This window comes from Lissotriton helveticus, chromosome 5_1, assembly GCF_964261635.1.
Source record: "Lissotriton helveticus chromosome 5_1, aLisHel1.1, whole genome shotgun sequence".
Taxonomy (NCBI): Eukaryota; Metazoa; Chordata; class Amphibia; order Caudata; family Salamandridae; genus Lissotriton; species Lissotriton helveticus.
Genome location: NC_136065.1, coordinates 11982509 through 12126687, shown reverse-complemented (window position 1 = coordinate 12126687; position 144179 = coordinate 11982509).

Here is a 144179-nt window from a genome sequence, read left to right as displayed (position 1 = left end):
ATAGATTAAATGTACATATTCAGGAAATAACCCAAGAAGCATTTAAAGATGGTTTTATTTGTGAGGATGAACTTTCTTTCCTTAACAAATCATGCCCGATTATTTCTGCTCTCTATGGTTTACCAAAAACACATAAGTCTGAAACTGATCCCCCCCATGCGACCAATAATATCCACTATTGGGTCATGTACTGAGCCCCTATCTAAATATGTGGATACGTTCCTGTGTCCCCTCACACAGAAGTATGCCTCATTTATTCGTGACACGGGTGATATCATCAAAAAAATTGAGGGACTTCCATTTAACCATGAGACTGATATCCTTGTGACGCTCAACATTGAGGCGTTATATACCAACATCCCTCAGTGTCGGGCGTTGCAGGCGGTGGCAGCTCTCCTCAACAGGTTCCCTGATAATCGCCCAGATGTTTTCATTCTACAATGTCTTGAAGTGGTTCTTTTGAACAACTTTTTTGAATATAATGGCACTCTCTACAAACAAATTAAGGGCACCTCAATGGAAGCATCTTGTGCCCCGAGTGTAGCCAATACGTTTATGGGTGAGTGGGAATTAAGTAACATCTTTAATGAGTTGGCTCCTTTTTTTGAAAATGTTTCCGTTTGGAAGCGATTCATAGATGATATTTTTTTATTTGGAGTGGATCAGTTGAAATGTTGGAAGCGTTTGTTCTTTGGCTTAACGCCAGTGACCCCAATCTCAGATTTACAGTAAACTATAATAACTGTAAAGTTGACTTTTTAGATATCAGTATTGAGGGCATCAGTGGACAATTGAAAGTTAGCCTTTTTAGGAAACCTACAGCTAAAAATACCATCTTGAAATTTGATAGCTACCACCCAAATTGTCAGAGAGAATCTATCCCATTTGGAGAATTCTTACGGATTTGCCGTAATTGTACAGATATGGCGGCTTACCACAAATATGGAGATGAGCTTTAAGATAGACTACTCAAGAGAGGTTATCCCCATTGTCTAGTACGACATGCTTTTAAAAGAGCTAAATACTATGACAGAGTAGCTTTATTACAAGGATCTAATCACCCGGAACACAACCGTATAACTTGTGTTATAAATCATTCAACCCTGAATTTCAAGATCAGGAACATCATAAATAAAAACTGGAGAATCCTGAATACAGATGAGCATGTTCCCTCTTTGCCTCTTCCCTTACTAGCTTATAGAAGAAATAAGAACCTGAGGGACTTATTAGTGCATACTCGCCAGACTAAAAGATCTTCCTCAGATGGCCTACGTTCCATCACGGGGCTTCCCATCATTTTGGGTAATCACAGGTGTGTCACGCCTGTGACTCAGCGATCACATCCGAGAGTGTTGAATATAATGAGAAGAAAATCAAACTCCACAATCTGACAAACTGCCGCAGCAGTAATATAATTTATATTCTATTCTGCGGCTGTGGGTTGGCCTATGTAGGAGAGACTGGCCGTGAATTTCGCACACGTTTTAGCGAACACAAATCTGCGATCAGGACTAAGAGAATGACGGCGCCGTTGGTTGAGCACTTTCTAAAAATGAACCATACTGAGCAGGATATCAAATGGTCAATTTTGGAGAAAGTGTAACCTAGATCAGGTCAACTCACAGAAATTACACGTAAGAAACACGAAACTTTTTGGATATACCACTTAGACTGTGTCAGACACGGTCTGAATGAGGAAATATCTTGGTATATCACACAATAGCGTGTACTTCATTCCATAGAGTGATTAATTGTTACTCCAACCTTGATACTATATATGTTTGTGGAATCACGATATCCTGCCTGTGTATTTGGCAGTGGTTTTGACTGGTGTTTGGTCAACAGTATTAGAACTCACCTGTCGTATGTGAGATATTAATTTTTCAACATTTTTTTATTTTTTTGGGCACATCATATGCAGTTGTGTTATTAATTTTCTTTTTTTTCCTTTGTATGGTTTCCAAAATAAGTAGACCTGTACGATTTAATCTTTTTGACTTAACAGATTATTTTTCATTCCATTCGTTTGCCTTGCCGTTGATGCGATTGGAATAGAATGTGCTCCTTTAGATTAGGTTACTGTCTGATCCCTTACTAAACATATCTGTGCTTTGTCGGCATTTTCATACTCTTCCAATATGGCGCGTGTTTCCGCGTTTTTGTCACTTCATAATCTTGATACTACCAGTACTGGTAAACATTGAAATCGGGAGTCCGTTTTCTATTCTTATGACTCTACTTACGAGAATCTCTCGAGATATCAATCAATCAATGTCGGAATTTGTAAAGCGCACAGCTACCTCCACCGGAGGTGTCCCGGCGCTGTCCGTATACCGCTTAGGAACCCTTCCTGGCTTCCCTGGGAAATGTCCACTCCTGGGCACCCCCCAGGTGCAGCCAGGCATCCCAGCACTTTTGGGGCCGTTGTGGAGATTAAGCAAGCTATTGCCCAGAGTTGCAGAGTGGGACCCATGATTAGAATAGGCACAGAGGCGAGAAATCAGGTCCGAGGAAATTGAGCCCAAGACCTGCCGAGACAGGAACTGAACCCTGGTCCCGGGCCAGACCTCTGCATCAGGGTCTGCCGCTCTAATCATTGAGCCACACTTCTTCTATCGCGAGACTCTTTGCCGTTGGTTTTGTTTAAATACATGTCCGGGGGTCCTTACCTTCGTTTGGAACCACTTGTCCACGTGGGAGTTCTCTTCGACCCGCACTTTGTGCACACATGTAGTAAGTATGTACATATGCGAATAATGATTATTGTCTTTTAGTTTACGGGAATGAGCAGGGCTAGGTTCTTATTTGTACTGCTCCTTACTATATACTTATATGTGAGTTTGTCCTTCCTTTATTAATAGTCTCTCCAGTTAGTCGAGAATACTCACGCTTTAGTGCAGGGAGTGAGGTACGATTGCCTACGGACTTATGGGTGGTTATGAATATCATATTGAAAGAGATGTCGGGAGCTGCGGTTTCCATTCGTATAGCTCAAATAAATAATTACATACATTTATTACATCTACCAAGCCGCGTCTGATGTACAACAGCTATGTCTGAATGTCTGGAGCTGTTATAATCGAACAGCGTTACGTCCGTATATAGCCAAGAGACGGGCACCTCGTGTTAGAGAATGACTTATTTAGAGCTTTTCTGTCCTTTGTCTCTTTGTACCCATAGGATATATATGTTATACTATCAGACTAATTGAATAGGTCTCACTAGTACTTGTTCATAGTACCTCCCTTGTGCTCTCATAGGACTGTATTAACTAGTATTTTTGTACATTCACTGAAGATTTGGATCATGCTGTGTCTCATGTTGAGTCCAAGTGTCAACATTAGGTTTTAATTATGTAAATAAGTTGTGTATACAGGCTTGGGGTATTTTCTATATTCCTTGGTGACAGTGTACATACAACATTTTTTCTATTATACTTTTTAGGTCCCCTGTTCTTGTGGGTTTCTGACTGCCTGGAAAAGGTCCTGAGGAAGGTGGCCGTGTGCCGCCGAAACGCGCGTCGACCAGAGTGCGGGGTCTCATACTTAGTTTTGAGACCTGATAGTTAGCAGGGGGCTCCCTGCTGATTAATACCCAGATTCCTTTTTCACACGTAGTGTATGAGTATGTAATGTTATTATGAATGGGTTAGGATGTTGTGATTGGTTGTGTGTTATCAGGGGCATATGTATTGTCATTTAATTGTCTTTTTCATGATTAGTGATTGTTAATGCAATGTATTTTTTCTCTTTTTTCCTGTTTGTATGAATCATGTAATTATTTATGATATGTCAATTCTGTGATTATGTGTTTCTTATGAATTCTAAGTTAAATGAAAATATAAATTTGAAAGCAATGCTAAAAATAAAAAATTAAAAACTTCAGATATTTTTTGAAGAACATAAAAAAAGTTTGTTGTGTATCTGTCACCTCTAACGTGAAGAATGTGATGCATACTTGTAATGAATAATTGTGGCCAATGAGGGACCTTTCTTCTAGTTGTACTCAACCGAAGATCTCTACTAGAGATTCTTTTCTACAATCTCCTATTTGGTATAACCACCTTATTACTATTAATATTCAACCTTTATATTGGAAATCTTGGTGACCCCGGGGAATAGTTTGGGGTCCAAGATATGTTTGACAGAATGACCCCTTTTTCAAGTTACTTTTAAATGTCCACTCTCTTTTTGGCAGAAATGTTCAATTCTTATGTAGAGATTTCTAGATGTCTTCCATTCCTTCCCTTCTGATGCCCCTACATCTTCAGATTATCCACTTTAAGACTGTGTTGTTGTTTTCTAAAGCTTACCTGATTTATAAACTCCTTTTCACCCAGAACTGTTCCGTTCTAAAACAAATTTGGAATTGGCCAGGGAAGCGGATTTGGGCTGTGTTTGGACTATTGATTTCTGAAACAAAATCTGGGCAAGATCGTAAAAATTGTCTAGATCCGCTTCTACTAATCAATCTATGTTTTTTCAATATCACAGGCTATATCTCACCCCCCTATCAATAGCAAAATTTTCCCATACTAGTAATGATTCTTGCAGGTCCTGCAAATCCCGTTTAGCTAATAGGTTTCAGCTTTTAAGTAGCGGTGATGGGTTTGGATTATATACAGGAAGTGATGGCACTCTAGTGTATACGTTTAGGGGTTTTAGAACTTAGTTCGAGAGTCCACGGTGCAAACAGGTCAGGGGGAACAAACCCAGAAGAGAAACAACCCCTGCAAGTGTGTGGGTCAAGACCAACACAACAGAAAGAAGTCTATTATGATGTTGGCAGTTTCATGCCTTTCCATGGTGGAGACTCCGCCCTGGAAAGGCATGCAGTGTTGACTTTGGGGATGGGGGTGCACTTGGGGGGGTACCCCCCTACATTGGCATACACAAGGTGGCATGCACCGCATGGTGCCTGTCATGTTGTGCATGCCAATTCACAACATGTATTTACAACATTGTGTCGGGTGCTGCTCACAGCACCTCCCACCACCTCCCACCACAATGTTGTATATGCGGGTTGCGCCCACCACAGTGGCGGTCACATCCTAATTGGCGGTGCGGGACCGCTGCAACACTGGTGGCCGGTCCCTGCACCGCTAGGATGGCAGGCCGACTGTAGTCCGCCTGCCATCCTAATGGACGCCTAAGTCTTTTAAATCCTATTTTTTTTATTGACTTACTCCTTTATCGAATTATACTCTTTATGCAGGAAGTTTGATCGAGTCTTTGGGTCTATCTTTACATGAAAAAAGGCTATTTGACTTTATGTTGGCTTTAGCGTTTCAGCAAATTACACTGAACTGGAAATGTTCAAGTAAGCCCTCAGTTAAGTCTTGGTGGAATAATGTGCGTTATTACAAAAGACTGGACATTGCCTTTGCCTCCACTTACAATCCACTTGCTAAAAGGGATGTATGCCGTTACCACGCATACTTTTACAACGCATGCCTATACCACGCAACTTTTACAACGCAAGTCGTTACAACGACTTGCGTTGGGGGGCGCTGGATAGTGAATAGTTTAATTTACTATTCCAACTCCAGTCCCCGTGGATAGTAGGGAAGGTTTTGGATAGTAAATTAAACTATTACCTTTCCTAGAGCGCCCCCCAGCGCAAGTCGTTGTAACGATTTGCATTGTAAAAGTTGAGTGGTAAAGGTAGTGCGTGGTAAAAGTTGCGTTGTAAACGCTGTTTACCGCTAAAAGAGATTTGTATTGGTTACCATTAATTAATTATTTAGATAAAGTTGCAAAAAATGTATCTTTTAAACGTTCTGAAACTTTTAAACCACCGAAAATTGTTATTTTCTCTGCTGTGTCCGCTAAATTTTTTTAACAATATATTGTTTTTTAGATATGTTAATTATTTCTTTACTTAGTATTAATGTGCAATGAGACTCGATATTCAGTTGTAAAATTGCATTATATCCTTTCTCCCATCCCGCCCTAGGATAATGTCAACATGTAAATAGAATCTACTTAGTTTTTTATTTTGCCTTTTCATCTTTTGCTAATTTAATTTAAGATAATATGTATGGTTTACTGTTTCTAATGGTTTTTTGTTTCAAATAATGCTTTTTAATTATAAAGAAAGGGCATGGCTCAGAGGGCCAAAGTCTCAGAGAGAGTTTTGTGAAAATCTTCAAGAGAAATTGAAAACACTGTATAAATTCTGAGATCTAAATTAAACCTGTATTTCTATCCATTAATTAAATTTCACCCGAACCCTTGTCGTTCTTGCTCGTGCTGCTTCTGACATCACTTCCGGTGCTGGGCCCAATGGTGTCACTGTGTGTGTCCTATTGAAGAGGCTTCATCTCCCCTCCCTCATTTCTCCCACCAGAGGTTTGGGCTCCGTTGCTTCTCTGAGCTGTGCCTTCAGAGGTGAAAACTCTCTTTAAAGTCCATAAGAATACCACCGCCCCCACGGCCAACATCAGTGACGCCACCACCAGCAGCCCCTCCTTCCCGCTCCTTCCAGGTGGATCTGAAAAAGAAACACAAAATATATGATTGTGTGAGATGTAGTGACGGGTCTCTCATCAAAATGGTTATATATGATGCTTTACTCAGAACAACATCAAATCACAGTAGACTCCATACAAAGATAACAAGTATCCACACCTGGGCCCTGGAGCCGCATCCAAACAAGGACCCTACAGCGGACCGGTGCATTTCAGGGTCAGCCAGGTTTTGTTATTAACTTCTAAGATGACCAGAGCTCTAGTCACCTGCTGTGGGATGGGACATTCATCACCGCCCTTGCACAGCCATCCGCAGGCTGTTTGTCATTTGGATGCCAGACAAATATACAAAATCACGGTCTAAAACAGGAAAGTTGTCAAGAAGTTGCTTGCAGTCCTGAACAAGCATTGCTAATAGGTCTCACCTTTAAGACCTTCTAAGTGTTTAGCCAGAGCTATTGGCTTTGCCAATGTCTTTAAGCTATGTTTTAGAGCAGTGTGGCTGCTGTGCAGCATGTTGACAAGTTATAATAAAAAAGTGATATAAGCAATTTTGTTACCTTATATATAACCAAGAAGACATTATGTACAACTGAACAACCCTATTAAAAAAATATTTAAAATATTAAATATCTTCTAGTTTTTTTCGTCCTTGCAATGCTGGCAACTTCTTCCTGCCTGTTCTAATGCTGGTTTGTTATAGTTTGTTTGTGTATGGGAAGAGAAGTAGGCTGGGAAATAGTGCCTGAATTACAACACTATCAGCGGACAGCCGCTAGGGGATAATCAAGAGGTGCCAGATTCTAAAGGTGGACTGAGGTGGTGCAGAGTGATGCTGAGGTGGTGCGGAGGTGATGCTCAGGTGATGCTGAATGGGACTCAGGTGATGTCGAGTGTTGCTGGATTGGTGGTGGTGGTGGTGGTGATTTTCTGTTGCAGAGGTGATTCTGAGTTATGATGAGATACTAAGTCAAGCTGAGTTCTTGCCCAGATGGTGGAGAGCTGGTGCTCAGGAGGTGCTGCATGATGCTGAGGTGGTGCTGCCCTGATGCTGAAGTTGTGTGCATTGATGCTGAACTGATGCTGAGGTAGGGCTGTGCTGGAGATGGAGCACTAATGCAGAGGTGGTGCTTTACTGATTACAAGATGGTGCTGTGCTCATATTGAGATGGTGCTGAGTGGGTGCTGCTTGCTAAACTAGTGCTGATGGGGTGCTGCACTAGTGCTGAGGGGGTGCTGCACTGGAGGGGTGCATTGATGAATAATTGAAGCTGTGCTGATACTGAGATTGTGCTGTGATGGTGCTGTTCTGATGGTGAGGTGTGCTGAGTCGATGACTTTGCTGAGTCGATGATGGTTGGTTGAACATTGAATGCCATAAGGTGTTTGAACCAGTCATGCAAGAGGGGTATTTTGGCGGGTGGAGCTATAAGGAGGAATTCAGTTTTTAGTCCATTTAGCTTGAGATGGTTCTCAGCTAACCATGACTGGATGTTCAAAAGCCTTTTGTTGAGCCGTATGATGTCATCTGGTGTGTGTATCTTAAGGTACAGTTGTGTATCATCTGAGTACATGTGAAATTGTACGTTGGATGCTTGCAACAGGACAGTGAGCAGTTCCATGCATAAATTAAACAGTGTTGGGGATAGAGCAGACCCTTGTGGGACTCCCAAAGATACTGGCACGGATTTGGACTGGGAATTGTTGGCCTTGAATTTTTGAGTCCGGTTTTGAAGAAAGGAGGTAAACCAATTAAGCACTGACCCTGATAGTCCCATTCTGTGATTCAGCAGATCTATCAGATTCTCGTGTTTGACAGTATCACAGGTTGAGGAGAGGTCTAATAGGATGAGTAGGCATGAACCATTCTGATCAAGTATTTGTAAAGCATCATCAATTATGTGTGTCATAGCTGATTCAGTGCTATGCCCTGCTCTGAAGCCAGATTGGTGTTTATCCAGAAGATCGAAGTGGTCGATGTGTTTTGTCAATTGATGTAGTACGCATTTTTCCAGGAGTTTAGCTAGAGTAGGGCTATTGGAGATAGGGTGATAGTTGTTAAGGTCCATGGGGTCAGCTGTGGGTTTTTTTGAGGATGGGTGAAACCTGTTCTACTTTGAGGATGTCAGGGATGCAGCCGTGATGGAGTGAGCTGTTGATGATTTTGGTCCAGAGCGGCAGAATCAGTGGGGTTAAGTCTTTAACGGCGTTAGCTGGGAGAGGATCGGAGGTGTGATTGGCAGGCTTGAGGGTGCTGAGAATCTTGCCTATTGCTTCTTCGGTGTAGGTATGAAAGGAAGACCAAGCTGCATCGTTTTTTAGTTCCAATTTTGAAGTGTCATGTTGTGGCAATGATGGAAAAGTAAGGGGTGTTTTGGTGTGCACGCTTGATTGTAGGATAAGGTCATTGAGTAGATCTTTCTTGATATTTTTTAGTCTTCGCACGTGGGTTGTGTATGAGTGGTGTATTGTGATCGTTGAGGTTCATCCTTAGATTGGGTTTTGATTTGTTCAAAAAGTTTTTGGGGGCGGTTGCTTGCTTGGTCTAGTTGGTGGGTGAAAAAGTCTGCTTTAGTGCGCATGATCCTTCTATGATACGCATTTCTCTTTTTCCTTAGAAATTTTAGGTGCTTGGCGGAGGGCACTGATCTCCAAATGCATTCAGAAGTTTTAAGAGAGCGTCTATCATCGATCAGCATGTCATTGTACCAAAGTTTAGAGTATTTCGAGGACACTCTCTTTAGTTGAATAGGAGCAACCTCGTTGATAACCGAGGTCATCGAGTTGAGGTAGTGGTTGGTGAGGTTGTGAACATTGGAGAGGCCTGCTGGGGGCTTGAGTAGTTTATGGCTGTAGGCGGGTAAAGTGTTGGGGTTGAGTTTTTTCAAGTCTCTTTTCCATATCTTCGGCTTAGTGGTTTGGGCTGCGTTGAGTTTCACAATTTCCCTGATAGAGAAGGTGATGATACGGTGGTCTGACCAATCACAGGGTAGGATTGAGTCAAACTGAATGGAGTCATTTTTGGAGATTATTAAGTCTAAGGTTGCGCCTTTGTTGTGTGTGGGGCTGTTGCAAATTTGGGTGAGGTCTAGCGGTCCAATGAAGTTTTTGAAACTGTTGACCATTGAGGTGTTGAGGTCATTCCAATGGAGATTGAAGTCGCCTAGGAATATTTGAGTGTTTTGTCGTCCGGTGTTCGTTGTGACCAAGCCGGTGAATGTGAGGTTGTCGCCGGGTGGGAGATAGATGATGTGTAATTAGCAAATTGGAGTGCCATTGCTGTTGATGTCAATGGCACATGTATTCGCAGGTGGAAAGTGTGGGGGATAAGGCTATGTTTACTGAGATGCTGCTGCGATGTATGCACGCGATTCCTCCCCCAAGCTTACCACTCCTATCAAGTCTGATGATGTCATAATTTTGGTGGTACAAGAATGTCCAGGAGGGGCGAGGAGAATTCAGTTAGCCAGGTTTCTGTTAACACAATCAGGTAAAGCTCTAGTGAGATGATGAGGTCGGCAATGTCTACTGCGTCTTTAGAGGCCGATCGCAGTTCATAAGAGTGCATCTAAGATGTGGTGAGATGAGGGAAGGGGTGGGATTGAGTGTGAGTGTGATTCTTCTAAGAATATTATCGTTGATTTCTCTATTGATGAGTGTGGGGGACCTGTGTGGGTTGGGGGGAATAGTCGGTATGGCTGTGTGTGCGGGGAAGATGGGGTGATGAGAGGGGGTATGTAGGAATGCAGAAGGGAGCGTATATCACTCTCCGAAAATGGGTTGCTTCGGATTTGGCGGGTAGGGAGATTGGGGGCTGCCATGGAATTCCAGATGGGAAGAGTATGATTAGGGGTGAGTGGAAGGCGAGTTGGGGGCTTACTTGATCTAGACGTATTTGCAGATCTAATGTACATTGGTTGTCTAGATATCATCTCCTTAACAGTGTGGAGTTCCTCTTTGATTTGGTGGATTGCAGACATAATCACATCCAGACTAGTATCTGGTGCTGTTATGAGAGGGGTAGGTGGATGTGATAGCTCATACAGCGTGGGATCAGGAGCAGTTGTGAATGCGTTTGTGGAAAAAAATTTGCTCCTGAGAAAGATAAGACTAAATGTTAGGTCAAATCCATGGTGGAAATGCACCTTGCAAAGTTTGTGATTGCTACAAACTCGCTTACTTGATGTTCACCAGCCTTCTAAGGTATGCAGTGCCTGGAAAGGACACTACAAGTTATGGGAATGGATTTCCTGACATGTGTGATTGCACTACTGATCACTGGTGAAAACTATGCGGAATGAGCTAGGCCTGGGCGGTAAATTCCGTTCCGCTCGCGGAATTTGCGCAATTTGGGAAATATTGCGTTCCACAGAAAACGTGGAATTGCCAAGAATTCCACTATCCGCGGCTTCGTGGAGTTTTTTGTTTGTTCGGGCTTTCAAAATGCTAGTTTGCGAGATATTTCTCCCTGAGCACGGAAACAGCGTTCACGAATAGAAAAAAAGCAACCCGAACAGGCGGAACAAGCAATTCTGCATGTTCGCGGAACTTTTGCGCTCGTGGAGATTTTGTACCATTTTGCGGAGCATTGCGTGGCGCGACTACGCAAATTCCACCCACCCCTAGAATGAGCACTAGTGGGCAGCGTAAGCTGGCCGCAATGATGCATAAGGATAATAGACCTCAGTGACATTTTCTCGCAGTTATATATAGCGCAAACTTGGCCAAAGGCATCAAAACGCTTTATATAAAACCAGCTTGCATTCAAATTGACAACTGTAGCAAACATGTAATTGAAAAATATATTGCAATCAAAGGAGCTAAAATGTTTAAGGAACTTCAGAGGAAATCACATTTTTACAAAAACAGATGTTCATTCTTGACTTTTATTTTTTCATCTCATAATTTCCAACTACTAACTAGTCCCTTGCAATATGACACCTACCGCCAGTCCTGACGTTTTAGCCACAACCACTTTGCATTCTGGATTTTTTTTAGGCTATCGTTATAATGTTAAATATGAAACCACAAGCCTCAAAATGTAATGCGTTAATGGCAAAGGGAACAGAAAATATTCAGAACCAGTTGAAGATGTTTTACAAGTAATGGGACCACATGGAAGCTCAGAACATATTTTAACAAGCATTTGCAATGCAATTGGTCTCACCTTTGGGACCTTATATGTATTTAGCTATGCAGCACATTAGCCTGGGTGCTGTAACATCTACTGTTCTTTAACATGGAGGGAAAGTAAGCACCAAACTGCGTGCTAACAGGTATGGGAACACATGGAGAGAATTATTGCCTTTCAATGGGAAATGGTACAGTCCAAAAGCTCTGTTTTTAATATAAAATCAGGGCCTTCGGTGGTCATATCACTGAAAATACAAGATTTGGAAAAAATATTGTCTACAGATGCTCGTGGAAGACAATTTCTGTGGACTGGACTCTAGAGAATGCTAAAGTGATTCTGGTATTTTACATACCTCTGCTGCTCGTTTTCTTTCTTTTTTTTTTTTAAAAATGTATGAGTTTTTATTGAAACATATGCAGTGACAAAGAGAAAATCAAACAGCACGCGTAAGTAGAAAAAAGTTAACGACCCGTGGCAATTATGCATATATCAATCTGCAGTACCAGAGTTACAATCTGTGTATCATGGGGAGGCATCGTACATGTAAACAGAGGAATAACATACTCAACATTCCGCATTAATTGGGGGACTCATTGTGTTCACCAGATCGTAGGTTCTGTAGGAGGAGCTCCCAAATGTCATTAGGCAGAGAGGACGTGGGGAGTTCCTCAACATATAGTACTAGGTTGTCCCGGCAATACACCAAATCCTTGAGCCATTGTGCAGCCGAAGGCCCAGCGTGCCCTCCCAAGTCATTGCCAGGCGTCTCCTGGCCACAAGTAAAGCTACTCTAATAAATGTACCTGTAGCTCCCTTCAAGGACGGAACCAAGCCCAGCAAACATACGTGCAGAGAGCACTGCAGCTCGACATTGATCATAGTAGATAGTATACGAACCACAGCATTCTAGAACTTTGCCACCCCAGAGACGTTTTAAGAAATGGGCAAAGTGGGCTCTGGCCCAGGGCCCTAGCCTTTTCAGGGGGGGGCTTTTAGAGCCAGCTCTGTTATGTCTTATCCTGATGATCTTGAGTAATTCTTAAACACATTTTTTAAATACTGTTTTCCCTTAATTTATTTTGAATGTGGTTGATTACTGATAGTTTGCCGAGAAATGATCTGTTAATGTTTCATGCAACATCCCAAAAAAAAGTTTCTTGTAGATCAAAAGAGGATCTCACATATGAGAAATGCGAGGGCGTCACAGAAATTATTAATTGCAGCAATATGTGTGAGCTGCTGCTGTGTTAAATATTGAAAACACAAGTCACTATCCCTGAATAAATACAAATAAACACATTCAAATTTGGACAAGTGTGCTTGTGCACTGTCAGTGACTTGGCCAAAGAGGTCATAAAAGGCCTGGAATTGGATCTTTTAAACTGAAAGATGTCCTCCTGAACAGGGGCCCCCAAAATACGTTTGGCCCAGGGCCCCCAAAATCCTTAAGATGTCCCTGTGACACCCTGCTGCATACCCAGGCTAAGTGTCAGAAGCCAGCATCCATGGCTCCACAGCACTTACATGCATCAGTGTCTCTAAGCCCATATTTGAACATCTTATGTGGAGTGGGATAAGCTGGATGGATATATTTAAAATGAATTATCCGGAGATTGCCAGTGGAAGTTAGGGTACCAGTAAACTGACAGCAGTGCTCCCAGTCTTGCAACGTTAGCGGAGGTGACAAATATGTATTCCATTACGCAAGTCTTTTGTTGTATGGCAGGGGTTTTTCCTCTCCAGCAGAGCAGTACATTTTGGTAAGGAGTTTACTTCATGTTGGGCTGATGAGCATTGTGTGTATTTTCTGTAAAGCAGGAGGTTCTGCGGGAAAGGTGGGATAATGTGCCTGTACCTTTTTTTTAACCTGTGGAAGAGGAATATTAATAATGGCGTCTTATTCTGCATGTAACTAAGATCATTGATTGTAAAACAAACACCATTAGGGTATAGATCCAGCATTTTATCTATTCCTGCCAACTTTAGAGCAACAGAGGGGAATATAATGGTAACATCCCCGCCATGCGGCCCAAGAGTGGGGTGTCTGCCGATGAGAGTGAGTCAGCATTGAGCATAAGGGAACAGGGTGCGCGTCTCCATCCTCCACTGCCACATGTGGGATGAAGTCAAGTGAGCCGAACCAGTAGTGGGCATATTGTGCGTGAGCACACAAATAATACAGATATAGGTCAGGCACACTGAAGCCCCCATTCTTATATTCTAAAGTGAGTGTCTCCCAGTTGACACAAGCCTGTTTACCTCCCCAAATCAACCGAAGGAGCAAAGTGCACACAGTTTTAAAAAATTGTTTAGTGAGTGGAATTGGTATGTTGCTGAACAGGTATAAAAATTGAGGCAGCACGACCATCTTGATAAGTGCTATGTGGTCGGCCAGCAATAATGGGAGCTTCACCCATCTGTCCACTTGTTGTTCTAATTTCGTATATGCAGTGCCATAGTTCTCGCAGATAACCATGTCGGGGTCTCCATAGACCCACAGCCCCAAATATTTTACAGGGTCCGTGGACCACACAAGCGGGAACTCGAGCACACGAGGCAGGGTAATTTCTGTTAGCGGCACCACCACTGATTTAGCCCAATTTATATGTAGGCCTGATAGCAGCCTATAGGGTATATATTCCAGTAAAACAGGTGCCATGAAAACGTGGCTCCCATATTAAGAGTAACATGTCATCCGTGTACAGCGAGATACTAACGGGATGGTGGACAAATTGGAGAGCTGAAGCTCGGTGCCACTGTCTAATAATACAGGCAAGGGGTTCTAGTGTTATTGCAAAAAGGAGGGGTGAAAGGGGGCACCCCTGCCACGTCCCCCTGGTTATGCAGATAGGATCTGACATACTACCCTCTACCCTGATCCGCGCCACAGGGTCATTGTTCAGCAGACGTATACAATTAATAAAGATAGTAGGATAACCCATTCATTGTAGAATATAAAAAAGATAGCCCCATTCTATGGAATCAAAGGCCTTGGCGGAGTCTAGCATGACAGCCACTGCCTGGTGCTCTGGATGGAGAATATGGAACATAGCAAAGAGAATGCGCAAAATATGATATGCAGACCTGGAGGGAATGAACCCAGACTGGTCCGGAAGGACCATGCCTTGCATGAGCGGCTGCAGCCTGGTGGCAAGATTTTTGGCCAATATTTTGGCGTCAGTGTTTATAAGCAACAGTGGTCAATAAAAGACGCAACGAGATGGCGTTTTATCTTTTTTAAACACCGTGATAATCAAAGCCTTTCAGAGGGTTGGCGGCAGCTGGCCAGTGTCATATGCCTCGGAGTACGTTGCCAAAAGGTGGGGGGTTAATTCTCCTACGTATACCTTATATAATTCCCTGGAAAACCCATCAGGGCCAAGAGCGTACATGTTTGGAAGGGTTTTGATCGCCACGCAAATATCTTCTTCTGTAATTGGTTGGCTAAGAAACTCCCTCTGCCCATGTGACAGCCATCCAACAGCCACGCAAGGGCTATGTCTGATAGGCATGCATCTAGATCCTCGGTATCCGTTGCTCCCTGTGTGGTATATAAGGCAGTTTAAGTGGTTTGAAACTATGCTAGAATCTCCTGAGCGGTGTAGTGATCCTGGCCAGCTGTGTCAGTGAGCTTAGTAATAGTGTGCTGGTCAATACAAGCTTTAATTTTATTAGCTAGATGGCGTCCTTGTTATCCAACCTCCCAATATGCGCGTGCGTTAGAGATATACTTGACCTTTTTCCCTGCCAGCTCATTATATTCCAATATGGACTCTTTAATCGTCGCCAATGTCTGAGTGCAGGGCGCAGTCTCATAGTTACGCTCGAGACATTGCAAAGTGGTTTCGAGCTTAGCAAGCTGTCCGCACAGGTATTGCAAGATGCCAGCTGACGTGCCAATACAAGTGCCCCGGATAGTGGCCGAAAAAGCTTCCCAGAGGGCCGTAGCACTGCCAACCGACCCCTTGTTGTGATAAAAATATTGTACTCTAGCCTTGTGAACAGTTTCAGCATTAAAGTAGTCTAGTAGAGACTTAGGTTGAAAGCGCCAGGTGAATGATCTGTGAATAGTACACGGAATTTGCAAGTGAAGGTGGACTGGGTTATGATCGGATAGTGTGCGAGCAATCCCTCTATCTGAGACACCCAACCCCCCTATCTCACTTAAAAGCCAATAATCTAGCGGGGACCAGCTACCATGTGCGGTAGAAACATGTGTGACATCCCGCTTCTCCATGTTTAGCTGGCGTCCTACATAAATCAGTCCCAATTCGGTCATTCCCTCATTGATACCCTGGGCTGCCCGTGGAACTGACCACCATTGCCACTCGACTTGTCTCTACGGGGGTCTAAATGTGTATTGAGGTCATCTCCCCACAAAATCACAGCATTGATGCGCTTAAAGAGGGCAGGTTCATCTATATTTGGGCCGTAAGTGTTTACAATTGTGATTAAACTGCCCGCTAGCTTTCCGTGTACTATGGTATATCGTCCAGCATCGTCGACGCAGGTTTTGATCATCATGAAGGGGAGGGTTTTCCTAATGAGCGTGGGCACTCCATGGGAGTAGGAGGTGGCCAATCGATACACGGCCCACTGCGCCCCAACGCGTGTTTCAGACAGGCGAGTTAGATGTGTTTCCTGCAGAAGAGCAATTGTAACCCCATGCCGATCCAGGTACGCCAAGACCAGACATCTTTTTGGTGAGTTATGACCCCATACATTCCATGTTAAACAGGTGATTAAAGTGTTAGCTAGATGCAGAACTTTAGCTTGACATACATTGAGCATACAGGTTTCGACGTTTGGACCCGGCGAATCGTGAAATCAGGCATATCATAGCCTATGGGAACTTTCCCCCACAAGTCAGCAGTCCCGCATAAGGACCTCTTTTCTGTTTCCATTTTCAGTCCCATCTCTTGATAAGCAGGATCACTGTGATGTCCACGACTTTATCACTTAGCCTAGCACACCTTTGAAGTCATCACGCCGAGGAGGAGAAATATTTATGTCCGCACGCTGAACGCAAACGGACAAAGTGACATTATTACTCTGACGGACGTATTTATACTTTCGGAGTTCAACTGTAATATCCCAGCACTTATCAAAGGATCAAGATTTCCTACCTAGGACCGACGACATGCACTTGTGAACCAACAAGAACTTATTGATATTTCTAGGCTTCGTACAGAACGGTGACTCACCAAGCACTGATGAAGTTCTCTGATGGAGAACGAAACGCGTTGGTTGGAAAGTAAAGTGTTTTTTCGGACATTGAACATGAAATAAAGAAACTTCATTAAATTCACTCCATGATCTTTGGACTTCTTTTCCTCATGCACGCCCACCCAATTGCAGTTTGAAGGAACTGGAACACAGTGGCACCAATAGACGGTTGATGCCAGGGCTGTTTGCGTGGGAAAACTGGAATTCAGAACTGGCACGAGTTGCAGATTTATATAGTCAACCGTCTTTTCTGTGTGTCTTTGCATACCTTGAGCATAATTCTACTGCAGTGAAGGTAGATATACAATCCTCATAGCATCAAGAAAATGATCAGCCACATAAACGAACCCTGCATATCCCATCCATTCATCTTCATCCCCCACCCACTTCAGCATGCCAAAGCCATCCCGAACCCCCCAAAATAATCCCAGAGTGCAGCACCAAGGAAATACCTAGCTGTGGGGAATACCCATGAGAGAGCCCTGGAGCACAGTACCCCTCCCGGTGAAGTGGGAGTGGGCCGAGCAAGTGTGAGAACAATTCTTGCCCATTGTATTGCAATATCATAAAACAATACGAAGACTACCCACAGTGATTAGCATTACGAGTTCAAACAGTGAGAGAGATAACATCGGTACTCGTCAAGTGCTTGCTAAGTGTTTGCAGCTCACTTATCAATGTCTACCATTACAGACAGGCTGATACAAGTCATCCCAGAAATGAAGTGAAGCAGAGAGGCACACCATCCAGAACTCACGTGACCTGGCTTTGTCATTGTTTATCTGCCCTCTTATAGGATCCCCCGCCGTCATCCCCAGCCGCAGTGTTGGGGGACCGACTTCGGCGAGTAAGAGTCTTGGCAAAGTCCATCGCTGATTTTGGGCTGGTGAAGATCTTGGGCCTTCCACTGACTTCTATGCGCAACTGTGCGGGATAGAACATTGCATAGGGTATCTGCACCAAGATGAGAATCTTCCTAATAGGTTGGTATTCTCTCCGGGCCTCCTGGACAGCTGCGGTAAAGTCAGGATAGAAGGTAAGTGTATTCCCTTCGTGAGTGATGGTACTCTTCTATCGAGCCATGCGGAGGACAGTGTCTCGATCTCTATAATTAAAAATATGGGCAATAATGGGATGTGGTGGCGTGCCGAGGGGAGGGTGAGCAGCCAGAGAGCGATGGGCCCATTCCACGATCAAGACCTGAGACAGCTGTTCCTCACCAAAAATAGTTCTCGAGACTGCCCGTGTTCATGGACTCAGGCGGGCCAGTGATTCGCACGTTGTTACGTCGTGATCTGGCCTCCAAATCCTCATTACGGACCTGTATAACAGCCAACACCTTCTCCATAGAGGATGCTCTGATGGTCACCTGTTGTAATGCAAAAACAACACTTGACGGGCAGAATGCAGAACAATGTTGTTGCTCACCATGCCATTCCAGTTTGGAACCAGCCATATGCAAATCAGTCTTGACCCTGTGCCCAATGGGCACAGTCCAACCCGAACTGCCAGGCCCGGTACTCCCTGGACTTGAAACAATCATCCTAGGATCAGTTTCGGGCATTCAGCCCTCATCAGCCAGGACAGCTTGACTCCAGTGGCATGGAGAGCACTGTAAACCATCTTCGGCATTGTAAATATGCGTTCCCCCAGGCGCAGCGCATGTTTATCCAGGTTCTTGGACATGTGATCCATGCGCAAGTTCAGGTTATCAATCGATGTTATTGTCAATGGACTGAAAGCTGGCCTGAACTGCGAGAAGAGCTTTATCAATACTGGTTAAGTGGTCGCTGGGAACATCATCCTCCAAGTCAGAGGCAGCATGCTGAAATGCTTTGCCAGAGTTGCGGGGCTCAAATGTGAGGCGTGTGTAGTGAAGAATGTCCACACGTGGATATATTTCTGGTGTGTTTATTCAGTAACAATAACCATAAGGTGCTCCCAGCTTGACAGGACTGAAAACCACAACATTCTAATGCTGCCTTCAGGGACAGCTACAGGTCATACCAAGTGGGCAAGAGAAGGGAGGGGGGAACAGGGGAGTATGGAAGATACCAAGTGCCAAGTTACAACACATCATCCTCCCTAAGGAGACAAAGGGGGAAACGGGGAGAACATAGGGCAGATGAAAGAGCGAGGAGGTAACGAGGAGAGAAGGGTGAAGAGTGGGACTAAGATGAAACAGAGGAAGAAGTGAGAGAGAGAGAGAGAGTCAGAGTGGGTGAGAAAGGATAGTGAGACCAGAGGGAGCGAGGGAACAGAAGTGGAGAGGAAAAAAGCTCGATGAGAGGAACAGCAAAAGAGAAGAAGCAGAGACAAGAGAAGGAGGGAAAGAGGTAGCACCCCAAACCCCCAAGGCCTGCGGAGGCTGTACCGGCGGGGTGGATTTGTATGAAGGTAACTGTAAAGGAAAACTTATAACCATCCACAATGGGGAACTAACAGAGGTGGGGGAGGGCAAGGCAGGAGCAGGAGGTACTGTTCCGCTGGGTCCCCCACTATATACTGGCTTGTGTCGCAAAGGGATAAGCAGCTTAGTGTCACAGTGGGAGTTACAGGAACTTCCCATCCCCAAATCGCGACCTCAGCCACCCCACCTACTCTTCTGCAGTCTAAATGATGGACATCATGAACTGGAGTACTGCAAATCTCCTACTAGTCCTTCCATCCCCCTATGGAGGGATGGTCCTGGAGGTAGCGCTCATATTTACTTCTTTTTGCAGAAACTTGGGCCAGGGCAGAGCCCGGCAGCTCCTTCTGGCACCCTATGTCTCTATTTCAGTGTCATCAACGGTGACTGGTCTGGGCCATCTTTTGTCCTTCCTCCCTTGGCCATTGCCAGCACCCAATACTTTCTTGACTTCCTTATCTAATAGCTCTCGCTTAACGACCTGATCCACTACTGTCTTAATTCCGTTCTCCTGTTTCATCCCGCATGTTCCCTTGGAGGACTCAGAGGTGTTTTCTGGATCCTGAAACTTATGCTTGCTCCCATTATCATAGCGTGAACTCTTCAGACCTGACTGGACATTTGGAACTCTTTTAGTATTATTATTTGCGTTTCCTTGCTCTCTATCTCCACCTTCCCACTGTGGGGCCTTTGAAGATATTTTGTAGGGCATTTGGAACTCTTTTAGTATTATTCTTTGCGTTTCCTTGCTCTCTGTCTCCACCTTCCCACTGTAGGGCCTTTGAAGATATTTGCCTTTCTTCTCACTCTTCAAATTTGAGTTCACTTCCTTTTCCTTTTGCCTATTGACCTCATACTCCTCCCTCACTTTAGTCTTGAACTCCGACGGCGTGGTCATTTGCCCCGACTCTTTGCAACTGAATAGATTGCCCTTACATGTTATCTTTTTCCGCTCATTTGCTGTTGCACTTATGCGTTCTCCCTTCCTTTCGAATTCTTCTTCTTCTCCAATTAAACCTTCTCCGTTTTCATTCTCTTGTTTCTTGCGTACTTCTCTCTCATCCACCAAACATAGGTAAGATTCTAGTTTTTCTTTCATGTTGCCTTTGGCTGTGATTTCCCCTTGTTCTTTAATACTGGCAGCCCCATTAAAAACTTCTGCGTCCTTGGAGGGAGGCGTGGGGATCCTCGATGCACCACCCTTTGTCACACTCATGCTATGTTTCAGTGCCTGTTCCCTCATTTGTTCTCTTCTTCTTCCATTGAGTGATATTCTCAGTTTCATTTGATCAATCCACCCTAGCATGGTGGGTCCACTTTCTGTTACATATATGGTACTCCTACTATGATTTCCCTTGTACGTTAAATCCATGACTTGACATCCTATTACTCTAATGTCCTCCCCTGTATACGACTCCGGGGATATGTTTGCCTCTTGCAAAACGTTTCCATATTTTTTTACTAACTTACAGTTCCATTCACTCTTGCTTATCATACTATGACGCGAGCCTGAATCTGTTATCATATCTGTCATCACTCCGCCAATACAGATGGTACATCCCGGGTTTATTTTACTTAGATTGACTTCCTCGTGGCCACCCATCCTTTCCTTTTTCACTTCATCCCTTTGTACTTCTCCCAACGAGACCTGTACATAATATTCATCCAACACCCACAAGATGTCCTCATAAATATTCCTGATCGTTCCATTCATAAATGCCTTTTCCATTTCATGGTACTTTTTCCGTCCCCCAGTTCCCAAACTGTATAGTAGTATTTCCGCTTTTTCTTTAGGTACAAAGGGCACAGCTTCTTCCTCCACAACTGACATGTAGTTCTCAAAATATACTTTCCATACCCTCCATTCTGCGACGTTTTGATCATCCCCCTCCATAAACGGCACTGGCGGCGGAAAATTATACTTCTGGCCCCACTCCATGTTGAACACGCTGTTGTCTAAAGGGGTAACCGTGAAAATGTAAAGTTCGCCTCCTACCTCAAAATAGTTGTACTGAATCTGAAGCTCTGGTCTAGGAGGGTGGGTCTGATTCCAAAATACGGAGTGAAAAGATGTATGGGTGTATTCACAGCTGCAGCATATGCTTTACACTCGTTACATTTGCATCCTAAGGCCTGCGAGTGTAGGGGATTCCTCCTCGTCAAATGCTCCCAATGACCCTGAAACAGGAACAAAGTCTACCCTGACCCGTGCAACTGACACTTCCAGTCCCACCAATTTCCTCAGCGGCTAATTTCTTCCTTAACGAGCCAATGTTCTTATTTGTACACCTTTATCATTTTTTCATATACCCCACACGTCTTTTTTTTTTTTTTTTTTTTTTAAATCAGGGATTGTGACGAGAGTGCGATGCAAAGAATGGCCCACAGGGTGGCAGTGCAATCTGGCGCTTGTTCGACTACGAGCTGTAGGGGGCGACTCGGGTGCCTGTCACACTTCAAAACTTTGCTCTGCTGTGTAGGAGGACTGTAAATCTACAACCCACTTTCCTCTTCTCCTCACGATCAAAATCTAGGTGTGCCTTTTGGGAATTCAGGGACTGGTCACATTTCTATCGATTGGGTTGTACCCTTATACAATACTTCACTTGCGCGCACCCTCCACGTTGCGCAGGAAACCCTTGAATACTTTAGCTCATTCTAAATCAAGGAAGTTCGTTAATGACTCACACAGATTTTTTCTTTAAGGATCGGAAAAGCCCATTTACTTATTTCATAGTCTCCTCATGAACCAGCTAGACCCCCTCCTCCTCCGCCCGATGTCGTACCTCGACTCCTTAAGGGGAGAGTAGTCAGCCGACCGGATCTAAACTTGGGACGTTTGCTGTCCTAGTGTACCTCTGAGTGAAACGCTGCACCCTCGGTCTCCTCAGTGCAGCTCCCGGCAGGAGCCGTGTGACAACTTGCCTTTAGCACCTCTCCGCCTATAGTCTCTCTCCGCCTCTCGGTGCTTTATCCCGCGAAGGCGAACCTCCCTATCCTTTTGTTCTGCTCACCCACTCGGAATGCCCCGCTCCTTCACCAGGTCCGACTGCGCCTGGGTCCCCTCACATCTTCCTCATCGACTCAACGGTCATGCGCTGAACAGGGATTATAATCACTCTTTATTGCTTAAAGTGTCCACACGGTGGCAGTGTCTTTCCTGTGTTGGTTATTATCGGCGGTATTGAAAGGGAATAATAATGGACGTGACTGAACCTTGGCTGCACACAGAAAGGCTGAGGAGGATTTATTTTCACACGTTAATATTTCTGATTCCTCTCAGTATCACCTTCGGAATAAGAGTATGCAGGGCATTCCAGCCTCGGTCACTTTCTCACACGTCCCTTTTCACACTGACTTTTGCTCCTTTTCCAACTTCATTGCCAAGGCTTTTATTCATAACTTCAAGACGCGGCAAGAACGATTACCACCAATGTCGTCCCCCGCTCAGCCCAGCTCTTCTCATGCGCTTCCGCAGCTCACCTCACGAACTATCTCCATGTGCTTGGGTCTCACTCCTTCCCATTACACTCGATCTTTCACCTTATCCTGAGCTCCGCTCAGCTCTTAACATTAGTTTAAACTGCTCTCCTCACGATATTTCATCAATTTCAATGCTCATCAACTCGGGTCTTACTCCTCTTCACCAACTCAATTTCATTAGAACGCCCGACATAGATTATCACTTCACACGCCTCAGTTGCTCATTTAATGGACTTTCTCCTACAGAGCTCTTTTTCTCACTTCATCACCAAGGCTCATAATTTCACTTCAAAACGCGGTGGGAACGATTAACAGCAATTTCGTCTCCCGCTCCGCTCAGCTTTCCTCATCAGCTTCTGCTGCTCACCTGACGAACTTTATCCGTTCAAAGTTCCTCCACTCGGGTCTTACTCCTCTTCAGCTTCTCAATCTACTTGGAACGCCCGACGCAGCTTATCAACTTATTTCTTCATTTTATTTTCCTTGTCCAAGCTCAACTCATTCCAGGGGAGAGCACCCCACTGACCCTGGCTCAGCTCCGTTTCCTTCGTCGCCACAAATGTAGTGAAGAATGTCCACACGTGGATATATTTCTGGTGTGTTTATTCAGTAACAATAACCATAAGGTGCTCCCAGCTTGACAGGACTGAAAACCACAACATTCTAATGCTGCCTTCAGGGACAGCTACAGGTCATACCAAGTGGGCAAGAGAAGGGAGGGGGGAACAGGGGAGTATGGAAGATACCAAGTGCCAAGTTACAACAGCGTGGTTGGCTGCGCTCAGATTTCCCCATAGCGGTAGCCCTGGGCCAAAGAAGGATAGAAGGGTGAGGAGGTTATCTGCTAAGGGCCACCCACTGCAGTGTCCAATCTTGGACAGTGACAAAAAGTCAGTAGCGAATCACAGCACGAATAGTAGTGGAGCATACCTCGTTATATCGTCATGATTTAGGATGAGGAGACGGTGAGTAGTAAAGTGAAGATGAGACGGTGAGATTAGGGCAGGGTGCATTCAGGGACATTACTTGTGAGATTGCCTGTAGTGCCCCGCAATCCGCAGTGCAAGCTCATGGTGTCCAGAGCACTCCATCAATGTCACTGAGAGAGCGTAGGCTGGAAGCTCAGTGTCCACACTCCAAATCTCAAGAAGGACCAGGCCCAAAAATGAGAGGGATGACAAGGAGCCCCCCACAGGTCACCGTGGGATTATGCGCGCCCCGCGCCCCAGCACAGTAGCACCTTCATAGAGAGGAGGAGAGAGAGTGGACGGGAACTCCAACAAAGCCGCACTTCCCATCAGGGCAGAACAAGCAGAGATGGTGGTGTTAACAGTCACTGTCAGCAGAGGGGCCAGACGGCAAGGATGAACAAATGGCCCCCCGGTCACAGCAGAGGCAGGCCCACCAACGAGCTGTCAGCAGGTAAGGTCCGCCACAAGGCGCGCAGCAATATCTCTGTAGGATGATCCCCCACCAGGCCACAAAGCAGATGTCAGAGGAGGCCCCTCAAGCACAGCTGGGAGAAACCCAGTGGGACACAGCAGCGAGGCAGGCCGCATTTGGGCAGCATATGTACCTAGGCACTCTCCCAGGATCCTGGTCTGGTCCCAGAGGTGGTCCGTAGCGGCTCCATTGCAGGTGAGGCTGACAGCCCAAAGCGGCAGAAGAGCGACACCACCTCCACAAGCCTGCAACTAGTTCACCGCACAGGCAAGGATCAGAAGCCGGCCCGCTCCCCAGGCGGTAATATATCTCACACCAGGGTGTCAGCCACTCCCAGTCCAGGCCACACAACCCACCGGTAACCAGCTGGGCAGCACCATCCCACCACAACGCCCATAGGCCGGGGCCGGCACCACTCGTAGCTCACCGCAGCCTCATGCTCAGAGCACGTCTCAGGCCGCCATGTTGTCAGCATGGGCCCGGGGAAACACCGACATCTTGTCCGGCCAACTGTCCCTGCAGAGTCCAGCTCAGCACAATGTGGCCCGTATCACTTCCCTGCTCTGTTCCTGTAGGTAGGGCGTCAGTCAGGGCAGGATCACAAGCATAATGAAGCAGATTGTTGACTCGGCCGGCGAAGCTGCTCTACAGAGCGGCCATCTTGCTGTGCGCCCTCTATTGCCCACAGCTCTGCTGGTCGTTTTCTATCAAGAAAGTTAAATAGAAGCAAGATAGACACAGACACCAGATGATGCCTATATATCCAAGGCTTGGAGTCCCAATGTCCTGCATGCTGAGTCCGAAGATAATTAATCGGCCACACTTCTTCCACCGCATTCCTGTAGGCTGCTATTTACTGAGCTACAGTTCAGACTGGGCGGTTGTCTATTAGATAGGATTTAGAAGCCATTCTTCTATTGGTAGCTTGCTTCTAAGAATCATGCATTTTTTCCTTAGGTTGCTCAAACTCTTGCCTCGTAGAATTACTTCCTGGCTGCTCGTCGAGCTCATTGAGCCTTCCTTCATTGGGTCTTATTGTGTTAGATGTCTCATGACCCTAGTGATTCCAAATTATGAGAAGCACTATCTAAGGAGGGGCAGCAGACTTGTCTGGGTAGAGCTCAGTCGGGCAGGGGACCGAATGTAGTCGCCCACAGAGGCTCTTATCAGGCGCAACTTTAACAGGACAACAGCCTGGAGCTCCGCTGCTGATTTTACCTTGCCCGGGCCCCGCTTTGCGGATCCGGTCTGGGTGGGCCGCCCGGGGCACAATTCCTGTGCGGCCAGCTCCGACTAAGCGAGCCTGGGGCTTAGCTCAGCCCACAAGGTGGCGAAAGATGTCACAGATGAAATGAACCAACAGAAGCGGACTGTGGCTGTTCACCCTGCTGCCGATTCACTCAATACCCACAGATGGGCAGCGGAGTGAAGTCGGCACCCCTGCTGAATCGCCTGCCCGTCTTCGCTGTATGAGGCCCCTGGATCGACTGCTGGCTGCTGTGACGAGAGGAGGAGGTTCGTCAGCGATGACACTGCCCAGATCGCCTGCGCTGCCGTTTCCATCATGGCGCGATTGAAGTAGGTGAGCCCCCACCGACGGAAGAGAACTGCGGCTGTTCACCCTGCCACCGTCTAAATAAATACCCATTGGTAGGCAGCAGGGTGAAGTTGGGGCTCCTGTTGAACTGCCTGCACGTCTCTGCTGCATGAGACCCCCCGAATCGACTGCTGGCCACTGCGGCGGAAGGAGGAAGATAGCGGGTGAAGATGTTGCCCAGATCGCCTGCACCGCCGTTGCCCTCACTGAGTGGTTGAAAAAGGTGAGCCCCCGCTGCGAGGTTGCCTACTGTGAACCGCTGGTCCATTCTTGGGCTCCCCTATGATGCCAATTGAGGCATTCAAAAACACAAAATATCCCGAAGTCTAAGAAGGGAAAACAAATGATCATCAACCAAGACTCTGTGTGCAAAAAATATACAAAAATTGTATGGATTCCCATCACTCACCATTCCAGGTGGCATGCTTCATCATCTGGGTCTCCTTTAACAGGGCTACAACTCCACCCTAATGATGGAGGAGCCCAAGGATGTATTCAAATTGAAAAAACAGATGTGAGTGAGTATGTTAAGAAAGTGTATGTGAGAGTGCAGTGCTATAAGTGATCGGAAATCTAAAATTGAGGCGTAGACAGACCCTAGAGTTTATTGTTGTCTGCTACGGTCAAAGGTTAAAACAGTGCAAGGAGACAGTTTCAACAGATAGCTGTCTGTAACTATTCAATTGGTCAACATGTTTCAGCAAAGACAGGCAAAGATCTACCTGATGCTTTCTTCAGGACCCAATTAATATTAATGCTACTGCAACATGAAGTGAAAATATATAATGGTGAAAAAAGTAACGATAAAGGATACACTGTGAAGGAATATGGCTCAGCAGTCTATTTCTCACAGTGTTCAATTCTCGTATCTTTTGAAGAATCTGTAGGAGATACAAGAACTACCAAAAGAGTCTCGGAGAATGATATACCTGTCCCTTTGAAAAGTCTATGCATTACAAAGTTGTCATGTCAGACTCGCCCTCCAGCTGGGCTCTCATCCACCGAATCTTGCCTCAAAAGTGTGGAGAAAATACCTCACCCCACCTGGCAACAGCTCAGGGCAAAGGAGGCACCGCTCTAAAGGGGAACACAATACACCAAAATATTCATTTGCATGGTGGCTTGTTCACCCTAAACATTCCATTCAAATCTCTATAATACGTGACATCAAAAGTAAAAAGTAAAATCTCACCCAATATACTCATAATGCTTTCAATATATACGCCTCATAGGGGATATCATCCCTGCTCATTAGCATCTTAATGAAAATGGTGCCATTAACATAACTCATGGTTTACCAGGGAGCTGGCATCCTTAGTTCCTAATGCGTGATCGTCTGTGAGCGCAATCAATGTCCCCAGTCTAGTTGTCATATAGTGAACAGAACAATTTCTTCGCGCCCATGCTATAAGGTATGTACTCTATTTCGAAAAAGCGCGATAATGTTGCCTCAGTTTGATCGAATTGGGTCCCACACTTCATCCTAATGTTAACAGACATCTCAAATTGGACATACAATCCTCCTCTCAGATTATATGCACAGCGCAACCCATCCAAAATTGTGCAGTTGCATGGAGCCTTATTTGCAGTGCCATGCGCTCCATAGCCAAAAAGGAGACTCAAGTCCATGAGAAAAAACGTTTGTGTAACAAGTGGTTATGGAATGTTGCCGTCAACCATTTCACCCATGTTTTTCTCATGAGGAAATAGAGCAAACTCTTTGTGCGTTATGCGTTACCAGTCTCGCAGCCGTATTTTGGACAGTTTGTAGCCGTTGAATCAGGTATTTCGGGAGGCCCAAGTATAAACCATTGGCATAATCCAGCCTTGAGGTGACCATAGCGTGGATTACCGTTTTACGGCATTCCTCCGGCAGCAGCCGGATACATTTCCGTAAATTTCTCAATTTACTTAGGCATCCTCCGACCACCTGTTGAATGTGGGGCAGAAAGGATAAGTTTTCATCCCACTGTACTCCTAGGTTTTTTGCCTTAATGCTGGGGGTAGGGGGCGTGCCCATCTCTGTTGGCCACCAGAGCTCTGCAGAGGGGTGAGGGCCTTTCCCAAAGAAAAGCACCTCGGTTTTACCAGCATTTAGTCTCAATTTATTAGTGTTCATCCAGCAGGCTATGACGCGAAGACAACTCTTAAAGTTGGCAAACGATGCTTCTGATGCCTCTGCATAGGGGAAAACTAACTGGGTGTCATCGGCATATGAAATTGTCGTGACACCCCAGTTAGAAATTAAAGTGAAAAGTGGAGGTAAATAAATGTTAAAAAGCAGCGGGCTGAGTGCCGAGCCCTGTGGTACACCACAGTCCAGGCGCCTAGCTTTGGACACAAAGGTTCCTAGCGCTACCTTCTGGGACGCGAGCGCTTCAGTAACTCTCTTCTCCTGAGGCGAAAAGCCGGGAGGTAGCTGTGATTACGTGCTCCTTTTTAAAACTGTGTATTGATTTTACTAATACCTTGCCAGGACCTGTGTCCACGCTAATTGTGCTGCATTTCTTCACGCCGACTTCAGCGGCAAGGCCGATAGCCACGCCCACCTGAGGCCACGCCCCCGCATAGCAGCTTATCAGCGCTGAACGCGAGCGCTTCAGTAACTCTCTTCTCCTGAGGCGAAAAGCCGGGAGGCAGCTGTGATTACTTGCTCCTTTTTAAAACTGTGTATTGATTTTACTAATACCTTGCCAGGACCTGTGTCCACGCTAATTGTGCTGCATTTCTTCACGCCGACTTCAGCGGCGAGGCCGATAGCCACGCCCACCTGAGGCCAGGCCCCCTATATCTCTCTTCTGGCACACATCTATAAATGTGCAACCCTAGGAAGCGCAGCGGACGAGCGCAGAGGGCGCGCCTAAGGCAAGCCCGTCTGCGCCCGTCCGCGACGGGCCGGGACTCGGGACTATACCCCCTGACCCTCCCCCATCAGGACCATTTTACTTCTACTCCAAGGGAAGCTCTTCATAGACTCAGGCCATCGCAGCATGCTTACTGTACTATCCTAAACCCTCACTGCGCCCCATGCACCTGTCAGACCTGTCTGCTTCCCCTCACCTCCCTTCCTTCTATAACCAACATAGCCACCTCAAACTTTCCACTTGCATGCTATAAACCTACGGTGACAAACCAGACTCAAACCAGGACACTGATCAGCCTCAATTGCAGATCACTAGGTAAACACAGAAGAGAAATATTTGACCTTCTTGTCTCGGAGAAACCTGCAGCTCTTTTTCTCACAGAGACATGGCTTAAAGACCACTCTGGCCCAGATATTGCTGCCGCCCTCCCCGACAATTACACCTACGTGGGGAAAAACAGACCAAAGAAAGAAGGTGGAGGTATCGCCATAATCTATAACAGACTACATTCCTGCAAATGGGAAGACTCTGCAATCCCTAACTGTGAGGCCGGTATGTTTAAGCTTTCGCTCTCCCCCAATTTTACCCTCTCTGGGCTACTAATCTACCGCCCTCCGGGCCCGGCGAATTCTTGGGCAGCCTCCCTTCCCGAATACATAGCACCATTAATTCAGACCTCAACAAATTTCTCTATTATCGGTGACCTTAACTTACACCTGAATGATCCTTCTTGTACTACCAGCAGCAACCTCTTACAAGATTTGGCCGCTTTAAACATCCAGTTACACAACTCTGGTCCCACCCACAAAGCAGGGAACCTTCTGGACCCCATTCTTTCGAACTTAGAGACCATTGACTGCAAGGCTCCCTCACCCATAATATGGTCTGACCACTATATGATGACATTTACGATCAAACTAGGTCAACAACTCAATAATTCCCTCAACCCTGAAGAACTCAAGCCATCCAGAAATTGGAATAAATTGGATCTAAACAAATTCAACACCTGCCTCGAAAATACAAGACCTCTAATGGAAGACATTAGCACTGCAATGTCTGCTGCCATAAACATCTGGCTTACACATGCTGCCGATACATGCCTACCTTTACGCATGCTATCGCACAATCATCATAATCCACCTGCACCCTGGTTCACTGAAGCTTTAAAAAAAGAAAAAACTACCTGCAAAAATCTCGAGCGCAAATGGCGCATAAAATATGATTCATGTTCTAAACAAAACTACAAAACTGCACTAAAAAAATACCATTCCCTATGCAAAGATGCTAAAGCTGAACATGTTAACCACACTATGCTGGAAGCAAAAAATCGCCCTAAGACACTCTTCAAGGTAGTGCAAAAACTCTCGGGAGCACTCTGCCAGCCCAAAGCCCCCTGTCTTAATACTTCTCAATGCAATTCATTAGCTGAATTCTTTATTGCCAAAATTGACACAATCTATTCTAATTTTGACATCTTATCCCACCGCCCTACTTTACATAACTCATTGGTCCCAGCCCCACTCCTCGAGCAAGAGACACCAGATGACAATAGTCCCAGGCACTTCTCGCCAACCTCCTCCTCTTCACTCACGCCTTCCCGTGACTCAGGCGGTATCATTCCACTGATCGACACTTGGGATCTACTCAACATTGAGACCCTTTCTGATATCATCAATAAAATCCAATCCGGCTCCCCACTTGACCCTATTCCTCCTCAAATTCTAAAAAAACTGGACAATACCTCCTTTGAACTCATCATGGAGCTTCTTAATTCCTCTCTAAAAGAAGCCACGGTACCTCCCGAATGGAAACATGCTATGGTAATGCCTCTATTAAAAAAGGCTAATGCGGATCCCAGCATTTTGGCTAACTTCCGCCCCATCTCACTCATCCCAGTATTTTCTAAAATTTTAGAAAAACATATTAACTCTCAACTTTCCATCCATGTTGAGCTACACAGAATCCTACATCCATCACAGTCAGGCTTCAGAGCCGGCTTCTCAACTGAATCTACCTTGTTAGGAGTCTCAGAAAACATCCGTTATAGAGTCGACAGGGGGGAAACCGTGGCACTCATCCTGCTGGATTTGAGTGCCGCATTTGATACGGTTTCCCATCCCATCCTCATCAACACCCTTCGATCATCAGGCATCACTGGCTCTGCCCTTAATTGGCTTATTAGCTTCTTATCTAACTGCACCTTCCAAGTCTTCTCCTCCTCTGCTACTTCTCAAACCTTCACATCTGCGTATGGAGTACCACAGGGTTCCATCCTAAGCCCCTTACTCTTCAATTTATACGTCAGACCTCTGGCGTCTATTGCGGAGCAAGCTGGGCTCACAATTTACTCCTACGCAGATGACACCCAGATCATCTACTCCCTTTCCTCAGACCCTTATGCCCCCATATCCGCCCTCTGTTCAGGACTGAGTAACATCGCAGCCTGGATGTTGGACAACAAACTCCAACTGAATGCAGGTAAAACAGAACTTCTTCTGTTTGGACACAATACCACTCTCTGGGGACCCCAACACTGGCCCACCCAAATGGGCATTTCACCCACTCCCTCTAAATCAGCTCGAAACCTAGGAGTGCTCTTTGACGATCAGCTATCCATGAAAAGCCATGTGATTAAAACTTCATCCACCTGCATCACAATCATCAAATGGCTGCGCAAAATCATCTGGATGCTGCCTGTGGATACCCAGAAAACTGTTGTCCAAGCCCTAATTACTTCTAGACTGGACTACAGTAACATCCTCCTTCTGGGCGCCAGCAAAGAGTAACCCGAAAACTCCAAACCATTCAGAACATGGCAGCACGACTACTCTGCAAACTACCCAATACCGCCCCCACCTCTAATTCCCTCCGCACACTACACTGGTTACGCATTGAAAATCGCTCAAAATTCAAAGCACTCTGCATTATGCACAAAATAAACAATGGTTTGGCCCCACCATATCTTACATCTCTGGTCCATCAATACTGTCCCCCCCGCACTTTGCGTTCATCTAGTCAACATCTTTTCTCAGTGCCTAGAATTAGAAAAACCAGAATGGGAGGTCGTTCCTTTGCCTGGCTTGCCCCTTCACTCTGGAACTCTCTTCCCCTTCAATTAAGAAAAGAACCCAACTATCTTAAATTTCGCAAACAAGTGAAACATTGGCTATTTAACATGTAAGATCCCTCCCCCCCTTCCTTCCCTCTTGATTGCTGAGTTAGCGCCGGGAAACCTACAGGTAGCTGAGCGCTTTACAAATTTAAATATAATAATAATAATAATAATAATCTATTAGACAGATAGGAGTGAAGCCAGCCGAGCGCCTGGTCTTGTAGTCGAACCTCTGCCAATCGGTGCAACAGCCTTCCGTGGTCAACCGTGTCAAAGGCGGCCGATAGATCCAGGAGCACCAGCATTGCCGATGCCCCTGAATCCAACGACCACCTCACTGACTCGGCCACCTCGATCTTGGCGGTCTCAGTACTGAAACCTGCCCTGAAGCCCGATTGGGTTTCATGCAGAATGTTGTTTTCCTCCACAAACCTATTTAATTGTCGTTGGACCAGTTTCTCCAGCATTTTGCCAGGAGCTGCCAGTTGAGAAATTGGTCACAAATTACTCAGATCCTCCGGATCTCCATTTGCTTTCTTTTTCAAAGGAAGCAGTGTGGCATGTTTCCAGCAATCTGGAAATACTCCTGATGAAATCGAGGTGTTACACACATTCTGGAGGACAGGCGCGATTTGTTCAGTCATCAGACTCCAGAGCTTGGGTGGACAGGGGTCATCAGGAGACCCGGATTTACACCTTTTTATTTCTTGCAGGACCTCAGGTAGCGTGAACATCTGGAATTGACGTAACAATGTCTGCGGGTGGCTCACCGCATCCCTATCCTCTTTTTCCGTGGGTCTCGGTAAGGAAAATGAATTATACACTGTTTTGATTTTATTATCAAAAAATTCCGAGATACTGTCACAAAGTACAGCCGAAGGGACAACCTCTGTCTCGATACATCTAGGTTTAAAAAAGGACTGTACTATTTTAAAAACGTCCTTGGTTGAATGATCAGCTTGCTGAATGGAAGTGGTAAAATATATTTTTTTAGCCTTTCTTATTAATTTGTGAAGCTCTCAAATGGCTTCCCGGTAGCGGGCACTTGCCAATTCACAATAGTTTACCCTCCATCGCCGTTCCAATCTTTTACAGGCTGATTTTTTTGCCTTTAATTCCTCTGAGAACCAAGTTCAAGTTCAAGTTCATGTATTTGTAAAGCGCACTACTCACCCAGAGGGTCTCAAGGCGCTGGAGGGAGGGGTTTACTTTTTATCGAATAGCCATGTTTTCAGTTCTTTTCTGAAGGAGATGTGATTCTGAGTAAGGCGGAGGTGGGTGGGGAGTGAGTTCCAGGTCTTGGCAGCCAGGAAGGAGAAGGATCTGCCACCCATGGTGGTTTTTCGGATGCGCGGGACTGCGGCGAGGGCTTGATTGGATGATCTTAGTTGGCGGGTAGGATAGTAGAAGGACAGCCGGGTGTTGAGGCATTCGGGTCCTAGATTATAAAGGGCCTTGTGTGCGTGGGTAAGAAGGCGGAAAGTAATTCTTTTGTTGACGGGAAGCCAGTGGAGGTTTTTTAAGTGACCGGTGATGTGCTCTTGGCGCGGGATGTCTAATATGAGTCTCGCTGATGCGTTTTGGATGCGCTGGAGTTTTTTCTGCAATTTTGTTGTAATTCCGGCGTAGAGTGTGTTGCCATAGTCCAGTCGACTCGTGACCAGTGCATGGGTGACAGTCTTTCTTGTTTCGAGGGGGATCCAGCGGAAGATCTTTTTGAGAATGCGAAGGACGTTGAAGCAGGAGGACGATACGGCGTTGACTTGTCTGGACATTGAGAGGGAGGAGTCTAGAATGAAGCCAAGGTTACGAGCATGGTCTGTGGGTGTGGGCGCAGATCCCAAAGCGGAAGGCCACCAGGAGTCGTCCCAAGCTGAGGGGGAGGATCCTAGGATGAGCACCTCCGTCTTGTCTGAGTTGAGTTTTAAGCGGCTCTGTTTCATCCATTCGGCTACTTCTTTCATACCTTCGTGAAGGTTGTTTTTGGCGGTGTTGGGGTCTTTGGTGAGGGAAAGGATTAGCTGGGTGTCGTCGGCGTAGGAGATGATGTTGAGGTTGTGTTGACGTGCGATGGAGGCGAGGGGACTCATGTAGACGTTGAAGAGGGTGGGACTGAGTGAGGAGCCTTGAGGTACGCCGCAGATGACTTCGGTGGGCTCTGAGTAGAATGGGGGGAGTCGGACTCTCTGTGTTCTCCCGGCTAGGAATGAGATGATCCAGTCCAAGGCTTTTCCTTGTATGCCGATGTTGTTGAGGCGTTGTATGAGGGTGTTGTGACAGACAGTGTCGAAGGCGGCGGAGAGGTCGAGTAGAATGAGGGCCACTGTTTCACCGTTGTCCAGGAGTGCTCGGATGTCGTCGGTCGCCGCAATGAGGGCGGTTTCGGTGCTGTGTTTGGCTCGAAAGCCGTTCTGTGAGGGATCCAGGGAGTTGTTGGATTCAAGGAAGGCTGCTAGTTGGCTATTGACGGCTTTCTCGATGACTTTGGCTGGGAAAGGGAGGAGGGAAATGGGTCGGTAGTTTTTCAGATCTGAGGGGTCTGCTGTTGGTTTTTTCAGAAGGGCGCTGAGTTCGGCGTGTTTCCATATTTCTGGAAAGGTGTCGGAGTCGAAGGAGCAGTTGATGACATCGCGGAGTTGGGGAGCGATGATGGAGTCAGCTTTGTTGAAGATGAAGTGGGGGCAGGGGTCAGAAGGTGAGCCAGAGTGGATTGAGTTCATGAGGCGAATGGTGTCTTCACTGGTGATTGGGTTCCAGGAGTTGAGGTAGTTAGTTGGAGGGGTGGGATCTGAAGTGGGTGGGGTGAGTTGGTCATTGGGAGTATTCTTGAAGCTGTTGTGGATGTCGGCAATTTTGTTGTAGAAGAAGGAGGATAGCGCATCGCAGAGGTCTTGGGAGTTAGTGATGTTGTTGGATGCTGCGGGGGGGGGTTGGTGAATTCTTTGACGATATTGAAGAGTTCCTTGCTGTTATGAGAATTGTTGTCGAGACGGTCCTTAAGTGCTGATTTCTTGGCGGATCGGATCAGTTGGTGGTGTTTGCGGGTGGCTGTCTTGAAGGGAGGCCATGTTGTCTGAAGTTGGTTCTTTTCTCCAATTCTTCTCCAGGGTGCTGCATGTCTTCTTGGATTTTTTAAGGTCATCATTGAACCAGGGAGCTTTTTTGCTGGATGATTTCGACTGGTGTTTTTTCAGGGGTGCTAGTTCGTCCGCACTGTGGGTAATCCATTGCCTGAGGTTGGTGGCCGCTAGGTCTGGGTCCGTTGCCAGGGTGGGAGTGTTTTGGCTGAGTGATGTGAGGAGTTGTTCGGTGGTGATTTTGTTCCATTTTCTTCGGGGAATGGGTTGTAGACGGTTGTGGGTCAGGGATGTTTTGTAGCTGAAGTGAACACAGCTATGATCCGTCCAGTGGAGGGCTGTAGTATGATCGAAGGAGATGTGCTTGCTGGAGGTGAAGATAGGGTCGAGCGTGTGTCCGGCTATGTGAGTGGGGGTGTCAACAAGTTGTTTGAGTCCGAGATTGGACAGGTTGTCCAGAAGGGTGGTGGTGTTGTTGTCGAGAATGTTGTCAAGGTGGTAGTTGAGGTCTCCTAGAAGAATGTAGTTCTCGGAGGCGAGGGCGTGCGGGCTGACGAAGTCAGTGATGTCGTCGCTGAATTGAGATCGGGTGCCTGGGGGCCTGTAAATGAGAGTTCCTCTAAGTGTGGTCCTGGGGTCGGTGTGGATCTGAAAGTGAAGGTGTTCGGCGGTTGCAAGATTGACGTCAGAGCTGGTTGTAATTTTGATGGTGTTTCTATGGACGATGGCGATGCCTCCTCCAGTTTTTTTATTGGTGCGGTCTTTTCGAATGATCTTGTAAGTGTCCGGTATGGCTATGGCGATGTCTGGGGCAGAAGATGCATTCATCCATGTTTCAGTAAGGAAGGCGATGTCAGGTGACGCAGTGTCGATTAGGTCCCAGAGTTCGGTTGCATGTCTGTGGACCGAGCGGGTGTTCAGTAGGATGCATTTCAAGTCGTTGGGTTCGGAGCTGTGTGTGGAGGAAGTGTGTTTGGTGAGGGGCCTGACGCAGTTGAACTTACAGGAGAGGCAGGAGAATGGGCCGTGGGTACGTCCTGGGGTGGCTTCACAGCAAAGTGGAGTGCGTCCGGCGTTGAGGGCGAGGAGTGTAGCGGCATCATAAGTTACTCTGGGGGGTTGGGAGCGGCATAGAGCAGGGGGACGGGCGCTGGGCGCGGTCCAGGCGCGGACGGGCGTAGACGGGTTTACCTTTGGCGCACCTTCGGCGCAATTGGGGCGCGAACGCTGCGCGCAAGTGCTTCTGTCATATATGGGTAGTGGGAAGGGGAGGGGCGAGGGAGGATCCGATGGGAGGCGGGTGCGTGGTGGAGGGGGCGGTCTCAGGGCAAAACAACAACAACACAGCAAATGGCGGCAATAACACGAAAGCAGACCGGGTTTGAGGAAACTTGGAGCGTATTTAACAAAAAACGATCCCAAACAGTGAGCAAATGCAGCTTTAGGCACAAGGGTTAAAAAACATAAATATATGCAGGTACAGTTGCGCACAATCAGGCAGGCACGTTCGAGCGCTAAGCGAGGGCAGCAGCGCTATGTAGGCAAAAGTGAAAGTGAGGAGCAGCGTCAGGAAGGCTCAGCAGCGCAATGTCTACGATACCAGGCAGCTCTGGGTAGGATTCAGCGAGGGTAGGAGGGAGCGACCGTTCTCAACGAGGTCGAGGCGGTCACAGCGCTATGGTGGACAGGGGTGAGCCTAAACACAAAGTGGGAGGGAGGATCCGATGGGAGGCGGGTGCGTGGTGGAGGGGGCGGTCTCAGGGCAAAACAACAACAACACAGCAAATGGCGGCAATAACACGAAAGCAGACCGGGTTTGAGGAAACTTGGAGCGTATTTAACAAAAAACGATCCCAAACAGTGAGCAAATGCAGCTTTAGGCACAAGGGTTGAAAAACATAAATATATGCAGGTACAGTTGCGCACAATCAGGCAGGCACGTTCGAGCGCTAAGCGAGGGCAGCAGCGCTATGTAGGCAAAAGTGAAAGTGAGGAGCAGCGTCAGGAAGGCTCAGAAGCGCAATGTCTACGATACCAGGCAGCTCTGGGTAGGATTCAGCGAGGGTAGGAGGGAGCGACCGTTCTCAACGAGGTCGAGGCGGTCAACCAGGGGGCCAAGGGAGATTCCCTCTGCGACATTGCTCGTTTAACAGGGGCAACATCCTCCACCATATCATTGATCCATTTATTCAAAGCATTGGCATTAGTATTTGCATTTGCGGTTAAGGGCGGAGGGTTACGAAGTAAGGCTGGGCCGATAGTTTCAGGTCTCAAGTTTTTTCACTGTCTCTGCAAAACCGAGCGTTTTCCACCCCCGTCTTCTCTCCCAGTGCCGTAATAGTAAAAGAGACTAGGGCGTGATCTGTCCACAACAATGGCCGTAGATCCTCCACTGTCAAGTTCCTGATGTTAGAAAAGATTAGGTCAAGCGTGTGACCTGCTCTGTGAGTGGGTCCAGTGGTCATGAGCGCCAGATTGGCCGCACTAAGCGTGGAGATTAGCTGCTCCGCTTGGGGGCAGTCGGTACTATCAACATGTACATAAAGTCCCCCACTACCAAAAAATGCGGATGGAGGAGGGAGTGTTGGAAAATAATGTCTATAAGCGCAGTAGACTTTTCCTCTGAACAAGTCGGGGGTCGGTAGATAACAAAGCCCGCTAAGGATTGTTGAGAGGAAATTTGGAAGCAAAAATGCAATCCTTCCACCCCTGCAATCGTGGTTGGTGCCGAGGATGTAAGTTTGTACTGTTCCTTAAGAATAAAGGCCACACCTCCGCCTCTTCTATTTTCGTCTCGATTAGAGAGACACATTTTGAAACCTGGAGGTACCGCTAAGGAAATGGCGGTCATATTATGATCATTCAGCCATGTTTCTGTCAGAAACAGGGCGTCCCACTCTGCACTTTCCAATAATAGCCAGATGGCTTCTGCATGTTTTGGTAGCGACCTGCAGTTCAGCAGGCCAGCTTTAAAACTGCAGGTCACGGGGCCAACTGGAATTTTCGGTTTGTGTGTGCCAAAGGCCACCCCACAATGCAAGCATACCTGAGGTAGGGTATCTATAGATAAATCAGCTCTAGCAGCTTTACATGACAGCATTGGCCTAAAGGACAGCAGGTCCTCACCTGTCCAAGTAATCCTACCAGTGTCGCTCTCGGACCGGGCAGCATGACTGGCCGAGGCCGTGTTCCGGGCGTGGACGGGCGTAGACGGGCTTGCCTTTGGCGTGCCTTCGGCGCGCCATCGGTGCGCCCGCTGCGCCCGTCCGCTGCGCGGTCTCGTTCTCATCTATCTTTATAGGCAGCAGCCCGAATATGAGACGTTCAGAGGGGGAGGAGTCGCGTCCCTCCGTACAAGCTGCACAACAGCCGTGACGGACCGGGGACCGACCAAGTAAGTGCAGGGGGAAACAGAGTGGAAATGTAATGTGTAGGAAGTCTGTCACTCGACTTCAAACACGAGATTAAAAAATTATTTCCGAAGCACCAAGTGATTCTCGGTAAATATACACAATTTAAAAGCGCAACTCGCTGTTTGTACGTCACCCAGCTGCTCTCAGCTTGCACAGAAATCACCTCTCATTCAGCGCCTGACTCACGCTGCTCAGACCAGCGAGGTCGATCGTTATGGCTCGTTATAAAGAGAATGAGGGGGAGGAGTCGCTTCCCTCCGTACAAGCGGCACAACAGCTGTGACGGACCGGGGACCGACCAAGTAAGTGCAGGGGGAAACAGAGTGGAAATGTGTAGGAAGTCTGTCACTCGACTTCAAACCTCTCCGGGTCTCCTGTTCGCCCGGGTGGTGGCCTGGGCCCGTGCTGCCTTTTCTGCGCTGGCTGGGTGCCTGCTGGGGCTTTCTGCTCTTGCGTGTTGGTCTTCTTTTGGGCTCTGCATCCTTGCCTGGGCTCTCTTTGTGTCCTGGCTTGTCGCTCTGCTGTTGTGTCTGCACCCTGGTGGGTCCTTCGGGGCTTGCTTCCTGCTGGCAGGTCTTGGCGGTCTTCTTCCGCCTGTGTTGGGTCTTTTGTGGGGTCCTTTAGCTCCGGTGGTCTGCGGGCTTCCTGCTTGTTCTGGTTGTCCTCGGGCTGTGCCTCCTGTGCTTCCTGGCTGTTTTGCCCTCTCTGGGGGTGTTCTGCTTTGGGTTTCATGGTTTTGGTGTCCTGGTTGGCTTCTGCCTTCCTTATTTCTCCAGCCTTGGTTCCCGTTGTGGGGCTGTTGGGTGCCCTCCCCCTCCCTCTTTCTGAGTGGGGTGTGGTACCGTGGTGATCTTGCCTCGGTGGGGTTCTCCCTTCTGGCTGCGGGTTGTCTGGGGTTTTCTGCTTGTTGGCCCTCTGCTTCCTCTGGCTTCCGCTTTGGCGGTTTGCTCTGTTCTTTCCACCCTTCTGTGTGGTTCTGGCGGTGGTGTGCTGGGGGTTCCCGGTTCCTCCCTGCCCTTTTTGCTGTGCCTTGGGCTCTGCGTGGGCCTCCTGCGTTGTTGGGTTGCTTGGCTCTGGTCCTGGCTTCCCGGTTCTGCTGGTGTTTGTTGGCCTCTTTTTTGCGGGTTGCTTGGCTCCTCTCCGGCGTTGCTGGGTTGGGGACTTGTGGTGGTGGTCTGGGTGCTGTGCTCCCTGGGCTTTCTTTTTCCTGCTGCTCCTGCCCTTGCTGCTGGCCTGGCTTGGGTGTGGGGTTCCGGGGCGGTCCTATGTATTCTGGGCACCTTCTTTGTGCTGCTCTCTGTGCCTCTTTGGTCGGCTTCTGGAGTTTCCCGGTTGCTCTGTGCTCCCCTCCTGCCTTGTGTTACTTCCCTTTGGGGTTGAGGTGTCTGGGCTTGTGGTCGGTTTCTCTGCTCCCGACCTGGTTCTGTTTTCTTTGTTGCTGGTTTCCGGTCTTGTTGGCCTCTCCTTGTTTGGGGGGCCTTCGGCTGGGTTGTGGGGTTCTTCCCCGTCTGTCCTTTTGGGCTCCTGGGTGCTTGTTGCTTCCTGGGCCTGCTGGGACGAGTTTCCTCCTCGGGTCTCTTGGGCTCGTGTTCATTTCTTTTTGGGAGTTTGGCCAGGTTTTCTGGCCTGTGCTTCTCCTTCCTTTTTGGGCTGGGTGCTTGTGCCTGTGCTCTGTTGGCCTTTTGTTTCTTTGGCTTTCTTCCGGGTTGTCTCATCTTCCTGGTGGGTCTGCCTGGCCCTGTGTACCTTCCTGCTGGTTCTGGCCTTGGCGGTCTTCTCCGGTGGGTTCTTTTGGCTGGTCTTGGTGTCCTGGTCCGGGTCCCAGTTGCCGGTTTCTCGGGTTGGCGGCCTCCTTTTCTTGGTGCCCTGGCCTTTTTCTTTGTCTCCGGTCCTTGTCCCTGCTGTCCTGTTCTGGGTTGCGGGCCGGGGGTTTCCTGCGGTCTTCCTTTCCTCCTTCTTGGTACTCCATTGGGTGGCTGTTTTGTTGTGGTTTCCTGGGTGTGTTTGTGCGTGCGGAAGGCCGGGTTTTCTGCTTTGGTATTCTCCACTTGTCATTATGAAGATGGCGAGGACGGAGGGACCTGGGGGTAATGTCCTATTACTTACCGGTAATCTTCATTACTCCGGGTCCCGGAGCTTAAAGGTATGTATTTATCCTTGTAGGTGTATTAACGGGCATCTCAAAAAGACAACAGGTGGTAAGTACAAAACAGCCCATCCTGGATATGTAATTGAGATAGGATAGGAGTTAACATAAGAACCATGCTTAGCAAACGAGTGCCCACCATAGCAGCCCCGTCAGTTATGGCCATTCAACAAATGCGCAATTACAAGTTAGAAGGTAACTAAGCCTACAGCGTGCTTACCTGGCCGTCGGTACCTCTGCGGTCGTCAAAGCCGTCGGGGAGATACCGATGTCTGGACAATCCAATGTTTATAAAGAGCCCTGCAGTTCTTCCTGGCTCTCCGGCTGTCGGACGTGAATAGCGCGAGATCACGCGGAAGCGCGTGATGACGCGATTGAGCATGCGTGTTGTGCGCGGTAATAGGCGGAATCATGGGAAATGTAGTCCTCTATAGTTTAAGCTTGGTTTCCCCCTCCGCAGAGCAATACGTAAGGAACTGCCGGCTAACTTACTGATAGCGCTATATAGTCAAGTGTGGAAAATACTAATTTGGGCCATGAAATCACAAAAATTATTAGTTTTAGGTTCATCATCATAAGGCATGCTGAGGCAGGAATCATCATGATCGATTGCTGCCTGCTATTTAAGGATGCAACTCTCTGAATATATTAGCCTTAAACAACCACCTTAACAGGTATAAAAACCACAGTTTCAACAAAGATTGCTATACACAACATATATGTCTGAGAGTCATTAAATTGAAAAAGGTCCTGCTTATACCTCCTCCAAGCAAACATAAGTGTGCAATAATAATCTAGTCACATATAAAAACGTGCACATAGTATGAAGACCGCTGTGATAATACCACATACAGTAGTCAGTATGAAAACAAGTCTGTCTGCAAGTAGAGTGTCCATATCTTGATAAATCGCTGTTATCTATTAGTAGCCATGTCAGTGCGCTTTCTCATATGTTATTACAGCATGGACCATGGGATACAATCATTCAGCCCCTTTGTGTCAGTCTTAAGTCTGAACACCCACCGTTGTTCTCTTAACAAGAGAAACGATATATCAGTGATGTGCTCCGGAATGAAAGGTTTCTCAAGAATAGTCCAGACCATATCTTCTGGGCGGTGATTCATCTCTAAATAATGCGACGTCAAGCGAGTAGCTTGCTTTTTGCACCTCACGGTGCTCATATGGTCCATTATTCTGAGCTTGATTTTACGCGTGGTCATCCCTACATATTTCAAGTTGCAGGGCCATGAAATTAAATTGACCACTTTCTCACTATTACAATTGAGGCATCCCTGGCTGCGGCAGAGACATGCTGGGATATACCTGCGGCTACGTAATGTAGAATGGACTGCTGGTGCCCTTGCGGGAGCTGCGTGGTAATACATGGGAGAAATGTTAACCTGCTTGTGGCCGGGTGATGGGACCAGATGAGGATACGATCAATTGCACTGACTGGTGGATATCTGACATACGTTCCATCCCCTTTCTTCCACCCTATCAGGGTGCATGGGAAACCGAGTCCGATGGATGGTGGAACCAGCACCGAAAAGGAATGGAGGTGGGCGCCTTTAACAGTGTCGACAGCGAGGACGAGAACACGCCCCCTTATGACGCGCTGCTTTGCGGATTGGAGATAAGCCCGGAAGAAGAAGGACCGGAGTGTTCCTACACCGGGAGGAGTGGGGAGAAGTGTGGAGAGCGAGCGGAATACGGAGAGGAGGTAGCGAGAGGGAGACGACCCGAAGCAGAGGAGACAAGAACGGAGGGAGCTCTGCCTGGAGGCCAACAGAACCATGACCAGCCCAGCCACGCTCACGGAGGAGTGTGGCTCAGCCAGGTACGTCAGCGGGTATCGGGCTGGTTGGGGAGGATAGGTGACGCTGTGTAAAAAGAGTACATACCACTCTGGCCCCCGTTTGACCCTTCCTCCCCATTTACCTCCTTTCCCTTACAAAGCTAACCCCTCGTTGTACTCACTGAAGAGGATTGTATATAAACCAGCACCGGTTATCTCACTACCCGGGTTCCCATTGGGATTTGAATTCAAGAGAACACTCCCCTAATAGTCTTCTTTTCTCCGCATGTGGCACTGGGACGCGACGAGGGGAGGAGTAGCCGTTTGCGAAGACCCCGGACAGAGAGTGACCAGGCCCCGAAGAACCCGCTCCCTACAACCTTCGGTAGATCCGGCTGCAGCGTCACGAGAAAGACAGTCTTTAAGGAAGAAAAAGACATTTGTAAAAATAAAGCCTTATATACCACGTAGCTGTCTCCGTGCCCCTTCATCAACCCCGCTACACTGCCCCACCTGATGCCTGAGATCTACAAGGCTGGTGATCCCTCATGCCGACGCTTAGTAGGTACCTAGGCGCCATCTTGGGGCACAGCCTACCGAAGCCTATGGCAGCAATGAGGCACACACTGTTACTCTGGCAGTTGCTGCACTCTTAGTGCGGGCATGTCTCTGCTCTGGTGTGCCACACCTGAAAAGCCCTGTGCAAGTTGCCCGGGTGGTGTTCCCGGGTAGGTCTTGCCGGCGCCGGCAGGAGTGTGGCTCACTGATTAGAGAGGAAGACCCTGATGCAGAGGTCTGGCCCGGGACCAGGGTTCAATTCCCGACGCGGCAGGGTCCTGAGCCCAAAAATGTCCACGGACTCGATAATTCTCGCCTCGGTGCCTATTCTAGTCCTGGGGTCCTACGCTGCAACTCTGGGCAATAGTTGCTTAATCTCCACTACGGCGGCCCACCCGCTGCGGGATGCCTGGCTTTCACCCTGGGGATACCCAGTAGGGGTTATCTCATAGGGAAAATCCAGGACGTGTTCCCAAGGCAAGCGCATTGATGCCTTCGGGTGATACGTGCGCTATATAAATCGCAATACATTTACATTTACATTTACATACTTATACCACTGCCGCCGCCAAACATAAATAACCTCTTACTGAGGTGAAGATATGCACCACTGCTTGGCGCAACTTGAGTGATTGCATGGTGTAGACGATGGTCGTGCTGCGGAGGTGATACCTGCGTGTGACGGGGGAGCGCTGCTGCTGAAGCCTTGAGTTGTGAAGCAGTTACTGATCGCGACCCATTAGCGTCGACGTGGGCCACGCTGTGAAGCTCGTGCCCTGGAGACTTCGTTTTGGGGTCCTGCTGTACACGGAACAGCATAAGTGTGCTAACTCTAAGACTCATGTCGGGTGGCACGCAAGCGCGGACTGGAACGGGTGGAACACAGGCCTTACCGCTTTCGTCCAAGCCTAAATTAGACAAGATGGTGAAGCAGGGACTCATGGATCAAACGGCAAATACATTGGATGCGGTTCTTGCTGCAATGGAGCGGCTGGAAGAAACGATCAATCAGACCTGCACCTCCCTGGAATCTAAAATCGACAAGGTGGCCATCGACCCCACTCATCTACATGCAGATCACCGGAAAATAAAGGACCGCACCACTGTTCTGGAAACCACGCTCGCTGACATCAAACCACAGGTGGCTCAGACGGACAAACATGTACAGGATTTATTGAACCGTGTGGAGTTCCTGGAGGACAGAGCCGAGGATGCTGAAGGGCGAGCACGGCGAAACAGTGTGTGAATAGTGGGTGTGCCAGAACGATGGGAAGGAAGGGAGCCTACCTCGCACATGGAAAATTGGCTCAGAGACCTGCTGCCTGAGGGGACCCTCTCATCTTACTTTGTCATAGAACGTGCACATGGAGCCCCAGCGAGACCCCCTCCCACAGGTTCGAACCCACGGCCCTTGCTCCTTCGGCTCCTCAACTACCGAGACCGGGACTCCATCCTACAGGAAACCAGGAAGCTGCAAGATATTCACATAGACAATCATAAAATAATGTATTTTCCTGACTATACCATCCAGGTGCAGAGATAGAGATTCTCATTCATGGCGGTGAAAAAACACCTTCGGCAAAACAACCTGAAATATTCTCTGTTCTTCCCGGCGCGCCTACGGGTGGTTGCAACTGACAAAACACAGTTCTTTACCACATCGGAAGAGGCACGGGATTAGCTAGACACCTTCACTGCAGCGGGACCTCAAGACACTGCCGCAACAGCGACCCTACCGAAGATGAGGGGCCCCTTTCGCCGCCGCCGGAGAGAGCGGAGATCAACAGGGGCGCGCACACCGCCTTCACCAACTGTATGATCACACTCAGACTTGATTTTCAGCAGACAACAAGACGCCTTGCAGGCAGTAGCGGAGATCAGCGGCTCTTTGGTGACTGAGGAAGCATCCAGCTCCAGTCTGCGTGACCTATCTAGTGATGACGAGCTAATCTATGGCCTGCAGAACTCACAGGATTCAACTGAACAGCCAGGTGTCACCCCACAGATGGCTGACATAATAGTATGAACATTGCGGGACCCTATCCTTGGTGGGTCTACGTTCTTGAGGTATTGTGGTTTATATGTGGGGGTGTGCAGTCGCTAACAGTATAGCCACATGTGGTAGACACTGCTGTGATTCCAAGTGTTCACATGAGGTCGAGGGTGACATCATGATTTGGGGAGGGAGGGTGAGAATTAATCGCACGCCTTGCTGCTGTCACGTGTGCACCAGTACACATCGTTCCCCTGGCGAGTGTTCTTGAGTGGGTGCGCACAGACTGCCTCCTTTATATTGTATTTTGCCTGAAGACAGGGAGCCTCTGAGGCACTGGACAGACATATTGTAAGTTACCTGTGTGTAGCACGCAGTGCACCCCCCCAGGTCGTTTTTGGCTGTTATCTCTATTGAGAGTTTGGACGATTGCTGGTTTCATTTTTGCCCTTTTGGAATTGCTCATGATTATGTTCTTGTTCTTGTTTTATTGTGAGATATAATTTATTGTATGCCGATTTATACAGCATAACATGCCAAGAGTCAGTATGCTAGAAAAGTTGTGCATTGCCAGGCCATCTGCACAGTATATGTTTGTTGGGCAGCTACAGACACATGGACACTTAGTACATTGTAAGGACCATGTCTTCACTTAAAATTGGTACATGGAATGTGAGGGGCATGCATTCACCATGACACAGGTATCAGATATATTTGTACCTTAAACGGCATAACATACAAATAGCTCTCCTGCAAGAGAACTGGCTAAAACAGAAATCCAACGCTTGCACCGCTGTTGGCGTGGCCAACAGTATGTCGGGTTAGGCAATGACCCCACATTCTTTAATGACATTTCATAGACACAACTTCAGTCACAAGATGCCCTAGTGTCTATGTAATCGTACATAGAACAGAAAAAGCAGCCTAGGCACGACTAAACTCGAACGGCACACTATATACTGGCTACATATTTCTTTGGATATTTGATATCTCTTTTTCTTTTGATTCTATTTTGTTTTCATCAGTTGTGGTTAAAATGTTAAAAATGAAGATATCTAGCAACTAGTTTTGGCATTTACATATTTTGCCCATGAAATATTGTGTGTTGAGATTCCAAAGTTGAGCTAAGTGTGGGCCAAGCAACTCTGAGAAAATCGATATACCTACATGTTGATGCCCACTGTTGGGGGGAGGCGCACATGGTAGACACATCTTGCTCCTCAATTAGAGATGACAGTATGTGTGGGCTGTTGATGCCAATGTTACTTTACAAATGCACATCAGATCCTGCGCTGTAGACGCAAACCATGCTATGATTGTAGGATGGAAATACCTTGATTTATGTACACAGCGACATAGCAACAATACTTTTGTTATAAGTGTAATATGTACCGATGCTTAGATTATATGTACCAGAAGAGATATAATGTAATAAAGATATATATAAAAAAAGAAGAAGCATTATCTAAGATGTTTATTTACTTTTGGTCCTGATGAAGATGGGCGGATAATTGGATGATGTCCACCGACACATTTTTATTGTCCACAGTGGCTTGGCAGATTGAATTCTAAAGACACTTTCTCCGCTTTGTTGAAGACCCTCATTCTACTACTAGGCCTGGTTTTTAATGGATGGACTATTTGGGTGATATTGTTTGTTTTTAAGTTAAAATTTGAATTAACATGTTAAGTTGATGTTTTGTGGCCCTGACGGGTGAGGTGAATGATAACTTTTTTTGTTTTGTGCAGATTCATCAAACTGCACTATTAACTAAACAAATGTAAAACTAAATAAATACAAAATACTCTTCATATGTGGCGAGTGAGTAAGTGTGCTAGAGAAAGTGTGAGAGAGTGTGTGAAAAAGTTTGTGTGAGAGTGAGTGTGAGTGTTTCCCAAGATTGCATTTATTTATTTATTTTTTTACGGATTTTATAAAGCGCACGGCTACCCCCAACGGGGGTGTCCCGGCGCTAAAAACTGACAGCAGGGGGAGAAGAAATAATCTAGATAGATGAAAATAGCCACGTCTTCAGGCGTCTGCGGAACAGCGCTTCGGATGGGGCAAATCTAAGATCGATAGGTAAACTGTTCCAATGTTTGGCTGCAAGAACAGCAAAAGCTCTGCCACCCGTTCTTGTGCGACGGAATCTTGGCACAACCATGAGACGCAGATTGTTGGAACGAAGATCCCTAACCGAGTGGGACAATCTCAGTCTCTTTCTTAAATAATCTGGACCAGTTCCATTCAAAGCTCGAAAGGCGAGGATAAGCGTTTTGAACTTAATACGGTTGGCTATAGGAAGCCAATGAAGCTCTTTACGAAACGCTGAGATAGGGTGTCTGTAAGGGATATTGCCAATCAATCTTGCTGCAGCGTTCTGAACCACCTGGAGACGTTCAATTTGGTATAGAGGGGCCCCCGCATATAAACTGTTGGCATAGTCCAGGTGGGAGGTAATTAAGGCCTGAGTGACAGTTCTGCGTGCCTCAATTGGCAAAAATGGAAAGATCTTCCTCATCATTTTTAATTTACCAAAGCAGGCCGAAGTAACCTTATTGATTTGAGAGCTGCAGGATAGCGTATCATCAAATATAAACCCCAGATTGCAGGCAGAGTGCACCGGGGTAGGGGGGGGGTTGAGAATCGTTGGCCACCATAATGACGGTGGGATGGTCATTTTTTGATTAAAAAAAGAACCTCCGTCTTATCGGTGTTAAGTCGCAAGTGGTTCATGGACATCCAAGAACAGATTTCGCCAAGACAATGGCGGAAACTGGAGAGGCTGGAGTCAGAGTGATCGCTAAAGGAAAATATCAGCTGAGTATCATCAGCATAAGAGATCACTCTGACTCCGCATGCCTCTACTACCTTGGCCAACGGGGCCAGGTAAACGTTAAAGAACAAAGGACTTAACGCTGAGCCCTGTGGGACTCCGCGTACCAGAGGTTTACATTCTGATTTGAAAGGTCTGAGAAGAACCCTCTGTGATCGTCCTTGGAGGAAGGAACCCATCCACGATAGGGCAACGCCGCTCAATCCAATCTGCTCCATACGGTCAAGAAGAATTTTATGGGACACCGTATCGAAAGCGGCGGATAGGTCGAGGAGGACCAACATGGCCTCCTCGCCCTTGTCCACACACTCTCGCACAGTCTCCGAAACTTCTAGCAGTGCATCTCACCGCCTGGCAGGGCCGGTGCCTGCGACGGCTTGGACCAGTCTACAATACCCTTGAAATGAAACATCGCTTCCACCGGGAATAGAGCACAGCAGCACACCAACTCATTAGAATACAGTTTGTTTATTCAAAGACTACGTATTTCGGGTATTGCCGTAGCCTTTGGCAAGTTGGCAAACAAGTTCCCATTGTGCATACATAAAGGGTAAAGTTCATGAAAAAAGAAGTTGATATTTCAATTTCATTTTGAAACAATATCTATATTTTATTTACTTCTTTCCTTTAAACTTTTTAACTTTTTAACCAAAAAAAGGATTTAATGGAATGCCTAACTTGAACAATTATAGGTACCCGGCATAGACATAGAAGACATAATACTGGCTGTATTTCGACACCTGTGTAACACGGCATATTCAATTCATTCTGGCACAATGACTTGAGTTACCTGGTGGCCAGACATTTTCATCTGAAGCACAATGGGGAAAATACCCTTTTGAAATATACTGGCATAGACCGAGTTATAAAAAAGTTGAGAGGAGGGGATCATGAGAAACAACTGTAATTCCTTGAATTCCATTACATTATTGAACTCAATACAAAATTCCCATATGGTCACAACAGCGACGAGGGGTCAGCAGTACACAATTGTGTCTGAGACTCCCTACATGTTCAAGAAAGTGCAACACTGGCGCTCTTTTTCAGTGAAACCACACATCAGCCCAGCTAGATGCTCTACTCACAGTTATCAACAAGCATTTACAATGCAATGGTTTTGCCTTTGGAAAAGTTAGAGCTATTGGCATTGTAAATGACAAATTTTGTATTTATGTGTTGGTTTTGAAAACAGATAAATAAATGGCATTGTCATTTACATTGCCATTAGCTTAATCTCTCGCAAATATGAGACCTATTGTACCCTCCGGACGAGCTCAGCAGACAGCAATTACTACCACACACACACACCCAGAGCCACACACACGTACCCAGAGCCACATACACACACACACCCAGAGCCAGCCACACACACCCAGAACAACACGCACACACACACACGCAGAGCCACACACACACACACACACACACACACACCCAGAGCCACACACACACACACACCCAGAGCCACACACACACACACCCAGAGCCACACACACACACACACACACCCAGAGCCACACACACACACACGCACACACACAGAGCCACACACACACACACCCAGAGCCACACACACACATACACACACACACCCAGAGCCACACACACACACCCAGAGCCACACACACACCCAGAGCCACACACACACACCCACCCAGAGCCACACACACCCACCCGGAGCCACACACATTCCCACTTTGCTCTTCTGAAATGTTGGCAAATTCAGGATGCACACAATACTTTTCACCAACTTGGAATGGATACTTTCTGGGCTATTCAATACTTCAGTTCAGGTGTTTCTTAAAACAGCATTCTCTCAGCAAAGTGTATTTAAATCAGTAAAGAAAACAATGCCTACAATACTTTCTTTACTTGGGATGTTCTTGTAAATAGCGTTTTTGTGCAGTTCTGCCTCACGGGGGTTCCCTACCATAAACAGGCAAGAGGCTTATTAGAAATCAAAACGACCTTCTGGTCCACTGCGGGCCCCCAGCTGCGTTGTGCACAATGTACCTTGTTTCTTTAGGGCAGGAAAGAAGATATCCCTAGGCGGGGCCTTTCCTGGGAGATCCAGGGGTTAGAGGGACGCCCTGGTGCGGGGGGTCTAGAAGGGACCTCGAGGGGGCACAGCGGAGGGTCCGGGGCACAGACGATCCTTCGTGGCGCTCAGGTGCTCCCAATGCAGAAAGGCGGCACGGAGCGGCCTGTGTGGATTCAAAGACACAGGGTGGCTCACAATGCAGCTCAGGTACGCCCCGTACTGGGGGGCAAAGGGCAGGCTGGCGGGCACTCAGGCGGCGGGCGCGCCGTAACTTCACAGGGGACGCTGCAGGTTGTTGCGAGGCATACTGCCGAGGGAACCAGGCGGTACGTCTCGGAAGGTTGAGCAAAGGCGGGCGCAGCTGGGTACGCTCCTGGCGTACGAGACGTACTTTCAGAGTACGTGCAGGGACAGGGCGCCGGCGTACGCTTCAGGCGTACGTTCGCGGCGTACCGGGGCACAGTGCAATTCCTCATGCTTCTAGCGTATGCGGCGTACGTGGCGTACCTTCAGAGTTTGTGCAGGGACTCGAGGCGTACTGGGGCAGTATGCGATGCCGGTCGAGTCGCACCAGTAGAGCGGGTGCTTCGGGGGAGAAGTGCGGTGCAGGGCGGCTGGTACGTTCCAAGCGTACGAGTCGCACTTGGTCCTGCGAGACGGCAGATCTCCGGTGGTGGCAGGGACACAGCGGCTCTGGGCGGCAGAAGGGACAACGCTGTGCGGTGCGGTCTGGCTTTGGGGCAGTGCGTACTTCTGCTCGAGGATTGAGCGGAGACGCACGGTGCAGGCAGTATGGCACGGACTTACAAGCGAGTTAGGGTCTTAGGGCGGCCCCAGAAGTGCGGGTCCAGCGAAAGGGTCAGCGAAAGGGTACCTTTATTGTTTTCTAATATATACACAGACAGTGGGAGGGGGGGCGGGAACGGGATAAAAAAAGTTGTAAAAAATGTGGCTTACCTGCAAATCAAGGAAAGTGAAATCGCGCAGCCCTCCCCTGCAAAGCACACGTTGGAAATGAAACAAACATGCCGAGACAAAAAAAAAACAACCGCCCACCGCCGCATGACGATCGCAAAGGGACGGGATGAGTAAAAATCGCCAGAACGCCCACGAATCTGCTCCGGCAATGACGGACAGATCTCTCTTCCAATGGCTAGCCTCCATTTATGGAGCTAGCCAATGGAAGAGAAGGCGGGACAAAGCCCCATACTGGTAAAAACATAAGATTTCGCCTGCACGAATGCCAGGCGAAACCTAAAAAGCAGGTGGAGCCAAAGTATATCTCTCAGTGGTACTCTTAAAGCTTGTTTTCTGTTGATCACACAAGATATAGTGACAGCTGTGCTGTTAAATTACACCTTATGAAGTGAAGAGTTTAAGGGTTACTTTTTTTTGTTTGAGCCCGTGAGTGAGTCATACTTTTTAGACCTCTAATCAGCACTGAATGCATGAACATAAGTTACATCAATGACTGTCTTAAGAAAGAGTAACCATTTCAAAGAGAGTTGCTGGATCCACATTAGACTGTAAGTATGCTTTATTAGCAGGGACCTTGAAGTTCAATGTCAGCATGCTTTAAATGGTGCTGGACACTCTGGCTCCCAGTTGCTACCATCTATTCTTATAACTAAGCCAGGTATGCTGCACTAGATTATCCCTTAGGATATCCACCTGCTGCTATGTCACTAGGGACACTTTCCAGTCCTGGAATTTGTGTGACTGCCTAATTGAATCTGGGTGTTGTATTCTTACTTTGCATCCATTGAACTAATTAGACCAACACATCTCAAATGAATAATTTGTAGATAAGCAATTCAGGACTGGAGACAGTGTCCGCAATATTCTAGAGTGAAGGGGTCATTCTATATCCATGTGATAGTCTAAAAATTAAATATTTAGGGTTAAACAGCTTCCAAATTCTAATTGAAATGAATCATAGCATATTAACTGCATGGAGAAGTGGGAAGCAAACCTTGGTCAACTTTTGAGAACATGTTTAGAATGCCAATGCCTGCACCAGGGGGTCAGGGACACGGACAACACCAAAGGCAACAGAGGCACAGACAATGGGTTGGTGCAACATAGACATAAAACTACAAGGGCAGCGAGGCAGTTACACTAGCAACATTAAGACAGACAGACACTCTGTGCATCACCACCATAGATATGGAATAGACCGTGACAAGAGCACAAGGATCGGCAAATATTTTGTTCGCAACAAAGAGACAGTGCTGACGATGCAGGCTGAAAATAAGACAGCAAATCAACACATGCAATGTTATATACACACAGATGCAAAGTCTATTCCTTTAACACAAAGGCATAGAGCTATGGTTCTTAATCTTGGGTCCTAAACACCAATTTATGGGATCCTTGACATTTGAGAAATTAAATAATATTAGAAATGTAAAATTGAAAACATACAGCTCTGTACAAATGTGAAGGAACATGAAATGGGAGACTAAAATGTAAATTGGTATCCTTAGCCTGATTAGTGGGAGCAGCACAAGTACAGCAAGTAAAATCCTGCTTGTATGGGTGGTCTCAACTGAAGCAATGGTATGCGTCAACAAAAGGACAACATGCAGTATGAGCAAGAAAACAAAGTGGTATGCTAGTCTAGCATATAGCTTTGCCTTTTAGAAATAAGAACAGATTTTGAAAAGTTCCAACCTTCCCAATAAAACAGTGATTTTTATATATTTTTGCCGTGTTTATTAAGTCAAACATTTCATAGTTTTTAATTGTTTTTTGTATATTACTTTCTGTATTTTGCGCATTGTTTTAAGGTTCAAAGCATAGAAATTGCTTTGGATGGGGTCCCAGGTTTTCAGTAGTGATTCTGTAGGGGCCCACAGAAGTCAAAAGGTTAAGAATTGAACACTGAGAACAAGACTGAAACAAAGAGACAAAGTATGTGACACTGGGACTGGCAGGAAGGATCAGCAATGCAGGAAGTCGGCCAGCCATAGATATACAGCCAAATGTTGCGGGTAACTCTAGACAACATGTTACTAAGTGAGAGACACAGGGATTGAACTAATGCCCCACACACAGTAACACAGGTGAGGGACAAAGTGCCAAGGAGAGCACCAGAGGTTGAAAGGGAATGGCCAGGGCAGCAAGAATGGAGGCAAGTGAGCATGGAAAATAAGACACAAAATTAACAAATGGAACACAATTGTGCCAAAGACACAAGAGCAGCAAATAATATTTGTGTGCGAGCATGCAAGACTTCGAACAAGTTCCCATAATGATTAACAATCAACTAAAACCTCCCCATATTCAGAACAACAATAAGACTCAAATGCCCCGAAATCTGAATAGACACTTGTTTGTAACAAGCATTTGCAATGCAATATGACTCGCATTTATGTGAGACCTATTGCATTGCAGGTGGGCGGGTGGCAAGGGGGCGAACAACGGGATGGGAGAGAAGTTAAGGAAAAAAGAATGCTCATTCAACACTCAAAGTACACTAAAGCTCAACCTAAAAATGGAACGGTGCAGGTATGTTCAGTTATCTCTTTTGAAAGTGCAGTAAAATACAGAATTGCAACCAGCTTCCGATAGACCAGTCGCACTAACAGTGTAAATGTAAATTGTAAATTGATACTTGTATAGCGCACTACTCACCTGCAAGGGTCTCAAGGCACTTGTACGAATACCGCTGTGGAACCCATCCTGGCTTTCCCTGTGAGATGTCGACTCCTGGGCACCCCCAAGGTGGAGGCCAGGCATCCTTAGTGTTGTGGGGGCCGTTGTGGAGATTAAGCAAGCTATTGCCCAGAGTTGCAGAGTGGGACTCCATGATTGGAATAGGCACCCAGGCGAGAATTATCAGGTCCGTGGAATTTTGAGCCCAAGACCCACCGAAGCGGGGAATTGAACCCTGGTCCCGGGCTAGACCTCTGCATCAGGGTCTGCCGCTCTAACCATGGAGCCACACTTCTCCACAGTGTCCAAAGTATACCTTATCAAAAATTAGAGGGTGCGACATTGGGTGTTATTTTGGAGATATACCTTTAATACCTAGTCACAGCTAGGACAAGACTGAAGAAAGGGTTCAATATGGTATATCAGAGTTGCACACCTCCACTTGGTCACTAAGCTCACAGTGCTGATTTTCAGTCTGATGTTTGAGTTCTTAGGGTCATACTCAAAGCCCCTTGTGGCCATAGCTTCTCTCTCCCATCCCCCAGGCAACAAATGAATATATCAATCATATGGGGAGAGGTGTGGCGCCGCGATCAGGGCGATTGACGCTGGAATGCTGGGGATCGCGGTTCGATCCACGGCGCCGGTGGCAGATTAGCCCAGCACCATGTGACTCTGGGCAATAGCTTGCTTAATTTTCCCGATGGCCCCCAGCACCTGGAGACCCTTACGGGTGATTGTTCGCGCTTTACAAATGTGGATTAATATTATTATTATTATTAACCAGAGTGTTCTTTCCTCAATCCATCTACACTACTGGATATAGCAAGTTGTCCAGGTAACAGTCCTAAGCACTGCTCAATTTTTCACCCAAAAATCCAGGAATTGGAGAATAGCAAGACGAATTTACCCAAAAATGCTGAAAACGGTAAAGAGTAGAAATAAATGAAGGAAATACCTTGGCGAAATGTTTTCAACTTCCACCTGGGCCTCACGAGATAAGAAGGGAGTTAATTGCATCAAAAGAAGCTACAAACACCATAAAAAAAGTCATATGAGAGCTCTGCAAGTTAAAGATGGAATGCTCTATGACCTGCAGGACAAGTTTCAAACCTGGCAAGGCCAACTCAACCCCCTCTCCTTTCAAAGTCAACATGCTAGATGCCGAAAATTAGACCTAGCCCCCATAGGCCAAAATATCTAGCAGAGCCATCAAGAAAACAAGCAAGCAATTTTTTACTGCTAGACTACCAGTGCATGTAGCAAATGTAGAAGAAACAAATGACTTCAAACTTTTAGGATGCCTGATTCTGGTGTGATAACACGATTCATATTGCATCGGTTCCCTACAACAGACATCGTTGATGGTTGTAGAAAGTTCATTTTTCAGCTGAGAACACTATTCCATGTTGCTCTAGTTCTCCGCAATGAAACACATTGATAGTTAGGGCCAGTTTATTTTTCAGTTGATACTAGGATCTCAATTGCTTTTTCAGGCAGCCAAAACCCATGATGGAGAACTAGCATTATATAGTTTTGATGTTGCATGAATAATTAACAAGTTAATTATCGGGGTCCACAGCTTAAGGTCAATTGATGTACACAAATTATCACACTTCCTTTATATCATCATGAAAAACTAAAGAAAAACAGCATTAAATAAGCATATTTTTCTAAAAGCTCCCGAGCACAAAAGGCAAGAGAGCAGCTCATTGGAAGACACCAAATAAAATGAGCTGAAAACAGTGGGCCCGATTCACAAAAGTAATCTGAGAAAAAATCCTAACTTTATCACTTTCTGTATTCACAGAAGACATTTAGGAGTACTAAAGTTATGATTTTGTCTCAGTTAATCTTAAGTTTTGGTCTTAGGTCAAACTTAAGATAAACTTAAGTTTAACTGAGACAAAATCCAAACTTTAGTACTCCTAAATGCCGTCTGTGAATACCGAAAGTCGTAAAGTTAGGATTTTGGCTCAGGTTTCTTTTGTGACTCGGGCCCATAGATTCCAGTGTTCGTGCAGAAGTCTGCATCCTCTGGTTTGGTGCTTTGAAAGTAGAAGGGTCTGTCTGCTGGAGGTACTCAAAGTGTCCAAACCCTTACGTGGTTTTCCAAATGCTAGGACCAATTGGTAAAGCAAATGTACACATGGTTGCCAAAAAGCATATCAATTCAGCTTTTCATCACAAATAAAAGATAATATGGATTTGCTAGCCTCCACAAAGGTCAAACTACACATTCGGCACACAGTACAAGTACTTGTACAAATTCATATCAATCTGAAGCACTAATGGCTATGTGCCAGAGCCAAGACGATTTCTCACAACGCACCACTTCGGTTAAAGAGAGGGAACTAGGACAAGCAAGAGAGTAAAAGTTAACAGCTACCCCAGCAATAAATCTTATAATGCTTAATACCTTTTCTGAATTACCGATCAGCTGTGTCATGAACTAAAAAGTCTCTGTAAGCTGCAACAGTTTTTATGCATTAACATTTAAATGTAAGTGATTGGAATACCCAATTTTAGGAAAGTATCTGGTTATAATAAACAAAGAATCCCTACACATTATATTAGCGAAAGGCATTTGGTAGTTGTAAAGTTAGGATAATGCCTTTTGTGAATACCGAAATTCGTAAAGTTAGGATTTTGTCTCAGTTTAGTAGTAGTATAGTTAGGAGTCGTAACTTTTCTACTACTAAATGCCTTCCGTGCAAACCAAAAGTAGTAAGTTTAGGATTTTATCTCAGATTAGTTCTGTGAATCGGCCCCTGCGACTTTTAAATGGATTAAGAAAATACCAATCCAAAGTGTGGGAGGAGTCAGATCCCACAAACTACACACAACAGATCACCTAACTGCGCAAAAGGTGTTTAGGCTTGACCTAAAAACGGCAGCTGAGATAAATGGATTTCTCATTTGAGTCGTTTTATGTAGCTTTTAAAATCAAAAATTTAAATTAACTAACCCTGGCCCCATCATGACAGAGGAGCAAATTAAATATGCAATGTTGGTTTCCAATAACACTCAGGAAGCCCAGCCAAGGGAAATTTGTAAATGGAATTGAAATGCGTGTCTCTCCCTGCCAAAGTGCAAGTGCATTCGCTTGATACATTTTTCATACAAAAGGGAGAAACCCATCAGCTCCCAATGGCCACGGTGGTTAACGTTGTTCTTGGAGAAAGGAGTGGCTTGCTGCACTGGGAGGGGTTCACTGGATAATCCAGAATTAAAACTAAATATTCTACTGCGTGTTTCGGAAAAGGTGCAAACCCAATTCAAAAGGGTTTACTTTACTCTTTGCTTTCCCTAATAGCTTGGGAATGCCTGTAAGATAAGAGCACTCTTAATAGCAGCTGACAAAGATGATGGAGGAGTCCCACCTGTATAGCAAGAAACCAACTGTGTGATTCGGGCGGCAAGCTAATTAAACAATTGTTAAACCTAGTTGTTTATTTGCTCAAAAGGTAGACATGTGCTGCATTTGCTTTAAGTGCATCGCGCTTCTACCTTTCAAGTAAATAAACAAAAGAGCTTTCCAAAAGGTCTCCATGAACGTGTCTGTTGGCAAAGTTTAAATAAACTTTGATTTTTATTATTTTCAACAGCGTGGGTGCTTTAGAAAGCTAATTGTTTATTGTTTAAAAGGAAGTAGTGTGTTGCATTTCCTTAAAAGGCATCGTGCTTATGCCTTTCAAACAAATAAAAGTGTTGTCCAAAGCTCACACACTCTACCTTAATATAAAAAACAAAGTTGGTTTACTTTTGCCAAAATGCAGGTGCGGCTCCTCCACTAGGGCGGAGGAGTGTCGTCTCACTGCTTTATCACAGTGTGATAAAGCCAAAACATAAAATGGTAATAACTAAAAAGTTATTACCATTTTATATTTCCTTTGCACATTGTGGGCGGGCGGGGCTACTCTGCTCTTTGGGCAGGGGAGGATTGGTTTGCCCACTCCTGAGTGAGCAAAGACTGTTTGGTCTGCCCTCTCGGGCTGCCCAAACCAGTCATGCGCACAATGCCTTTCTCCATGCAGGCTGCTATGCAGCCTGCGTGAAGAACATGGCCACCCCATTAACCCCTGGCTGGGCAGCGGTCCGACCAATCACAACGCAGCTTGCAGCATTGTGATTTGTTTAGGGGAGGGAGCCTGGCTCCCTGCTTCCTGTTCCTGTTGGAGGCAGGAGAGCAGGAGAAGTAGGCGAGACGATGAGGGACCCGGCACAACAGAAAGTTTAATTTTTTTTTTCCCGTGACCTCCCCGTGAATACCCCACCTGCGACCCCTCGTGCCCACCCCTTACCCACAAGCGATACCGCATTTACACAAATGCACCAATACTAAGTTGTGGAAAATGGAAATGTATATGTACATAAGCGGCATTCATTTGTGTTCACCCTCACCACTGTTGAAGTTAAAGCGAAAGTCACGGCACAGTGGCCCACCATCTTGCCCCCTTTTAGGCCCCATCACGAACATAGATAGCAGCCATTTTGTGTGCCATTGCCTCTCTGATCACTGCCAATAGCCTACATCTCTCTTTCTCTCTCTCCCCCGCGCCCCGACAGCCCCCGGCCTCTCCTACTTGGGCCCTAAAATGCACCTCCAGCGCGGCCCTGCTTCCGAGCCACATCCCGTGCTGAACCCCCCACACCCTTTTCATCTCATTCATAGAGCAGGCCCTTTTGGTGAACCTCTTCCTCCCTGTCCGATTGCCTGGCCTGATCCCAGGCCATCACCTAGTTGAACAGATGCAGTTTATTACTCCCTACAGTAGGACCTCGCCTCACATCAGAGGAGCGGTGATTAATTAAGACCTTCACACCCCTAGATCCGATCGACACCCCTGCCTTCCTCCCAGGAACACCCTTCCTATCTTCTGATGACACCCCCCCACCCCGGCTACACCTGGCCTCTCGACCCAGCCCCATGTCATAAACCTAGGTCTCGTGGATGTACCCCCTCCGGCCCCATAGAGCAAAATGTGATCTTATCGCCTGCCCAACCATAGATCTGACCCCCCCCTCTCGGCCTCGTGTCCTGTTGGGACGTCCGGCTGCAGATTACAATCGCATGTTACATTGGGGAGGGGAAAACAACGTCAGAGAGACCAGTATGGGAGTAGGTCCGAAGCTGGGATCCCAAGCATGCCTTTTCGTACTTCAAAGTGTCTTTATTACATATAGGAATGTTTGTACATCATAAACCTGTGTATAAAGGACGGAGCCGTAGAGAAACTTGTTAGAGCACCTCGAGAAGATACCCTGTTGTCTGATTTGACGTGTTCTGTTCCGTCGGAAATAAACTCCTGTTTCCTGCCTTCCAGTCTCCAGCGCCTGCCTCTTTATTTGGTAATCGTGAGTTGGGTGAGAAGCGGCTAACGAGGGCAAATATAGGAAAAAGGGGTAATCGACCTGACCTGCCTGAACCCTTTTTCATCAATTGGCGTCCCAAGCGTGGGGCCCATCAGCGACACGTGGATCCAGTGAGAGAGGTCCCAACGACAGAGTGAACGACTGCAATGATCGGGAAGAGCTCCTGCCCGATAGACCCTTGTCTGGCAGCCGATCATCCGAACTTCACTGGTTCCGAACAGACCTCTCTCGAGTGATCTACGGTCCTGACTGGGAACCATCAGGAGTGCCACAGCAACTACGGAGAATAGAGCATGATCGGGCGCTGGAAACGGAAGACGAGAAACTGTCCATATGGTCCGGGTAAGGTCGTGTATACACGACAAATCGCGAAATTGATTGTTTGATTGTCATTGGAAAATACTAGTATTACGCATTCGATTGTTTTGTCCTGAGAGATTCTCTGTCTACAAACGGGGAAGGATAGGAGTATTCTCCCTTTGCAGATAGTGAAGGGTGGGTAGCGCAGGCTTTTGCCCCCGTTGTAACCCGTCGCGCCTACTTCCCTCTCCATTTGATTGATTGTTATCCAAGCATTTTTTGTTTTGGAATTGGTTCTCTTTGGATCATTCTCTATTTGCAAACAAGCACAGAGTCGCCATACTCTGTTTAGTCTTTGCAGATAGTGAAGGATAGGTAACACAGGCTTTTGCCCCCGTTGTAATCCGTCGTGCCTATTTTTATCCCCCACTGATTGATTGTTTGACCGAACATTGATCGTTCGGAATTGGTTCTCGGAAAGGATCTTCTCTGCCTACAAACAGAGAGGAACAGGAAGACCTCTCTCTTTGCAGATAGTGAAGGGTAGGTAGCGCAGGCTTTTGCCCCCGTTGTAACCCGTCGCGCCTATTTTTATTCCTCATTTGATTGATTGATTGTTTGTCCGAACTTGACTGTTTGGATTTGGTTCTCTCTTTGGGTATTCCCTATTTGCGAATACTGTAGAATAGAAATATTCTACCTAGTCTCCGCAAAGTAGTGAAGGATAGGTAGTGCTGACTTTTGTCCCCGTTGTAACCCGTCATGCCTATCTCCCCCCCCATTGCTCAGTAGTTGGTTCAGCCCGGACCATTTATTAGAGGTAGACCATCTGGCTCCACCGAAGGACACCCCTAATAGAAAGGACATATATAAAGAAACTGCGGATTAGCCGCTGTATCGTGCTAGCAGATAAAAGAACATAAAAATCGTTATGAAAAACAAAAGGAATCGAGTAAAATCAGTAGGCCACTGATGAGATCTCCTTTCAACCTCACTGAAATAGAAGCATGGAAATATGAAACTAATGAGGAAAGCCGAACTCAACGCCATGATGACTGCGAGACAACTCTGCTCCACCGAACACCCCGCCCAAATTAACGACAAACCCTAGACAAATATTAGAAATATACAACACGGTAGCAAAAAAACCAGGTTAAAACGTTTTTATTTTGAACAGAAATATATTAAACAACTATTTACATGGCAAACGGCTGCAACAACAAACCCACAATGCATTTCGCCGTCTGCTTGACGCCGTTCCTGTCCCTCCTTCCCCAAAGTAGCAATGTTGGGCTACCTTGGGCTGCTTTCTAGTAGGGGTTTTGGGCGTCAGAAAGTCTACAAAAGCCGTCGGCGACGGCCTGGGGTGGAGAACCATTACGCGAATAGTCCGGAGGCGACACCACGCGCCAAGGCCTGTCCCCAGGATGAACCAAGGGACCCGTTCCAAAGGTGGCACGTGTGCCCCCGACCCCCGTTGGCAGGGGGTCGTCTCCAAGGCTAAGATTGCCATTAGCGTTTCGCTCGACGAGCCCCGCGGTTGGCTGACCGGGAGACCCGTTCCTGGGACCATGGCAGAGAGCGGTCGGCCGCCATCGGCCGGAGAAGGCATGGGCCCGACCCGAGATGTACTGGTCTTCCCATTCCCTTCTTCTTTCGGCGCCTTGCAGGCCACGAGGGGGGGATGTCTTGCATATGCCTCCGACCCCCCCCCTCTTCTTCATCGCCTGATACGGCCATAACAAATGTCAACGAGGCGCCGTGGGGTGCACTGAGAGGGAGAGGCGGCGCGGACGAGCCTCTCCCGCCTCCCCAGGTAGAGGCCCCTCAGCTGCACCCCCAACGCCCAACGCTCCACGTGCCCAGCAAAGGGTTCGTCCACTGTGGCGGTATAGGGACGCTCCACGCGCCCAGCAAAGGTATCGTCCACTGTGGCGGTGCTACGACACCTCGTCCAACAGGCTGGAACCCGCCTGCTCAATTGACCCAGTGACTGCCGGTAGCTGCAGAACTCCTATAAATGGCGGCCGACTTTGCAGGAATGGGCCTGGCATGAGAGGTTGGCCTGGTCGTCTGTCAACCAGAAAATGGGCCCCTGTCCAGAAGCGTTCTCCTCGGCTTTGAAGATTCTATGAGAACTGCGGAGGGCCCTCGACCTCCGCGGGCCCCCGACCGCCCCCCGATGGGAAAGGACTGCCATGATTGCCCGCAGAACGACCAAGATGTAGCTACGAGACGTTGGCGCTCTCATGCTGACGCCAGCCTCAGTTTGAATGACCAAAAATCCTGCAGACTGCTGATTTGATCAGTTCCGGTGGAACACCAGTATGACAGGGTAGGAAAGATTGTTGCCCCTCCCTTTTCTTTGATTGATGGTTCATGTTACCGGTCCCTTCTGTTGCCCCTTAACGGAACTTCTGGACTGCCGAAAGAGATTCTGGTCCAACCCCGAGTTGGTAGAGACATTTTGACTATACTTGGGCCCGCCCGACCCCACCCAAAATGGCGCCGGTATAAACGAAACTCGCAATTCCCCGTTGTGTTCCGGATGCTCAGACTTGAGATCATGAAATATGGATGCAGTTTTTGAAGCACATGGCGGGAGGGGATGAGTATTGCTTGAACATTCGAACAATGAATTGATATTAAGTTCTGACGCATCATTAATTACAGTATTATTGAAAGGTCGATATTTCAACACTGATGGTACTTGCCCACAATGAATTTTCGATATGATTCTATTGCACTTATCGTACCTTGATGAAATAAAATGACCACCGACTCAGTTATGTTTTCCTCAGATAAATATGCCCTCATGTACAGTCCCAGTCTGCTCCGTGGCTGGCCCACGTAGTTGTAGGCCTGCATTTGTACGTCAACATTTTTAAATAAAGATTTTGTGAAAAACAAAAATAGGCGTAGCTCTTGGATTGGTAAGTTCGTATACATAGCCATTGTCTCCGATCTACGTAAAATACAGGCGAAATAAAGCAAGTCGGTTACTGAAAGGTCAAAAAACAAAGTGCCCAGAAATACTGAAAATGTGAATGATCCAAGTCTGTTACCTGTATTTTTTTACTTTTGTGCAACATAAGGCAATCGATAAAGGTCCCGGTGTTCTGTTTTACCTTGTATGCCACATATCTCAGGGAAATTGTTTCAGATGTCCCTAAACCAGACCCGGTATCACTGTAGACCGCCCCGCCTCCTCGAAGGAGAACGCGAGTTCAACCCCACCCTACACTGACTGCCCTTTTGTGTCGAAGACCCCCCCCCACACAAGATCCGCAATACCACACGTGGACGATCTATGCAATGTACAGTCCATCAATGATTATGCCCCCACACTACCAGTCCCTCTGGGCTTAAAACGCCGAGATAAAAAGGACTGTACCCCGGGGAGATAGGTCGAGTACGTGGTAAGTAAAAGCCTTTTGGGTTTATGCGCGCAGATGTGTCTTAAAAATTGCCCCCACCCCTCCTTTTTCCCCTTCTTTCTGCAGGTCACATCGGAACCTCGACTAAAGTATGGAAAAGACCTAAGCAACGCGCCATGGTTCCGCGGGGACAAATGATACAGTATCAATGGGGACTGCCCCTGAGGACATGACGACTTTGGGTGATATGAATGCATGCGTGTATGACCAGATGTGTATAACTCGACTAGATATACGTTGCACGCGTTGACTTGATAAGAGAGATGTTTTTGTACGACTTAAGTGATGATCGAACGACCGACGAAATGGGAAAAGTGAGGGGGGGAGGCCGAAACAGAAACTTGACGGGTTACTGCAGTATGACAAAAATATGACTCCAACCGGCCCCCGAATAATGCAACCCAGAATGACTTGCACCTACGAGTAGGATCATGTGGTGACTAATTAGGGGAAGGTCCAGGGCTATTCCAGGGTGAGGTTTACCCATGTACCCTCCCCCTGGAAGATTAAGAAAATTGTCAATGTTTAAGATTTACCCCCCCCCCCCCGACTGACACCCTCCGTTACCTCAGCCTGAATACCCACTCGCTAATAACGATTCAAAGGTCCCACCGTAAGTACTAGCCCGACCAGGTTAGTTCCCGAACAATTAACGAGAGTGTAAGTATCTGCAGCAGAGGTCAACAGCCAAAGACAGCCAAACGAATTAAATAGGATACAAAGGATGCGCAGCATGCAGGAGGAAATATCTTTGGCCAAGTACTGTTCTATGTGTTGTCCGGAGTTCTGTGTATAATACATGTACCCCCCCCCGCCTAAATTCATGTGTACGTAGTGTATGGATTTACGTTGTCCCTCAGTCTGTGTTTCTATAACTTGACCCTACTGTTTTGTGTTGGGTGCGCATTAAATGACCTATTATTGTACATGTTTTCCTCTCACTTTCTCTCTCTCTCTTTTTCTCTCTTCATGTTGTACGTGTACCGAGTAGTTCATTTAAAATGCGGATGACTCTCCCTCCGAGGGTCCCCCTGTTCCCTCTTCCTCCCTCTTCTTTTTGTATGGTAACGTTGTGCCCCGCCGGCACAAACTAAATTGGTTTTCCAACACATAGGTGTTCGGCAAAATTGACAGCAAAAACAAATTGTAAACTGCCATGTTACTACCTCTCCTTTCTGTAAAATGATGAAACTTGAATTGGCTAAGAAAGAAAGGACAGGTAAGACGACTGATGTCCCCTAATTTGACCTTTTATAAAGGGACTATATGTCAGTGGCCTTCTGTTCTCAGTCTGTTAGAAAAACAACACCCAATGCTTAGACTGCCCCACCCCTCTGCACCCCAGAACGGATGTCCAAAGCGTCCTCGTTTCTCCCGATTGACCCCAGCTCCATGTCCCGAAGTGTAACTGATGTCCCTGAGCAACTATTGTCCCCCGAGAATAGAATGTTTAGCCTCTGTTCCTCTCACGAGGACAGAAGACTGCCAGGGCTTGTGTTAGAAAGACGAGCCTCTACTGTAGGACCCGATTTTCGAGGTTGATGAAATGATAGGTCTGTTTTCTCTCCAATATACGTCATCAATGAACGCCAGATAGACTTAGAACAAACTCGGTAGGGATGTCCGCATACATACTCCATAATGATAACTTCTGACTGTGACCGATGAACGTATCCCCAACTACTTAAGGTTGAGGGTGGAATTAAAATGAATAAATGTACCTCCTGCCAGTTCTCTAAAGCTTGTTTTGTACCCATTCAAAGATACACAACCACCGGAGGAGAGGGGCCGGACGAGACGCACAGCCTAGCCGCAGATCATGAAACACGTGTGACCTCGACCAAAGGTGGAGCTGCAGAACTACGAGACGCGGGACAAGGCACCACCCGTAAACGTGGGACATGAAAGGATAAGAGAGCTGTTTTGAAGCCCTCTGCTCGCTGACCCACGCGTGCCAGAAGTCCACGCCCCTCTTAGCCCGATCGATGGGCCTGCCTGCTCGTCACCTTTTGCTCCCTTGATCTGTCTTAAAGATCTGATCCCACTCCGCCCTCTCCTCCCTAGATTATCCGACAGAACCCCTTCTATCCTTTCCACATGGATTGTGACTCCGAGAAAGAAATACAGGTGCCCAGCATGAGGCACCCTTTAAAAGAGACTAACAGGACTGTGACCTAACGACAAAGGACAGATCACACCCTGCGACATGTAAAGAAGGACCCGAGCTGGACTTATAGCTCCACCGCCGGTGCTCAACAGCACCAACGAAAGAAAACGAACTACCAGAGCTTACCAGTGATGGCTCGCTACGGAACTTTCTGCACCCCCTTGACTAAATTACTGGCATTGGACTAAATTCCTCCCTCGACCACGTTTTTCCTGTAAAATGTTTCATCGGTCACTTCTAAAATACGACAAATGTAAATTTATATGTATTCCACCTTGTATGTCGCCTCAACTGCACACGGTTATATGCAAATTCGCCAGTATTAGCAAATGCTATGCCATTGACAAACATACGACTATATGTACACCCCGTCAGCTATGATAAACACACAAATGACTAGACTTATGTTAAAAAGCGGCGACTGTGGAAAATGAAAATGTATATGTACATAAGCGGCGTTCATTTGTGTTCACCCTCACCACTGTTGAAGTTAAAGCGAAAGTCACGGCACAGTGGCCCCGCCATCTTGCCCCCTTTTAGGCCCCATCACGAACATAGATAGCAGCCATTTTGTGTGCCATTGCCTCTCTGATCACTGCCAATAGCCTACATCTCTCTTTCTCTCTCTCCCCCGCGCCCCGACAGCCTCCGGCCTCTCCTACTTGGGCCCTAAAACGCACCTCCAGTGCGCCCTGCTTCCGAGCCACATCCCGTGCTGAACCCCCTCACCCTTTTCATCTCATTCATAGAGCAGGCCCTTTTGGTGAACCTCTTCCTCCCTGTCCGATTGCCTGGCCTGATCCCAGGCCATCACCTAGTTGAACAGATGCAGTTTATTGCTCCCTACAGTAGGACCTCGCCTCACATCAGAGGAGCGGTGATTAATTAAGACCTTCACACCCCTAGATCCGATCGACACCCCTGCCTTCCTCCCAGGAACACCCTTCCTATCTTCTGATGACACCCCCCCCCCCGGCTACACCTGGCCTCTCGACCCAGCCCCATGTCATAAACCTAGGTCTCGTGGATGTACCCCCTCCGGCCCCATAGAGCAAAATGTGATCTTATCGCCTGCCCAACCATAGATCTGACCCCCCCCTCTCGGCCTCGTGTCCTGTTGGGACGTCCGGCTGCAGATTACAATCGCATGTTACATTGGGGAGGGGAAAACAACGTCAGAGAGACCAGTATGGGAGTAGGTCCGAAGCTGGGATCCCAAGCATGCCTTTTCGTACTTCAAAGTGTCTTTATTACAAAATAGGAATGTTTGTACATCATAAACCTGTGTATAAAAGACAGAGCCGTAGAGAAACTTGTTAGAGAACCTCGAGAAGATACCCTGTTGTCTGATTTGACGTGTTCTGTTCCGTCGGAAATAAACTCCTGTTTCCTGCCTTCCAGTCTCCAGCGCCTGCCTCTTTATTTGGTAATCGTGAGTTGGGTGAGAAGCGGCTAACGCCGGGCAAATATAGGAAAAAGGGGTAATCGACCTGACCTGCCTGAACCCTTTTTCATCAAAGTCAGCATATCTGAATGCCACAGATAACAACCAATGGCAGTCAGTGGGTATGCCAAACCCGACAGAAGAGACATAACAGGTCAAACACATTCCAAATGCAGTGCTGAGCTGCAGATAAAGAGACACACACGTGCCACTTAAACAGTCACCCACTTAACTTAACTGAAACTGAGTATTTGGACTCCTCCTCCAAGCTCAGACTGCCTCCAAACTCATGATGCTCTACAATGATTCCCTCCCACGCCAACATTGTCCACATCAGTATGCCCTTCCTCTGGCCATTCAAAGAAATGGAGCTCCGTTAGCATTGCCCTGGGCCATTGAAATGACCACACCAATAAAACCCTCTATATTCTATTGCCACATAACATGCACCCTGCACTGTGATCCCACTGGTGTATATTTTGCCTCCAGGGCAAAAAAGACCTCGCCCACTCAGCACATGCATATCAGGTCACGCTCCAAGTACTAACCCCCTCCCACCCCCTCCAGAAAAAATACCCATTAGATTCCAGCTGATCTGTGCTTCATCTCCTCTTTTTACCAGTACCCTCAGGATGACAGGGCGAAGCCCATTAATCCCAGCTGTGGCTGCATGTGAGTATCACTATAGTTGGGTTTTGGCTCTGCCCACACATTGGGAGCAAGGACTGTAGGACGCATACAGTTCTGGCACTTTCCCAGGTTTACATGCTCTTGTAAATCTGGGGAAATGTTGAAATCCATGGGTGTTGTGTGGGAAAACCCACTGCAGCGCCCATGGAGCACCTCCCGAGTGCAGATTAAGGCAATGCAATGATTTGTGCAGCCTTACCTTACTCTATATCTATGAGGCCATTCAAAGCTACAGATAGGGGTTTTGCGTGGCCTCATGGATATGATTACGTTATCTGCGCTGCCGGAGCCTCACAAAAAGTGACGCAACGGCAGCACAAGGGGCTTGTAAATATACCCCTAAGTGCATGATGCACAGCTTGTTATAGCTCTGGACCAAATAGGGTCTGCCCCCTTGGGCAACTTCCATCAGCTTGTGTCCTCTGTCACATCTTGGCTGAGTCTTATGCTATTAAGTTTAATTTCAACAAGACTGAGGTGCTCTGGCATTAACACCGATCCCCTGCTAAACCCGTCCCTCCCTTTCATTCTTTTTATCCTCCATTCCGTGCGTAAACCTCCACCGCCAGCTAAATCTGTGAACAATTTTGTTTTTTTATGGAAGATAATTAATCTTTGGAGAAAGATGTTCAGGTTGGGGAAAGAAGAAGGAGTGCAAGGGTGAGGGAAAATAACAAATAGTGGACAGGAAAGGCTTTAGCGCTGGTGGTGCCTGGTGCAACAATGTTTGTTGGATCCCCCATAATGACCACCTCCGTCACAGATTCCCTCACTACTACCCTTATGCAGTGCCCCTCAAGTTTCCATAACCAGTCTCTCTCAGATGCATTTAATTAGTTTTATAGAGCCACTCATACCAGTGGAGGATGCCAGAGCACATTACATCACACACATATTACACAGAGACAATTGATCATATGTGTGTAAATCAGTATGAAGAAAACTTTACATAGGACAGAGGACTACAATAGGAGTCATGTCATCCATACTGGCAGACAGTTTAGTTTAAGAGTGCTTGGTCTGGAGAAGCACAAACTTCGAATATAAAATGTAATACCATGGTTGGGGGTTCTCTTTAATAATAAAAATTGATTTCTACTCAAATGAACCAATTTTATAACATTAGGATAATGAAAGGCTGGGGGGGGGGATTATAATGCTCTAACCTATTCCATGCAGTTTTCATGCAGCTCTTTGATGATAGTTAATAACTCACTGTTCTACAGTAGCATTTTAACTTATAAACTGCAAGGAACAATAGGCTCTCTGATAATAGCAGTAACCTACTGACCAATTTACATTATATGCTCTTTGTGATCTGCATGGTAAACGTTCTTTAAAGCAGACATATTAACCCTCTGCGCTACCTTATGATAAGTCAAAACTTGCACCAGAAAAAACTCCTACTTATTTCCCTCTCCAAAAACATTAAAGGCCGGTTATCATGACATTTTTGATGTTGCTTGAAAATTGCTGGATGCAAAAGAAACAATTGATGGACAATGCTGAATAATGCAAACATTCAATCCCAGTCACAAGGATCTGAGTTTGATCCATCATTCTTTTGCTCACCACGTCACCCCCGTTTGGACCCAGCCATATGCAAATCAGTCTTGACCCTGTTCCTTATGGGAACAGTCCATTCCGAACTGCCAAGCCAGGTCCTCCCTGGAACGGAAAAGAGCATCCCGGGACCGGATTCGGGTCATCACCCCTCATCAGCAAGGATAGCTTGAATCAAGTGGTCCAGTGAGCACGGGACCCACGTCTGGGCATACCCTTCCCACTTGAGGTGACAAATGCGAAATGAAACAATTGATGGGCGGAATGCTGAACAATTCAAACGTTCACCCACAGTCACAGAGATCTGGGTTGAATCCATCATTCATTTGCTCACCATACCACCCCAGTTTGGACCCAGTCATATGCAAATCAGTCTTGACCATGTTCCTTATGGGAACAGTCCAGCCCGAACTGCCAAGCCAGGTCCTCCCTGGACCAGAAACAAGCATCCTGGGACCAGATGCTGCAGGCAAAGAATGCAGCAGCAGGTGCTTTTAAAACAAAAATATATGGCGCCCTCATCCAAAGTCAGCGCCCAGTGTAGTGGCCCCGGTCGCACCGCCCTAGACCTGTAGGGGAGGGCCACAAATTATGACATACCGATCATCCTTCCAAGGTTGATAAATTGAGAATTGTTACATTTATTACCCTTTACACCTGTTTGGAGAGTTTACAAAAGGTAAAACTGCAATACAAAGTGTGTAGGTCCAAGGAAGCTACAACCCTTAGAGGCAGCAGGTGGAAAACATCCAATAGGATTCGTTCATGTGACCGGTGGCTTTTGGTTTGTTTTCCGGCTGTGTCCAGGTCCAGCTACAACTATGGTGAGTGAGAGGGAATGAACAGTGTGAAGAGACTGAGTGAGCACCACTGAGTGTGGGTTGCAGTGAAGGCCACGTCAAAAAGTGGCTTAAGGAGTATCGTGTTTTGGGAACCAGTGATTTCAGTGTACATGGTTGGCAGCTTCACAAACAGGGCTTAGGGGCAGGAAGGATGAGAGGAATAAAACTTTGCCATGGCCAGTGAGACGGAACCCCACAGGAGATGTGTCACGGAAAGCAAGAGAGAGGTAGGTGGTATGGGGCACGATTCAGGGTAGATTATTGCGGATATTCTCACAAAGCACATCAGCCAGTGGAGATTCTGAAAATATGTCATGGCCTAACCATTCATTGGCCGGTGTAGGACAATCGGGTGACCAAATGCAGTGTGAGTAAAGTGGAATATGGAAATGCAGATATTTGATAAATAAAACCTGGGGCTTGGAACAATGTAACTGGGAGAAACATGGTTACTTGGTACCCCATAAATTAAAATGCTTGTTTGTGTATTTTTACTACTTTTCATTAAAAACACAAGTAAATCTAACCAAAACCCAAAAAGCACCTTTTAACTTACTTTGTGTGTAAATCGAAAACTAGACGTTTTATCTAATGTGACAGATCCGCTTAAAGAGGAGATATATGTTAATGGGATGAGTATTATATCTGATAGGCCGAAGGCTCGACGGCTTAGTGACTGTTAACACTACCCCTCCCCACCCCCTTCATTACATGTTAATAAGTCAATAAAAGGCTGCAAACCAATTTGGAGAAGTTTGCCGAATGTGAATACAAACAGCCCCCGCCCTTGGAAACCCACCCACCCCAAGAGACCACGCATGCAACCTCAGCATCATTCTCAACTTTTCACTCACCATGAACCGCTAGATCAACGCCGTGTCAGGAAGGCCTTCACCCACACACTCATCATCAGCAAACTGGACTACAGAAATGCCCTCTACGCCTGAATCAACAAAAACTTCAGTGCAAACTCCAGATCGCCCAGAACTTTGCGCCAGACTTATCCTTGACATCCCATTACATGACCACATGACCCAACACCTCCGTGACCTCCTCTGGATAACCTTCAAAATGCTCACACACACCTACAAATTCCTCCATAACACCGGACCCCAATACCTTAACTAAGGAATCTCCTTCCATGGGCTCAAAAGATAACTCCGCTCTGCCAACTGCGCCCAATCTTCGGTCAAATGCATCCACAGGGCCAGAGCAGGTGGCAGATCGTTCTCATACCTGGCAGCCAAGACGGGAACACTCTCCCCCTCTGCATCCAACGAAGCCCAACACTGCACCAAATCAGAAAGGATCTCAAGTCCTGGCTCTTCGAATGACATAGGTAGCTGCTCGCACCAACCCCCCTCCTTGCACGTTAAGTCCCTAACGGGCGAGTAGCGCGTTTTAAAACTCAATTGATTGATTGAACAGCGATGGTACAGATTATTTAAAAGTAAAATTAATTTAGGGCAGGCAACAAAACAGTTCCGCAATTTCCACTGATAACGGTTGTGAAAGGTCGATACAATTAGCACAGTTACATTTATTACCCTTCACACCTGTTGTTTGGAGTATTTAGAAAAGGTAAAATTGCTATACAAAGCGCTATGCGCACCAGGTTATACATTTACTCGAATGCTATGTGCCGGATATGGATCCTCTATCGGGCTTAGCACCCTGGCGGCTTGTGATTGTCTTCACCTGCATTAGAACAGCACAGTGTAGTACATAATAATAGGTTATCATTCTAGTCTTTCATAGAATACCTATCTTTAGTTTTCTGTGTTCTGTATTCCTTGTATGCTGACTTCATAGATTCTTCTGTGTGGCAGTTGACTGTTTGCTGCCGCACTGGAAGGTCTGCTCTTTCATGACTGCTTAACTATAATAAAGGAACCCGTTTGTAACCATCACATCTCCAGCCTATTTACTACAATATTTTGGCGACGAGATTCAGTGGACCCATCGACCTCCCCGGCCCAGCAAGTCAAGAACGGAACAGAGCAGACCGATTCGAGATGAACCTGCCACTTTGAAAGATTTCAACTGTACTCGGAGTACATCAACTATGACACCTCGCCTTCTCCTCTAAACGGCAAGTGGAAAAATAAGTGTTTGAAGTTCCTATCTTCCCTTGTCTGCTTACCTTAGTTGATCTCCTCTCGCTCCGGCTACTTCTTGCTCCTGTCGCTCCGTCTCTTTGAATGATGACGCACTAGAACGTCTAAAGGAGTTAGCGATTGCTTGACTGACGTAAGCTAGCCTGCGCGCTCAAATCGTGCCAGAGTCCCTGCTCCTGTGACGCATCCTTTGGTCTACACACGTCAGCGCGGCTAGCTACGCTCATACGTCTAACGTCTTCACGTTAAGGAAGCCATTTTGTATCACCATAGTTACCAATTCATCTCCGGCAAAGCAACGACGATGCGCACGTCTGTCGCGCATTCCTATCAAGTAAACATTCATTTTACTCAGTTTTAAAAGCGGATAAATACTTGTATACTGTTTTTTAATATTGACTATATATTCAAACTCGAGTCTTTGAAAATTCGTCTCATTTCGTTTTTTTTAACTGACTCCCTTGAACAACAGTCACAACTCAAATATGTCAGAGCAGATAGCTCCTCATAGTGGTGCTGTAGTCTTACCGCCTAGCTTCTTATCCAACCCAGGCCAACCCAGCGCATCATGGGAAGATTGGTTCCCCATGTTTGAGAATTATTTAGATGCTTTAGATGCGCAAGATTATTCTGCAAAGCGAAAAAAAGCTCTACTCTTAAGTTCACTGGGTAAGGAGGGCCAACGTGTTTTTAGGTTCCTGCCACAGGCGCTACAAGCTGGTGCACAAGCTCCAGTTGACGAGTATAAGGAAGCTATTTCTCGTCTCGAAGTAAGATATGCAAAAGAAGAGAACCTTGTAATGAACAGAAACAAGTTTTATACCAAGAGTCAAAAAACAGGAGAAACTATAGATGACTTTGTTTCAAGATTGCGAGAAATGTCTGTAAAGTGCAAATTTGGTAACATGACAGATGAACTGATTAGGGACCAGCTAATAGTACAGTGTAATAACAAGAAAATACAGGAGCGCCTATGGGCAGCAAAAACCCCTAATCTTCAGACAGCAATTGACTTGGCAAAAGTTGTGGAACAATCCGAAGGATGTATGAGAGAATTAGAAAAGAGAACTAATTCAGGTGACATTAGTGAAGTGTCTTGCCTTTCTCATAATTATTCTCCGCAGGAGGACGAAGAGCAAGACGATGTGGCTGTTGTCAAACAGAAGAAAGTATTTAACAAAAAGACGTTGAATGTTAAGAGTCAAAATAGTGTTAGACCTTTTCCTTCAAAACAATGTATTAGATGTGGTAGTTTGGGTCACACGTCTGACTCAAAATTTTGTTTTGCAGCCAAACAGGAATGTATGAAATGTGGTAAAATAGGGCACTATGCTCGAGTATGTAGGAGCAAAGCTCGTCCATCAGTCTCATGTGTGAGTGACATTTCAGATGACACTACTGATGAAAATAACAAAATTTTAGTAGTAGAAAATGTCGAGTACTCTCAACATGAAGACCACAAGAGAAGAAATAGACCAAAAGCACTTTTCATTATTAATGATAAAAATGTACATTTGATGGTTGACACTGGTTCGAGATACACCATTGTACCTAATTCTCTTTATATGGATACGTGGGGATTAGGTTCACTTCTCCCAAAAGATATTTCTCCTGGTGGGTATCAAGGAGAACCCTTAAACATTTTAGGCTATTTTGAAGCGAACATAAAGTTTCTCACTAGACAAATTTTTGGGAAAGTTTATGTTTCTGAATCTGGCCCAGCTATACTAGGTTGGGTACACCAATATGACCTCTACATAATTGTTAATCCCCGTGCTAATCCCCAAGTCATGGTAGTGGAAGATATGGAGTTACTTCCCATACTGTCGAATTTTAAAGACATCTTTGGAGAAAATCTGGGTCGACTCAAGGGCTACTCTCATAAAATAATCCTTAAACCAGATTCAATTCCTGTCCAACACAAAGTGCGACGCATTCCTATTGTCATTAGGGATGAAGTCAAGTCTCTTCTTGATGACTTGTTAGCGTCAGGTGTTATTGAACCTGTAGAGGCGTCTCCATGGGTTTCGCCTATTGTCGTCACCAAGAAATCTGATGGCAAGCTCCGGTTCTGTGTGGACCTCAGGTCACTTAATCATTGTGTTGTAGCTGACACCTTTCCCTTACCAAATATAGCTGAACTAGTTACCACATTAAATGGTGCCAAGTACTTCTCAAAGCTGGACTTGAGGAGTGCTTATCATCAAATCGATTTACATAAAGACTTCAAAAGTTTAACAGCATTCATCACTCCTTGGGGTACTTATCAATTTACTAGACTCCCATTTGGCCTGAAATCAGCAGCTAGTGTTTTTCAACGTTTAGTATCAAATCTTTTTGAAGGGGTACCTAAGGTTGTTTATTTCCAGGACGACATCTTGGTATATGGACTCACTGAAGATCAGCATAATTCCACTCTCAAAGATGTCTTGGAAAAGCTGTCCAATGCTGGTCTCACCCTACGCAAAGACAAGTGTTTGTTTGGGGTGGATGAGGTAGATTATTTAGGATACACCATCACCTCTGCTGGCATTAAACCCAAAAGAGACTTGTGTGAAGCTATTCGCTCTGCACCTGCCCCTTGTGATAAAGATCAGTTACGCTCTTTCATGGGTTTAATAGAGTACTACTCAAAATTTGTGAAAAGTTTTTCTGACAAAACTGCATGCATAAGGTACTTACTTAAACGTGGTGTTAGTTTCATCTGGGGGACTGAACAACAAGAATGCTTTGTAAATATCAAAAATGAAATCTGTGATGCTGAAATGTTGTCTCCCTTCGATGTTCACAACAAATCAATACTCACTGTGGATGCCAGTGCACATGGTTTGGGTGCCATGCTATCTCAAATGAAAGGGACATCAGAAGTCACAGTGGCTTTTGCTTCTAGAACGCTCACTGACACTGAGAAAAATTATGCTGTCATTGAAAGGGAAGCGTTAGCTGCATCTTGGGCTGTGGAATATTTTCGCACATATCTGTGGGGCATGAAGTTTACCTTAAGGTCAGATCACAAACCACTCATTAAAGTCCTCTCACCTGGTGGAGCAGGAAAAGGCTCTGCTCGTTTGATGAGACTTGCAGCCAGGTTACAAGAGTTTCAATACACATTAGAGTATATCCCTGGCTGGAGGAAAGTCCAAGCAGACTGCCTTTCAAGGTTGTCTCTAGATTGGCGTTCTTCTAGTAGTGTGGTGGAGCCTTTGAAGTTAGATGATGTTGCTGTGGCGTCAGTCGAAGATGCTGTCTTTGTGGGGGAAGGTGTTTTCTCCTCTAGTGATTGGTCTAGAGAGATGAAGTTAGATGCCACTCTTCAAGAGGTCATCAAACTAGTTAGATTGGGATCTAGGCGTGAAAGTTCTGTTTCTGTTTCTGTTAGACCCTATGTCAAAGTCTTAGATGAACTTTCTGTTGATGGAAACATCCTTTTCAAAGGGGAAAAATTCATTTCACCCTTTGGATTGAGAAATAAATTACTGGCATTAGCACATGAGGGACACATGGGCCAAACCCTAACTCAGAGGCGCATTAAGGACCACTTTTGGTGGCCCGGCGTTGACTCCCAGGTTGTTAATTGGATTGAAAATTGTCCTCTATGCACAGAAGGTGAGAAACGTTTGAAAACTGGACCGCAGGTTGTTCCTGATGCACATATAATAGGTCCTAGCTTACCCTGGCACACAATCAGTCTTGACTTTATCGGCCCCATGGGTGAGTTGAGTGAGAATGATAGATTTGCCATTGTTGTTGTTGACATTTTCACTAGGCGGTTGGTTGTCCATTTCACAAATGACATCACTACATCGAACACTATTAGATTTTTGGGGAATCTTTTCAAGGAAGAAGGGTTGCCTTCTGTCATAATCACTGATAATGGTCCCCAGCTCACATCCAGAGACATGCAAGAATACTTAAAAGAATGTGGAATTTCCCACCATCGCACGTCCTTGTATAATCCACAAGGCAATGCTGTCTGTGAGAGAGCAAATAAAGTTGTGAAGGGTATAATCCAGATGGCTTTCAGTGGTGGACACATAGTCAGGAAAATGGTGAATGAAATGTTGTGGGCTTATCGTACCACTCCCTTGGCTGTGGGTGACTTATCTCCGTTTCAATTGATGAGAGGACGTGATCCTGGAGTCAAATTGTTTCCTTCTTGGATGAGGAATGTTGTCACCTTGCAGACGCACAGTGATTTGGTAAGTGTACAGCAGAAGGATGTTGAGCAATTTCTTCCACAGAGCTGCGTCAATAATTCTCCTTTCTCTGTAGGAGATTTGGTCAAAATTAAGTTGGGAAGAATACAGAAGGGCTTATCCAAGTTTAAGGGGCCATTCAAAGTTAAAAAAAAGTCCTTAATCACTGTGTTATACTTAACAATGGGGAGTGCTGGAACTTTAGGAGGGTTGCTCTCTATAAAAGAGAGAAAACAGTTACTTCCTTGCCTTCCCAGATTGTTAATGCTTCTACTCCTCACATTCCTGATGTTCATACTTCTACTAATAGTGGCTATGTGTTAGCAAATGATAAACCCATTGAACCAACTGTTCAAAATAGAGTTAGCACCTCTGGAGGAGGTGATGCTCCTTCTTGTTTGCAGACCTTTGCTCCTGTTCAAGGTGGTTTAATTTCAACACGTCCCCCTAGGTCTAGGAAACCTCCAACCTATTTGCAGGACCTTGTATGCTGACTTCATAGATTCTTCTGTGTGGCAGTTGACTGTTTGCTGCCGCACTGGAAGGTCTGCTCTTTCATGACTGCTTAACTATAATAAAGGAACCCGTTTGTAACCATCACATCTCCAGCCTATTTACTACACACAGCCCTAACCACTGCGCTCCGTTGTGCTTTACTTCCCAGAAAGCTGATCAGACATCCGATCCGACATTTCCTTTTGGCGACATTTCAAGAGCTAAGTCTGCGCTTGTCTAGCTTGGGGTTGGGGGAGCTGGAAAACAGGCTCTAGTGCTAGGCAGTGCCTAATGGAGAGTTTTAGTGTTGCCAGGCAACAGCAACAATTACTGGAGGCTGGGCTGGGGCTAGGCATGGGGGAGGAAATAAACATAGGAAAGCACCAGAAATGAAATCACACTAGTACCTAGTCAAAAACGTTAAGTGTTTAAGATGCAATTGACAATTACAGTTATTTGATTACCTGCTCTCCCTGACACTTGCTGATTTATTATCCACTCTCACGGCGATTGGCCCCCGGCACTGCCTCTGTGACACTGACTCCTGAGTCAGCCGCTCTGGCCCTGTCCGTGACCGAATGGTGCAGGAGGGATCCAATTCCAGATTGAATCAATGGGCCATTTTTACCACAGACGATCGGCAGTGTCAGCAGCTCCCAGGCTTGCTTGCCAGGGTCGGATTGGGATCACAATTTGGCCCGGGCACTGACGAAAAAAGTGGCCCACATTCAAGGGGCGTGTCCCACAATTAAGGGGCGTGGTCCACATTCAAGGGGCATGTCCTTTCATGGAACACCATTTGGTTACTCTTTGAGGTCTAATTTGTAGAGAAATATTTAGTAAATTAAGCCTTTTAAAGCTTACAGAGCAAGTAACATTGGTAAAGACTAGGAGCACTGCAGTTCTGGTAACTGAAAACTTACTTGCAGTCTTAACGCCCTGCACAATGTCGTTAGATACTCTTTCCCAACCAGCTATGTCCTAGACTCTAATCATCACAAAAATCAGAAATCTAGCACAAAGTCAAGGAGAAAGGGTAAGACTGGAATCTCTGGGAATAGAACATGTAATAACAAAAGTAAGAATTGACAAACGAGGAAAAGGCAGTCTGGGGTGTAAAGAATGCTGGAAAATGTATCTGTACAATCTAGTCATAAATGTATTTCACAACCAGCAGGTGATGTCCATATAAAAAAAACACAGTTCTATTTATGAGTACCAATTACAGTACACATATCCGATTTTTTATTTAAGGTCCAGATCCATTGTTGTGACGAGATCCGCGATGTCGGAGGAGTGTCTCTGAGCCGATCTGCAGTTGAGTAGGATGCATTTAAGTCTGGGAGTGAGAAGGGTGGTCGAGCCTTTTAGAGAGAGGGGGACATTTCTGAGATTGTTGGGGACGGATCCTCTGTTGCTTAGAGTTGGGTGCCTAAGGGGATTTGAGAAAATTGTGGGTATGGGGAGGTGTGTGATCGTTGTGTGTTTTACAGGACCTGGGCCAAAAGAACGAAGGAGGGAGCACAGGTCGCGGTCCGACAGGGAGTTGAGGGTGCGACGGGGGCGGTGGGTGTGATTGCGAGCGGGGATAGTGGGCCAGCACGGGGAGAGTTGGATGCGAGGGTCGGTGAGGAGGGTGGGGCGTTTGTTGGGTAATGGCGTGGTGGGGGGTTGTCTGGGGTGTGTATAGAGAAGTACTTTGATAGTGTGGAGATCTTCTTTGACTTGTAGGACATCTTCTTTGACTTGTAGGAGGGTGGGTAAAATCATGTCCAGAGGTGGATTGGGGATGGTGTTGGTGATGAGAGCCGTGGGCGAGTGGTTGAGTAGTGAGTTGGAAAGCGAGCTGGGTACCGAGGGGGGGATATGCTAGCGTTATTGGTGGGCTCTGCGGTAATAGTGTGTGGGATGGCATTCGGTGTGTGAGAGAATTTGTGGGCAAGGGGTGTGGGTGAGGTAGGGGGAGGGTAGGAGGCATAGGTAGAGACGTCGGTGGGAGGCGGCGCCGGTGAGTTGAGGAGTGAGTGAAGGCTGAAGACAATGGGGGTGGCAGGGAGGTGGTGGGGGCTGAGAATGGGGGGGAAGAGAGGGGGGATGTTAAGGTAAGGGAGGTGGTATGTTCTGTGGGTCTAGTTGGGAGGATGGGGAAGTGGGGAGTGAGAGTGGGGGTGGGGGGGGAGATAGAGTGAGAGATGGATCTACCGCAGGGAGGGGAGGGGGGGGAGATAAGCTCCGGGCGGTGGTGGGTTCAGCGAGACTTGTAGGAGGTGAGAGGGGGGGGAGGGAGAGTGGGGGTATGGAGGATGTATGGGGGGGGGCGATCTACGCCAGTAGAAGAGGGATGAGGAGGGGTTAGATCGGGTGTGTGACTGACTATAGCGCTGGGGGGATGGGAGAGGTGTGTGTCAATCCGCTGTAGAGATGGGTAAGGCAAGTTAGATTGGGGATTGGAGTTGGAGGGTGTTGTGTAGCTTGATGTGTTCAGAGAGGAGGTCCGCCGTTTGGTGATGTGTTCTAAGAAGGTAGGGAACAGAATGTCGAGTCGGTCGAGGTTCCTATCAGTAGCTTGGAATAGTATGGTCCCGTTGTTGTAGATGGTGATGGTGGCTTTGCCTGGGAAGACTTGGGATGACGTGATAGACAGCGTTAGACCATGAGCAGATTTACTGGTGGTGGAGCTAGTGAGAATGGAGAGGAGCGCTTTCCTCCACTGTGCTCTACGCAGAGTGTAGATGATGATATCGGTGCTTGTGACTCCATTGATCTGTGAGAAGTAGGTGTCCACGAACGGAGTTTCAGGGTGTGCCTTCAGGAAGTTGTGTTTGTAGCGTTTGGCGTTTTTTATGGAGAGCTCGGGTGGGTAGTTTATTTTGTATGTGTGTTCGCCCATGCGTTCCATAGTGGAAGAAGCGTAGATAGAAGAGAGGGGGGTAAGTGGGTGAGTGTGTAAAATTACAGGGCTGTAAACCCAAGTAAACTTACGTATGGGCAGTTGGTAAGGATGACTAGTCTAAGATGGCCACCCCAGTGGAGGACTCGTCAAAGATGGCTGCCAGAATAGCATAGAGGGAGACAATAGTAGTAGTCCTTTCTCTGTTGTTGGTGTGCCTTAGAGAGATAGTTTCTCTTTCTGCTCAGGGGCAGGTCGAGTTAGTCCACCTTCAGTGTTGTTAGGTGGGGAGGAGAGAGATTAGCTTCCATGCTGCTTGGAGGCGAGGAGGGAGACTTATCTCTGTTTTGTTGACCTGTTACCACGTTGGTATGTAGCTTCATGGTCATCTGGTAGGCAGTGGAGGCGATTTATGGCTCCGGTAACTGGCCCCAGCCATTTTAGGTAAAGGAGAGTGAGAAGAGTGAATCGACCGCCATGCCACGAAGATAGTTTGCAGGCAGATAACTTTATAGGATTCAGGGCATAGAATGCAAAGCCGGCATGTTTGAAATAATAATTAAAAGTATGTGTGCAAATAACATGGTTGTCAAGCTGCACTGAAACTGTTCAAGTCATATGCAAAAAGTAGATTTGTGCAGATGAGGGTTACATAGAAATAGGCACTCTATTAATAAATAATAGCCGATGTTAGTGCTATCATAGTTCTTTTCAATTGTTCAACGCATTTCCTGGGCATTTCCTGGGGGGTTGGGGGGTTATTAGGCGTCTTCTCTGTGTGCAGGCTTCGTGTGGTTCAGCCGACCCACCGCCCAGCTCTCCCGCCAGCTGCCCCTCACCTCCACAGTTCCCGGTGTGCAGTCGAGAGAGGCCAGATGACCTCCGTCGTGAGCCGCGCAGACCGGGGCCCGGTGCTCCAGTGCAGGGACCAATCCTCCGGTGCCTCCGCCGCGCTCGCCGCCTTCCACGTCGGCTCTCTCCGCAGGAGGATCGGCCCCGTCGCCCCGCTCCGCACTGCTGTGCTGGGGCACCTCCTCAACAGCCACAGACTGCCCGGCAGTGACTGCAGCCACAGCGCCTCGCCTACAGCGCCTCCACAGTGCCCGTCAGTGACTGCCGCCCCGGCAGGCAGTCCCGACAGTCTCCAGACCGTCAACAGGGGGAACCGGAGGGGATCCGATGACCGATCCTATGCCCGCCAGTGACCGGCGACCACAGCAGACAGCCACGGCAGGCAGCCACGGCAGCGTCGGGGCACAAGACAGCAGCGCCTCTCCGACGCCCACAGCCTCCCGGTCACCAGCCGCCACCAACCTCCACGGCAACCGCAGCGTCCACAGTGGCTCTCCCCCGTGGCTCTCCCCCTCGTGCTCTGCCGATGCTCCGGTGACAGTCGCAGGGGTCCCAGCCGCCAGTGCCACAGGTAGGTGTCTTCCATCGATGTTGCTGTTCAATCCAGTTACTTTTATGGCCAATCCAGTTACTGAAATGAAATTGAATGAAAATGGGTTTTCTAAAGCGCAGATAGTTGCCCGGGGGCGTCCTAGCGCTGATTGCTAACGGGTAATCTCAGTGGGACTTAAGTTCAGAAAGAAAAAGAAGACACTATTTATTGAACAAAAAAGTTTTCAGTTGCTTCCTGAAAGAGGTAAGATCGGAATTGGACCTTAGGTAAAAAGGCAAACTGTTCCACAACTTGGCTGCATTTAGAGAAAAGGACCGACCACCTGATCTGGACCGTTTGATCTTTGGCACAGCGGCAAGTAGAGCGTTAGTGGACCGTAGCTGTCTGCTGGGTAAGTAGGGAGTAATTAAAGGGCGACTGATTAATGGGCCGGTTTCCCAGAAAGATTGGTGGGCAAGACAGAGAGATTTGAAACTGATCCTGTCCTTCACCGGAAGCCAGTGTAGTCTTGTCAGTCCGGCTTTTACAGAGGTCCTCCGAGGGATTTGAAGCAATGTCCGAGCCGCGCAGTTTTGAATTACTTGTAGCTTTTTTAATGTGGAATCTGGAGCTCCAAGATAGAGCGCATTTCCAAAGTCCAACCTCTAAAGGATTAGTCCTTGGACCACAATTTGTCTTGCCTCAAAAGGTAGCAACGGAAGGATCTTATTCAACGTTCTAATGAGGCCAAAACATGTGGCAGATAGCACGACAGCCTGGTGGTCGAATGTCAGGGACTTATCCAACCAGACACCCAGGCTCTTGATGGCATCCCTGGGGGCTGGGGGGGTGCCTAGGCAGGCTGGCCAGATCTGGTCAATTGTAGGTGGAGCTAGATGTCCCAATATCATGACCTCTGTCTTGTCCCCATTAAGTTTGAGACAAGACAGGGTCATCCACCTACTAACCTCGCTCAGGCATCCCATCAGATCTACTGTGCCCACAGGGTCTCCGGCCCGCGTAAGAGAAACCACCAGCTGGGTGTCGTCCGCGTAGGTCACGATCTTAATGCCATACGGACGGACGACCCCAGCCAGCGGTCTCATGTATACGTTAAATAACGTCGGGCTTAATGAAGATCCCTGTGGGACTCCACAGTCCAAGGGCCTACTTGAAGAAATAGTTGCTCCCTCAAAGACCTGGAATTTTCTGCTGGATAGAAATGAACGAATCCACTCCAGCACTCCTCCTTGTATCCCAATCTCCCGGAGGCGCTGCAACAAGATTGTATGATTTACAGTATCAAAGGCGGCACTTAGATCGAGGAGGATGACTGCCACCGATCCTCCCCGATCCAAGATGCCCCTTGTTTCCTCCAAGACCGCCAACAGAGCCGACTCCGTCCCATGCTTGGGGCGAAAGCCAGTCTGCAAGGGATCAAGGAGATTATTATCCTCCAAGAAAGTGGTCAGAAGGCTATTGATATATTTTTCCAGTAACTTACTGGCCCAGGGGAGCAAAGAGATTGGACGATAGTTACTGAAATTGTTGATGCTCATATTAGGCTTCTTAACAAGTGCTTTTACCCTAGCTTCTTTCCACTTAAAGGGGACTGTATTAGTGGAAATTGAGGCATTGAGTACCTTCAGCATAACCGGAAGGATGGTCTCACTAACAGTTCTTAAAAAGCGTGGTGGGGCCGGGTCGCCGGGGGAGCCCGATTTTACCTGGGTCATTAGAGTGGACAATAGGTCCGACTGTAACAAAGGAAAATTCTCCAGTACTGGTGATATATTATCTATCACATCATATTTGGGGTAGCCAGGAGCGGCTATTAAATTCTTTGATTGAGTGACTGGAAAGGAAGAGTAAATGCAGTCTATTTTATTAAAAAAATAATCTGCCATCTCATTACAGCGGACTTGTAAGTCGTCGCTGTTTACGGGAGGCTGGGGAAGGACAGTGAGACTTTTTATTATCCTATATATTTCCTTTGAGTTGGACCTAGCGTCCTTAATCTGTTGTGTATAGTGCTGGGATTTACTCGGTTATGAATCCAGTTATTTTTGGGAGCCCCCTGATAGAGCCAGCTCTGTTCTGCAGAGAATCTTGCCCTAATGACCATGCATACTCCTTAAACAGATTGTTTTAAATACCATTTTTTCAAATTTATTTTTAATATGGGCGATGAGTAAGAACCTATCACATAGATTTTGCAGAAATATGAGTTTATGTTTCATGCAACATCCATAAAAAAATTTCTTTGAGATCAAACAGGCCATCACATATGTGAAATGGGAGGATGTCACTGAGATTATTTTCAGTAATTTTAGTGAGCTGCTACTGTGTTGTAATATTGAAAACACACATCAATGTCCTTGAATATTAGATGTAAATACATTAGGAATTTGGACAAGTATGGTAGTGCACTGTCCAGTGACCAGCTGAAATAGGGCATCAAAGAGCAGAAATTGGATTATAAATTCAAATCTGTTCCGAACAGGGGCCCAAAAATATGTTTGGCCCAGGGCCCCCAAAATCCTTAAGATGTTTGGCACAGACAAGGAATGAAAGTGAGAGGATACTCTTCTTGCACAGGACACATGGCCAAGGTGACAATGGCCTACATGCTGAGCCACTAAAAAAACAGCAAGGCCCCTTTTTGTCACAAAATTATTCGAACCCTCCAGCGAAGGAGCACCTAATAAGCTGGAAGCCCCTGCTATTACTAACCTACTTAGCCCTCCCCAGACCTTCAGCTCAGGAGCACATGAACAGCAGTGAGGCCTCTGCAATTAGTAAATTAATTAGCCCTCCCCAGCCCTCCAGGCCTCAGGGCAATGTCCAGGCAGGGAAGCACAAAACACAGCTGCTGGGTCATCCACATTAGCCAGGGGAGGCTGAGATGAAGATGGCGCGAGTTCTAAAAAATCACCTGGCCTCCAATCACCTGGCCTCCACGATACCCATTCTTCCTCGCCCACTATCCCCTGAATGTGAAGGGCTGTGGGTGAGGTGTTAAAACTGACACTGTTTATGTGCTGCATGGTCCCCTGGGGGGCCGAGGTGAAAATGGCTCAAAGGCCTGAGCAACACCTGGCCCCCAGGGAGGCCGATTTTTGCAAAGAATCACCCCCTCCCCAGCCACCCTCAGTGTGATTGTTTTGCAGGGCAGGGGGTGAAGGAGAGGCCACAGCGGATAATCGCTGTATGGCCACACAGAGAGGCTGCTTTCATTTCTCTGCCTCGGTACTCAGACAAAATATCGAAAATAAAATATCGTAAAGACAAAATATCGAAGTTAAAATATCGAAGGTAAAAAATATTGGGAAGCAAAAATATCGGATACAAAAATATTGTAATAGGTAACTAAGTATAAATATCGAAAATAATAATATCGTATGACAAAATATCGACAATACAAAATATCGTGTAGTAATGGAAAAAATAAATAGTATAGGAAATAATATAATAATTGTACATAAAAATTTGATAAAAAGGTCTATATTAAAAAATTAAAATATATTTAATTAAAAAATATTTTAAAAAAACATATCTAGTTTTAGGAGCGGGTAATTGGGTTTATAGGGGATAAGGGTGGGGAGTGTATTAAAATGTATGTAAAAATACATAAAATAATAAAATATATAAAAAAAAAGATAAAATTTAAAATAATATTTAAATTAATCATATTTAAAAATAATAATAGATATCAAGTTTTAGGAGCGGGTTATTGGGTTTATAGGGGATAAGGGTGGGAAGTAATTTAAAAATAATTAATAAAATAATATATGTTTGTAAAATATTTTTATTAATAATTAATTGGTAAATAATTAATATTAATTAGTTACTTAATATAATTTTGTACATTATTTTATATAATAATTAATTGGTAATTAATGATTATTAATTAGTTAATTAATTATTATAATTTTGGACATAATTTTAAATAATAAATAATTGGTAATTAAATAATAATAATTAATTGGTAATTAATTAATATTAATTAGTTAATTAATTAATATAATTTTGTACATAATTTTAAATAATAATTAATTGGTAATTAATTATTATTAATTAATTAATTATTATTAATTAGTTAATTTATTAATATAACTTTTTACATAATTTTAAATAATAATTAATTGGTAATTAATTAGTTAATTATATTAATTAGCTTCATTTAGTTAAATATATATTTTTTACTTATTGTACATTAATTAGGAAAAAATAATATTAATAATTACTTTTTTTTTATTTACAGCTAATGTGCTAATATATTTACTTTATTGTTATTGTTAATTAATAATTAATTTGTAATTACATAATAATAATTATTTTTGGGTAAAGGAGTATTGTTAGAGTTCAGGGTCAGTTTTCAGTTCTTGGTTAAAGGGGTATTTTTTGGGTTCATGGTCAGTTTTCAGTTTTTGGGTAAAGGGGTATTTTTAGGGTTCAGGCTCAGTTTGCAGTTTTTGGGTAAAGGGGTATTTATTGGGTTCAGGGTCAGTTTTCAGTTTTTGGGTAAAGGGGTATTTTTTGGGTTCAGGGTCAGTTTTCAGTTTTTGGGTAAAGGGTATTTCTTGGGTTCAGGGTCAGTTTTCAGTTTTTGGGTAAAGGGGTATTTCTTGGGTTCAGGGTCAGTTTTCAGTTTTTGGGTAAAGGGGTATTTTTTGGGTTCAGGGTCAGTTTTCAGTTTTTGGGTAAAGGGGTATTTCTTGGGTTCAGGGTCAGTTTTGGGTTTTTGGGTAAAGGGGTATTTTTAGGGTTCAGGGTCAGTTTTCAGTTTTTGGGTAAAGGGGTATTTTTGGGGTTCAGGGTCAGTTTTCAGTTTTTGGGTAAAGGGGTATTTTTTAGGGTTCAGGGTCAGTTTTCAGTTTTTGGGTAAAGGGGTATTTCTTGGGTTCAGGGTCAGTTTTCAGTTTTTGGGTAAAGGGGTATTTTTTGGGTTCAGGGTCAGTTTTCAGTTTTTGGGTCAAGGGGTATTTTTAGGGTTCAGGGTCAGTTTTGGGTTTTTGGGTAAAGGGGTATTTCTTGGGTTCAGGGTCAGTTTTCAGTTTTTGGGTAAAGGGGTATTTTTAGGGTTCAGGGTCAGTTTTGGGTTTTTGGGTAAAGGGGTATTTTTAGGGTTCAGGGTCAGTTTTCAGTTTTTGGGTAAAGGGGCATTTTTAGGGTTCAGGGTCAGTTTTGGGTTTTTGGGTAAAGGGGAATTTTTAGGGTTCATGGTCAGTTTTCAGTTTTTGGGTAAAGGGGTATTTTTTGGGTTCAGGGTCAGTTTTGGGTTTTTGGGTAAAGGGGTATTTTTAGGGTTCAGGGTCAGTTTTCAGTTTTTGGGTAAAGGGGTATTTTTAGGGTTCAGGGTCAGTTTTGGGTTTTTGGGTAAAGGGGTATTTTTAGGGTTCAGGGTCAGTTTTCAGTTTTTGGGTAAAGGGGTATTTCTTGGGTTCAGGGTCAGTTTTAATTTAATGTACGCTGGATTTGGTATAGTAATAATTAAATTATTAGAGTCCAACATATACTCACATTTAATATACAGTGCAAAATTTCTAATAAGATTGTTACATTGTAGTAAGATAATGATACAAATAGTTCAACATGATTGTAGAAACATTATTTTTATTTATGTTTCACAAATAAAATGTTATTTCATAACAAAAATCTTTTTATTACATTTGGTTTTATAAACATATTTTATAAACACAATGATAAGCAACTATACAGAAGCATTATTATTTTCATACTTTTTGTACAAAAAAGAAAATTATTTATTATCTCTTTTACATATTGTAATTTCAGAAAGAAATGTAGAAATAACAAAAGTATTTTTTCCACTTCATTTCAATACATCAAATATTTATTATATAAGTCACACATTTTTAACACATTTTTCAATTATTATAATTTGTGACAATGTACTTATATTTCTAGACATTGTTAACATAAATATTATTGTTTTTATAATATGTATTTATTACATTCATTTATATATTTGTTAATCAAATCATTGTAGGATTAAAGTAAATATTTCTTTACAATAATAGAAACGTAATGTTTATTTTTGCCTATTTAGTTAAGTATAGATATTATATTTTATACTTGGGACTATTTTATTGCATTTGGGTGCTTTATTTTGTAACCGGGTTAGGTCGTTTTTGGTTATTTGGAAGAAGGGCTGATCGCGGTTGGGAGACACTTCACGTCGCTTCAGGTAAGGTTTATTTTATATGTTTTATGTGTATTTTAATGATGTTTTGAGACTAGTGACCTTATATTTTGTGTTGTTGAATGTGAGGGAGTTATGTTTTAGATTTCGAAAACAGATAATTACTTATGGTATATACACGTAGTGTTAGTTAGTTAACTCATTATATATAGAGTGAATTTTAGTCTTTTACGGTATATCTACAAGTGAAATCATCAATTTTAATATGTTTGTACCTAATTACTAGCTAATTAATGTGGGTGGGAATGTCTGTTTTCTATGTTTTTGTCATAGGTGTACGCTACATCGGAAATTCCGTTTTTTTTTAAAGGAAGTGTTTGTTTGTTTAATTCAACACTGCTTTACAAACACTTCTTTACATTTTTCGGTTTTGCTGGAGCGATTCTTTCTATTTTTCCAATTTTTCAGGTTTTTTTATGGTTATTCGATGGCTCTGGACAACGTGGATGTCTTAATTTTGGAACAGTTGTCTTTTTACATTTTTTTTTTGGCTTAATTTTGCACTACCTGGATTACTTTGGTGGAGAATGACGTTATTGGATTGACAACATGATTGGTAAGTCCTTGCTTTCTTATTTTGTGTGGGTGGGTAATGTTATTTTTATTATGGAATTGTTTTTTACTTGGTATTTAGTTTTAATGTGTGCATATATTATAATAATATCTCTATATATTGCATACATTAAATACTTTAGAAGCTCACGTTACATATTTTTGCATACTTAGGTGATACTTTTAGTGTTTTATAACATTTTGGGAATTAATTAGAGTAGTGTTTTGGCAATGATGTTTAGGTATTCTATGCCTTTTGTACTAGGGTAAAGTTTAACTTGTTCTTCCAGGTACTTGTGCATTTGTTTATTTTGCTTTGATGTTTTAGGGACAAGTTCAGTTACAGATTGGTCCATTCTAAATTCCTGGTAGCTCTGTTCTTACTGTAGGCATTTAATGAAAAGTTCTAGAGTTTGTTTGGTTCTGCCAGTTGATTGTACAAATGCATTGTGCCAACCTTCCACTGCATTGTTAGTTTTTGATTCTCCGTTAAGGGTACTTCTGTAAACGTTCCACCAGGGTATGAGGAATTTGGGATTTCGTCTGTGGCCAGATCTGTGGAGTCTGCCTACCCAGGTGTCTTCAAAGTAGTCGAGAAATGGACTTAATTTAGCTTCATTTTGTTTGTAGAAGGGGCTGTCTATAAGAATGTTGTAGTGTTCAGCTATGTCTGTTTCAGGGACATAAGCAAGTGCAATGAGTTTTTTAATTTGGAAAGCAAAAGATGAGTTTGTAGCATATTCGACACTTAGGGTAGTTTTTTGAAGGTGTCTCCATAAACACTGGTTTAAATGATAATAGCAGCCTTGAATGCAGGTATGGGGGTGGATTTTTAGGATAGTTGAGAGCATTGCTTGCTCAAAATCAAGAATGATTTTTTCAGGAGAAAAATCATTAGTTTTTTGTTTAATTATATTTATTAATTCCATATATGTGGAATTATTTTTGTTTGGTAATAGTGCATATAGCAAAGGTATGTTGCAGTTGTGGTAGAGGCCATGTATTGTGTATAATTGGAAAAATGGTTTGGGACAGATGTTAAATGTTCCATCCATCATCCAATATTGGCTTTGCTGCAGTTTAACTAAATTCATATTGGTACCAAAAATTATAAGCCTTTTGTCATTGTTTTCGTTGTCGTAAACTATAAATGGTTGTTTATTTAAAGTTATTATTTGGTTAGCAGTTACATTTATATCCTGATATGTTCTGGGAGATGGTGTTGTAGCAGTAGTAGCTTTTTTAGTTCGTGCTATAGTTCTTTTTAAGGAGAGGATATTTGGCATTTGAGTTGCGGCAGTTTTTGGGATTTTAGGAATGGCTTCTTTTAAAATGAAATTTGTTTGCTTTTGGGAACCTGTACTAGCTTCTTTTATATTTTCCAAAGCTGTTCTAACTTCTATTTCAGTAACATTAGGTGGATGATTGTGTTCCCTAGTATACAGTACTGTAGCTTCTCTAGTTGTTGCTCAGCCATAGCACTTGTTAGAATAATATTTACAACATTTCCAATTAACTTTCATGCCATATTGCTTTTCTTGTGTATAAGTGTAACCCATGTAGCATAGTAATAGTTTTCCTTTCTGGCTGGTCACAAATTCGGCTCCTTCGGTCATTTTGTACTTTGTATATCTATAAAATATATATATAATAGTTAATGTCAAATTAAATGTGATAAATAATCTATGTTAGTGATAAGTAGGAATGTTTATACTTACGTGTTTTAGAATTTACAGCAAAATTAGGAGTTGCTTGCTTCTTTTGTTGGGGATAATTGTTTGTGATGTTGTTGTAGCTGTTATGAAAAACATGAAAGTAGTATATTATTAATTAATGTTTCGGTACATTTGCAATGTTAGAGCTCATTTCTACTACAAAAGTGTATCTTCATGATTCACATTGTGAAGATACTTACATATTTTTTTAGGTTGGTCTTTGCCATTATAGTTGTTTCTTCAGCTTCTGGAGAGTAGTTTGTAGTGTTATCTTAAATAAAAAAGGAACATATGTGTTAGAATAATCACCATGTTGGTATGTTTTTTAATAGATTATCTGGTAAATATGTTCTTTAATATACTTACTTTGTGATTAGTATCTGTATTATTCAGAATGTGGAGTTCTGTATTATGTCTGTATATCTATTCGTTGTGTTTGCTCTGTAAATAAACAATATATAATAGAAAATAATTAGAACAGTTCTAAATGTTTGTATTGTTTTTCCACATTTATTTCAGTTGCATAATACTTACTTAGTAAAATGTATTGGAGAAATAGTACTGATGTCCTTAGTTCATTAGTAGTGCAGTTTTCAGTAGTAGAATCTACAGAAAAAAAGAAATATGTGGGGCAAAAGTCATTATTTCTGTGTGTTTAGATTTATGTGCACATAATGAAACAATGTGAAATTACTTACATAGTTATTAGAATCTGTATTCCTATGCTTTGTTCACAGTTATTTTGAGTAGAATACTCAGTAGTCGTATCTAAAAAAAAATAGTTTCATATAATTATTTAGCATGTTAAGTAGTATGAATAGCAAAGGGGCACTGGGTATTTAGCGGGTAAGTAAGTAGTAGTAGCAAATAATGCAGTTTCTATTTTATTTACTTACTTAGAAGATGTGATAGTAGGTTGATAGTCTGGTTCTTCTAGTTGTTGTGCAGCAATTCGGATAGAGATGAATCTCCTTCAGTGACTTTTGGCAAGTAGTTTGTGCTTAGATTTTAATTGTTTATATAGGGGAGTGTCAGTAGTAATTACTTTGCTATTGGTTCATTTAAAAAATTAGGTTTGTGATTGGTTAGTTAGTATATTTGAATTTCAGTTGTGATTACTTTGTAATAGAAGTGAAAAACCCCAAAAAATTATACAATTATACAAAGTAGTATAGAATATTTTTATATGTGTAGGTGATATAATTATACCAATAGGATATTTTTGACAAATTAATAGTGTGTCTATAGTATTAATTTAAGTATTGTGTGTTTATTTAGATGTGAAAACATATAAAAGGTTAATTAATTATGCAAACAGATGCATATAAAAAGTCGATATAGCTGATAATCCGATATTGAAGTGCACAATATTTTTTATGTCGATATTATAGTTAATGTCATTATTTTTTGTAGATAGCGATATTTTTGTTTTCCGATGTTAATGTAGTCGATATAAAAGTAAACGATGTTTTTGTATATCGATATTAAAAAATCGATATTTGTGTATATATCTAGTTAAGTATAGGAAGCCGATATTTTTGATTTCGATATTTTTGCTCCGATATTTTTGTACGTCGATATTGTGAATGTCGATATTTTGTCAGACATTCCTCTGCCTCTGTCTCAGTGCCCTCTATGGGCCATTTTTTTTTCTCCCCTTTCCTAGTCCACAGAGAGCATGGAGACAGAGACAGAGAAATGAATGCAGCTTCACTGTGCGGCTGGGAAAGGGGGGAAAAAAACGGCCCACAGAGGGCATGGAAACACCGGCCCTTCGGCCCATGCCCGAATGCCCGCATTGCCAATCGCCCCTGTTGCTTGCCCTGCAGTGAGGATGAGTAAAGTCAGCGGCCGTCAGCCGATGTTAGTGGCGGTAATCTGTCACCTCATCCCACTGCAAGGAGAGTGGGGAGGTGAGAAGGAGCAGGAGCTGCGTAGAACTTTAAAGAGCGCAGGCGGCAGTAGGCGGATGGACTGTGATTCAAGGTTTGTCTTCAGAGCGCGGGGCCTGGAGGCATGTCACCTGGTGATGGAGCGCAGTGCCACTGGTAATGGGAGAAGGGTATCGTAGACAGAGCCTTCAGGATCAGTCACTGAACCTACTTTCCCCAGACAGTGGCGGGCTGACCGCCAATACCTTACCTTCCCACCATACCATATCCAGGGCCTGACTGGGAACCAAAACCGGCCCTGGCAAAGTGCTCGGCCGGCCCCCCAGGGGGGAGGTTGGGGGTGTGACCGAGCTCTTTGCCGGGGACGGTTTTCAGCCGATTTTGTTACAGGGCCGATTTTGCAGCTATGCAGAGGCCCAAAACCGGCTCCCACCCTTGCGGCGCTCCGGGGGATTGCCCGGTGCCCACATCGGCCAGTCCGGCTATTGTAAAATTAAATGTGAATACAATTATATTAAAAGAGAAATAGAGATGGGGTAGCGAGGAGCAAGGGCACAGAAGAGGCAAGCTAGGCTTGTACTGCAGGGAAAGGCAGCAGTAGAAAATAAGAAGATAAAGGCACGCACGTAGCGTGAGGGTCCCTGCTCGCTCACGAGGCAATACTCCATGGGATTGAACTGGCCAGAAAAGGAGGGGCATGCACCCACCATGAGTCATTTGCAGGCTACGGTTTTTAAACGACACACACAAAAGCCAATCTAAAGTGTGTGAGGAGTCAGACCCCACAAAGTACAGATAACAGACAGCCTTACAGCACAAGCGCTGTTTAGGCTCAACCTAAAAAGCTGCTGCCTGCTTAGGTAGGCACAAAGTAACTGTTAGCTCCTGCCCCTGGTACAGAAATTGCCAGCCTACCTGAGGGACACTATGGATATCTTGAATTTGTTGAAAGATATCTCTTTTGATCCAGACACCGAATACCTCATAGGGCTAGACATAGAGGCCCTCTATACAAATATTCCGCAGTTGGAAACTTTAAGGATGCTGGAGACTTTGTTGTTCGAGGGAGAATGGCTTTATGAAACTCCGCGAGCTTTTATTCTACATCTAGCTGAGATAGCCCTCACCCAAAAAAAATGTGAATTTGAGGGTAAGATGTACCTCCAAACCCATGGAACATCGATGGGGAGTGTGTTTGCTCCGAGCATGGCCGGGTTATATGTAGGGGCCTTTGAAAAAATTACAGTTCTGGATTCTAATGGCCCTTGGGCTTCGCAACTGAGGTTATGGCGACATTACATAGATGACGTCCTGGTGATTTGGAGAGGCGACCGAAGGTCGGTCGACCTCTTTTTAGAGTGGCTAAATGACAAAAATCCTTTCCTCCACTTCACCTCGACTGTCACAAAAACTAGTCTCCTTTTTTTTGACCTGGTGATAGAACCCAGCGAGGGAGCACTGAAAACCAGGGTGTTTCATAAGCCTACTGATAAAAAAGCCTTGCTGGCTTTTGTGAGCTTCCAGAGCTTCCGGTTGGACAATTCTTCTGAATACGCCGTAATTGTTCCAACAGAACGGACTTCATTCTGGAATCCGACATCCTCACGCAGAAACTGAAACAGAGGGGATATCCGCCCAAGATCATTAAGAAAGCAAGAAAACAGGCATTACATGCTAATCGCGACTCCCTCCTCTCCAAAACCATCAGACCCCAGACTAACAAACCAGTTTTCGTTTCCACTTTTAATACAGCGTCACAACAGATCAGACGAATGGTATTACGAAATTGGAAAATATTGAGTTCTGGGGGCGTAGGCATAGAGAGACCACTCTTCTCCTTCAAACGGAGCCAGAATTTGAAAGATCTACTGGGTTGAAAAGAAACATATAAAACGGTGCACAGACATAATATCGACTCCAAAATATCGTTTGGACAGAATATCGAGTTTTAAATATCGTTTGGAGAAAATATCGACAGGACAGAATATAGACAGCCAAAATATCGTTTTTAAGGTAAGTGAAGTAATATCGACTGTAAATAATATAGAAAGTGAAAATATCCAAGTATATAATCTAGATAGTAAAAAATATCGTTTTTTAAATAATATTTAATTATTTATAGTGTTTTTTCATGTTATAATATGTGTGAAAAGTGTCATTTTATGTTATAATTATTTTTAATTAATGATTTTTTTTAATTATTGTGTAATTTTATTCTGTAGCGGGTTGTGAGTTTATAGGGGAATAGGGTGGGAAGTAATTTAATTATAATTAATTAAATATGTAAATTTATTTATTGGTAGTAATATTTAATTAATTGGTAATTAAATAATATTTGTTAATTATTTAAAATATAATTGGTAATTAATTTATTTTTATTGATTAATTGCTAATTATGTAAATTTAAATAATTTATTTCCTGTAGCGGGTTGTGGGTTTATAGGGGAATAGGGTGGGAAGTAATTTAATTATAACTAATTAAATATGTAAATTTAATAATTGGTAGTAATATTTAATTAATTGTTAATTAAAACATATTTGTTAATTAATTAAAATGTAATTGGTAATTAATTTAATTTAATTGATTAATTGCTAATTATGTTAAATTAAATTATTTATTTCCTGTAGCGGGTTGTGGGTTTATAGGGGAATAGAGTGGGAAGTAATTTCATAATAATTAATGAAATATATAACATTTATTTAATTGTATTTAATATAAAATAATTGTAAATTAAATTTTAATTATCAAATAAATAATTGGTAATTAGTTATAAATTAGTATTAATAGGTAACTAATTGAAATATTTATAGTTAATTAGTAATTTTAATATATTAATTATTATGTTATATTAAATAGTTAATCATTTTTAAATAAATGTATATTGATATTATTTTGTAATTTATTTATTTATTTTTACAGCGCAGATACATTTACAACGCATACCATTACAACGTAAGTATTGGTAAGTATATAATAATTTTTTGAATGTAAATTTTTTAAATTTTTGGGTAAAGGGGTATTTTTAGGGTTCAGGGTCAGTTTTTAGTTTTTGGGTAAAGGGGTATTTTTAGGGTTCAGGGTCAGTTTTTGGTTTTTGGGTAAAGGGGTATTTTTAGGGTTCAGGGTCAGTTTTTAGTTTTTGGGTAAAGGGGTATTTTTAGGGTTCAGGGTCAGTTTTTAGTTTTTGGGTAAAGTGGTATTTTTAAGGTTCAGGGTCAGTTTTTAGTTTTTGGGTAAAGGGGTATTTTTAGGGTTCAGGGTCAGTTTTTAGTTTTTGGGTAAAGGGGTATTTTTAGGGTTCAGGGTCAGTTTTTAGTTTTGGGGTAAAGGGGTATTTTTAGGGTTCAGGGTAAGTTTTGGGTTTTTGGGTAAAGGTTTTTTTTTAGGGTTCAGGGTCAGTTTTGGATTTTTGGGGTACAGGGGTACAGTGTAAAAATAAAGTAAAATTAAATTTACATTAAATTAATTTAATGAAATTAAATTAAATTAAAATATATTAAATTAATTTTAAATAATTTAAATTAAAAAAAATTATTATATACTTACCAATACTTACGTTGTAATGGTATGCGTTGTAAAGGTATCTGCGTTGTAAAAACATGCGTTGTAAAAACATGCGTTGTAATAGTTTTTGCGTTGTAAAAATTCGTTGTAATGGTAGTGTGTTGTAAAAGTTGCGTTGTAACGTCATATATCCACTGTTGCACTCTTTGGAGTGGGAATAGTAATTTTAACCCCTACGCTATCCAACGCTTTCCCTACTGTTGCACCCACTGGAGTGGGAATAGTAATTTTTACTCTTTTGTATTTGTACGTTAATAATATTGGCTATTATTTAATTACATTTTGTTACTATATATATATATATGTTTTAAGAAATATGAATAAAAAAATATAATTTTTTTACTTTCATTAATTATTTAATTATTAAAAGTTATTTTAAGTATTGTTAAGTATATTTTTGTAATCAATTTTTTATATTAATGTAATTAAACATTGTTTTTATTAAAGTCGATATTTTTTGCAACGATATTTTTGTAAACGATATTTTGAACTCGATATTTTTGTATTTACCTGTTTGTACATAGAAAGTCGATATTTTGACAGTCTATATTTTGTCAACGATATTCTTGAAGGTCGATATTTTGTCACTCGATATTATTTCAGTGATCCATATAAAACAAAGAAATCAAACATTAATAGTTTCTTTCACCCGTGCATTTATCCTGACGGGCCATAATGGGGGATGGTGTAATTCCATGTGCGCTGAAGATTAGCCCTGAAATTATGGCTATTACGCGAGTTACTTGGGCTAAAAACTACACCTCCCAGCACCTCGACTTCCTCCCGTCCCGCACGTCATGACGCCCCACGTCTGGCAGAGTGATCACTTGGGCCGTACGTGATGTTCACAGGGGTTTTCCTTTGAAAATACTAACAACACGGATCGCGTGCTGTCTTCACGGTGATCCGGTTAACAGGCAGAGGAGACAGGGAAAGCCTACGGAACAGTAAGGAGGTGGCAAAGGGTTGTGGGCTCGGGGGGCATGACGACTAGCACCTGAAGGGCTCCTTCCTTTTAAAACGATTACGATCCACACGGAGAGAGACGGTCAAATAGAGGGGCACGCCCTAGACTCCGTTAAAGAGAGGAGAGTTTACTTTGTATTTTTTCCTCTCGTTCTAACATAGGCTGTGCTCCTGGGATACCCTCCTGCCGGACATCATTTCTAGTTTATATACTATATAAATTCGGTGAGTACAGAGTGGGTACAAGTCACCATGCACAATGTACTGATTTACTATAACAATGGCACTCCTCGCCACAATTACATGAATATGATGACGGAAGTGTGAGGGGCATTTGGCAATATTTACGGAGAAGGAATGTGGTGATATGTGATACACGTGTATATATGCAGCACTGCAGTAATTTTATTTACGTTAGTTTTGTTTGGGATCCCTATACCTGGGGGACTACTTTCCATACCAGGGATAGGAACCAAGAGGGTTGAATATCATACCTTTTACCACAGTGGGAACACAATCAGTGGTTTTTAGACACGGTGATGGGACAAGAAATCACTGGGATGTGTAGTATTACTATACTATTTCTGTTCTTTTGTGTTTCTTATTTAGTTTATGTTCTCCTACAATATTGGGAGTACTTTCCACACGTGACTAGAGGGGCCAGGATCTAGTTAGACCGGATCGTGTTTTTTGTGGCATACCAACCGAAATACGGTGGGGCCATAAGAGGTACTGGGAGCGACATCAGTCCTGAAGAAGACCGGGGTGACCTGTGCAGGCACAGTAATTCGGTCGAAACATGTTGACACTAGCAGTACCAGGAGGGGTGTTTTGAGAAACCTCACTTTCTCTTCTAGACACTACCCATCCTTTTTCTTTTTAATCCTGGTGGGGGAACCTTGGAATAAAGTTTGGGTTGGTATCCTCAACCCAGTTTTAAATCACATCCTCATTAACTGCACTTTCTGTCTCATCACTAGTTCCAGTCACTTGGTGATATGCACAGTTCTATCACTTTGTATGTTACGTGTTGAGTTCTGTGGTCTTACGTTTTGTTGTGTGTGTTTTATTATTTTTACCCCTCCCTTATGCTCCGCCCTGAGTGTGGCTACACCAGGGATTATTGTAAGCAGTCCCAATGATGAAGCATGTCACAAAGTTCGGTATGTGAGTGAGGGCAGTTTTTCGAAACAGATGAGTTTTTCTGTTTTGTTATACGTGTTGTTTTGTGCTCACTAACCCTCATAATGTGTTTAACTGAGAATTATCGGGGTTTCGGGGTGGTAGAGTAAAGTGTTAGACCCTCTCCCCTTTTACGTGCAAAGTGAGCTCCTGCCAGCTCCCATTATAGGTGCTGTCCGGAGGAGCCGGCAGTTGATTCGCCCCCCGCAACCCGGGGTGACTGCCATGTTGCATGACATGGCTTTGGGATACATTACCTGGTACCATGAAATGTGCAAGGCTTAAAAGGTGCTGAAGTTAAAAGGTATCTCTACATCTTTGTTATTTTTATATGAAGTCAAAGAAGAAGGTCCTTTGGCAGACACCAGTTTGAACTGTAACTAGCTCAAGGCAAAATAAATTACAAGGAAGTCTGTACTTCCCCACACATATGAAAAAGTCTCTGGATCACTGCCAGCAGACTCATGAGACAGAAGGCTCCAGAAGGGTTCCAGGAACTTCTAGTGACGAAGAGGAAGAAGAGTTAGAAGCTGTAGAGGTGCCTGAAACCTCTAGATCAGCAGACCACTCACGCAAGCACTCACAAGCATGGGAATGTTTAACTCACTCCAAAGAAATGTGAAAGGTAACTTGTACAAATGGCCATCTAGTCCTGCAAAGGGGCTACCAAGGCATATACTCCTATAGAACAAGCGGGATGATGAAACAGCTTCAAGCCATGCATCCAGGTGAATGTTCTCATAGCTAAGTGTAGAAAGGTGTTCAGGGGAGCAAGAAACAACAGCTGAGGTCAATGAAAATACTGAGCACAACAATAGTCAGACGAGAGTCTTTAAATGATTGCTACATATTGTATATCTATCAAGTATAATGGGGTTACCCAGTGACCCTCAGAACCTGTGTATCAGAAATCTAAGGCTGTTTACTCTTTCCCCATCCGGCCAGAGCCCTTTGATTTGCGCCGCAGCTGATGTGACTCATCTACATTGATGCTCTTAGAATCTGACACCTTCTGATAGTTCAACATTGTCCCCGTTTTTCATCCTTGACGAGAATCCAACCCTTGGTGGATCAATCAATTGAAGCAATCATCAGGCCTTTGATTGTTACCTGAACTGGCTGTCCCGCCTTGTCCTGAAGAACACCCACTGTGACTCCACTTGAATCATGCACCCTTTGGGTCAAAACGTTGACGTGCCTACACAATCCATTCCCTACTCTCTCCACTCCACGTAATAGCAGAACTGTGTGTGGATTGTAGATTCAAATGTATAGAGATTGATGTCTATTGAATGAACTTTTTATATATGTTTCATACAGCACTGTATATCTGTTATTCACCCAAAGCACTTTGTCACTTTTAGATCACCTTATTACAGATTAGTTTATTTTGAGTCTTTTTTTAATAAAGTTTTGTTTTCCGTGACAGCCTGAATAAGTCACAACCAGAGCAAATTGTAAAAAGAAAAATGAATTAATTTGCTAATACAATTCCTCTTGATTACATCAATCTAGGTGTGTTTTCCTTTTTTTCATTTCATTTATATATGTTTAAGATTTGATTAAAGTAATTATTACATTCCTGGCAGAACCTCCTGTACATATTGTATATCTTGCAATAAAATTATCAGCTCCAGCAAAGTGAAGCAGCAATTTGCATTGAATGCCAAAAGCACAAAAAGAAACTTTACAAATACTTTATTTCTTGCTTGAAAACACAATCTTCTGGAAATTATAAATATATGGTTGAAAATAATTGTAAACAGCTGTTTTACAAAATGTTTGCCATACAAAAGAAAAAAGCATTAGCAATGCCAATAGATCTGGCTTTAAAGGAATGTTGTATGATAATGTGAAGCACTACCAGTAGATAGCATAGACCTGGATGTGTAATTGTGTGGAAACTGTAGACTATTGCTGTAGGTTGAAAGGTCAGGTTACAGCTGCACTGTCAAGCCATGAATGCCTAAAAATCCATGTAGGTTGTAAGTGCCCACCTACCATCTGTGTTGCTGCAAGGGAACATCACCATAAATTATCTAGTAATCTAAGACACTTTAATGGCATTAAAAATGTCACGAAATTTCAAGCTCAGGCAACTGGATATATAAACAAAATGATCACAGCTGCATGAAGAGCAAGTACTTTTTTGTGGAAGCACACAACTTGTGCCGCATCAAACCATGCACTCCTGGCTCCACACATGTGAGCAAAGCCAAAGCCACACTCTAGTGATACTCACACAATTGTCTGGCAATAGATCAAATAAGTTCAACTTAGCAGCAAGGTTACATTAAAGAACCCCAAAAAAAAAACAAATCTAAATTGACGGCTGAGCACAGACCTGGTTGAAGTAAAGTGCTCGGTAAAGGGCCCTCTTTCTACCCCAGAGATCTCAGAAGTAGAAATGAATATAATATCTGGAGCAGTGGGAAGTCAAGGGGAGCTCAGCTGGACAGATCCCAGACTGAGGGCTTTAGTGGGCAGTTTGATAAAGTGAAGTACTACAGCAGGTACATGGAATGTGGTGCTGTGATTTCCACTGAAATTGACACAGAGTATGCTTAATATTGTTTTATTCCAGATTTCTGGGCATATTTATGATAACCGGTGTCACTTGTGCACCACAGAAAGTGATATATGTGTGACACAGGGCTCTGAATCAGATATTAATTTCTTCTCTTTGTTTTCCTCTTTCCTTGTGTGCTGTATCTGGCTGGAAGGTGTCCCTTTCTGCACAAAATCAATCCTACATGGAACAGAGGCACCCTTGCCACATTGTGCAATGGTGCCTGCATTGGCGCTGGGCTGCAGAAACGTCGCAGGTGCAGGTAGAAGGACAGGAATGCACACTATTGCATAAATACAGTGCATTCCTGCCATTCCATTTTGGTGTAGGGTAGCGCAGCAAGGTGCCGTCCTGAGCTGCCCAATGCCAAAATCTTGTGAAAAATAAGTCCCTTCATTTCTTCCCAGTAATCTGAACTGAAGTGCAAAGAATAGAGTCAGTTGTGCACCTGCAGAGATCTGCGGACCTTGTGACAGAGGTGTTCTACAAAAATGTTAAGGTGGTCATACTTACAAGAGTAAGAACTAGAGGAGGGATGTTCAGAGATCTGAACACTTCAGGGTTAGGGGTGTTGAGTGAAGAGTTTAAAGTGGTGAGAAGTGGGGAGTGCCATGCTGTAATCAAGCAGTCCAACCCCCTGCAATCAGTACTTGGTTCACGAAACTATAAATCCCCAAAAAACATATCATATATGAGTTTTCATTCACACCCTTATTTTATCTGTCATTGTGTTCCCATTAGTTAAAACAACTAAGGGAGCTGAGCAGCTGGTACAAGAATGTCTGGTCTCAGTTAGTGATATTATTTTTACCTCTTCTTTTAACAGTTGTCAGGTTAGCACTCTATAGTGCCTCAGGTCACACCCCATCTTTCTTATAGCGGCCTATATATTCAGTATGGCTGTACATACACACAGCGAGCGCACCATAGGAAAGGTCCATCACCCTAGCTGATCTCAGCATTCATTTTGAAAGTCCCACGAATACGGACGCCTCAACCACTGCAGAATCGTTTGGAGTGCTTGGGTTCTTCCCAGAGCAGATAATGTGCTGTACATCTCCAGAGATCTCAATGTTGGACATGTTTAACAGAGCGGATAATGTGCTGTACGTCCCCAGAGATCTCAATGTCGGACATGTTTAACAGAGCGGATAATGTGCTGTACATCTCCAGAGATCTTAATGTTGAACATGGTTAACAGAGCGGATAATGTGCCGTACATCTCCAGAGATCTCAATGTTGGACATGTTAACAGAGCGGATAATGTGCTGCACATCTCCAGAGATCTTAATGTTGGACATGGTTAACAGAGCGGATAATGTACCGTACATCTCCAGAGATCTCAATGTTGGAAATGTTTAACAGAGCGGATAATGTGCTGTACATCTCCAGAGATCTCAATGTTGGACATGTTTAACAGAGCGGAAAATGTGCTTACATCTCCAGAGATCTTAATGTTGGACATGGTTAACAGACCAGATAATGTGCTGTGCATCTCCAGAGATCTCAATGTTGGACATGTTTAACAGAGCGGATAATGTGCTGTACATCTCCAGAGATCTCAATATTGGACATGTTTAACAGAGCGGATAATGTGCCGTACATCTCCAGAGATCTCAATGTTGGACATGTTTAACAGAGAGGATAATGTGCTGTACATCTCCAGAGATCTTAATGTTGGACATGGTTAACAGAGCAGATAATGTGCTGTACATCTCCAGAGATCTCAATGTTGGACATGTTTAACAGAGCGGATAATGTGCTGTACATCTCCAGAGATCTCAATGTTGGACATGTTTAACAGAGCGGATAATGTGCAGTACATCTCCAGAGATCTCAATGTTGGACATGTTTAAGAAAGCGGATAATGTGCCATACATCTCCAGAGATCTCAATGTTGAACATGGTTAACAGAGCGGATAATGTGCCATACATCTCCAGAGATCTCAATGTTGGACATGGTTAACAGAGCGGATATTGTGCTGTACATCTCCAGAGATCTCAATGTTGGACATGTTTAACAGAGCGGATAATGTGCCGTACATCTCCAGAGATCTCAATGTTGGACATGTTTAACAAAGCAAATAATGTGCCGTGCATCTCCAGAGATCTCAATGTTGGACATGTTTAAGAAAGTGGATAATGTGCCGTACATCTCCAGAGATCTTAATAATGGACATGGTTAACAGGGCAGATAAGGTGCCGTACATCTGCAGAGATATCAATGTTGGACATGTTTAACAGAGCGGATAATTTGCTGTACATCTCCAGAGATCTCAAAGTTGAACATGGTTAACAGAGAGGATAATGTGCTGTACATCTCCAGAGATCTCAATGTTGAACATGGCTAACAGAGCGGATAATGTGCCGTACATCTCCAGAGTTCTCAATGTTGGACATGTTTAAAAGAGCGGATAATGTGCTGTACATCTCCAGAGATCTTATTGTTGGACATGGTTAACAGAGCGGATAATGTGCTGTACATCTCCAGAGATCTCAATGTTGGACATGTTTAACAGAGCGGATAATGTGCCGTACATCTCCAGAGATCTCAATGTTGGACATGTTTAACAGAGCGGATAATGTGCTGTACATCTCCAGAGATTTCAATGTTGGACATGTTCAACAGAGCGGATAATGTGCTGTACATCTCCAGAGATCTCAATGTTGGACATGTTTAACAGAGCGGATAATGTGCTGTACATCTCCAGAGATCTCAATGTTGGACATGTTTAACAGACCGGATATTGTACCGTACATCTCCAGAGATCTCAATGTTGAACATGGTTAACAGAGCGGATAATGTGCTGTACATCTCCAGAGATCTCAATGTTGGACATATTTAACAGAGTGGATAATGTGCCGTACATCTCCAGACATCTCAATGTTGGACATGTTTAACAGAGAGGATAATGTGCTGTACATCTCCAGAGATCTTAATGTTGGACATGGTTAACAGAGCAGATAATGTGCTGTACATCTCCAGAGATCTCAATGTTGGACATGTTTAACAGAGCGGATAATGTGCTGTACATCTCCAGAGATCTCAATGTTGGACATGTTTAACAAAGCGGTTAATGTGCAGTACATCTCCAGAGATCTCAATGTTGGACATGTTTAAGAAAGCGGATAATGTGCCGTACATCTCCAGAGATCTCAATGTTGAACATGGTTAACAGAGCGCATAATGTGCCATACATCTCCAGAGATCTCAATGTTGGACATGGTTAACAGAGCGGATAATGTGCTGTACATCTCCAGATATCTCAATGTTGGACATGTTTAACAGAGCGGATAATGTGCCCTACATCTCCAGAGATCTCAATGTTGGACATGTTTAACAAAGCAAATAATGTGCCGTGCATCTCCAGAGATCTCAATGTTGGACATGTTTAAGAAAGCGGATAATGTGCTGTACATCTCCAGAGATCTTAATAATGGACATGGTTAACAGAGCAGATAAGGTGCCGTACATCTCCAGAGATCTCAATATTGGACATGTTTAACAGAGCGGATAATATGCTGTACATCTCCAGAGATCTCAAAGTTGAACATGGTTAACAGAGAGGATAATGTGCTGTACATCTCCAGAGATCTCAATGTTGAACATGGCTAACAGAGCGGATAATGTGCTGTACATCTCCAGAGATATCAATGTTGGACATGTTTAACAGAGCGAATAATGTGCCGTACATCTCCAGATTTCTCAATGTTGGACATGTTTAAAAGAGCGGATAATGTGCTGTACATCTCCGGAGATCTTATTGTTGGACATGGTTAACAGAGCGGATAATGGGCTGTACATCTCCAGAGATCTCAATGTTGGACATGTTTAACAGAGCGGATAATGTGCCGTACATCTCCAGAGATCTCAATGTTGGACATGTTTAACAGAGCGGATAATTTGCTGTACATCTCCAGAGATTTCAATGTTGGACATGTTTAACAGAGCGGATAATGTGCTGTACATCTCCAGAGATCTCAATGTTGGACATGTTTAACAGAGCGGATAATGTGCTGTACATCTCCAGATTTTTCAATGTTGGACATGTTTAACAGAGCGGATAATGTGCTGTACATCTCCAGAGTTTTCAATGTTGGACATGTTTACCAGAGCAGATAATGTGCTGTACATCTCCAGAGATCTCAATGTTGGACATGTTTAACAGAGCAGATAATGTGCTGTACATCTCCAGAGATCTCAATGTTGGACATGTTTAAGAAAGCGGATAATGTGCCGTACATCTCCAGAGATCTCAATGTTGAACATTGCTAACAGAGCGGATAATGTGCTGTACATCTCCAGAGATCTCAATGTTGGACATGTTTAACAGAGCGGATAATGTGCTGTACATCTCCAGAGAGCTCAATGTTGGACATGTTTAACAGAGCGGATAATGTGCCGTACATCTCCAGAGATCTCAATGTTGGACATGTTTAACAGAGCGGATAATGTGCTGTACATCCCCAGAGATCTCAATGTCGGACATGTTTAACAGAGCGGATAATGTGCTGTACATCTCCAGAGATCTTAATGTTGAACATGGTTAACAGAGCGGATAATGTGCCGTACATCTCCAGAGATCTCAATGTTGGACATGTTTAACAGAGCGGATAATGTGCTGCACATCTCCAGAGATCTTAATGTTGGACATGGTTAACAGAGCGGATAATGTACCGTACATCTCCAGAGATCTCAATGTTGGAAATGTTTAACAGAGCGGATAATGTGCTGTACATCTCCAGAGATCTCAATGTTGGACATGTTTAACAGAGCGGATAATGTGCTGTACATCTCCAGAGATCTTAATGTTGGACATGGTTAACAGACCAGATAATGTGCTGTGCATCTCCAGAGATCTCAATGTTGGACATGTTTAACAGAGCGGATAATGTGCTGTACATCTCCAGAGATCTCAATGTTGGACATGTTTAACAGAGCGGATAATGTGCCGTACATCTCCAGAGATCTCAATGTTGGACATGTTTAACAGAGAGGATAATGTGCTGTACATCTCCAGAGATCTTAATGTTGGACATGGTTAACAGAGCAGATAATGTGCTGTACATCTCCAGAGATCTCAATGTTGGACATGTTTAACAGAGCGGATAATGTGCTGTACATCTCCAGAGATCTCAATGTTGGACATGTTTAACAAAGCGGATAATGTGCAGTACATCTCCAGAGATATCAATGTTGGACATGTTTAAGAAAGCGGATAATGTGCCATACATCTCCAGAGATCTCAATGTTGAACATGGTTAACAGAGCGGATAATGTGCCATACATCTCCAGAGATCTCAATGTTGGACATGGTTAACAGAGCGGATATTGTGCTGTACATCTCCAGAGATCTCAATGTTGGACATGTTTAACAGAGCGGATAATGTGCCGTACATCTCCAGAGATCTCAATGTTGGACATGTTTAACAAAGCAAATAATGTGCCGTGCATCTCCAGAGATCTCAATGTTGGACATGTTTAAGAAAGTGGATAATGTGCCGTACATCTCCAGAGATCTTAATAATGGACATGGTTAACAGGGCAGATAAGGTGCCGTACATCTCCAGAGATATCAATGTTGGACATGTTTAACAGAGCGGATAATTTGCTGTACATCTCCAGAGATCTCAAAGTTGAACATGGTTAACAGAGAGGATAATGTGCTGTACATCTCCAGAGATCTCAATGTTGAACATGGCTAACAGAGCGGATAATGTGCCGTACATCTCCAGAGTTCTCAATGTTGGACATGTTTAAAAGAGCGGATAATGTGCTGTACATCTCCAGAGATCTTATTGTTGGACATGGTTAACAGAGCGGATAATGTGCTGTACATCTCCAGAGATCTCAATGTTGGACATGTTTAACAGAGCGGATAATGTGCCGTACATCTCCAGAGATCTCAATGTTGGACATGTTTAACAGAGCGGATAATGTACTGTACATCTCCAGAGATTTCAATGTTGGACATGTTCAACAGAGCGGATAATGTGCTGTACATCTCCAGAGATCTCAATGTTGGACATGTTTAACAGAGCGGATAATGTGCTGTACATCTCCAGAGATCTCAATGTTGGACATGTTTAACAGACCGGATATTGTACCGTACATCTCCAGAGATCTCAATGTTGAACATGGTTAACAGAGCGGATAATGTGCTGTACATCTCCAGAGATCTCAATGTTGGACATATTTAACAGAGTGGATAATGTGCCGTACATCTCCAGACATCTCAATGTTGGACATGTTTAACAGAGAGGATAATGTGCTGTACATCTCCAGAGATCTTAATGTTGGACATGGTTAACAGAGCAGATAATGTGCTGTACATCTCCAGAGATCTCAATGTTGGACATGTTTAACAGAGCGGATAATGTGCTGTACATCTCCAGAGATCTCAATGTTGGACATGTTTAACAGAGCGGATAATGTGCAGTACATCTCCAGAGATCTCAATGTTGGACATGTTTAAGAAAGCGGATAATGTGCCGTACATCTCCAGAGATCTCAATGTTGAACATGGTTAACAGAGCACATAATGTGCCATACATCTCCAGAGATCTCAATGTTGGACATGGTTAACAGAGCGGATAATGTGCTGTACATCTCCAGATATCTCAATGTTGGACATGTTTAACAGAGCGGATAATGTGCCCTACATCTCCAGAGATCTCAATGTTGGACATGTTTAACAAAGCAAATAATGTGCCGTGCATCTCCAGAGATCTCAATGTTGGACATGTTTAAGAAAGCGGATAATGTGCTGTACATCTCCAGAGATCTTAATAATGGACATGGTTAACAGAGCAGATAAGGTGCCGTACATCTCCAGAGATCTCAATTTTGGACATATTTAACAGAGCGGATAATATGCTGTACATCTCCAGAGATCTCAAAGTTGAACATGGTTAACAGAGAGAATAATGTGCTGTACATCTCCAGAGATCTCAATGTTGAACATGGCTAACAGAGCGGATAATGTGCTGTACATCTCCAGAGATATCAATGTTGGACATGTTTAACAGAGCGGATAATGTGCCGTACATCTCCAGATTTCTCAATGTTGGACATGTTTAAAAGAGCAGATAATGTGCTGTACATCTCCAGAGATCTTATTGTTGGACATGGTTAACAGAGCGGATAATGGGCTGTACATCTCCAGAGATCTCAATGTTGGACATGTTTAACAGAGCGGATAATGTGCCGTACATCTCCAGAGATCTCAATGTTGGACATGTTTAACAGAGCGGATAATTTGCTGTACATCTCCAGAGATTTCAATGTTGGACATGTTTAACAGAGCGGATAATGTGCTGTACATCTCCAGAGCTCTCAATGTTGGACATGTTTAACAGAGCGGATAATGTGCTGTACATCTCCAGATTTTTCAATGTTGGACATGTTTAACAGAGCGGATAATGTGCTGTACATCTCCAGAGTTTTCAATGTTGGACATGTTTAACAGAGCAGATAATGTGCTGTACATCTCCAGAGATCTCAATGTTGGACATGTTTAACAGAGCAGATAATGTGCTGTACATCTCCAGAGATCTCAATGTTGGACATGTTTAAGAAAGCGGATAATGTGCCGTACATCTCCAGAGATCTCAATGTTGAACATTGCTAACAGAGCGGATAATGTGCTGTACATCTCCAGAGATCTCAATGTTGGACATGTTTAACAGAGCGGATAATGTGCTGTACATCTCCAGAGAGCTCAATGTTGGACATGTTTAACAGAGCGGATAATGTGCCGTACATCTCCAGAGATCTTAATGTTGGACATGTTTACCAGAGTGGATAATGTGCTGTACATCTCCAGAGATCTCAATGTTGGACATGTTTAACAAAGCGAATAATGTGCTGCACATCTCCAGAGATCTTAATGTTGGACATGTTTAACAGAGCGGATAATGTGCCGTACATCTCCAGAGATCTCAATGTTTGACATGTTTAACAGAGCGGATAATGTGCTGTACATCTCCAGAGATCACAATGTTGGACATGTTTAAGAAAACGGATAATGTGCTGTACATCTCCAGAGATCTCAATGTTAGACATGGTTAACAGAGCAGAAAATGTGCTGTACATCTCCAGAGATCTCAATGTTGGACATGTTTAACAGAGCAGATAATGTGCTGTACATCTCCAGAGATCTCAATGTTGGACATGGTTAACAGAGCGGATAATGTGCTGTACATCTCCAGAGATCTCAATGTTGGAAATGTTTAACAGAGCGGATAATGTGCTGTACATCTCCAGAGATCTCAATGTTGGACATGTTTAACAGAGCGGATAATGTGCTGTACATCTCCAGAGATCTTAATGTTGGACATGGTTAACAGACCAGATAATGTGCTGTGCATCTCCAGAGATCTCAATGTTGGACATGTTTAACAGAGCGGATAATGTGCTGTACATCTCCAGAGATCTCAATGTTGGACATGTTTAACAGAGCGGATAATGTGCCGTACATCTCCAGAGATCTCAATGTTGGGCATGTTTAACAGAGAGGATAATGTGCTGTACATCTCCAGAGATCTTAATGTTGGACATGGTTAACAGAGAGGATAATGTGCTGTACATCTCCAGAGATCTCAATGTTGAACATGGCTAACAGAGCGGATAATGTGCCGTACATCTCCAGAGATCTTATTGTTGGACATGGTTAACAGAGCGGATAATGTGCTGTACATCTCCAGAGATCTCAATGTTGGACATGTTTAACAGAGCGGATAATGTGCCGTACATCTCCAGAGATCTCAATGTTGGACATGTTTAACAGAGCGGATAATGTGCTGTACATCTCCAGAGATTTCAATGTTGGACATGTTCAACAGAGCGGATAATGTGCTGTACATCTCCAGAGATCTCAATGTTGGACATGTTTAACAGAGCGGATAATGTGCTGTACATCTCCAGAGATCTCAATGTTGGACATGTTTAACAGACCGGATATTGTACCGTACATCTCCAGAGATCTCAATGTTGAACATGGTTAACAGAGCGGATAATGTGCTGTACATCTCCAGAGATCTCAATGTTGGACATATTTAACAGAGTGGATAATGTGCCGTACATCTCCAGACATCTCAATGTTGGACATGTTTAACAGAGAGGATAATGTGCTGTACATCTCCAGAGATCTTAATGTTGGACATGGTTAACAGAGCAGATAATGTGCTGTACATCTCCAGAGATCTCAATGTTGGACATGTTTAACAGAGCGGATAATGTGCTGTACATCTCCAGAGATCTCAATGTTGGACATGTTTAACAAAGCGGATAATGTGCAGTACATCTCCAGAGATCTCAATGTTGGACATGTTTAAGAAAGCGGATAATGTGCCGTACATCTCCAGAGATCTCAATGTTGAACATGGTTAACAGAGCGCATAATGTGCCATACATCTCCAGAGATCTCAATGTTGGACATGGTTAACAGAGCGGATAATGTGCTGTACATCTCCAGATATCTCAATGTTGGACATGTTTAACAGAGCGGATAATGTGCCCTACATCTCCAGAGATCTCAATGTTGGACATGTTTAACAAAGCAAATAATGTGCCGTGCATCTCCAGAGATCTCAATGTTGGACATGTTTAAGAAAGCGGATAATGTGCTGTACATCTCCAGAGATCTTAATAATGGACATGGTTAACAGAGCAGATAAGGTGCCGTACATCTCCAGAGATCTCAATATTGGACATGTTTAACAGAGCGGATAATATGCTGTACATCTCCAGAGATCTCAAAGTTGAACATGGTTAACAGAGAGGATAATGTGCTGTACATCTCCAGAGATCTCAATGTTGAACATGGCTAACAGAGCGGATAATGTGCTGTACATCTCCAGAGATATCAATGTTGGACATGTTTAACAGAGCGAATAATGTGCCGTACATCTCCAGATTTCTCAATGTTGGACATGTTTAAAAGAGCGGATAATGTGCTGTACATCTCCGGAGATCTTATTGTTGGACATGGTTAACAGAGCGGATAATGGGCTGTACATCTCCAGAGATCTCAATGTTGGACATGTTTAACAGAGCGGATAATGTGCCGTACATCTCCAGAGATCTCAATGTTGGACATGTTTAACAGAGCGGATAATTTGCTGTACATCTCCAGAGATTTCAATGTTGGACATGTTTAACAGAGCGGATAATGTGCTGTACATCTCCAGAGATCTCAATGTTGGACATGTTTAACAGAGCGGATAATGTGCTGTACATCTCCAGATTTTTCAATGTTGGACATGTTTAACAGAGCGGATAATGTGCTGTACATCTCCAGAGTTTTCAATGTTGGACATGTTTACCAGAGCAGATAATGTGCTGTACATCTCCAGAGATCTCAATGTTGGACATGTTTAACAGAGCAGATAATGTGCTGTACATCTCCAGAGATCTCAATGTTGGACATGTTTAAGAAAGCGGATAATGTGCCGTACATCTCCAGAGATCTCAATGTTGAACATTGCTAACAGAGCGGATAATGTGCTGTACATCTCCAGAGATCTCAATGTTGGACATGTTTAACAGAGCGGATAATGTGCTGTACATCTCCAGAGAGCTCAATGTTGGACATGTTTAACAGAGCGGATAATGTGCCGTACATCTCCAGAGATCTCAATGTTGGACATGTTTAACAGAGCGGATAATGTGCTGTACATCCCCAGAGATCTCAATGTCGGACATGTTTAACAGAGCGGATAATGTGCTGTACATCTCCAGAGATCTTAATGTTGAACATGGTTAACAGAGCGGATAATGTGCCGTACATCTCCAGAGATCTCAATGTTGGACATGTTTAACAGAGCGGATAATGTGCTGCACATCTCCAGAGATCTTAATGTTGGACATGGTTAACAGAGCGGATAATGTACCGTACATCTCCAGAGATCTCAATGTTGGAAATGTTTAACAAGCGGATAATGTGCTGTACATCTCCAGAGATCTCAATGTTGGACATGTTTAACAGAGCGGATAATGTGCTGTACATCTCCAGAGATCTTAATGTTGGACATGGTTAACAGACCAGATAATGTGCTGTGCATCTCCAGAGATCGCAATGTTGGACATGTTTAACAGAGCGGATAATGTGCTGTACATCTCCAGAGATCTCAATGTTGGACATGTTTAACAGAGCGGATAATGTGCCGTACATCTCCAGAGATCTCAATGTTGGACATGTTTAACAGAGAGGATAATGTGCTGTACATCTCCAGAGATCTTAATGTTGGACATGGTTAACAGAGCAGATAATGTGCTGTACATCTCCAGAGATCTCAATGTTGGACATGTTTAACAGAGCGGATAATGTGCTGTACATCTCCAGAGATCTCAATGTTGGACATGTTTAACAAAGCGGATAATGTGCAGTACATCTCCAGAGATATCAATGTTGGACATGTTTAAGAAAGCGGATAATGTGCCATACATCTCCAGAGATCTCAATGTTGAACATGGTTAACAGAGCGGATAATGTGCCATACATCTCCAGAGATCTCAATGTTGGACATGGTTAACAGAGCGGATATTGTGCTGTACATCTCCAGAGATCTCAATGTTGGACATGTTTAACAGAGCGGATAATGTGCCGTACATCTCCAGAGATCTCAATGTTGGACATGTTTAACAAAGCAAATAATGTGCCGTGCATCTCCAGAGATCTCAATGTTGGACATGTTTAAGAAAGTGGATAATGTGCCGTACATCTCCAGAGATCTTAATAATGGACATGGTTAACAGGGCAGATAAGGTGCCGTACATCTCCAGAGATATCAATGTTGGACATGTTTAACAGAGCGGATAATTTGCTGTACATCTCCAGAGATCTCAAAGTTGAACATGGTTAACAGAGAGGATAATGTGCTGTACATCTCCAGAGATCTCAATGTTGAACATGGCTAACAGAGCGGATAATGTGCCGTACATCTCCAGAGTTCTCAATGTTGGACATGTTTAAAAGAGCGGATAATGTGCTGTACATCTCCAGAGATCTTATTGTTGGACATGGTTAACAGAGCGGATAATGTGCTGTACATCTCCAGAGATCTCAATGTTGGACATGTTTAACAGAGCGGATAATGTGCCGTACATCTCCAGAGATCTCAATGTTGGACATGTTTAACAGAGCGGATAATGTGCTGTACATCTCCAGAGATTTCAATGTTGGACATGTTCAACAGAGCGGATAATGTGCTGTACATCTCCAGAGATCTCAATGTTGGACATGTTTAACAGAGCGGATAATGTGCTGTACATCTCCAGAGATCTCAATGTTGGACATGTTTAACAGACCGGATATTGTACCGTACATCTCCAGAGATCTCAATGTTGAACATGGTTAACAGAGCGGATAATGTGCTGTACATCTCCAGAGATCTCAATGTTGGACATATTTAACAGAGTGGATAATGTGCCGTACATCTCCAGACATCTCAATGTTGGACATGTTTAACAGAGAGGATAATGTGCTGTACATCTCCAGAGATCTTAATGTTGGACATGGTTAACAGAGCAGATAATGTGCTGTACATCTCCAGAGATCTCAATGTTGGACATGTTTAACAGAGCGGATAATGTGCTGTACATCTCCAGAGATCTCAATGTTGGACATGTTTAACAGAGCGGATAATGTGCAGTACATCTCCAGAGATCTCAATGTTGGACATGTTTAAGAAAGCGGATAATGTGCCGTACATCTCCAGAGATCTCAATGTTGAACATGGTTAACAGAGCACATAATGTGCCATACATCTCCAGAGATCTCAATGTTGGACATGGTTAACAGAGCGGATAATGTGCTGTACATCTCCAGATATCTCAATGTTGGACATGTTTAACAGAGCGGATAATGTGCCCTACATCTCCAGAGATCTCAATGTTGGACATGTTTAACAAAGCAAATAATGTGCCGTGCATCTCCAGAGATCTCAATGTTGGACATGTTTAAGAAAGCGGATAATGTGCTGTACATCTCCAGAGATCTTAATAATGGACATGGTTAACAGAGCAGATAAGGTGCCGTACATCTCCAGAGATCTCAATTTTGGACATGTTTAACAGAGCGGATAATATGCTGTACATCTCCAGAGATCTCAAAGTTGAACATGGTTAACAGAGAGAATAATGTGCTGTACATCTCCAGAGATCTCAATGTTGAACATGGCTAACAGAGCGGATAATGTGCTGTACATCTCCAGAGATATCAATGTTGGACATGTTTAACAGAGCGGATAATGTGCCGTACATCTCCAGATTTCTCAATGTTGGACATGTTTAAAAGAGCAGATAATGTGCTGTACATCTCCAGAGATCTTATTGTTGGACATGGTTAACAGAGCGGATAATGGGCTGTACATCTCCAGAGATCTCAATGTTGGACATGTTTAACAGAGCGGATAATGTGCCGTACATCTCCAGAGATCTCAATGTTGGACATGTTTAACAGAGCGGATAATTTGCTGTACATCTCCAGAGATTTCAATGTTGGACATGTTTAACAGAGCGGATAATGTGCTGTACATCTCCAGAGCTCTCAATGTTGGACATGTTTAACAGAGCGGATAATGTGCTGTACATCTCCAGATTTTTCAATGTTGGACATGTTTAACAGAGCGGATAATGTGCTGTACATCTCCAGAGTTTTCAATGTTGGACATGTTTAACAGAGCAGATAATGTGCTGTACATCTCCAGAGATCTCAATGTTGGACATGTTTAACAGAGCAGATAATGTGCTGTACATCTCCAGAGATCTCAATGTTGGACATGTTTAAGAAAGCGGATAATGTGCCGTACATCTCCAGAGATCTCAATGTTGAACATTGCTAACAGAGCGGATAATGTGCTGTACATCTCCAGAGATCTCAATGTTGGACATGTTTAACAGAGCGGATAATGTGCTGTACATCTCCAGAGAGCTCAATGTTGGACATGTTTAACAGAGCGGATAATGTGCCGTACATCTCCAGAGATCTTAATGTTGGACATGTTTACCAGAGTGGATAATGTGCTGTACATCTCCAGAGATCTCAATGTTGGACATGTTTAACAAAGCGAATAATGTGCTGCACATCTCCAGAGATCTTAATGTTGGACATGTTTAACAGAGCGGATAATGTGCCGTACATCTCCAGAGATCTCAATGTTTGACATGTTTAACAGAGCGGATAATGTGCTGTACATCTCCAGAGATCACAATGTTGGACATGTTTAAGAAAACGGATAATGTGCTGTACATCTCCAGAGATCTCAATGTTAGACATGGTTAACAGAGCAGAAAATGTGCTGTACATCTCCAGAGATCTCAATGTTGGACATGTTTAACAGAGCAGATAATGTGCTGTACATCTCCAGAGATCTCAATGTTGGACATGGTTAACAGAGCGGATAATGTGCTGTACATCTCCAGAGATCTCAATGTTGGAAATGTTTAACAGAGCGGATAATGTGCTGTACATCTCCAGAGATCTCAATGTTGGACATGTTTAACAGAGCGGATAATGTGCTGTACATCTCCAGAGATCTTAATGTTGGACATGGTTAACAGACCAGATAATGTGCTGTGCATCTCCAGAGATCTCAATGTTGGACATGTTTAACAGAGCGGATAATGTGCTGTACATCTCCAGAGATCTCAATGTTGGACATGTTTAACAGAGCGGATAATGTGCCGTACATCTCCAGAGATCTCAATGTTGGACATGTTTAACAGAGAGGATAATGTGCTGTACATCTCCAGAGATCTTAATGTTGGACATGGTTAACAGAGAGGATAATGTGCTGTACATCTCCAGAGATCTCAATGTTGAACATGGCTAACAGAGCGGATAATGTGCCGTACATCTCCAGATTTCTCAATGTTGGACATGTTTAAAAGAGCGGATAATGTGCTGTACATCTCCAGAGATCTTATTGTTGGACATGGTTAACAGAGCGGATAATGTGCTGTACATCTCCAGAGATCTCAATGTTGGACATGTTTAACAGAGCGGATAATGTGCCGTACATCTCCAGAGATCTCAATGTTGGACATGTTTAACAGAGCGGATAATGTGCTGTACATCTCCAGAGATATCAATGTTGGACATGTTTAACAGAGCGGATAATTTGCTGTACATCTCCAGAGATCTCAAAGTTGAACATGGTTAACAGAGAGGATAATGTGCTGTACATCTCCAGAGATCTCAATGTTGAACATGGCTAACAGAGCGGATAATGTGCCGTACATCTCCAGAGTTCTCAATGTTGGACATGTTTAAAAGAGCGGATAATGTGCTGTACATCTCCAGAGATCTTATTGTTGGACATGGTTAACAGAGCGGATAATGTGCTGTACATCTCCAGAGATCTCAATGTTGGACATGTTTAACAGAGCGGATAATGTGCCGTACATCTCCAGAGATCTCAATGTTGGACATGTTTAACAGAGCGGATAATGTGCTGTACATCTCCAGAGATTTCAATGTTGGACATGTTCAACAGAGCGGATAATGTGCTGTACATCTCCAGAGATCTCAATGTTGGACATGTTTAACAGAGCGGATAATGTGCTGTACATCTCCAGAGATCTCAATGTTGGACATGTTTAACAGACCGGATATTGTACCGTACATCTCCAGAGATCTCAATGTTGAACATGGTTAACAGAGCGGATAATGTGCTGTACATCTCCAGAGATCTCAATGTTGGACATATTTAACAGAGTGGATAATGTGCCGTACATCTCCAGACATCTCAATGTTGGACATGTTTAACAGAGAGGATAATGTGCTGTACATCTCCAGAGATCTTAATGTTGGACATGGTTAACAGAGCAGATAATGTGCTGTACATCTCCAGAGATCTCAATGTTGGACATGTTTAACAGAGCGGATAATGTGCTGTACATCTCCAGAGATCTCAATGTTGGACATGTTTAACAGAGCGGATAATGTGCAGTACATCTCCAGAGATCTCAATGTTGGACATGTTTAAGAAAGCGGATAATGTGCCGTACATCTCCAGAGATCTCAATGTTGAACATGGTTAACAGAGCGCATAATGTGCCATACATCTCCAGAGATCTCAATGTTGGACATGGTTAACAGAGCGGATAATGTGCTGTACATCTCCAGATATCTCAATGTTGGACATGTTTAACAGAGCGGATAATGTGCCCTACATCTCCAGAGATCTCAATGTTGGACATGTTTAACAAAGCAAATAATGTGCCGTGCATCTCCAGAGATCTCAATGTTGGACATGTTTAAGAAAGCGGATAATGTGCTGTACATCTCCAGAGATCTTAATAATGGACATGGTTAACAGAGCAGATAAGGTGCCGTACATCTCCAGAGATCTCAATATTGGACATGTTTAACAGAGCGGATAATATGCTGTACATCTCCAGAGATCTCAAAGTTGAACATGGTTAACAGAGAGGATAATGTGCTGTACATCTCCAGAGATCTCAATGTTGAACATGGCTAACAGAGCGGATAATGTGCTGTACATCTCCAGAGATATCAATGTTGGACATGTTTAACAGAGCGGATAATGTGCCGTACATCTCCAGATTTCTCAATGTTGGACATGTTTAAAAGAGCAGATAATGTGCTGTACATCTCCAGAGATCTTATTGTTGGACATGGTTAACAGAGCGGATAATGGGCTGTACATCTCCAGAGATCTCAATGTTGGACATGTTTAACAGAGCGGATAATGTGCCGTACATCTCCAGAGATCTCAATGTTGGACATGTTTAACAGAGCGGATAATTTGCTGTACATCTCCAGAGATTTCAATGTTGGACATGTTTAACAGAGCGGATAATGTGCTGTACATCTCCAGAGCTCTCAATGTTGGACATGTTTAACAGAGCGGATAATGTGCTGTACATCTCCAGATTTTTCAATGTTGGACATGTTTAACAGAGCGGATAATGTGCTGTACATCTCCAGAGTTTTCAATGTTGGACATGTTTAACAGAGCAGATAATGTGCTGTACATCTCCAGAGATCTCAATGTTGGACATGTTTAACAGAGCAGATAATGTGCTGTACATCTCCAGAGATCTCAATGTTGGACATGTTTAAGAAAGCGGATAATGTGCCGTACATCTCCAGAGATCTCAATGTTGAACATTGCTAACAGAGCGGATAATGTGCTGTACATCTCCAGAGATCTCAATGTTGGACATGTTTAACAGAGCGGATAATGTGCTGTACATCTCCAGAGAGCTCAATGTTGGACATGTTTAACAGAGCGGATAATGTGCCGTACATCTCCAGAGATCTTAATGTTGGACATGTTTACCAGAGTGGATAATGTGCTGTACATCTCCAGAGATCTCAATGTTGGACATGTTTAACAAAGCGAATAATGTGCTGCACATCTCCAGAGATCTTAATGTTGGACATGTTTAACAGAGCGGATAATGTGCCGTACATCTCCAGAGATCTCAATGTTTGACATGTTTAACAGAGCGGATAATGTGCTGTACATCTCCAGAGATCACAATGTTGGACATGTTTAAGAAAACGGATAATGTGCTGTACATCTCCAGAGATCTCAATGTTAGACATGGTTAACAGAGCAGAAAATGTGCTGTACATCTCCAGAGATCTCAATGTTGGACATGTTTAACAGAGCAGATAATGTGCTGTACATCTCCAGAGATCTCAATGTTGGACATGGTTAACAGAGCGGATAATGTGCTGTACATCTCCAGAGATCTCAATGTTGGAAATGTTTAACAGAGCGGATAATGTGCTGTACATCTCCAGAGATCTCAATGTTGGACATGTTTAACAGAGCGGATAATGTGCTGTACATCTCCAGAGATCTTAATGTTGGACATGGTTAACAGACCAGATAATGTGCTGTGCATCTCCAGAGATCTCAATGTTGGACATGTTTAACAGAGCGGATAATGTGCTGTACATCTCCAGAGATCTCAATGTTAGACATGTTTAACAGAGCGGATAATGTGCCGTACATCTCCAGAGATCTCAATGTTGGACATGTTTAACAGAGAGGATAATGTGCTGTACATCTCCAGAGATCTTAATGTTGGACATGGTTAACAGAGAGGATAATGTGCTGTACATCTCCAGAGATCTCAATGTTGAACATGGCTAACAGAGCGGATAATGTGCCGTACATCTCCAGATTTCTCAATGTTGGACATGTTTAAAAGAGCAGATAATGTGCTGTACATCTCCAGAGATCTTATTGTTGGACATGGTTAACAGAGCGGATAATGTGCTGTACATCTCCAGAGATCTCAATGTTGGACATGTTTAACAGAGCGGATAATGTGCCGTACATCTCCAGAGATCTCAATGTTGGACATGTTTAACAGAGCGTATAATGTGCTGTACATCTCCAGAGATTTCAATGTTGGACATGTTCAACAGAGTGGATAATGTGCTGTACATCTCCAGAGATCTCAATGTTGGACATGTTTAACAGAGCGGATAATGTGCTGTACTTCTCCAGAGATCTCAATGTTGGACATGTTTAACAGACCGGATATTGTACCGTACATCTCCAGAGATCTCAATGTTGAACATGGTTAACAGAGCGGATAATGTGCTGTACATCTCCAGAGATCTCAATGTTGGACATATTTAACAGAGTGGATAATGTGCCGTACATCTCCAGACATCTCAATGTTGGACATGTTTAACAGAGAGGATAATGTGCTGTACATCTCCAGAGATCTTAATGTTGGACATGGTTAACAGAGCAGATAATGTGCTGTACATCTCCAGAGATCTCAATGTTGGACATGTTTAACAGAGCGGATATGTGCTGTACATCTCCAGAGATCTCAATGTTGGACATGTTTAACAGAGCGGATAATGTGCAGTACATCTCCAGAGATCTCAATGTTGGACATGTTTAAGAAAGCGGATAATGTGCCGTACATCTCCAGAGATCTCAATGTTGAACATGGTTAACAGAGCGCATAATGTGCCATACATCTCCAGAGATCTCAATGTTGGACATGGTTAACAGAGCGGATAATGTGCTGTACATCTTCAGATATCTCAATGTTGGACATGTTTAACAGAGCGGATAATGTGCCGTACATCTCCAGAGATCTCAATGTTGGACATGTTTAACAAAGCAAATAATGTGCCGTGCATCTCCAGAGATCTCAATGTTGGACATGTTTAAGAAAGCGGATAATGTGCCGTACATCTCCAGAGATCTTAATAATGGACATGGTTAACAGAGCAGATAAGGTGCCGTACATCTCCAGAGATCTCAATGTTGGACATGTTTAACAGAGCGGATAATGTGCTGTACATCTCCAGATTTTTCAATGTTGGACATGTTTAACAGAGCGGATAATGTGCTGTACATCTCCAGAGTTTTCAATGTTGGACCTGTTTAACACAGCAGATAATGTGCTGTACATCTCCAGAGATCTCAATGTTGGACATGTTTAACAGAGCAGATAATGTGCTGTACATCTCCAGAGATCTCAATGTTGGACATGTTTAAGAAAGCGGATAATGTGCCGTACATCTCCAGAGATCTCAATGTTGAACATTGCTAACAGAGCGGATAATGTGCTGTACATCTCCAGAGATCTCAATGTTGGACATGTTTAACAGAGCGGATAATGTGCTGTACATCTCCAGAGAGCTCAATGTTGGACATGTTTAACAGAGCGGATAATGTGCCGTACATCTCCAGAGATCTTAATGTTGGACATGTTTACCAGAGTGGATAATGTGCTGTACATCTCCAGAGATCTCAATGTTGGACATGTTTAACAAAGCGAATAATGTGCTGCACATCTCCAGAGATCTTAATGTTGGACATGTTTAACAGAGCGGATAATGTGCCGTACATCTCCAGAGATCTCAATGTTTGACATGTTTAACAGAGCGGATAATGTGCTGTACATCTCCAGAGATCACAATGTTGGACATGTTTAAGAAAACGGATAATGTGCTGTACATCTCCAGAGATCTCAATGTTAGACATGGTTAACAGAGCAGAAAATGTGCTGTACATCTCCAGAGATCTCAATGTTGGACATGTTTAACAGAGCAGATAATGTGCTGTACATCTCCAGAGATCTCAATGTTGGACATGGTTAACAGAGCGGATAATGTGCTGTACATCTCCAGAGATCTCAATGTTGGAAATGTTTAACAGAGCGGATAATGTGCTGTACATCTCCAGAGATCTCAATGTTGGACATGTTTAACAGAGCGGATAATGTGCTGTACATCTCCAGAGATCTTAATGTTGGACATGGTTAACAGACCAGATAATGTGCTGTGCATCTCCAGAGATCTCAATGTTGGACATGTTTAACAGAGCGGATAATGTGCTGTACATCTCCAGAGATCTCAATGTTGGACATGTTTAACAGAGCGGATAATGTGCCGTACATCTCCAGAGATCTCAATGTTGGACATGTTTAACAGAGAGGATAATGTGCTGTACATCTCCAGAGATCTTAATGTTGGACATGGTTAACAGAGAGGATAATGTGCTGTACATCTCCAGAGATCTCAATGTTGAACATGGCTAACAGAGCGGATAATGTGCCGTACATCTCCAGATTTCTCAATGTTGGACATGTTTAAAAGAGCGGATAATGTGCTGTACATCTCCAGAGATCTTATTGTTGGACATGGTTAACAGAGCGGATAATGTGCTGTACATCTCCAGAGATCTCAATGTTGGACATGTTTAACAGAGCGGATAATGTGCCGTACATCTCCAGAGATCTCAATGTTGGACATGTTTAACAGAGCGTATAATGTGCTGTACATCTCCAGAGATTTCAATGTTGGACATGTTCAACAGAGTGGATAATGTGCTGTACATCTCCAGAGATCTCAATGTTGGACATGTTTAACAGAGCGGATAATGTGCTGTACTTCTCCAGAGATCTCAATGTTGGACATGTTTAACAGACCGGATATTGTACCGTACATCTCCAGAGATCTCAATGTTGAACATGGTTAACAGAGCGGATAATGTGCTGTACATCTCCAGAGATCTCAATGTTGGACATATTTAACGGAGTGGATAATGTGCCGTACATCTCCAGACATCTCAATGTTGGACATGTTTAACAGAGAGGATAATGTGCTGTACATCTCCAGAGATCTTAATGTTGGACATGGTTAACAGAGCAGATAATGTGCTGTACATCTCCAGAGATCTCAATGTTGGACATGTTTAACAGAGCGGATATGTGCTGTACATCTCCAGAGATCTCAATGTTGGACATGTTTAACAGAGCGGATAATGTGCAGTACATCTCCAGAGATCTCAATGTTGGACATGTTTAAGAAAGCGGATAATGTGCCGTACATCTCCAGAGATCTCAATGTTGAACATGGTTAACAGAGCGCATAATGTGCCATACATCTCCAGAGATCTCAATGTTGGACATGGTTAACAGAGCGGATAATGTGCTGTACATCTTCAGATATCTCAATGTTGGACATGTTTAACAGAGCGGATAATGTGCCGTACATCTCCAGAGATCTCAATGTTGGACATGTTTAACAAAGCAAATAATGTGCCGTGCATCTCCAGAGATCTCAATGTTGGACATGTTTAAGAAAGCGGATAATGTGCCGTACATCTCCAGAGATCTTAATAATGGACATGGTTAACAGAGCAGATAAGGTGCCGTACATCTCCAGAGATCTCAATGTTGGACATGTTTAACAGAGCGGATAATGTGCTGTACATCTCCAGATTTTTCAATGTTGGACATGTTTAACAGAGCGGATAATGTGCTGTACATCTCCAGAGTTTTCAATGTTGGACCTGTTTAACACAGCAGATAATGTGCTGTACATCTCCAGAGATCTCAATGTTGGACATGTTTAACAGAGCAGATAATGTGCTGTACATCTCCAGAGATCTCAATGTTGGACATGTTTAAGAAAGCGGATAATGTGCCGTACATCTCCAGAGATCTCAATGTTGAACATTGCTAACAGAGCGGATAATGTGCTGTACATCTCCAGAGATCTCAATGTTGGACATGTTTAACAGAGCGGATAATGTGCTGTACATCTCCAGAGAGCTCAATGTTGGACATGTTTAACAGAGCGGATAATGTGCCGTACATCTCCAGAGATCTTAATGTTGGACATGTTTACCAGAGTGGATAATGTGCTGTACATCTCCAGAGATCTCAATGTTGGACATGTTTAACAAAGCGAATAATGTGGTGTACATATCCAGAGATCTCAATGTTGGACATGTTTAACAGAGCGGATAATGTGCCGTACATCTCCAGAGTTCTCAATGTTTGACATGTTTAACAGAGCGGATAATGTGCTGTACATCTCCAGAGATCACAATGTTGGACATGTTTAAGAAAACGGATAATGTGCTGTACATCTCCAGAGATCTCAATGTTGGACATGGTTAACAGAGCAGAAAATGTGCTGTACATCTCCAGAGATCTCAATGATGGACATGTTTATCAGAGCAGATAATGTGCTGTACATCTCCAGAGATCTCAATGTTGGACATGGTTAACAGAGCGGATAATGTGCTGTACATCTCCAGAGATCTCAATGTTGGAAATGTTTAACAGAGCGGATAATGTGCTGTACATCTCCAGAGATCTCAATGTTGGACATGTTTAACAGAGCGGATAATGTGCTGTACATCTCCAGAGATCTTAATGTTGGACATGGTTAACAGACCAGATAATGTGCTGTGCATCTCCAGAGATCTCAATGTTGGATATGTTTAACAGAGCGGATAATGTGCTGTACATCTCCAGAGATCTCAATGTTGGACATGTTTAACAGAGCGGATAATGTGCCGTACATCTCCAGAGATCTCAATGTTGGACATGGTTAACAGAGCGGATAATGTGCCATACATCTCCAGAGATCTCAAAGTTGGACATGGTTAACAGAGCGGATATTGTGCTGTACATCTCCAGAGATCTCAATGTTGGACATGTTTAACAGAGCGGATAATGTGCCGTACATCTCCAGAGATCTCAATGTTGGACATGTTTAACAAAGCAAATAATGTGCCGTGCATCTCCAGAGATCTCAATGTTGGACATGATTAAGAAAGTGGATAATGTGCCGTACATCTCCAGAGATCTTAATATTGGACATGGTTAACTGAGCAGATAAGGTGCCGTACATCTCCAGAGATCTCAATGTTGGACATGTTTAACAGAGCTGATAATTTGCTGTACATCTCCAGAGATCTCAAAGTTGAACATGGTTAACAGAGAGGATAATGTGCTGTACATCTCCAGAGATCTCAATGTTGAACATGGCTAACAGAGCGGATAATGTGCTGTACATCTCCAGAGATATCAATGTTGGACATGTTTAACAGAGCGGATAATGTGCCGTACATCTCCAGATTTCTCAATGTTGGACATGTTTAAAAGAGCGGATAATGTGCTGTACATCTCCAGAGATCTTATTGTTGGACATGGTTAACAGAGCGGATAATGTGCTGTACATCTCCAGAGATCTCAATGTTGGACATGTTTAACAGAGCGGATAATGTGCCGTACATCTCCAGAGATCTCAATGTTGGACATGTTTAACAGAGCGGATAATGTGCTGTACATCTCCAGAGATTTCAATGTTGGACATGTTTAACAGAGCGGATAATGTGCTGTACATCTCCAGAGATCTCAATGTTGGACATGTTTAACAGAGCGGATAATGTGCTGTACATCTCCAGAGATCTCAATGTTGGACATGTTTAACAGACCGGATATTGTACCGTACATCTCCAGAGATCTCAATGTTGAACATGGTTAACAGAGCGGATAATGTGCTGTACATCTCCAGAGATCTCAATGTTGGACATATTTAACAGAGTGGATAATGTGCTGTACATCTCCAGACATCTCAATGTTGGACATGTTTAACAGAGAGGATAATGTGCTGTACATCTCCAGGGAGATCTTAATGTTGGACATGGTTAACAGAGCAGATAATGTGCTGTACATCTCCAGAGATCTCAATGTTGGACATGTTTAACAGAGGGGATAATGTGCTGTACATCTCCAGAGATCTCAATGTTGGACATGTTTAACAGAGCCGATAATGTGCAGTACATCTCCAGAGATCTCAATGTTGGACATGTTTAAGAAAGCGGATAATGTGCCGTACATCTCCAGAGATCTCAATGTTGAACATGGTTAACAGAGCGGATAATGTGCCATACATCTCCAGAGATCTCAATGTTGGACATGGTTAACAGAGCGGATAATGTGCTGTACATCTCCAGAGATCTCAATGTTGGACATGTTTAACAGAGCGGATAATGTGCCGTACTTCTCCAGAGATCTCAATGTTGGACATGTTTAACAAAGCAAATAATGTGCCGTGCATCTCCAGAGATCTCAATGTTGGACATGTTTAAGAAAGCGGATAATGTGCCGTACATCTCCTTAATAATGGACATGGTTAACAGAGCAGATAAGGTGCCGTACATCTCCAGAGATCTCAATGTTGGAGATGTTTAACAGAGCGGATAATATGCTGTACATCTCCAGAGATCTCAAAGTTGAACATGGTTAACAGAGAGGATAATGTGCTGTACATCTCCAGAGATCTCAATGTTGAACATGGCTAACAGAGCGGATAAAGTGCTGTACATCTCCAGAGATATCAATGTTGGACATGTTTAACAGAGCGGATAATGTGCCGTACATCTCCAGATCTCTCAATGTTGGACATGTTTAAAAGAGTGGATAATGTGCTGTTCATCTCCAGAGATCCTATTGTTGGACATGGTTAACAGAGCGGATAATGTGCTGTACATCTCCAGAGATCTCAATGTTGGACATGTTTAACAGAGCGGATAATGTGCCGTACATCTCCAGAGATCTCAATGTTGGACATGTTTAACAGAGCGGATAATGTGCTGTACATCTACAGAGATTTCAATGTTGGACATGTTTAACAGAGCGGATAATGTGCTGTACATCTCCAGAGATCTCAATGTTGGACATGTTTAACAGAGCGGATAATGTGCTGTACATCTCCAGATGTTTCAATGTTGGACATGTTTAACAGAGCGGATAATGTGCTGTACATCTCCAGAGTTTTCAATGTTGGACATGTTTAACAGAGCAGATAATGTGCTGTACATCTCCAGAGATCTCAATGTTGGACATGTTTAACAGAGCAGATAATGTGCTGTACATCTCCAGAGATCTCAATGTTGGACATGTTTAAGAAAGCGGATAATGTGCCGTACATCTCCAGAGATCTCAATGTTGAACATTGCTAACAGAGCGGATAGTGTGCTGTACATCTCCAGAGAGCTCAATGTTGGACATGTTTAACAGAGCGGATAATGTGCCGTACATCTCCAGAGATCTTAATGTTGGACATGTTTACCAGAGTGGATAATGTGCTGTACATCTCCAGAGATCTCAATGTTGGACATGTTTAACAAAGCGAATAATGTGCTGTACATCTCCAGAGATCTCAATGTTGGACATGTTTAACAGAGCGGATAATGTGCCGTAAATCTCCAGAGATCTCAATGTTTGACATGTTTAACAGAGCGGATAATGTGCTGTACATCTCCAGAGATCACAATGTTGGACATGTTTAAGAAAACGGATAATGTGCTGTACATCTCCAGAGATCTCAATGTTGGACATGGTTAACAGAGCAGAAAATGTGCTGTGCATCTCCAGAGACCTCAATGTTGGACATGTTTAACAAAGCGAATAATGTGCTGTACATCTCCAGAGATCTCAATGTTGGACATGTTTAACAGAGCGGATAATGTGCTGTACATCTCCAGAGATCTCAATGTTGGACATGGTTAACAGAGCGGATAATGTGCTGTACATCTCCAGATATCTCAATGTTGGACATGTTTAACAGAGCGGATAATGTGCCCTACATCTCCAGAGATCTCAATGTTGGACATGTTTAACAAAGCAAATAATGTGCCGTGCATCTCCAGAGATCTCAATGTTGGACATGTTTAAGAAAGCGGATAATGTGCTGTACATCTCCAGAGATCTTAATAATGGACATGGTTAACAGAGCAGATAAGGTGCCGTACATCTCCAGAGATCTCAATATTGGACATGTTTAACAGAGCGGATAATATGCTGTACATCTCCAGAGATCTCAAAGTTGAACATGGTTAACAGAGAGGATAATGTGCTGTACATCTCCAGAGATCTCAATGTTGAACATGGCTAACAGAGCGGATAATGTGCTGTACATCTCCAGAGATATCAATGTTGGACATGTTTAACAGAGCGAATAATGTGCCGTACATCTCCAGATTTCTCAATGTTGGACATGTTTAAAAGAGCGGATAATGTGCTGTACATCTCCGGAGATCTTATTGTTGGACATGGTTAACAGAGCGGATAATGGGCTGTACATCTCCAGAGATCTCAATGTTGGACATGTTTAAAAGAGCGGATAATGTGCCGTACATCTCCAGAGATCTCAATGTTGGACATGTTTAACAGAGCGGATAATTTGCTGTACATCTCCAGAGATTTCAATGTTGGACATGTTTAACAGAGCGGATAATGTGCTGTACATCTCCAGAGATCTCAATGTTGGACATGTTTAACAGAGCGGATAATGTGCTGTACATCTCCAGATTTTTCAATGTTGGACATGTTTAACAGAGCGGATAATGTGCTGTACATCTCCAGAGTTTTCAATGTTGGACATGTTTAACAGAGCAGATAATGTGCTGTACATCTCCAGAGATCTCAATGTTGGACATGTTTAACAGAGCAGATAATGTGCTGTACATCTCCAGAGATCTCAATGTTGGACATGTTTAAGAAAGCGGATAATGTGCCGTACATCTCCAGAGATCTCAATGTTGAACATTGCTAACAGAGCGGATAATGTGCTGTACATCTCCAGAGATCTCAATGTTGGACATGTTTAACAGAGCGGATAATGTGCTGTACATCTCCAGAGAGCTCAATGTTGGACATGTTTAACAGAGCGGATAATGTGCCGTACATCTCCAGAGATCTCAATGTTGGACATGTTTAACAGAGCGCATAATGTGCTGTACATCCCCAGAGATCTCAATGTCGGACATGTTTAACAGAGCGGATAATGTGCTGTACATCTCCAGAGATCTTAATGTTGAACATGGTTAACAGAGCGGATAATGTGCCGTACATCTCCAGAGATCTCAATGTTGGACATGTTTAACAGAGCGGATAATGTGCTGCACATCTCCAGAGATCTCAATGTTGGACATGTTTAACAGAGCGGATAATTTGCTGTACATCTCCAGAGATTTCAATGTTGGACATGTTTAACAGAGCGGATAATGTGCTGTACATCTCCAGAGATCTCAATGTTGGACATGTTTAACAGAGCGGATAATGTGCTGTACATCTCCAGATTTTTCAATGTTGGACATGTTTAACAGAGCGGATAATGTGCTGTACATCTCCAGAGTTTTCAATGTTGGACATGTTTAACAGAGCAGATAATGTGCTGTACATCTCCAGAGATCTCAATGTTGGACATGTTTAACAGAGCAGATAATGTGCTGTACATCTCCAGAGATCTCAATGTTGGACATGTTTAAGAAAGCGGATAATGTGCCGTACATCTCCAGAGATCTCAATGTTGAACATTGCTAACAGAGCGGATAATGTGCTGTACATCTCCAGAGATCTCAATGTTGGACATGTTTAACAGAGCGGATAATGTGCTGTACATCTCCAGAGAGCTCAATGTTGGACATGTTTAACAGAGCGGATAATGTGCCGTACATCTCCAGAGATCTCAATGTTGGACATGTTTAACAGAGCGCATAATGTGCTGTACATCCCCAGAGATCTCAATGTCGGACATGTTTAACAGAGCGGATAATGTGCTGTACATCTCCAGAGATCTTAATGTTGAACATGGTTAACAGAGCGGATAATGTGCCGTACATCTCCAGAGATCTCAATGTTGGACATGTTTAACAGAGCGGATAATGTGCTGCACATCTCCAGAGATCTTAATGTTGGACATGGTTAACAGAGCGGATAATGTACCGTACATCTCCAGAGATCTCAATGTTGGAAATGTTTAACAGAGCGGATAATGTGCTGTACATCTCCAGAGATCTCAATGTTGGACATGTTTAACAGAGCGGATAATGTGCTGTACATCTCCAGATATCTTAATGTTGGACATGGTTAACAGACCAGATAATGTGCTGTGCATCTCCAGAGATCTCAATGTTGGACATGTTTAACAGAGCGGATAATGTGCTGTACATCTCCAGAGATCTCAATGTTGGACATGTTTAACAGAGCGGATAATGTGCCGTACATCTCCAGAGATCTCAATGTTGGACATGTTTAACAGAGAGGATAATGTGCTGTACATCTCCAGAGATCTTAATGTTGGACATGGTTAACAGAGCAGATAATGTGCTGTACATCTCCAGAGATCTCAATGTTGGACATGTTTAACAGAGCGGATAATGTGCTGTACATCTCCAGAGATCTCAATGTTGGACATGTTTAACAGAGCGGATAATGTGCAGTACATCTCCAGAGATCTCAATGTTGGACATGTTTAAGAAAGCGGATAATGTGCCATACATCTCCAGAGATCTCAATGTTGAACATGGTTAACAGAGCGGATAATGTGCCATACATCTCCAGAGATCTCAATGTTGGACATGGTTAACAGAGCGGATATTGTGCTGTACATCTCCAGAGATCTCAATGTTGGACATGTTTAACAGAGCGGATAATGTGCCGTACATCTCCAGAGATCTCAATGTTGGACATGTTTAACAAAGCAAATAATGTGCCGTGCATCTCCAGAGATCTCAATGTTGGACATGTTTAAGAAAGTGGATAATGTGCCGTACATCTCCAGAGATCTTAATAATGGACATGGTTAACAGGGCAGATAAGGTGCCGTACATCTCCAGAGATATCAATGTTGGACATGTTTAACAGAGCGGATAATTTGCTGTACATCTCCAGAGATCTCAAAGTTGAACATGGTTAACAGAGAGGATAATGTGCTGTACATCTCCAGAGATCTCAATGTTGAACATGGCTAACAGAGCGGATAATGTGCCGTACATCTCCAGAGTTCTCAATGTTGGACATGTTTAAAAGAGCGGATAATGTGCTGTACATCTCCAGAGATCTTATTGTTGGACATGGTTAACAGAGCGGATAATGTGCTGTACATCTCCAGAGATCTCAATGTTGGACATGTTTAACAGAGCGGATAATGTGCCGTACATCTCCAGAGATCTCAATGTTGGACATGTTTAACAGAGCGGATAATGTGCTGTACATCTCCAGAGATTTCAATGTTGGACATGTTCAACAGAGCGGATAATGTGCTGTACATCTCCAGAGATCTCAATGTTGGACATGTTTAACAGAGCGGATAATGTGCTGTACATCTCCAGAGATCTCAATGTTGGACATGTTTAACAGACCGGATATTGTACCGTACATCTCCAGAGATCTCAATGTTGAACATGGTTAACAGAGCGGATAATGTGCTGTACATCTCCAGAGATCTCAATGTTGGACATATTTAACAGAGTGGATAATGTGCCGTACATCTCCAGACATCTCAATGTTGGACATGTTTAACAGAGAGGATAATGTGCTGTACATCTCCAGAGATCTTAATGTTGGACATGGTTAACAGAGCAGATAATGTGCTGTACATCTCCAGAGATCTCAATGTTGGACATGTTTAACAGAGCGGATAATGTGCTGTACATCTCCAGAGATCTCAATGTTGGACATGTTTAACAGAGCGGATAATGTGCAGTACATCTCCAGAGATCTCAATGTTGGACATGTTTAAGAAAGTGGATAATGTGCCGTACATCTCCAGAGATCTCAATGTTGAACATGGTTAACAGAGCGCATAATGTGCCATACATCTCCAGAGATCTCAATGTTGGACATGGTTAACAGAGCGGATAATGTGCTGTACATCTCCAGATATCTCAATGTTGGACATGTTTAACAGAGCGGATAATGTGCCCTACATCTCCAGAGATCTCAATGTTGGACATGTTTAACAAAGCAAATAATGTGCCGTGCATCTCCAGAGATCTCAATGTTGGACATATTTAAGAAAGCGGATAATGTGCTGTACATCTCCAGAGATCTTAATAATGGACATGGTTAACAGAGCAGATAAGGTGCCGTACATCTCCAGAGATCTCAATATTGGACATGTATAACAGAGCGGATAATATGCTGTACATCTCCAGAGATCTCAAAGTTGAACATGGTTAACAGAGAGGATAATGTGCTGTACATCTCCAGAGATCTCAATGTTGAACATGGCTAACAGAGCGGATAATGTGCTGTACATCTCCAGAGATATCAATGTTGGACATGTTTAACAGAGCGGATAATGTGCCGTACATCTCCAGATTTCTCAATGTTGGACATGTTTAAAAGAGCGGATAATGTGCTGTACATCTCCAGAGATCTTATTGTTGGACATGGTTAACAGAGCGGATAATGGGCTGTACATCTCCAGAAATCTCAATGTTGGACATGTTTAACAGAGCGGATAATGTGCCGTACATCTCCAGAGATCTCAATGTTGGACATGTTTAACAGAGCGGATAATTTGCTGTACATCTCCAGAGATTTCAATGTTGGACATGTTTAACAGAGCGGATAATGTGCTGTACATCTCCAGAGCTCTCAATGTTGGACATGTTTAACAGAGCGGATATTGTACCGTACATCTCCAGAGATCTCAATGTTGAACATGGTTAACAGAGCGGATAATGTGCTGTACATCTCCAGAGATCTCAATGTTGGACATGTTTAACAGAGCAGATAATGTGCTGTACATCTCCAGAGATCTCAATGTTGGACATGTTTAAGAAAGCGGATAATGTGCCATACATCTCCAGAGATCTCAATGTTGAACATTGCTAACAGAGCGGATAATGTGCTGTACATCTCCAGAGATCTCAATGTTGGACATGTTTAACAGAGCGGATAATGTGCTGTACATCTCCAGAGAGCTCAATGTTGGACATGTTTAACAGAGCGGATAATGTGCCGTACATCTCCAGAGATCTTAATGTTGGACATGTTTACCAGAGTGGATAATGTGCTGTACATCTCCAGAGATCTCAATGTTGGACATGTTTAACAAAGCGAATAATGTGGTGTACATATCCAGAGATCTCAATGTTGGACATGTTTAACAGAGCGGATAATGTGCCGTACATCTCCAGAGTTCTCAATGTTTGACATGTTTAACAGAGCGGATAATGTGCTGTACATCTCCAGAGATCACAATGTTGGACATGTTTAAGAAAACGGATAATGTGCTGTACATCTCCAGAGATCTCAATGTTGGACATGGTTAACAGAGCAGAAAATGTGCTGTACATCTCCAGAGATCTCAATGTTGGACATGTTTATCAGAGCAGATAATGTGCTGTACATCTCCAGAGATCTCAATGTTGGACATGGTTAACAGAGCGGATAATGTGCTGTACATCTCCAGAGATCTCAATGTTGGAAATGTTTAACAGAGCGGATAATGTGCTGTACATCTCCAGAGATCTCAATGTTGGACATGTTTAACAGAGCGGATAATGTGCTGTACATCTCCAGAGATCTTAATGTTGGACATGGTTAACAGACCAGATAATGTGCTGTGCATCTCCAGAGATCTCAATGTTGGACATGTTTAACAGAGCGGATAATGTGCTGTACATCTCCAGAGATCTCAATGTTGGACATGTTTAACAGAGCGGATAATGTGCCGTACATCTCCAGAGATCTCAATGTTGGACATGTTTAACAGAGAGGATAATGTGCTGTACATCTCCAGAGATCTTAATGTTAGACATGGTTAACAGAGCAGATAATGTGCTGTACATCTCCAGAGATCTCAATGTTGGACATGTTAAACAGAGCGGATAATGTGCTGTACATCTCCAGAGATCTCAATGTTGGACATGTTTAACAAAGCGGATAATGTGCAGTACATCTCCAGAGATCTCAATGTTGGACATGTTTAAGAAAGCGGATAATGTGCCGTACATCTCCAGAGATCTCAATGTTGAACATGTTTAACAGAGCGGATAATGTGCCATACATCTCCAGAGATCTCAAAGTTGGACATGGTTAACAGAGCGGATATTGTGCTGTACATCTCCAGAGATCTCAATGTTGGACATGTTTAACAGAGCGGATAATGTGCCGTACATCTCCAGAGATCTCAATGTTGGACATGTTTAACAAAGCAAATAATGTGCCGTGCATCTCCAGAGATCTCAATGTTGGACATGATTAAGAAAGTGGATAATGTGCCGTACATCTCCAGAGATCTTAATATTGGACATGGTTAACTGAGCAGATAAGGTGCCGTACATCTCCAGAGATCTCAATGTTGGACATGTTTAACAGAGCTGATAATTTGCTGTACATCTCCAGAGATCTCAAAGTTGAACATGGTTAACAGAGAGGATAATGTGCTGTACATCTCCAGAGATCTCAATGTTGAACATGGCTAACAGAGCGGATAATGTGCTGTACATCTCCAGAGATATCAATGTTGGACATGTTTAACAGAGCGGATAATGTGCCGTACATCTCCAGATTTCTCAATGTTGGACATGTTTAAAAGAGCGGATAATGTGCTGTACATCTCCAGAGATCTTATTGTTGGACATGGTTAACAGAGCGGATAATGTGCTGTACATCTCCAGAGATCTCAATGTTGGACATGTTTAACAGAGCGGATAATGTGCCGTACATCTCCAGAGATCTCAATGTTGGACATGTTTAACAGAGCGGATAATGTGCTGTACATCTCCAGAGATTTCAATGTTGGACATGTTTAACAGAGCGGATAATGTGCTGTACATCTCCAGAGATCTCAATGTTGGACATGTTTAACAGAGCGGATAATGTGCTGTACATCTCCAGAGTTTTCAATGTTGGACATGTTTAACAGAGCAGATAATGTGCTGTACATCTCCAGAGATCTCAATGTTGGACATGTTTAACAGAGCAGATAATGTGCTGTACATCTCCAGAGATCTCAATGTTGGACATGTTTAAGAAAGCGGATAATGTGCCGTACATCTCCAGAGATCTCAATGTTGAACATTGCTAACAGAGCGGATAATGTGCTGTACATCTCCAGAGATCTCAATGTTGGACATGTTTAACAGAGCGGATAATGTGCTGTACATCTCCAGAGAGCTCAATGTTGGACATGTTTAACAGAGCGGATAATGTGCCGTACATCTCCAGAGATCTTAATGTTGGACATGTTTACCAGAGTGGATAATGTGCTGTACATCTCCAGAGATCTCAATGTTGGACATGTTTAACAAAGCGAATAATGTGCTGCACATCTCCAGAGATCTTAATGTTGGACATGTTTAACAGAGCGGATAATGTGCCGTACATCTCCAGAGATCTCAATGTTTGACATGTTTAACAGAGCGGATAATGTGCTGTACATCTCCAGAGATCACAATGTTGGACATGTTTAAGAAAACGGATAATGTGCTGTACATCTCCAGAGATCTCAATGTTAGACATGGTTAACAGAGCAGAAAATGTGCTGTACATCTCCAGAGATCTCAATGTTGGACATGTTTAACAGAGCAGATAATGTGCTGTACATCTCCAGAGATCTCAATGTTGGACATGGTTAACAGAGCGGATAATGTGCTGTACATCTCCAGAGATCTCAATGTTGGAAATGTTTAACAGAGCGGATAATGTGCTGTACATCTCCAGAGATCTCAATGTTGGACATGTTTAACAGAGCGGATAATGTGCTGTACATCTCCAGAGATCTTAATGTTGGACATGGTTAACAGACCAGATAATGTGCTGTGCATCTCCAGAGATCTCAATGTTGGACATGTTTAACAGAGCGGATAATGTGCTGTACATCTCCAGAGATCTCAATGTTGGACATGTTTAACAGAGCGGATAATGTGCCGTACATCTCCAGAGATCTCAATGTTGGACATGTTTAACAGAGAGGATAATGTGCTGTACATCTCCAGAGATCTTAATGTTGGACATGGTTAACAGAGAGGATAATGTGCTGTACATCTCCAGAGATCTCAATGTTGAACATGGCTAACAGAGCGGATAATGTGCCGTACATCTCCAGATTTCTCAATGTTGGACATGTTTAAAAGAGCGGATAATGTGCTGTACATCTCCAGAGATCTTATTGTTGGACATGGTTAACAGAGCGGATAATGTGCTGTACATCTCCAGAGATCTCAATGTTGGACATGATTAACAGAGCGGATAATGTGCCGTACATCTCCAGAGATCTCAATGTTGGACATGTTTAACAGAGCGGATAATGTGCTGTACATCTCCAGAGATTTCAATGTTGGACATGTTCAACAGAGTGGATAATGTGCTGTACATCTCCAGAGATCTCAATGTTGGACATGTTTAACAAAGCGAATAATGTGCTGCACATCTCCAGAGATCTTAATGTTGGACATGTTTAACAGAGCGGATAATGTGCCGTACATCTCCAGAGATCTCAATGTTTGACATGTTTAACAGAGCGGATAATGTGCTGTACATCTCCAGAGATCACAATGTTGGACATGTTTAAGAAAACGGATAATGTGCTGTACATCTCCAGAGATCTCAATGTTAGACATGGTTAACAGAGCAGAAAATGTGCTGTACATCTCCAGAGATCTCAATGTTGGACATGTTTAACAGAGCAGATAATGTGCTGTACATCTCCAGAGATCTCAATGTTGGACATGGTTAACAGAGCGGATAATGTGCTGTACATCTCCAGAGATCTCAATGTTGGAAATGTTTAACAGAGCGGATAATGTGCTGTACATCTCCAGAGATCTCAATGTTGGACATGTTTAACAGAGCGGATAATGTGCTGTACATCTCCAGAGATCTTAATGTTGGACATGGTTAACAGACCAGATAATGTGCTGTGCATCTCCAGAGATCTCAATGTTTGTCATGTTTAACAGAGCGGATAATGTGCTGTACATCTCCAGAGATCTCAATGTTGGACATGTTTAACAGAGCGGATAATGTGCCGTACATCTCCAGAGATCTCAATGTTGGACATGTTTAACAGAGAGGATAATGTGCTGTACATCTCCAGAGATCTTAATGTTGGACATGGTTAACAGAGAGGATAATGTGCTGTACATCTCCAGAGATCTCAATGTTGAACATGGCTAACAGAGCGGATAATGTGCCGTACATCTCCAGATTTCTCAATGTTGGACATGTTTAAAAGAGCGGATAATGTGCTGTACATCTCCAGAGATCTTATTGTTGGACATGGTTAACAGAGCGGATAATGTGCTGTACATCTCCAGAGATCTCAATGTTGGACATGTTTAACAGAGCGGATAATGTGCCGTACATCTCCAGAGATCTCAATGTTGGACATGTTTAACAGAGCGGATAATGTGCTGTACATCTCCAGAGATTTCAATGTTGGACATGTTCAACAGAGTGGATAATGTGCTGTACATCTCCAGAGATCTCAATGTTGGACATGTTTAACAGAGCGGATAATGTGCTGTACTTCTCCAGAGATCTCAATGTTGGACATGTTTAACAGACCGGATATTGTACCGTACATCTCCAGAGATCTCAATGTTGAACATGGTTAACAGAGCGGATAATGTGCTGTACATCTCCAGAGATCTCAATGTTGGACATATTTAACAGAGTGGATAATGTGCCGTACATCTCCAGACATCTCAATGTTGGACATGTTTAACAGAGAGGATAATGTGCTGTACATCTCCAGAGATCTTAATGTTGGACATGGTTAACAGAGCAGATAATGTGCTGTACATCTCCAGAGATCTCAATGTTGGACATGTTTAACAGAGCGGATAATGTGCTGTACATCTCAAGAGATCTCAATGTTGGACATGTTTAACAGAGCGGATAATGTGCAGTACATCTCCAGAGATCTCAATGTTGGACATGTTTAAGAAAGCGGATAATGTGCCGTACATCTCCAGAGATGTCAATGTTGAACATGGTTAACAGAGCGCATAATGTGCCATACATCTCCAGAGATCTCAATGTTGGACATGGTTAACAGAGCGGATAATGTGCTGTACATCTTCAGATATCTCAATGTTGGACATGTTTAACAGAGCGGATAATGTGCCGTACATCTCCAGAGATCTCAATGTTGGACATGTTTAACAAAGCAAATAATGTGCCGTGCATATCCAGAGATCTCAATGTTGGACATGTTTAAGAAAGCGGATAATGTGCCGTACATCTCCAGAGATCTTAATAATGGACATGGTTAACAGAGCAGATAAGGTGCCGTACATCTCCAGAGATCTCAATGTTGGACATGTTTAACAGAGCGGATAATGTGCTGTACATCTCCAGATTTTTCAATGTTGGACATGTTTAACAGAGCGGATAATGTGCTGTACATCTCCAGAGTTTTCAATGTTGGACCTGTTTAACACAGCAGATAATGTGCTGTACATCTCCAGAGATCTCAATGTTGGACATGTTTAACAGAGCAGATAATGTGCTGTACATCTCCAGAGATCTCAATGTTGGACATGTTTAAGAAAGCGGATAATGTGCCGTACATCTCCAGAGATCTCAATGTTGAACATTGCAAACAGAGCGGATAATGTGCTGTACATCTCCAGAGATCTCAATGTTGGACATGTTTAACAGAGCGGATAATGTGCTGTACATCTCCAGAGAGCTCAATGTTGGACATGTTTAACAGAGCGGATAATGTGCCGTACATCTCCAGAGATCTTAATGTTGGACATGTTTACCAGAGTGGATAATGTGCTGTACATCTCCAGAGATCTCAATGTTGGACATGTTTAACAAAGCGAATAATGTGGTGTACATATCCAGAGATCTCAATGTTGGACATGTTTAACAGAGCGGATAATGTGCCGTACATCTCCAGAGTTCTCAATGTTTGACATGTTTAACAGAGCGGATAATGTGCTGTACATCTCCAGAGATCACAATGTTGGACATGTTTAAGAAAACGGATAATGTGCTGTACATCTCCAGAGATCTCAATGTTGGACATGGTTAACAGAGCAGAAAATGTGCTGTACATCTCCAGAGATCTCAATGTTGGACATGTTTATCAGAGCAGATAATGTGCTGTACATCTCCAGAGATCTCAATGTTGGACATGGTTAACAGAGCGGATAATGTGCTGTACATCTCCAGAGATCTCAATGTTGGAAATGTTTAACAGAGCGGATAATGTGCTGTACATCTCCAGAGATCTCAATGTTGGACATGTTTAACAGAGCGGATAATGTGCTGTACATCTCCAGAGATCTTAATGTTGGACATGGTTAACAGACCAGATAATGTGCTGTGCATCTCCAGAGATCTCAATGTTGGACATGTTTAACAGAGCGGATAATGTGCTGTACATCTCCAGAGATCTCAATGTTGGACATGTTTAACAGAGCGGATAATGTGCCGTACATCTCCAGAGATCTCAATGTTGGACATGTTTAACAGAGAGGATAATGTGCTGTACATCTCCAGAGATCTTAATGTTAGACATGGTTAACAGAGCAGATAATGTGCTGTACATCTCCAGAGATCTCAATGTTGGACATGTTAAACAGAGCGGATAATGTGCTGTACATCTCCAGAGATCTCAATGTTGGACATGTTTAACAAAGCGGATAATGTGCAGTACATCTCCAGAGATCTCAATGTTGGACATGTTTAAGAAAGCGGATAATGTGCCGTACATCTCCAGAGATCTCAATGTTGAACATGTTTAACAGAGCGGATAATGTGCCATACATCTCCAGAGAACTCAAAGTTGGACATGGTTAACAGAGCGGATATTGTGCTGTACATCTCCAGAGATCTCAATGTTGGACATGTTTAACAGAGCGGATAATGTGCCGTACATCTCCAGAGATCTCAATGTTGGACATGTTTAACAAAGCAAATAATGTGCCGTGCATCTCCAGAGATCTCAATGTTGGACATGATTAAGAAAGTGGATAATGTGCCGTACATCTCCAGAGATCTTAATATTGGACATGGTTAACTGAGCAGATAAGGTGCCGTACATCTCCAGAGATCTCAATGTTGGACATGTTTAACAGAGCTGATAATTTGCTGTACATCTCCAGAGATCTCAAAGTTGAACATGGTTAACAGAGAGGATAATGTGCTGTACATCTCCAGAGATCTCAATGTTGAACATGGCTAACAGAGCGGATAATGTGCTGTACATCTCCAGAGATATCAATGTTGGACATGTTTAACAGAGCGGATAATGTGCCGTACATCTCCAGATTTCTCAATGTTGGACATGTTTAAAAGAGCGGATAATGTGCTGTACATCTCCAGAGATCTTATTGTTGGACATGGTTAACAGAGCGGATAATGTGCTGTACATCTCCAGAGATCTCAATGTTGGACATGTTTAACAGAGCGGATAATGTGCCGTACATCTCCAGAGATCTCAATGTTGGACATGTTTAACAGAGCGGATAATGTGCTGTACATCTCCAGAGATTTCAATGTTGGACATGTTTAACAGAGCGGATAATGTGCTGTACATCTCCAGAGATCTCAATGTTGGACATGTTTAACAGAGCGGATAATGTGCTGTACATCTCCAGAGTTTTCAATGTTGGACATGTTTAACAGAGCAGATAATGTGCTGTACATCTCCAGAGATCTCAATGTTGGACATGTTTAACAGAGCAGATAATGTGCTGTACATCTCCAGAGATCTCAATGTTGGACATGTTTAAGAAAGCGGATAATGTGCCGTACATCTCCAGAGATCTCAATGTTGAACATTGCTAACAGAGCGGATAATGTGCTGTACATCTCCAGAGATCTCAATGTTGGACATGTTTAACAGAGCGGATAATGTGCTGTACATCTCCAGAGAGCTCAATGTTGGACATGTTTAACAGAGCGGATAATGTGCCGTACATCTCCAGAGATCTTAATGTTGGACATGTTTACCAGAGTGGATAATGTGCTGTACATCTCCAGAGATCTCAATGTTGGACATGTTTAACAAAGCGAATAATGTGCTGCACATCTCCAGAGATCTTAATGTTGGACATGTTTAACAGAGCGGATAATGTGCCGTACATCTCCAGAGATCTCAATGTTTGACATGTTTAACAGAGCGGATAATGTGCTGTACATCTCCAGAGATCACAATGTTGGACATGTTTAAGAAAACGGATAATGTGCTGTACATCTCCAGAGATCTCAATGTTAGACATGGTTAACAGAGCAGAAAATGTGCTGTACATCTCCAGAGATCTCAATGTTGGACATGTTTAACAGAGCAGATAATGTGCTGTACATCTCCAGAGATCTCAATGTTGGACATGGTTAACAGAGCGGATAATGTGCTGTACATCTCCAGAGATCTCAATGTTGGAAATGTTTAACAGAGCGGATAATGTGCTGTACATCTCCAGAGATCTCAATGTTGGACATGTTTAACAGAGCGGATAATGTGCTGTACATCTCCAGAGATCTTAATGTTGGACATGGTTAACAGACCAGATAATGTGCTGTGCATCTCCAGAGATCTCAATGTTGGACATGTTTAACAGAGCGGATAATGTGCTGTACATCTCCAGAGATCTCAATGTTGGACATGTTTAACAGAGCGGATAATGTTCCGTACATCTCCAGAGATCTCAATGTTGGACATGTTTAACAGAGAGGATAATGTGCTGTACATCTCCAGAGATCTTAATGTTGGACATGGTTAACAGAGAGGATAATGTGCTGTACATCTCCAGAGATCTCAATGTTGAACATGGCTAACAGAGCGGATAATGTGCCGTACATCTCCAGATTTCTCAATGTTGGACATGTTTAAAAGAGCGGATAATGTGCTGTACATCTCCAGAGATCTTATTGTTGGACATGGTTAACAGAGCGGATAATGTGCTGTACATCTCCAGAGATCTCAATGTTGGACATGTTTAACAGAGCGGATAATGTGCCGTACATCTCCAGAGATCTCAATGTTGGACATGTTTAACAGAGCGGATAATGTGCTGTACATCTCCAGAGATTTCAATGTTGGACATGTTCAACAGAGTGGATAATGTGCTGTACATCTCCAGAGATCTCAATGTTGGACATGTTTAACAGAGCGGATAATGTGCTGTACTTCTCCAGAGATCTCAATGTTGGACATGTTTAACAGACCGGATATTGTACCGTACATCTCCAGAGATCTCAATGTTGAACATGGTTAACAGAGCGGATAATGTGCTGTACATCTCCAGAGATCTCAATGTTGGACATATTTAACAGAGTGGATAATGTGCCGTACATCTCCAGACATCTCAATGTTGGACATGTTTAACAGAGAGGATAATGTGCTGTACATCTCCAGAGATCTTAATGTTGGACATGGTTAACAGAGCAGATAATGTGCTGTACATCTCCAGAGATCTCAATGTTGGACATGTTTAACAGAGCGGATAATGTGCTGTACATCTCAAGAGATCTCAATGTTGGACATGTTTAACAGAGCGGATAATGTGCAGTACATCTCCAGAGATCTCAATGTTGGACATGTTTAAGAAAGCGGATAATGTGCCGTACATCTCCAGAGATCTCAATGTTGAACATGGTTAACAGAGCGCATAATGTGCCATACATCTCCAGAGATCTCAATGTTGGACATGGTTAACAGAGCGGATAATGTGCTGTACATCTTCAGATATCTCAATGTTGGACATGTTTAACAGAGCGGATAATGTGCCGTACATCTCCAGAGATCTCAATGTTGGACATGTTTAACAAAGCAAATAATGTGCCGTGCATCTCCAGAGATCTCAATGTTGGACATGTTTAAGAAAGCGGATAATGTGCCGTACATCTCCAGAGATCTTAATAATGGACATGGTTAACAGAGCAGATAAGGTGCCGTACATCTCCAGAGATCTCAATGTTGGACATGTTTAACAGAGCGGATAATGTGCTGTACATCTCCAGATTTTTCAATGTTGGACATGTTTAACAGAGCGGATAATGTGCTGTACATCTCCAGAGTTTTCAATGTTGGACCTGTTTAACACAGCAGATAATGTGCTGTACATCTCCAGAGATCTCAATGTTGGACATGTTTAACAGAGCAGATAATGTGCTGTACATCTCCAGAGATCTCAATGTTGGACATGTTTAAGAAAGCGGATAATGTGCCGTACATCTCCAGAGATCTCAATGTTGAACATTGCTAACAGGGCGGATAATGTGCTGTACATCTCCAGAGATCTCAATGTTGGACATGTTTAACAGAGCGGATAATGTGCTGTACATCTCCAGAGAGCTCAATGTTGGACATGTTTAACAGAGCGGATAATGTGCCGTACATCTCCAGAGATCTTAATGTTGGACATGTTTACCAGAGTGGATAATGTGCTGTACATCTCCAGAGATCTCAATGTTGGACATGTTTAACAAAGCGAATAATGTGGTGTACATATCCAGAGATCTCAATGTTGGACATGTTTAACAGAGCGGATAATGTGCCGTACATCTCCAGAGTTCTCAATGTTTGACATGTTTAACAGAGCGGATAATGTGCTGTACATCTCCAGAGATCACAATGTTGGACATGTTTAAGAAAACGGATAATGTGCTGTACATCTCCAGAGATCTCAATGTTGGACATGGTTAACAGAGCAGAAAATGTGCTGTACATCTCCAGAGATCTCAATGTTGGACATGTTTATCAGAGCAGATAATGTGCTGTACATCTCCAGAGATCTCAATGTTGGACATGGTTAACAGAGCGGATAATGTGCTGTACATCTCCAGAGATCTCAATGTTGGAAATGTTTAACAGAGCGGATAATGTGCTGTACATCTCCAGAGATCTCAATGTTGGACATGTTTAACAGAGCGGATAATGTGCTGTACATCTCCAGAGATCTTAATGTTGGACATGGTTAACAGACCAGATAATGTGCTGTGCATCTCCAGAGATCTCAATGTTGGACATGTTTAACAGAGCGGATAATGTGCTGTACATCTCCAGAGATCTCAATGTTGGACATGTTTAACAGAGCGGATAATGTGCCGTACATCTCCAGAGATCTCAATGTTGGACATGTTTAACAGAGAGGATAATGTGCTGTACATCTCCAGAGATCTTAATGTTGGACATGGTTAACAGAGCAGATAATGTGCTGTACATCTCCAGAGATCTCTATGTTGGACATGTTAAACAGAGCGGATAATGTGCTGTACATCTCCAGAGATCTCAATGTTGGACATGTTTAACAAAGCGGATAATGTGCAGTACATCTCCAGAGATCTCAATGTTGGACATGTTTAAGAAAGCGGATAATGTGCCGTACATCTCCAGAGATCTCAATGTTGAACATGTTTAACAGAGCGGATAATGTGCCATACATCTCCAGAGATCTCAAAGTTGGACATGGTTAACAGAGCGGATATTGTGCTGTACATCTCCAGAGATCTCAATGTTGGACATGTTTAACAGAGCGGATAATGTGCCGTACATCTCCAGAGATCTCAATGTTGGACATGTTTAACAAAGCAAATAATGTGCCGTGCATCTCCAGAGATCTCAATGTTGGACATGATTAAGAAAGTGGATAATGTGCCGTACATCTCCAGAGATCTTAATATTGGACATGGTTAACTGAGCAGATAAGGTGCCGTACATCTCCAGAGATCTCAATGTTGGACATGTTTAACAGAGCTGATAATTTGCTGTACATCTCCAGAGATCTCAAAGTTGAACATGGTTAACAGAGAGGATAATGTGCTGTACATCTCCAGAGATCTCAATGTTGAACATGGCTAACAGAGCGGATAATGTGCTGTACATCTCCAGAGATATCAATGTTGGACATGTTTAACAGAGCGGATAATGTGCCGTACATCTTCAGATTTCTCAATGTTGGACATGTTTAAAAGAGCGGATAATGTGCTGTACATCTCCAGAGATCTTATTGTTGGACATGGTTAACAGAGCGGATAATGTGCTGTACATCTCCAGAGATCTCAATGTTGGACATGTTTAACAGAGCGGATAATGTGCCGTACATCTCCAGAGATCTCAATGTTGGACATGTTTAACAGAGCGGATAATGTGCTGTACATCTCCAGAGATTTCAATGTTGGACATGTTTAACAGAGCGGATAATGTGCTGTACATCTCCAGAGATCTCAATGTTGGACATGTTTAACAGAGCGGATAATGTGCTGTACATCTCCAGAGATCTCAATGTTGGACATGTTTAACAGACCGGATATTGTACCGTACATCTCCAGAGATCTCAATGTTGAACATGGTTAACAGAGCGGATAATGTGCTGTACATCTCCAGAGATCTCAATGTTGGACATATTTAACAGAGTGGATAATGTGCTGTACATCTCCAGACATCTCAATGTTGGACATGTTTAACAGAGAGGATAATGTGCTGTACATCTCCAGAGATCTTAATGTTGGACATGGTTAACAGAGCAGATAATGTGCTGTACATCTCCAGAGATCTCAATGTTGGACATGTTTAACGGAGGGGATAATGTGCTGTACATCTCCAGAGATCTCAATGTTGGACATGTTTAACAGAGCCGATAATGTGCAGTACATCTCCAGAGATCTCAATGTTGGACATGTTTAAGAAAGCGGATAATGTGCCGTACATCTCCAGAGATCTCAATGTTGAACATGGTTAACAGAGCGGATAATGTGCCATACATCTCCAGAGATCTCAATGTTGGACATGGTTAACAGAGCGGATAATGTGCTGTACATCTCCAGAGATCTCAATGTTGGACATGTTTAACAGAGCGGATAATGTGCCGTACATCTCCAGAGATCTCAATGTTGGACATGTTTAACAGAGCGGATAATGTGCTGTACATCTCCAGAGATTTCAATGTTGGACATGTTTAACAGAGCGGATAATGTGCTGTACATCTCCAGAGATCTCAATGTTGGACATGTTTAACAGAGCGGATAATGTGCTGTACATCTCAAGAGATCTCAATGTTGGACATGTTTAACAGACCGGATATTGTACCGTACATCTCCAGAGATCTCAATGTTGAACATGGTTAACAGAGCGGATAATGTGCTGTACATCTCCAGAGATCTCAATGTTGGACATATTTAACAGAGTGGATAATGTGCTGTACATCTCCAGACATCTCAATGTTGGACATGTTTAACAGAGAGGATAATGTGCTGTACATCTCCAGAGATCTTAATGTTGGACATGGTTAACAGAGCAGATAATGTGCTGTACATCTCCAGAGATCTCAATGTTGGACATGTTTAACGGAGGGGATAATGTGCTGTACATCTCCAGAGATCTCAATGTTGGACATGTTTAACAGAGCCGATAATGTGCAGTACATCTCCAGAGATCTCAATGTTGGACATGTTTAAGAAAGCGGATAATGTGCCGTACATCTCCAGAGATCTCAATGTTGAACATGGTTAACAGAGCGGATAATGTGCCATACATCTCCAGAGATCTCAATGTTGGACATGGTTAACAGAGCGGATAATGTGCTGTACATCTCCAGAGAACTCAATGTTGGACATGTTTAACAGAGCGGATAATGTGCCGTACTTCTCCAGAGATCTCAATGTTGGACATGTTTAACAAAGCAAATAATGTGCCGTGCATCTCCAGAGATCTCAATGTTGGACATGTTTAAGAAAGCGGATAATGTGCCGTACATCTCCTTAATAATGGACATGGTTAACAGAGCAGATAAGGTGCCGTACATCTCCAGAGATCTCAATGTTGGAGATGTTTAACAGAGCGGATAATATGCTGTACATCTCCAGAGATCTCAAAGTTGAACATGGTTAACAGAGAGGATAATGTGCTGTACATCTCCAGAGATCTCAATGTTGAACATGGCTAACAGAGCGGATAAAGTGCTGTACATCTCCAGAGATATCAATGTTGGACATGTTTAACAGAGCGGATAATGTGCCGTACATCTCCAGATCTCTCAATGTTGGACATGTTTAAAAGAGTGGATAATGTGCTGTACATCTCCAGAGATCTTATTGTTGGACATGGTTAACAGAGCGGATAATGTGCTGTACATCTCCAGAGATCTCAATGTTGGACATGTTTAACAGAGCGGATAATGTGCCGTACATCTCCAGAGATCTCAATGTTGGACATGTTTAACAGAGCGGATAATGTGCTGTACATCTTCAGAGATTTCAATGTTGGACATGTTTAACAGAGCGGATAATGTGCTGTACATCTCCAGAGATCTCAATGTTGGACATGTTTAACAGAGCGGATAAT